The sequence below is a fragment of the Chaetodon auriga genome, chromosome 12 (assembly GCF_051107435.1).
Source record: "Chaetodon auriga isolate fChaAug3 chromosome 12, fChaAug3.hap1, whole genome shotgun sequence".
In the NCBI taxonomy this organism is placed as follows: Eukaryota; Metazoa; Chordata; class Actinopteri; order Chaetodontiformes; family Chaetodontidae; genus Chaetodon; species Chaetodon auriga.
The window spans coordinates 3,094,731-3,238,909 of record NC_135085.1 but is presented as its reverse complement, the minus strand read 5'-3'; the positions used below and the strand labels follow the sequence as shown (position 1 = coordinate 3,238,909).

Here is a 144,179-nt window from a genome sequence, read left to right as displayed (position 1 = left end):
CAATAACCTTATTTTTTGGAGCAAATTTAACTGATTTTAAGTTTGCAATGGAATATGAGAGAAAGCTGCATTTTACAACTACATTTATTACATATCATAATACACATTAATTTTAGTTAATATATTTTTATTCCACTCTTTGTACCCACTTTGTCACCATAACAACAACATATCAAATCATTATCAAATGGGCTGAAGTGACTAAAAGACAAAAAATTTTTTTTACAGTGCACCACCAGGATCCTCCATCCTTCTATGCTTTTGAAACATCAGACAGCCTGGTCATAACTTAGTATTCCATACAGCATCAAAATAAAGTAAAAATGATCAGGAGTCAGCAGCATGGATCATACATCACTGAGATGTACTGGACACATGGTATCACACAAATCCATCAGAGACCTTCAGGATATTTCACAGCTTCCTGCCCAATCTGCATCAGTGAACTTCATCTCTGCTGCTAGATATCACCATTCCTCACTCCATGTCCTCATCCAAAACTTGCTTTTTGATGTTTTGTATGCCCTTCTTTCTACTCCTCTCCCGTATTTTTTCTGGATTATCATCAAAACTGCGATCATGTAGTGGGATTATTTAATGAAATTGTGAAAAGCATCTAAATCAAAACTATTGGCATCTTTGCATTATTGTCTGTATATTGTGAGGAATGCATTGAATGTAACCCTTTTAATCACTCAAGTAAAACAAAGTGGAGAGAGATGATAAAATAATGCAAAACATGACAGGGAATTCTATGCCTGCAGAAATATGAATTCAACTCAAAAAGAACATCATCTGCCCTTGGCGGCACACCATCTGCATCCAAGGACATCAGTTTACTCTTGGGGGAAAGCTTTCCCGCTGCAGCCTGCCTGGTCTCCTCATCCATTACAAAACTGTCAGAACACCACAGTAGGGAGTGCAACACATTTAAAAGAAGAGGAGAGGACCTGATTGGCTGAGACTGATGACTGCATCTTGATATCATCAAAATGCTTACCAGACTTATATTTTAATTTAGTCAATACACATCTGAATTCTGTAATCTGAAAAATAAAGAGGAACTCCACTTAAACATCAAGATTGCTATGAATGATGCATTCTACTCAGCCTTTGAAACAGTTTTATATGGCTTTTTGGAAAGTCTGAGATTTAAGATATTAAGACTGCTCACCAAATAAAAGCATCTTGGAAGTGCTGGAGATCATATTCAATGCATGACAACAGGAAAAGCATCCTCTTTGTGCAATGTTAATTTATAGGAGTGGGTGGATACTTTTCCTACATCAGACTACAAATTTGTAACAAAATGAAATTTTGTAGCAAACATATGTGTTACAAACTGGAAGCATACATTTTCAAATTGAATCTAGGATAAAGAAGACTTTCACCATTCAATAAGCATTATTGGGTAAACACTGGATATCTTGGACCATTGGTAACACTTTAAGAAAACAGAATTTATGGAAATGCAATTAAAACTTACAGCCAAGGCTCTCCTACATCAAATGGTGTCATTGTAGGTTGTCATTTAAGATTGTGTCCTATGTCAACTATGCCAGTAAAAAAAGAAAAAAAGGGAAAAAAAAAACCATACATATTATGTACACATGTCAATTGGTGATATATTGTCGTATATAGTGTCAAGATGAAACATCTTACTCACTCTTTTAAAACCTTTTCTGGGGCCCTGCCAGGCTGTAATAATTGTGCATGAGGCCATAATGCCAACTCCTGTTCTTTTCATGATTAAAAGGTTGACATTTACTATCCAAGAGTAAAACAGTGACATGTGATTGGCTGATTTTGCAACAGTCTAACAGACGGAGACGTATCAGATTAATAAGGAGGTTTTGAAAAAGAAAGTACCTCACTCTCTCACTCCTTCCTTGGGGCCAGGTCCATCAGATTCTCTGAATAGACTGTATTGTATGGCCCTGTCTTTGACCACTGGCTCTCCTTACTCCTTCCTGGCCATATGTCTCTGGCTACTGTAAAAATTTCAATGTCAGTTATGTTTAAAACACATAATTTAAGATGTACATTATGGAAGTTTAAGTGCAATTTTCTGCATCGCTTGAGGGTTCTTGGGCCTTGTGGCATATGGATGCCATTCCAGATATTGGTTGGTTGGTGCATGTGCATGTGTGTGTGCTGGGTGTCTGTTGTGGAAAGTTGTGATGTACCTACCAGAGGAAAAAGATGCAAAACTTTTTTTTTTTTTTTTTTTTGACCTTTGCCTGTAACAAGGTCTGCAGTTTTCCCTTCCAGTATTATTATTTTAAGGGTCCAAGCATGTCTTCCTCCAACTTGCCCCCTTTTCTCTGCTACTGTCTTACATTTCTTCAGAGAACAGGATCCCCAATTTCAAAGTTGTCTTCGTTGCCCCTTTCTTCTTTCCGCTTGCGGATTGTGTCTTAACTTTTCCTCAAATTGTCTTTGACCTCCTTGATTATAGAGTCCTGATTCTGTATACCCTCACATGTCTCTTCTTGAAGGAGAAGGCTGCTGACTTGGGCTTCTGTGACCAGCCACACATCATAGAAATTAGAAGAAATGGATGCGAATATTTAAAACAAATTTAAATAGCAAAACAAATGAACAAATTGATATTAGACAGTCTTGTATTCTTTTGGCACCTCCATGGGATACCTGGCATCCCACCTAAACATCAAGAAGTAGGGATTGGGCTTTGTTGTCAGCTGCTTTTTGGTCCTTAGGCCAAACTTGCTGGACTGAAGGACAATGTCCCAACTTTTGCAGTCATCAGTCACCATGTTGTTCATGGACCTCAAAATGCAGAATTGTAATACAGGCATTAGAAGGCAGAAGAGGTTTTGGGTTGAGATGCATAAAAAACCTGCTCTGCTACGAACCCCAAATCACCACAGGTTAATCTATGACAGCTACAGTTCATTGAAGTATTGTAAATGAAACATACCTCTGTATCATGCCATTCAGCTTCTCCACAAGTTCATTTGTCTGTGGATGGTACAGCAGTAGTTACTATATACATACGTACACTATATACATAAGTATATAGTGTACGTATGTATTTAGTAACCTCAATACATACTGTATTGAGGACACATAAAACATCATTGCCATACCTTGTTGCAAAACCCAGAACCCTGGTCTTTTAGCAGTCTTTTAGGTGCACCAAATTTGTAAAAGAAATCAAGAATACAATTTGTCACCTCAGCTGCTGTTTTGCTCTTGAGTGGGTAAGCTTCAGCCCATTTGGTGAAATAATCAACTATGACACACATGTACTGCTCGCCACCATCGAGTAGATAATAAAAATGGTTTTGCAATAATCCAACATTTTTTCAGATTTTTGTGTTTCCACTAAATTGAAAATGCATATAAAACTGGAGAACCCCTTTAAGAAATTACAGTGAGATCTACAATTCAAGATTCAAATCCATTCAGTTCAATTAATACAATGTAATTGTGATGTGCACAAACGCGCGTATTTTACGCACGTTTTGATGCACAAAACGGCGTTTTTTTACGCGCCTTCTCGGAGGACTTCATTACGGCGTAAAAAGCAGCGTTCTTTTTGCGCATTACGGCGTAAAGGACGCAGTAAAATCTGAAAAAACAGCCTTTTTTACGCCATAATGAAGTTGAAACGTGACTGAATGTGCCTGTTAGCGTGACCCATGATCTGAAACAAGGGTTTTCTTTGTTTTCCTTTTTCAGAATTGGCAAAAAGTCTCTGACTGACATAATCAAACACAGACATGATCCATCGCACTGCACCACAGAGTGACAGAATTTATTTGATTTTATTTAATATTAGAAATAAGTATCTACATTTGCTCCTTCTAACTCTTGAGTATATTACCTTTCTTGTTTTTCATTTTTATTCAGGGACTTTTTGTAACAAAAGAATTGTCATTTTCATTTGATAACCATTGTTCAAACTACAATAGTTTCTGTCTTGCGGGCTAACAGATACCAGATGTCACTGATAGCTAGACCAGTAGGGGGTTGGACTTATTTTATTATTATTATTATTATTATTATTATTATTATTTCAGACAAAGACGCTGCACAGCATAAGGCTGATGATCTTGATCAGCTGAACAAGACCATTTCAATGAACCTGGAGCACATGAGGAAAGCAAAGGACAGCCTTGAAAACCAGCTCAAGGCATTGAAGGTGGAGCCCTTTGCCGACAAGCACCTGAAGGAAGCAAACGCCAGCCTTGAAAAGCAGATCAAGGTGTTGGAGGTGAAGCTCCTTGGCGAAAAGCGGACGAAGGAAGCAAACGCCAGCCTTGAAAAGCAGATCAGGGCGTTGGAGGCGGAGCTCTTTACAGAAAAGCAGTCCCATGCAGCGGCTGAAGACAAAATTGAAATGAGCACTCAGAGTCTGAAGGCGCAGCTATCAGACAAAGACGGTCCACAGTTTGAGGCTTATGATCTCGATCAGCTGATCAAGGCCCTTTCAATCAAACTGGAGCACACGAGGGAAGAGAAGGACAGCCTTGAAAATGAGCTCAAGACAGCTAAGGTGGAGCTCATTGCAGATAAGATCACAAAGGAAGAAAACGCCAGCCTTGAAAAGCAGATGACGGCGTTGAAGGTGGAGCTGCTTACCGAAAAGCAGTCCCGTGCAGCAGCTGAAGACAAAATTGAGACAAGCACTCAGAGTCTGAAGGCGCAGCTTTCAGACAAAGACACTGCACAGGAATTCCTCTCTCAGACCATCACCAGCCTCCAGCAGATGATGCAAGACAAGGTGCAGCAGTGGGAGATGATGGAGAGCTCCATGAAGTCACAGGTGGAAGAGCTTGAGAGCTATGTCGCCAAGAAGAAGAAGAACAACAACAAGAAGTGGTGGAGAATCTTCAAACGGCTGGCTCCGGGAGCTCAGAAGGAGTGAGAATGAAATGTCTTCACTTTCTGCAGCAACACAATCAGCTGCACAAATATTCAAAGATTCCAAAATAGACTAGGATCACAAAAATAATCAACAGAACAAAAATCAGGCTAAAAAAATAAAAAGAACAAAAATTGGATTAAAAAAATAAAAAGAACAAAAATCAAATCAAAATAAGCTGAAATAATGTTTGTTTGTTTGTTTGTTGGTCGTTGATAATTTTTTAAGTGTACAACGCTGGTGTAATGTTCAAAGCTTTGTTTGATCGAGATACGTAGGCACAGACACTGAGGAGTTCTCGTCTGCAGCCTACAGCCTGTGCATTTCTGCTCATCCAAAGAAAACCCTTGAATGAAAAGCAGCTTTTCTTTCAGCAACATTTCACAGGTGAACTAAAAGACTGAGGCGGTTTAAGAGTTTAAGGCCAAGCGGCTTCATTTGGTGTCACAGCAGAGAGAAAAGAGCACAAAGCTGGTTGAAGGATTCAGCTTCCTTCACACACACTGTCAGTCTCTACAAACACAACACGCTGGCAGCTGTTGTCCGTACTTGTGTCATCATGATGCGTTCGAGGCCGAATGGTTTTGTGCACACATACGGCTGGGACAGACAGCTGGTCAGGCTGAGTACAATGGTCGCAATAAGACGACATGGCACCACCACCAGCATATGCATAACTTGCATGTAAATCAGGGTTTAAGAGATCTTTGCGTAGCAAGTACTGAAGAGGTGTTAAGGCCGGCAAGGAAGGCGAGGACCCAAGATGCAGAGAGGAATCACGCACAGTTTATTGAACGAAAAGTACAACACAAATCTCCAAAACGGGAAAATGCAGCTCAGGCAGAAGACAACCAAAAACCAATGCTGGAGGAAACTCAACAGCCAAACAGTAAGGGAACAAAAAACTCCACAGGGGGGATAATGCACTCAGGCAGACAGAACAAAAAACGCCTCCACCGGAGGGGAACTCAGCTACCGCTGGTACAAGAACAAAAGATCACCGTCTAGGGGAGAAAAGGGCTCTCAGGCCGGCACCAAAAAGACTTACACAAAAAACACACAGAAGGCAGCGAGACGGCTAGCAATCTGGAGGAACGTGGCAGGGACGAGGAGAGCTTGTCCGTGGCGAGACACAGGCGACAAGTGCTAGAATTATCTGGCACAGGAGTGTGGGGGAAGCCAGCTTAAAAAGGGGTTCTGATGAGCCCAGATTGGTGACAGGTGTGTCCAGCCGCCGCTCACCTCAGAGGAGACCGGCCCTGCCCCCGCCACGTTCCAGCCCTGGAGAGACACAGAGGCAAAATCAGAGCAGCCAGAACACAGCCATAACAAGAGGAGTTTGGACATATGTAGGAGGAGTAGCCAGAGGAAGACCAGTGGCCTAGCTACTGAAGAGAGCCTGAAGAAATTTCTTGCATTGCAGCTGAGGTAACAGCACCTTTTCTAAATGAGTGACCTGAATCTTGTTGAGGAGATTATATTTCAGGAGGACCTTTCTAAGGCAATGGCTAAACCAGATCTTTGACACTGGATAATTTTCTGGGGTTAGAAAAAGAGATGATGAGTTAAAAGATGGTCTGAGGCAGATGGATTTTACAATGGCTTCAAAGGGACAAAAGGGGGAATGGATACAAGTGATAACAATGGAACGAGCACTCTTTGCCTTAGAATGTTTGAGGAGCAAACTGTAGTGGTTAGGGTGGAAGGCTTGGAAGTTGAGTGAAATATCTCTAATAGCATTGAATGAATTAGATGGGGAAGGAATTTGCTAATTCTTAAAAACCAATAGAAAACTAATAAAATACGCTGACTAGAAATGAATCAATATAAGGAGAAAATAGACCCTGACTGAAAGATAGACTAAAATAGACTGAAAATTGAAACAGGACAAAAAGTCAGTGATTTAAATAACCAGTCTCATGGCAGGCAATGATGATGATGTTATGTTTAACAGATAGCCATGTGATGCGGCTCATAAAGAGCATGATGACACTAATAGAAGAGCACCCCTTATTTATGATATCAGCAATGACTTTGTTATTGTACCGCGTGGCTATTGTTTTGTCTCACCAGTGAGGGTTAAATCTCATACAAGTAAGGTAGGCTAGGTCCTGGCAAGCCACTGGCCTTCAAAGAATCCCTCAGAACCTGCAGATTGAGCCGCATTTGTGAAAAACAGCATGGAATCAGAGCAATGCACTATTTTGTCATAGAAAAAAATAAAATAAAATAAAATACCATTCCACTGATCTAGCAGCAACAACCAGAATATTAAATCAGAATGGCAGTCTTCCTTCGTCCAATGGGATTTGGTCATGAAAATTTGAACTGGAAGACGCCAGATCAAGCATCTTAGCAATAAGCGAGCAACCTTGTGGGATTACACATATGGCAAAACTAAGGTGGCTGAGAAAAGAGTGTAACTGTTGCTTGGAAATTTTTTCAGCTGGTGTAAAATACTGAGTGATTTGGTGGATTCTCTGCAGGGAGAGATGCTTTCATTTCAACTGACTGTTGGTGCTAAAAACAGGGCTGGAATGAGGTACTAATTAATTGAAAATTTATCTTTTCTTTCCAGAGTATTTTCTTGTAGCAATGTTCACAGGACTAGTACAAAAATGGAATAGGAGAGTCAAAGGGGTCGATTAAGTAAACTTAAGTTAACTTTTTTCCCAGTAACTGAGACACAGTCTCCGGATTCTTAATAGTAGGCTGTAGGGTTTTTTGCAATGTATGTAGACTTTGGGGATGAAACAACCACCATGATGGAAAAAGCAAAAAAAAAAAAAAAGTGTCCCTAATTTAAGATTTAAGTCAGCAATGAGTGCTAGATAAGCATCTAGTTCCACTCTTCTATTGGGATGAATAGAGCAGATCACATCTCTGTAAATCCTGAAAGCCACCAAGAATTCCCCAATTGACAGGTCCCTTGCTTGTATTCTGGGGAGGGACTGATCTCACCAGAGACTGTATAGTTGCTAGAAAAACATCATGGTGTGGTGAGACTCAAACATCAGGAACTGTGGGTGCAGCAGGAGCAGCAGGAATGGCTGAGGTTGAAGACGTGGAAGGTCTGGAAGCATGTGTTTGTCCTCTTTTTGGATGAGATGCAGTAGATTTCCTTGTCCATTTACAGCTAAGTGACTTTCGGCTATTGCTGAGTTAAATGGTAAATGGTAAATGGACTGTATTTGTGTTGCACTTTTCTAGTCTGACGACCACTCAAAACGTTTTTACAACACAAGTCTACATTCACCCATTTGCATGGCGGCTAAGCCACCTGCTCATTATGAGCGTTATCCATCCACATACACTCACACACCAATTGGGGCCGATTTTGAGCTGCTTGTAGCAGGAGCTTGCCGCTCAGGTTGAAATCTTCTGAAAGAGATTCAGATTCAAAATCCGACATGCTTAAGTGAATAAAACAAGAAGCAGAATCAAAAGACAAGATAAGCAAAACACATGCAGAGGCTAGGCGGCATTCACACTGTGCTGATGGGCAGCTGAATGACAGCAGAGAGAGAGAAGGTATTTAACATTTGACAGCTGACAGATGATTGGCATGAGGTGATCGTGTCACATTGTGATTGGACATGAATGAGTTTGTGGAGATTAGACATAGTGGGGAACTGCGCAAGGAGATACCTTCCTCACTGAACTTTCCCTAAGCTCCATTTCAGAAGCAGCTCTCTGCTCTGCTCCACAGAGAATATGCGGCAAGTGTATTTCTGATGGATGATGTGACAAGCTGCACATAGCAGATTGAGCTGGGCAGGAAGTTAGACACAGGAACACACAGAAGGCATAGACAATCCGGCCAATTTTGAAAATAAAACACATTTTTATTGTTGGTATACTGTATAATCAGGAGTCTGGACAGTTAAAACAGACAAAAAAGAAAACATGTAACTACATAGCCTACTTACCCATGGTAGAAGGACAAATATGCTAAAGCTAAACTTGAACAAGTCAACAACATCAGGCAGGCAAAAGGCTCTACTTCTGGAATGTTTCCAGTGGGGTTTGAAGCCGAATGGATGACGGACCAAAACCACATCACAGCTGGAACACGATGCAGCTGTTCCTACTGGAATCCAGGTTAGGATCCGATAGTAAGATATGCCAATGTTTTTTTTAAAGTAGACTCAAAGGCATGAGAGTGAGGAAAACAACTGGTAGCACAAGTATTTGAAAACAGTTTCTTTTTCCTTGTCTTTGGATTCAATAGCCTATTTCACATTTTTATTTTATTAATGTTTTATTTGTGTTCATTCTGCTTTATTAACAGTTTTATCATTTTTAAACATCATTGACTTGCAAAATCCACCTGGCACAGCTGCATCCGTTCCAGCTGCAATGCAAGTACTTGAGCTAATTAAGACCATTCCAGACAATGCTTGTGATTCCACTGGCTTTTCTTGGAGAGAAATGGGGTGTAAACTCATGGTTAATAAATGGTTATTTCTATGAGTGTCTTTATAGTATTGTGACCATTATTACTGTTATGGGGGATGGCCAAAGATACAAAAATAAATAAGTTATAATGAACTTGAATTATCTTTTAAGTTCTTCTTTTCTTTTTCCTCTAAGCCATTGCACTGAAATAGAAAAAAAAGAAAAAGAAAAAAGACCATAATACCAAATTTGAGTGTAGTGTAGAGTGAAGAAATATTGTTTATTTTGAGTCTGTAATCCTCAAAAGCCAGAACAAAGCCTGTTGTTTGTTGATTGAGTGATGGTTCAGTAGCAAGATCTATTTTTATTGCAATCTTCTGTATCTTTGAGACATGTTTTTTTTGTCTTTTTTTTTGTGTGTGTCTTTTTTGTAGCCCTGCCAACAATGACATATGAATATGTATTCACTGATGTTGTGGAAAGATATTTTACAGTGTACCTGGATGGGCACATTTTACCTCTAAGAAACACTTAATTAGATTGTCTTCCCTTAGGCATAAATTGAGATTTTTCAGACGGCTGACCCCCTGCTGTACTTTGAGGTTTGCCACTATTCTTTTGGCATCATTTTATGTCAGCGAGAGAGTGTGTAATTGTGTGTGTGTCTGTGTGTGTGTGAGATACTGGGTATGTACTTTTGAACCAGTGCCTATTTAATCTATTTCACGATGCAGCAGTATACTCTCTTCTATGATGTGCTAAGACAAGCTAAGTTTTTCAATGCAGACCTCCTGTAAAGACTATGTGGGTATGTACAGTGTTCAGTTATAACCATGTACCATGTTTCTTTTGTTTGTTTGTTATGACTCACAAGCCAGGTCATGACCAATCCTTGGTTTGTCTGGGATCCTTATGCAATCGGTAGGTTATTGATTTGGTTTTTGAACGGGTTGGTAGGAAGTTGTGAATGAGCTGATCTGTTCTGGGGCTACAATGTTGTTTCTGGTGTGGAAAGTGGAAGCCTTCAGTGACTTGCTTTGGTAGTCTATGTGCTACCGGGGAGATAAATGATAATGGGGTTTACATATAAGTAGTGGTTGGTTGTGAGTTTAGCATGGTGGGTTGAAGTAAGTGTAGGCTGGTGCTCAAATATGTGTGTGTCAGCCATTTCCCCCTGCTATGCATAACAGCGTTGCTCCTATGAGTTTTACTGTTTGTTTGTTTGTTTGTTTGTTTGTTTGTTGTTGCATGAACGCAGTTAGAGCTTTGTCTCAGGAGGATATACATGGCTGTTGGGTGGTTGCCAGTGGCTGGTGCTTCTCCATACAACCAATCTGTAGAGTGTAAGTACCTGCCACAAGTAACCACATGAAGACTATGGGTAAATGAGCTTAGTTATATTGGGATAGGCAGACTAAAAAGAGGGGATTTTGTGTGACCTTGTATGTACCTTGTTGGCTTTGACCCATTACATTTTAAAACATTAGTTGTGGGCTATTCTCTGATGGAGCTATTACAGAATCAACTATTTCAGCCATGTCCTACACTGAACAAACAGAATAGTTTTTGGACAGGTGTACATAAGAGCATCTATAATGATAGTAGATCATAATGAAGTTGAGATTTCTGATATAGGTTAAAAGACACTGTTAAAAGTATCTCGAAAGCAAATTTGAGTGAAATGGGTGTTTTGGCTGTTGAATAGGAGCAACCTCCCAATTCAGCTAATGTTACTGCTTTGTCTTTTAACATCTCAGCAGCGAAAAGAGATAGTTATGAAACAGTAGGCACATGACAAAATTAAGCAAAAAGCAGAGAAATAATTGGAGGTGAAAAATACTGCACTCAGACTGAGCAGGTAAAGTTGCCAACAGCAGTGCAAGCTTGATTTAATCAGAAGTGAAATATTTGTAGCTGATGGTTCTGTGGAGCAGGGGAGCTTGCTTCACCCTGGGCCTTCAGAGGAGTGTGTTGTGTTTTAACCTGTGTTTCTGCCAAAATTGAATGAAGAGGACCCAGAGACATTTTTTCTTTGTTTGAGCCAGTGGCAGGGAAATTTAATTGAATTTTTGGTGGCCCCACCGCACAGTGTTATGCTCCATTCTGACCTCTGTCACATCCAAGTGGCTGTTGGTGTGCTTCTGGCACCACACCACACCAATGCTGAGAAATTATGTGACAGGAGGGTGCATTTGGGTAGATGATGTGCCGCTGCTTGTGCTGGTTTCCACACACCTGATGAGGAAGCCATGATATGTGCCAATCTTGATTCTGTGTCTGGTTTTGAAAATTACAACGTGGAAGTGAAAGTGTGGAAAGAGGCAGAGCCTCCTTAAAATCTCACTGATTATGTGAATGGTTTTTGGCATAGGCAGTATGGAGATGGAGAGCCGGCAAAGCAGAGCTTTTTATCTTTACAAGGCAAAATGAAAAAAATTTCTTTTTCTCTATACAATGCCACGATCTGTTTTCCTCAACTGTAGGCCAGAGCTGGATGATTATTTGTCCCTAATCCTAGATCTAACCCTGCGATTCAGTAAAGGTTTCCACATGTATCACACACTCTTCGCATCCCAAGCCACCTGCAGCAATACAAGCCACCTCTCTACCTCACATCGCAGCCCCAAACAAACAAATCCTAACCGCTTCCCGCAGTCTGCCACCCATGACTCCCCCACTACCCATCACCCTTCCCAGAGGTGTGCATAAGAAAGGAAGGCCAGTTCAGTGGTCTGCAACAACTTCAATGATCTAGGTTGCAATGTGTCAAGCTGCCGATTCCTCCACACTTGCTCCTTCTGCGGTGGAGGTCATTCCAACATGTCCCCATGACCCAACCAAGCATAGCCTGTGTAAGTACCTCAACACTCAGATTAACATCCACGCCTTAGCCACCGCATTAAAGAATCACCCTGACCGCCAGTTCGCACAGATGCACCAAACAACAACTCTTCCCACTTCTAGGGCACGCCAATTATGCCATTTGCATCATCTCCCAAGGCTGATCATTTGTGTCACACCTCCTCTCTATCAGCTCCTCCATTCCATCCCTTCACAAGACAGAGCATGTAAGATGGAGCTAAAACTGTGGCACCAGTTCCTATCATCCTGGAACAGCATCTCCTTCTATGACAATCACATCACCAAGCAAGGAAACATACACCCGTTCACAGACACCACTTCTTCTCTGGGCTTCGGTGCTACTACGGTGGACACTGGTTCTCTCTTATCCCCCTCCCTCATCAGCATGTCAATCAGAGGTCTCCGCAAGACTGGACCACGCTCTAATCCTAAACATTTGCCTCTCACCTCTGACCTTCTGGCCTGCTGCATAGTTACTCTGTGGTGAGGTTGTCTGTCTTCATTCGTAGATAAGGTACTAGAAACCAAACTGAATTCACCACAATGACTCCATACCACCAAGCATCCCTGCATCCCCGGTATTTCCATCCTCTCATCTGACTCTCTCGTCTTCCATCTCAAACCCAGTAAGACCAACCGGTCTGGTCTGCCTCAACCCACTCACTTCTTCCAATTAGATTCATTTCTAAATCCATACGAACCCATCTGCAACTACGTAAGCTTAAGACTAGCCAATCGAGCTTCACCCAAAAATAATTTGTTTATCTCAGAAGTGGACCATGTAGTCACATGCTTCTTGTTTCACCATCACTTCTGCCGAATGTTATTCACATCCGGAATTCAATCTGAACTGTACTGGTCACTCATTTTGTATCAGAGCTGCCTCCACCGCTTGCCGCTAACACTAGCTAGCTGTGGTGGCTGTGAGCTAGCATTACCTGCCTGAAAATAACATGATGTGATAAAGTGATGTGATAGTAGACATTTAGAAAATAACTCATTCTCTTGTGCTTTTTTAACAGCAAAACAGCAAATGAGACAAAATTTTGCTTTTCAGAGCTAAAAATGCTTTTTAATTAACCAAAACATTTTGTAGTTTTGCTGATTCACTGAATTGATTTGAAATAACACAACAGGCTATATTTGCCAGCAACAGGTGATATAGAGGCCAGTGAAATCAATGGTAAAAATAATAAAAATGAAAAAAAAAATGGTACAGTTTCATTTTTAAAAACACTAATTGTTCAGCCATACCACCAAGTTGTTTGATAGGCCAAAGGAGTAACTGAAATTAATACTGCTCTTCAAAACAAATCACCAAACAACATACCCAAATTTGCTCAAAACCTAACATCTACTCTCTGCTAGTGGTGATGTCACTCTGGTAAAGCAGTCCAAACAGGGGGTGACATCATCACAATGACAATGTGAAGGAGTTGCATCTGGACTTGGAAAAAACAACATCCCAGCTGTGACAACATCCTCCCCGCTGGCTCTTATCACAGTGGACCAGCTCCAAACTCAGCTCCCATCACCTCCGGGGGTCAGTCCCACTGCTGCTCCAAAGCTCCACACAGACATTTATGAAGTCCAAGATATAAAAACTGGTTCCCAGTGAGATTGTTTGTTCAGTTTTTCTGTCAAGCTCCATCTGCCCTAAAGCTTGTTATGCTAGTTTACCAGCCAGGAGGCCTCCAGAAAGCTGAAGATTCTTTCCACAGTGTGCTTACTGATGCATTAATCTAATTTTAAAGTCAATATTAAAGAAGTTCCATTTAATTTATAGTTTAACATTTTATCTGTCAAAATTGTGTACAATTTGTATTAACTGTAATTAAATATAACACTAAAATATCAAAGCTGACTGACTGGCAAATATAATTTGTGTTTAACTTAAGACTTGAGATTTTAAGTATACTATAGTAAAAATGAGGGCATGCAAAGCATTTTGGGTGACCAGGTCTGAATATTATGCTAATAGTTTTTTAGATGACATTTGGGAGTCTAAACAAAAGAGGTGAACTAGGAAATTAGTGTCATCATTGTAAAGCCATCAAATACAAGAATGTACCTCTGTATTCACATGAACGATATATTACTTAGTGTGGTCTGTTAAGTACAGTATACAAATATCTGTTTACATGAAAGACTATCTTACACCAGAAATACTGTGTATTTTAAACAGGAGAGACTGATAGAAAGGCTTAATAATTGAATTAATTGATTTCATATTGTAACTACAACAGGAAAAGCTGAAGAACATGAGGAACTGAAGAATGGGATGGAGACATTACAACAAGGTATTATTGACTGTCTGGCACAAATGAAGGCTATTTCCCAAACCAGTCCCTAGTAGCCTCTCATTATGTGTGTGAATTCACACAGGGTGACTTCATAGGGTTCATTTGGAAGGCACTCAACATGGGTTATGTTAGAAATAAACAGGAAACTGTTAACACATTTAATCTTTGCTAAACCTCTGTCATCATAGATACTGCTAGATGCCTTGCTCATGCAGTGGCTGAAATACAGAATTTTATATTATGTCCTGTTTAACTGTAAATGGATAACAAAAGAATCATTGCGTGCAATTAAATGTGGCTCTGGGCAACGTCGTAGTTCATTGAATTTATTTTACTGCACATTTATTAACTTGACTTTAAAAACAATATAAAAGAACAGAGTTAGGAAACTAGCTGTAGGTTTATTTGCATGACCAAAATATTGTTTCTAAACGAGCAAGTGGGTACTTTCACTTGTATGATTCTTGTTATTTATTTAAAAAGTACTACAGTCTACTTGCCAACACTGGAGGGGCACAGATGAGAACAAAAAGAGGATAAGAGGCTAACTCCATAGTTCCATAGTTTCTACATGGATTACACTTTGGTTACAAGTTTTCTATTGTCCATTTGTACTGAAGTGTTCAGAGATTGGAGTTCAGGTCCTGCATCCAACTTGTGGTTAAGCATTAGCTTAAAAACCGCTTTGGTTGATGTTTTGGTAAGATATTAAAAACAGGAACAGTCTCATGTCACTGTTGACACAAAATGACAATGTTTAGGGGTATCTGTGCATTTCTGAATTATTAGGTTCATTTCACCACTGAAAGTTAAATGTTGTTGCCAATGGTTACTTCCAGCTAAACTGATTCCTCTGTGAAAGTGTTTATTAAAATCATGTTTGACATGTCCATATGTTCTATTTTAATGGATGAATGCCAGCCAGTCAGAAGCAAGTATATTCTGCAACCAATTTTTGATGTGCTATGAGTCTTTTTGTGCGTTTCCATTGTTCCAACTTATAGCAATGTCTACTTTGGCCTTTTGATGTACAGTGCAGTCAAGTAAAGAAATGCATACATGTCAAGACAAACAGAGTGTGTTTGCTCACTGCCTTCCATCCACAGCACAGTGCACAATAACTGCAGACAGAACACTCAGCCTGCTGCTGCAGAGAGAGGGCAGCTCCGGTCATCAGAGTGAACAAGAAGGAAGTAAACAGTGTTCACATCTGTTCAGGTGTCTGACAGCTGCACTCTGTTTGATCCCACATGTTCACACAAATCTGAGAGTCAGTGTTCAAGGTAGTGTGTTAGAGCTCTCCCATTTGTGACTATGAGGCTAATATCAGGTGATCTGTTTTCTTTATTCTTCTGTTCTCCAAAAGAACATCAGATATACAGGAGTATACAGAGTTTATTGAATTCATTATCGTGGTTTTACTTATGGTCTCCCAAATACAGCACGATAATCACTCAGGATATAATAAGAAACAATAAAACTGTTCAGGAAAGAAATGATAAAACACATGCAAACAAAAGAAAAATATTTTCTTGACCAATTCAAAATTATATGGTTTGCAGTTGATAAGATGGTATGGTTTTAAATTATATGTTTAGCAGTTCATAAGCTTAATAAACACTTTTAAGGAAAAGTACTGATCCATATGGAATTATCTGGAGATAATCATCAGGGAGAGGCCTTTATACTGGGAGAAATGTGCCAATTTGTCAGTGTGTTTGACCTAAAAATAGAGTATGTTGCTCTTTAGAGGAGATGGAAAATACCACCTGGGACCCAATGATATTTGCTAAATTTGCTTTGATACATGCAGCACAGAAGTTATGTTGTTAGTAAAAGTCCCTTTACTGTTTCACTTTCTGTAAAATGTGTCAAAATGTCATCAGTCACAAGATTTTAAATAAGTGTAAGAATCTAAGGTTAGTGCGGCAAATGGGCTTGGGAAATGCAGATAAAGAAACATGGGATCATAGTATATCTAAGAGTGCTAAATATATTTAGAGAGGCAAAGGGGAAAGGTATGTTATATAATGTCCTTCATAGAGTACTATACACCCGTAAAATGAAAAGGGGACTAACTGATGACAGGAGGTGTTGAAGGTGCAAGAGGACAGAAAGCATGGTCTTTTGTGCTTTTCCCTAATGCACTGGGATTGAATCAAATACAAGTGGACATATTATGTGTGGATCATGTGGCGATGATTGGGCTGGTCCACAGAGGGTCTAAATATGCCATCAATTAGAAACTGATTGGATTCATTAATCAGAACATTATATCATATAATGTTATTTAAAAAAGAATGGAGCACATTTAATTCAATTAATCCTTGTGTTTGTGTTGGCCTTTTCAATTATTAAAATAATGGATGTGGACAATGAATTGTTGTTTAGGTTAATGAATTGAATTCCATGTACATGGTTGAAAAATTGAAAAGCAAGCCCATAAAAAGTAAGAAATAAAGAAATAAATAAAAGAAAAGAAAAGAAAAAATAAATCTGTTTCGAGGGGTCTTCTGGCAGCAGCTCTGCAACGGTTGTGAATAGGACTGAGTAAGCGTAAGTGTTTGAACATTTGTAGCATTAGTGCTGACACTATGCCTGATTTTCACTACCGATAACAAAACAATATATTTTTTCATAACTTACTTTTTCTGCAAACCTAACCCTAAACCCTTCGAATTTCACAGATACAGTAGCAGACACTTAGAATGGCTGCCCCTAGCCAGAGGCTCTTTGGCTGCCAACCCATTGAAAACACGCCCTTTCAGTCAATTGCAGGATGTCCCCATGAGATGGTGCTTGCTTCTACAAAAACAAATTCACACATAAAGCAATGCATAACACCCACAGTCCACTTCTGAAACATGTTTCCTGATTCAGACCATGGTTTTGGATAGCATGTTTCCCAGACTTAAATACTAATGTGTTTGGAACTGTCATTTTGGTATCTCACTTTCCTGTTTCCCATCTTGTTGTCCTGTCCAATTTACAAACACACGTAAAAGAGGATGTTTCATACAGTAAAGTTTACACCACAGATTCACTGTGTGACAAGTTGAAAGTTTTTTACAATTACTTACATAAGAATGTGGTCTGCAACATACTAAAAGTTGCTACTTTATACCAGTGCAACGATACAAGAGGGTTTATCACTCCCTACTTCAGTATTTCTGTTAGCTTTCAGTAGCGCAGCTTCTTGCTGCCTTCATGGGAACAGGACATGAGAATATCATCTAGAAAATTTCATCAAAATGGCGAGCACACTGTTTAAACTGATTACACCTTTTAATTAATGGTGTAGCTACAATATATTCCATTATCACCCAGGGAGAAAATCCTCAAGCTCCCTTAAAAAATTTCTACAAATGTAATGTATTATGTTATGACTTTCTGTATGTAAAAAATCATTGTGTCCTGGTGTGCTGGGGTACCACTGCAGATAAATGCAGCTGATTTTCTGTGTATACACCAAAGCACATAGTTATTTCTTACTGTATATCATTAATTTCCCACCTTTATTACTCTCATTTTTCACGCAGTTCTGCCGATAAGGCATCCTATAGTGCTTTCAGTAGTTACCATGGGTTCTTCAACCTTTACATTTCAGCAAATGTTAACTAAAAACAAATATCTGTATCAATGTTTTACAAAACATTTTAGCATAATATTTTCCTGACCTTGAAATAACAGCAGCATTGGGCCAACTAGAAAAAAGGCAAAATACAGCAGTGTGATGGCAATAAGCTGAGCTTTAATAATTCTTTGCTCCTCGTGCATTGCAACTAGTTTCCACACATGGTGCTAAGGGGCATTATGAGTGAGGGCTGCATTCACTATGTCATCGAGGGGGATCTCATTCCAGCCAATGATGCCCTGGTATCTGTTTTATAAGAACTTGTCATTAAATCTTTTAAACTACTCCTCGGGTGTGTGTTTCACTTGAGTCCACCTCGGTTAAACCATTACAGAACAATCTGGCTACTATGGACTCAGCAGTCTGAGATTCCCTGCAAGATACAGTTTCCCGCCATGGCTCATTATTAAGCGACATCACCAGCTCCTTCAGATCCTCATGGAGACTCAGAAGACCACAGGTGGTCAATTAACCCACATTGGTCAAATGATTCAGTTCATTGCTAATCAGTTAACCCCCTCCGGAACCCAAGCCCAGGGAATCTACAATGCCAGAGCCCTGTGCTGGAGACCTGGGGAAGTGTAAAGGGTTCCTCTTTGGTTGTTCACTAGTTCTTGACCAGCAGCCATTCACTGATAGCACATGCGTTGTTGAGATGGGACTTTGTTTGATTTTGTGCTTGTTAACTCTCAGGCTAATGCTATTCCTTTTTCAAGATTTGTGAATGATTTGAAGAAAGTGTTGATCACTTTGTGTGTGCTGGAGATACAGTTAAGTGAGTGCTTAATCTCAATCACGGCCAACAGATCAAGGCTGACTATTCTGTGGTGTTCAGGATTCTTGCAGCAAAGTCTGGGTTAAATGATGAAGCTATAAGAGTATTTTTGCATGATTTGTGTGACCAAATGAATGATGAACTTGCTACTTGTGATGAACATAGTTCTCTTGATGCTCTTTCTTTTTTTTCTTTCCTTGTCTATAAGGACAGCCATTTACGAGAGAGACACTGGGAGAACAACTACAAATCCTAGGCCTAGCCAAGTCCCCTTGAGGTGCAGTCCCCATCCAGCAAAGGTGAGCAAATCCAATGCACCTGCTAACACCCTGCCCAGAATGCAAATAGAAGCTACTCTCTACTGCAAACAACTTTCTCTCCTGCTTTTGGCCTTAATTTACTCCGGTGGTGAACAAAGTCTGTTGTACAAAAATCTGGTTTCCCAGGCTGGCATTTCTGCTGAGCCTCTCAATAATCCCATGAAAGTTTTAACTCTGAATGCAGCAGCAGTTCACCAAACTGAACTGCTGTCTCTCATCCTTTCTGGAAATCACTGTGACTATTCAATCCTACATTATCTCCTTACCTCAAATGCCTTTGGTTCTGGGTTACCCCTGGTTAAAGATGCATAATCACCACATTGATTGGTCTGTGGTCACAATTACAAACTGGAGCTCATTCTGTCAATTACCTGGTCTCCTCTTCCTCCAGCAAAGGTTGCCGTGTTCTTCGGTCACTCTGTCTCCTGATTTGTCTGCCGAGTACCATGATCTGGGAAAGCTCTTCAGTAAGGTAAAAGTTCTGTTCTTGCCTTTTCATTGCCCATATGAATGCACTATTGAGCTATAGCCTGGAGCCACCTGGCCATCCAGTCACCTTTACAATCTGTCCTGCCCAGAGAGAGATGTCCTGGAAAAATATGTCAATGATTCCCTCGCTGCAAGTATAATCTGCCCCTTGGCATCCGCAGTGGGTGCTGGTTTTTCATGGGAAAAAACAAACACTCCTTACCTCTGAGGAGCTAACCTCTTGAGCTCCTGCAGGAAGTCAAGGTTTTCAGCAATGTGGATATGTGGAACATTTAGCGCCTGTTCCAGATCCAGGAAGAACAAGTGTAAGAGTGTTCAGTGCAAAGCTTGGGAATTTTGAATATGTGGTAATGCCTTTTCATCTCATGCTCCCTCAGTCTTCCAGGTCATCATCAGTGATGTTTTGCTGGGTTTTTGACTGACCGATACCAACATCCTGAAAGCAGTTGCAATGATTCCTTGGCTTTGTTGTTTCATCAGGAACTACAGCTGGATTGCAGCCCCACTCTCGTGGCTTACCTCGTCTGCCTTACCATACTCCTGGACCCCTGAGTTTGAACTTTAAGTCTTCTCTGACCTGACAGACCGTTTCATTTCTGGTCCCTTGTGCAGCCAGACTGCTCCAGACGTCGAGGTTGACTCTTCAGGTATTCGGGGGCTGTCATGTTCCACCGTTCCAGTCCAGAACTGAGCGCTGCATCACAGCCACCAATCCATCTTCCTGGAGCACACAGTTATCTTGGGTAGCATACGTACATAATTCTCTCTCTTCGTCTGCTACTGGCATGCCCCATTTGAAAGCTCTCTGGGATACCAACCACCACTGTTCCCAGCCCAGGAAGAAGAGACTGCCAACAGGCATAGGACCATCCTCCTCATCCTCGCCTCCAGGACTGCACTGTGCCCTGCCAGCTTCCATCTCTCCTTGTGGCCATCTCTCACAGCTTACCTTCTGCTATATATCACTTGACATTAAACCATTGAACTAGTCCTAAAATCTGTACACTGCATTTGGGTCAGCTTTGTTTAAACATTACAAATCAGTGGGTTAAGGGAGTCATTATATATTCAGGCACAGCTTAGTTTGAATGTATTTTGGCAATTACACTATGAAGTAGTATAACAGGAGCTTGCACCTCCCCAAAGTAGTGTTAAGTCTATCAATTATATTCTTTTGACATTTATGATGACACTGACATACATGTTCAGTATTCAGGATTCTGGTGTGTAATTACTGTTACAGTTTTTCTCAATTGCTAAGACACAATTCCCGGAACAACTCACCATTTTCTCAAATCTTCACACACAGTTTTCAAAACTCACACCCAACAGTACAAACATCTAACTTCTGGGTCCCAATCAGTTTTTACCCTCAGACAATACACACAAGCTGTCAAAATACAGATTACATGAGTGTTTGTTACATACAGGAGGGATTAATTCAACACACTGCCACCAAAATGTCAAGAATGGGGTTTATTACTGCTTTGACCAGCTGTTCATCCAATAATAAAGTCTTTCTTGATCTTCGAAATATTTTCTTCATTAATAAAAATTTTGCAGCTAGGAAGAAACCACTGTAAAATCATCAGATTAAAGTTATAGAAGACATGCAAAGATATGTTTACAGTTTTTACCCATTGCTTGAATACTATAGACACATGCTTAAACCAAAGTAACATAACTTGAAGTTGTTGTCACTATACCTTGAACAAAGTGTGACCATACCTTAAACCAAAGTGCTGCTTTGCACTTTAGTTGCAATTCTGTAACACACTTGCTCCTGCACACTACACACTATTTCATACATAAGACTTAGTTCAAAAATGAAATCTCAGGGCACCATTGGGAAAACACATCTATTCAAAATATAACACACATTGTTTAATTGAAAATACTTAGACACACACCTGAAAATACTTACTTACAAAATTGAACACCAATCAGCCAGCTACAAAAAGGACTCAGTTCAGCCATTTTAAGAACTTTGCAAGCATGGAGGCAGGGAGAGCTAGAGGCAGAGGAAGAGGAAGACAGAGAGAGAGAGGAGGACGTGGTCGAAGAGGCCATGCAAGGACTGTTATTTCTGATGACATAAGAGCAACTTTGGTGGACCATGTTATAAACCATGGCCTGACTATGAGGGAAGCTGGGCAGAGAGTACAACCTAATCTAAGCCGTTTCACGATTTCATCCATAATAAGGACATTCCGACTAGAAAACAGGTATGTCTTCAGCTCTCTACTCTACTTAGACTGTATCTAGAGTAATTACAGTACTGTACCAGATCATGTTACCGTATCACATGTACTGTATTGCAGGGTGGCTAATGCTCCTTTTTTCGAACAAAAGTGGTAGTTTCGTGAAACATACCATGAGTGTTGAGATGTTTCAGTACTGTGTATGGTAAATACAATAAAGTACAGTATGTACAGTACTGTAAAAAAGAAGCAAACAATAACAATTTGTGGTTGCATTTTTCTGCAGAATGGCTAGAAGACCTGCTGGCGGTGGATGCCAACGCCTGTTCACCCAACAGCAGGAACTTGCTATAGTGAACATGGTCAGAGCAAACAATGCAATCCGTCTCCACCAGCTACAGCAACAAATACTTGCAGATAGGCAAGTATTCAACAACATAAATCGAGTAAGCATTACCACCATCAGACGCATCCTGGTAAAGCACAACATGACCATGAAGCAGTTGTACAGGGTCCCATTTGAGAGGAACAGTGTCAGGGTCAAAGAACTTCAACATGAATATGTACAGGTAAGTGTTACAGTCCTTTACATTTACAATACAGAATGGGTGCAGTCCAGTAACCGCTAAATATGTACTAATGGATCAGTACCACATAGATACATTCAGAAAGCTACAGGGGTACCTGTGTGGTGGGATGGGGCGGTTCTTTATGTGTAGTTGTGAGCTTTGAGTAAAGCCATCCACAATATGTATTTTTTGTTACAGAGAATCTTGGACATGGATGGAGCTGCCCAGCCTCATGAATGTATTTACATTGACGAGGCTGGATTCAACCTCAGCAAAAACAGACGACGGGGACGAAATATAATTGGCCAAAGGGCAATTGTGCATGTCCTGGGGCAGCGTGGGGGAAATATCACATTGTGTGCCGCCATAAGTCTTCAAGGGCTACTGCACCATCATGCCAAACTAGGTCCCTATAATGCACAACACATAATCGCATTTCTAGATGCACTTCATGATGCAGTTGTACAGGATAGACCAGAGCAGCCCAGGTTTGTTGTTGTCTGGGATAATGTTAGTTTCCATCGGGCTGCTCTGGTCCAGAACTGGTTCACCAACCATGATCAATTTGAAGTTGTGTACTTGCCCCCTTACTCACCATTTCTAAATCCTATAGAGGAATTTTTTTCTGCTTGGAGATGGCGTGTATATGACCACCAACCACATGCCCGTATGCCTCTTCTGCAGGCAATGGAACGGGCCTGCAGAGACATTGAGGTAAGGTCAATCCAGGGATGGATTCGGCACACAAGGGGATATTTTCCCCGATGCTTAGCTAGAGAAGACATTGTTTGTGATGTTGATGAGATCCTGTGGCCAGACCCCAACAGACGGCAGGATCCATAAGCCCACTTGCATACAGTTGTGTTTTTCTGTGTTTACAGTAGTGTAGTTTGTTTTATTTTTGTTTTATTTTTGCTTTAACTGAATTGACTCCACTGGAAAAGACACTACTGTAAAGTAATGATTTTGTATTGAGTATTTCAGTTTTTGGTTGTTGTGAAAAAGTGCCTTCTGTGGAAGTGAATAAAAAAAGTGAAAACGAAAGACTGCTGTGTTTTATATAAAGTAGACTAGTGTGTTGCTGCTGATCTGAGAGTGTATTCATATGATGCAAGTGGGTATCATTTTGTCATCAGAATGACATTTTGACAAAGGATTGTTAGGTTTTGATAGCAGAGTTTCAATTTGACATAGATGTGAATGGTTTATTTCCCTGTGGTGTGTCTTATTTGCTTGTGTGTAGAGTTTTGACACAGTGAGTCAAGTTTTGCAAAACGTGTTCAAGCAATGGGCAAAAACTGTAAAACAGCACTGCTATGGATTCGCTATTGAGTACCAAAGATGTTGTACATAGTATCATTGAAGTGGGATAGAGGTATTTAAAAACATATGTTCCAAAACCTGGATGAATAAAACCAAAACTAGATTTATTAATTATTATTTTTATTTGTACTGTCATTTTGGTGAACTCATTAAAGCTGATTTGGGTGACATCATCAGCCCGAACCATGAGGTACAGTCTGAATGGCCAGCAACAAGTGGAACTGAAATCATTCTGTCATCAATAATCGTTGAGCATCCTAGTATATTTTATCTTCAGAACCTGAAAAGTGGCTGCATGGAACAAGCAGTTTGCCATATGGGAATGGGTATTTTATTTTCAGCATTTCCACTTTCGCAAGTTAGTGTTGAAGACTTTTTGTAAGAGCAGTAGAAAGGTTGACTGTTTGGATATAGGGAGGCAGAATGTGGTGTAAATGTGGTTTGCACAATTGTATTATTAATGCTGAGTTATCTCAGTAACTCTGTTGTGAATTTGTTGCCAGATGCTGCCACCCGTGAGCTAACTTACTAAGAAGTGTAAATGATGGTAGATAGGGAAGGAACACACATCTGCAGTCATGATTTCTCTCTATAGTACAAAGTGATTCTGAGACAGTTTACATTACCGTGTAGTTGTGAATGACTTATAAATACATGGTAAGCAAATGTGTATTATAAACTGCAGTGAGCTGGTTGTCAGATTTGACCAAAGTGCAATAAAACATCTTTCCAGAGCAGTTGAAATGTTAACATGCGAATATTTGCAAAACATGCATTAGCTAATTTTCTTTCCACCAAATTTTCTCCCATTTAAAAAGATACTGCACAAAAGATCAAAGGGAAAAGTCAGCCAACTTTTCCTGCACTTGAAAAGAGTTTTGAGAACAAGCAAGAATGATGAAATCCGAACCTGTGTGGGAGTATGAGTTCAAGAAAGCAACACATAACTCACTTCACTTTGGCGTGATGAACAACTGAATCATAACAGCTGAAAGGGTGTGTTTACTCCCGTTCCATGTCTGTCTGCACCACAAAGCACAATAACTGAGCTGAGAGAGCTCCTCCATCAGGATGTCACTGTGTCTGTTGGGATGGCGGCAGGCCACTTCAGGTCAAGAAGCAGAGACATACAGATAAAAAGCAAGACAAGTGAAAGGGAGGCGTGGAGAGGTACACACACAGAAGGCAGAGACATGAAGAAAGAAACAGACAGTGCAGAAAACAAGAAATGATCGCTCTCTTGAAGATTTAACCAAACATTAAGGAAAAGTGTCATGTTCCAGCCTGAGAAAAGGAGTACTTTTACTTTTTCCCGAGGTCTTAATAGCACTCAGTACACTGTGGCCTAAAAGGACATGCAACTCCAAAGGCAATACCAGTCATTTGTCAATGTGAATCAAAGCGTGAGGGATTATATCCTTGTCATTTTGAATAGTAACTCAAAGTGTTAAGCAGCACAATTTCATTACTTTGTTTCTGTGTTATGTTTTTCTGTGTAATGGCTGGGACTAATGTGTTGTGTTCGAGTTTTCCCTTCCAGTGTGGCGGTGGAGGTGTGGCCAGGCTGTTCGGTGGGGCAGACGGCGCACCTGAAACTGATCTACGCGTTATCTCTCCATTTAAGCGGCATGCCAGAGACGTCTCGTTGCCAGATTGTTCTCAGGTTTATGCAAGACTTTCTAGCCATTTGTCTCGAGTGTTTGTACCAATCCTAGTTCCCAGTAGCCTGTGTGTGTGTTTACTCCTTGACAAGTTCATTAGTGGCTTGTTTGTTTATCCGTGGCTTGTTTTCTAGTAGTTTGCTTGTTCCTAGCCTTTGTTCCTAGTTTGCTTCTTTTCCTACCTGCTTGCCATGGTGAAGTTGAGTGTTTGTTCAAGGGCTGTTTTTATGTTTGAAATTGTGTTTTTTGTTTGCAGGTATTTATACTATTGTATAAGGGTTTTTGTTGTTAAACAAACTGCTCTTGTTTAAACAGCTCCCTTAGTTCCGTGCTTTGTTTCTGCCCCCTTGGGTCCTATTCTAAAAACTCTAAACCTAACACAAGGTGCAAAACTAAATTTAAAAAAGTCTTTTGTAGGACTTCAAAAAGAAAAATGGCTGTTTCTTTGTTTTCATCTTGAAAGAATCATGTAATAAGAAAACCAAAACCAAAGAACAAGTCTTAATCTTTATTTTGTTTTGTGTTGTTTCTCCACTGTGCACGTCAAATCTGTGCATGTGTTGCATGTGTTTTCTGAAGTTGCAGTGTGTTGAGCTCTCAGGACCACCATACTTATCCATGATATCCACCAGAACTCTTTCAAACTTTCAAGCTCTAACCTTTGCTGTCCAAAAAAAAAAAAAAAATCTGTTAAGCTCTTGCTGCTTTGCAAAACTCTCAACTGCCACTACAGATTGTTCATGCTTTATTTATTCTCACTAACACAATTTGATTTTGGCTCTTGGTAAGTAGGAAAAGTTCCATGACTATGAACATTAATGATTCTCTCTAACCAATGTACTGTGCACTCAGGACATCTAGAAGTCGAGAGACTCAAAACCCTGGAAAAAACCTGACAATGACAACATCAGTGAACTGCAATAGACTTATTATCCTTGTTGCTAAGTAACAGGTGGAAGCAGTCTTCTCACATCAATCTGTTCCTGTTTAAAGCATTACAGACATAGGTGACAGTCTCTCACATCACACAGGTCAGCACAGTGTAAGAGAAGATATAAGAGACAGATGGACAGTAAAGTGGCAGTTCAGTAATGACGATGTAGGAACAACCTGAACAAGACCGCAGGAATATTTCCCATACTTTTAAATCCCAATGTTGACGGGTATGCATATAGTTGTTTGCCAAGCAGAACGACGCACTCCAGTTTTCCATTGTTAAGGTGCATAGTGTGATATTACACTGCCATTAAAAAACTGTGTGGATGGAGCTCTAACATGTAAAGTAGTGTATCTGAATTCACAAAGACAAATATGGGAAACTACTTTTTGCTGTGTTGTTTCTGCCGAGAAGAAGGACCAGACCAGGGTTCCCTCCTGCTGTCATATCCTTGAGAGCCACTGGGTATTGCTTGGAATGTTGCAGGTTCAATAACAGTCTGGCAAACTAGCTAATGTGTTTCTCAGGTAGCACTGGAACAATTAGTCGATAAAGCAATTAGTCAACTGGCAGTATGAATCGACAACTTTATAATGGCTTCATTTCAGTCTTGCATGAAGCAGAGATACAAAACAAACATGCTCTGGTTCCACCTGCTCAAAAATGCTGATTTGCTGCTTCTCTCTGTTATATATATATATATACACGTGTGTGTGTGTGTGTGTGTGTGTGTGTGTGTGTGTGTGCGCGCGTGTGTTACATATTATGGCCAAACCAAACAAACAATTTGATGACGTCATCTTGTGCCCTGGGCATTTGCTATTTTTCTGCCATTTGTTAGAACAAGTGATCACATTCTAGCTTAATAAGTAATGAAAATAATCTTTGGGGGCATTAGTTTCACCAGTCTCATGTACAGCAGACCACATCACCCTTTTGTCATCCTTCTGGTACTGGTTGAGAAGTTGAGCATTATCCGAAGCAGCATATCAGACCAGAGTTTTTCATTCACCCCTTTTCACTAGTGCTGGGAATTACAAAGTACCGTGTTAATTAGTAACTGGAATATAGTGGAATTACAGTAACACTGAAATTGAACACACACATTATACAAACTACTCAGTCCAACACAAAGCAAGAAGTAAAGTCAAGTGCTCAAAACAGAACACTCACAACCCAGCTCACCTCTGTCACCACCGACAGCAAACCATGAAAGAAATCATTCTGGACTTACAAGCACACAGCATGAAAGACAATTTAGCTTCACCGGCATTTCTGAACAAACTGCAGATGACCTGGAAAAATTAATCAAGGAATTCATGACCACACAGCCTCAAATGCCTCCTGGGCCTGTCAACAACGTCACATTTTACAGTGTACACTGTCTGGGACCAAATTTAAATGCTACCAACAGAAAGGCAGGCAGCTCAGAGGAACAGACTATGGGCTCAATGACCAGCGCCCAAGAGAAATCATGCAACGATGCAAACATCTATTCCCAAACTGAAAACAGATAATCATAGAAGGGAAAAGCCATAATCTCAGTGGACAAACTATACATAGATATACAGTTGTATCGTGACAAGGACATAACTCCATGGCTTTCATAAACCCTCAATCCCACTATGCCAATGGCCTCTCACCCTCTCTCTCCTCTCTCTTCATCTCTCTCTCTCTCTCTCTCTCTCTCGCACTTTCTCCCCCTATCCCATTACACACATGCACACACACAAACACACACACATCATGTCAGTCCATTTCTATGCACCCTCTCCCTCTATTTGTTGGTGCAAGTATCACCCAATAAGGATTATTATTCATTCATAATTACACCCATGTCTCACTGTATTTAACAGTATGAAGCACACGCACACGCACACACACACACACACACACACACACAACACTCCTACATCAATATTAATGTCAAGCTTATAATAACCCTTTCAAAATGTCATCATTCAGTTTTGTAACATGGAATGTCCATGGAATTGGTTGTCAGGTAAACAAATAGAAAGAAAGCCTTAAATCACCAAACTACAAGCAAATGTATGTTTATTACAAGAAACATACTTTTCAGAATCAGATTATAACAAATTGAAATCATCACAATTCAATCACTCATTCTTGGCTCATTATAGCACAGAACAAATTGCTGCTGGCCATGCCCCTGAAACACTTCCGTGGAATAAAACCAGTGTACATAACTCAACACCAGATGACGCTTTAACCTGTGTCTTCTCAAGACCCTAAGTTTGACCATCTCATTAAAAAGCAGTGGGCGTCCTTCCGAGAAATAAATCTGTAGGGAATAGGGAGAGCAGTTTAAAGAGGTATAATAATTTAATTTTCCATTTTTTAAAAGACAAGGTACAACTTAACTGGAACTGGAACTGGAACAAAAAAATCAAACATCTGGAAAACATTAATGCAAGTAACCCAACAGAAGAAACACAGAAACACACAAAGAAAGAAGGTATAAATGACCACATTGCAAAGAATGGGCTTTGGGGAGTCTTTTAGTAAGTGGATCAAAATTGTGTACGCGTCACCTTCAGCCACTGTCATCACCAATGAACAAACCTCATAAAGCTTCATACTGCATAGGGGGACTAGGCAAGGATGTCCAACTGACCCATTAGCTGAAGTCATTCCTCAGAATGTCCACATAAAAGGAATCCAAAAACCTAATGCACATCACAAGGTTAGTCCCTATGCAGATGATATATTGCTGTTCTGGAATAAATCTTCCATCGTTCCATTGCATAGTAACAGCTGGGATGTGGCAACCCACACACCGCCTATCTCCCTATGCACAGGTCACATCACGTACTTAAGTATGAATGTTTCCCCTGGGCTATCAGAGCTGTTTGGACTCAACTTCACCACATTCAAAACAATAAACAACAATCGTCACCACTCAATGAACCTTCCACTATCCATTGTCAGTAGAATAGCAACCATCAAAATGACAATACTTCCTAAAATAAATAATCTATTCACAATGATCTCAACTCAGCCCACCCTCTCCAGGTTCAAATCTCTAGATTCAAATATCAGTAAATTCTACTGTGAAAAACAAGACAGCAAGAATCAAATTGGCAAACCTGCAAAAACCAAAACACACTGAGCACCAACCTTTTACAATCACTCTCTGGCAAATCAACTGCAATACATACTCAAATTCTACCCACTCAGTCAGTACACGCATGGCTAGATATAGAACAAACCTGTTCCTAAGGACACGGAGTTTTCAGATTTACCATTTCTCTGTCAATCTATTCAATACCATCCTCGTTTCAAAACATCAAGAGTAGCAGCATCTCTGACAACCTTGTGGAAATTCCACAAAATCACAAACGCTTCTCTTGCACCATCTAATTTTGTCAGTAAAGAAAACATACTTTTTCCACAAATGACCCAAAAAAGGCAACACACACCTCAAATAGGTCTTCCATAACAATACACTGATTTCATTCCCGGACTCGGTCCAGAAGTGCAGCATCGGGAGCAGTCAATTCCTGGAATATCTACAACTTAACGCATCCATTTAAACAAAATGTAATATTGCAGCGACTGACCCTGACCTTCGTCCCTCAAGCTCAGAATGAGACCTATCTATCACTCCTGATGCCGACTTCTGTGATGTTATCAGTTATGAATTTGATTTTCACTGTGAGAGAAAATGGACGTGTATTAAAAGTGTCAATTGCGTGAGTGTCAGGGTCAATGCATAACAGTTGGCAGAAGCAGTTTTGTTGCCTAAACCTGATCAAACTTCAACAGAAAACTGAAAACAAAGAAATAGAAATATTAAGCGAACTAGATAAGAACTGACTCATATGGGACACAAGCCCTAGTCTCCAAGATGAAGGTCATGTTTGCCCCATTCATCTACCGCTACCCTACATCTTAAAACAGCAGCAAGTCAGTGGCAGCTACCAGAAAGCTGTCAGCCTGCCATCGCGAGTGCCACTGCTAGCTGCGGCTGCCACTATTTGACCCATGTGATGGCAGTTTCCATGGAAACATGGCCATCGACTCATCATACAGAAGTGGGTGTTGTTTCATCTCAAGTGGGTTGGAAAAACTAAGCAGTACAAAATAGAGACAAGAAATGACATTGAACTTTAGCCATGGACTGGGTTTTATTCAGTCACAAGCACGTGTTGTCCCTCCTTTTCCGTAATCTGAATGTCGTGGTGCATTGTGAAATATTTTTGCATTTTCTAAAATGGAGGAGGGAGTGGCAGGCCTATGAGGGTGTTTTTACATGATATGCACACTAAGTGATACACACACACACACACACACACATACACACACACACGCACACATCTGTCTTTTGAAAAAACAAAGAGCATCATTTAATACAGGAAATCTGTTTGTTAATAAGTTTGTGTGCACACAGAATACTAAATTAACATTTCATATTCACAGCCAATTACACTTGATTGTGTGCTGCGTGTTGCCCACATACCATCCTCCCCGCCCCCAACATATATACACACACACACACACACAAACAAACACACATGCACACACACAAACACACACACACACACACACACACACACACAAACACACTCAACTTTCTTGTGTCAGTCACACACCCTCCCTGTCTCCCCTGACACATACACACACACACACACACACACAGACACACACATACACACACAGGCACGCACACTCAGATTAAGCCCACCATGTGTTTGAGGGATTAAGTTGTGCATCTCTAAAGGGGTACGCCACACCATCTGTGCAGGGACTGACCAAAGTACACTCACATAGACATTTGCACTGTTGAGTCTACTCATAATCACTTGGTCGTAAACCACCTTAATTGACTTTTCAAGGAAGACAAAACAATAATGGCATGCATGTTTTGCTCATGATTGCATGCTAAATGCTCAACATCTACATGACTGTACATGAGCTCATGCAGTGGAAAGTGCTCACAAATAGACACTAACTCACACAAAGCTATGCAGTATGGCTTAAGTGTGATCTACTGGCTGCTTTCAATTCATTTGTGCTGGAGGAGAGAGTGTATTTGATTTACTAATGCTTTTCAGAGATGCATAATACCTCTGCCAGCACTAACAACCAGATGTACTCTAGCATAGATTAATATATACTGTATATGACAGATGACTTGTTTCTGTGCTTGGCTCTGTGTGTCTGTATGTTAATTTGTTTTAATTAAAAGCCAGTATATCATCCTGAGGCAACTACTGTATATAGCACACTGGCCTTTCTTCCCAGTGAGTTGGGACCTAATTAAGAGGAGGGATTACTCTCAATTAGAAACAACAACAGTGGAAAATACGGAACAGACTGACAGCTAAACTATTAAGTAAGAAAACACAGACTTTTCAGACATGACCCCTAACCTCCCCATTTGCATGCTATTCATTTATTGTGTGAGTTTTGCAGCAAAATATTTTCCTCATCCCAATGCTTACATTTGTGTAAAACTCTATTTTTGGCCTACAGAGAGTGTTCGGTTTCTTTTATCATATCAGCCACTGATGTCTTGGGCTGCACCTCTCCCAAATGTTTCAACCCAGTGTCTTGTGCAGTTTCTCAAACTCTGTCAGCCAGCATTGTGTTTCTCTGAGGATTTCGTTTGAAGGACAGCACCTGAATACAGTTTTATGGGAACTTTTCTTTTCAGAAAGTCTGGGCCTTTACCTGCATTTTGACCACAGGAACCTAACTCCAGTATTAGCACCTGCCACCTCACATATTTCAGCTAAAATGTTGCTGCAACATTGCACTGTACAGCTTTCATTCAGACTGCATGCAAACCAGTACATGTTGTTGGCAATATCAATGAATTTTTGTGTAATTACCCCTGTCTAACAGCTTTTCCACTCTACTTCTCATGTGACGGTATTGCAAGACAATATTTCACATTTATGCTGTGGTTAATGATATTATCAAGATTTGTACAGTTTTCAAGATATCTCTGAAAATGCCCCTTCTTTCGACGACAACTTTTTCACCCCTCCTCAATTTATCCAGTTTCCATACTGTTTATCCAGCCCATCTTGTCCTCACCAGAAGAAGTTCCGTGTTGGTAGTCTGTGCATGTATGATATTACAACCCATATTTTGTGGACATCCTTGCCTAGTCCCCCTATGCAGTGTGAAGTTTTATGAGGTTTGTTCATTGGTGATGACAGTGGCTGAAGGTGACGCGTACCCCTTTTTGTTAGGCTGTGACCTCTAGTGCCCTTGTCATCATAAAGGAGCAAAGGAGGAAGTCAGGTGGAATAGTATACCAAAAAATCCTGCATATGGAGGAGGCGTGATGGATGAAATGGGCCAAATCACAATCTGTTCCTAAACCTGAACATGTAGATTTGTTGCCTAAAACCAAGCAAACTGTAACCATTTTACAACACTTACCACGTGAGGGCAAAGGTCTAGTACACCTACAGCTGGTCTTCAACAGTCATATATGTCATTTTAGGAGTGTCATTTATGTGGTTTTGGGAGTCACTGGTAATTCACCTGTTCAGTCGTTTAGTATGAGCATGTTTTGTGTCTATCCTGGCAGTGGTGACCAAATTGTTATAGGAAAATGGCTATAAGTAAGTAATAATGAGTTTGACTCATCTTTGTGCAAAGTACGAATATTTCCAGAAATATGCATTGTTGTCTATCACAATGTTTATGTAGTTGCACAACTTTTGTGAAAAATAAATAAATAAATAAATAAATACAGGATTATTATTATGATGCAACCTTGAAAGTATTATGTTCTAAAGTAAAGTAAGCTAACATGATATTCTCTAGCATATTTCTCTCCTACATGTCTCCTTTGCAACACTGTCCATCACGAGTCAAGTGTGGATGTTCTGAAGGTACACATGGTTCCTTTCATTTAGTCACTTCTTTTGGAGCTACTCTGTCATGACCTGAAGTGTTGTTGAAGTGTAAATTTGATCTATGCATTACTTGCTCTGGCACTGACTTGTTGGCAATGGTCATAAATTGTGAGATACCAAATTTTCTACTGTGGACCTACTAATTCCTAGTGCCAAAAATGCTGAACAAAACTGTTGTTATGTCTCTGTCAAGGGCAGCGGCTTTTTGGTTGTATGTGTTGGTGACAGTGAGAGAGAAGGGAGAAAACAAATTGTATTTTATTTTTCTGTATGTCTTACAGTAAATATAATGCTCTTTAAATTGGATGTTTTAGCCAGGTTTAAAGGTATTGAGTTGTAGAAGATTCTTTTGGCAGCATGCAGCTTCTTGGATGCAGGGGAGTGACCTGGAGCTTGGGAACAGCTGGCTGTCAACAAGGTACATTCTATAGGGTCAACTAAACCTGCATGGAATGAATGTATGTAACATCCTGATGATCACTGGGATCTGCTGCCGGTAAGAGGGGCTTCAGCACAATGAAGAGAATTAAAGCAGACTGGGGCAGTACAGCTTCCATGTAGAGCTTCTCTTCATGCCCCTTTTCATTAGTCATTAAGCCCCTGAAGATTTCCAAGCCCAGAAGGAGGTGGGAAGGTGATTTGTTCAGCCAGAGACGATTTAGAAAGTGAGTATAACCTAATTTCATTGCAGAGGAATTGCGCCTCTTTTAAGTCAGAAAAATGCATAGGTGCAAACTGTCTGACTCATGCAGACAGACTCTATTATTTAGAGCACTAATACTGCTGCTTGTCTTCAAGCATGGTTTGTCCATATCAATGTTTCTCAAATTAGGGTCAGTGGTCCTTGTTTGGATTGCAAGACGTTGGTGATGGTTTCTGAAATAAATATGTGTACCCACTTTTTGTTTTCTGCCATATACATAGTGTAGTTGTTTCACTTATTAAAATTAGAATTATTATTAGATTAGAAAAAGCACTTAATGAGTGCTGAACATTTATTCCCTTGGACACAGGCCTACTGAAAGCAGCAGAATAACTTCTTAGTCATGCTTCAAATGGCCTTGATTTTTTTCAGTATTTGACCAAGACCAATATGTTTTCCTGACCTTAACTTAAGTGCCATTAAGGTTAGCAAATCAAGAACATGCTTTAAATGTTATGAGCACAGTTTGTATTGCAATAGCAGATTTTGTAGGAATAATGAATGAAATAGATTGAGGTTTAATGTTTTGTAGATACGCCCTGAAAGAACAAGTGGCATTACATTTATCTCAAAATATATTTTGTGTATTCTGTCTGGTGTCCACTGCATGCAGATATATTGCAATTCAGCTAGGTCCTCATTCCAATGTGCACTGGAAGTGTTTCAAGGGTTCCACATCCTCAAGCAGCTTGAATGTCAGCATCCAGATTTTTTGTTCCTCTGAAGCGCCTGGTTGCCTGCTTAGTTTATATTCCAGATGAATTTGACAGGTTAAATGAGTTGACTGCAGCGTTGTAAAGGTGGAGTCATACATGCTGTATTACATCCTGTATTACAGTCATACAAGCTGTGAATGCCAGTAGTTTCTCTCAGGAAAGAGCCCTTAAGGCATTTTGGCTCATCACAAGAAGTCCAGCACTGAAAAAAGGTTGAGAATCACTCACCTGTACTATTAAGTGATGACTGGCCAAAATGTCATTTTATATTGGATACAATATTTTTCTTAATCATATCCTATTTTTGAATCAACCTGCTTGAGGTGGAAGATAGAGGCTATTCACAGCTGAACCAGAAGCATCTGTTGGTTGGTTGGCTGGTTGGTTACTGTGCATAAATACCATTATATTAAAATCATGCCATTCAACAGATCATTAACAATTTCCAATGTTCTATAATACCACCAATTCAGTGTGATACAGAAAGTTTCATACAAGTGAGACATACTACAGTGTAGTGACAATTCATTATATCCTATTAGCACTGCAAAAACACACTGAATGACTGTAATCCAGCACCTTATGCTGACTGATGTATACTGACTACACCATATGGTCCGTTGTAGATCTTGATATTAATGGATGTGCACAAGAGGATTCACAAATGTATTTCATGATTGACACGTTTATGTAATTTATCTTAAAAATATGACCAAATATTTCTTGTTCTATAAAAACTGTAATATAAATCCACAAATACTCTCTATGTGCTGTATTTAAAAATATATATTTTTTAAGTGGATGTTACTATATTTATGTGCAGTAATGTGTGAACTTCACTGCAGTTTTTTGAGACAACCCTGCCACAGATAGATTCACAAATGCTTTTTTTTTTCTTTTTTTCTTTTTTTTTTTTTCCAAAAGGGAATTTTCTGTTGCCAATCAGATGTGTTCTTCCATTACAGCCAATCATAAAAGTGCAATGCATACAATGCAAACAGCTGCCTGCAGGTCAGCCTATGTTTACAAATATTATCTGATGGCCCCTCCACAGGTTAGTGATTACTGTTTTGTTGTGCATGATTGAATATGTTTGTTATGAATGCTATAAATGTTATGAAGTTCGCCATGTGATACATTAGCTAGCAACCATGCATGCAAGCAAAATGTAACATGTAAATGTTTTTGATGAAAATTGCAAATACTTTTATATGTACAAATATTTGTAGATAGTTGATAATTACATTTTTTTATTTAAAACAAAAACTGTGTGTGCCCTAGTAGTAGTAAGTAGCCCCTATTCAAAATGATTATTCCCAGGGAATACAGTTTGTTTTTCGTGTTGATTACCTGTAATATAACTATTTCTGTTTAATACAATTATTTTACCTATTATTTTTTATCTGCATGGAGGCATCAATAAGATCAGTTCAGAATATCACACTTGCTAGCTGCCCAGACTACTATTGATGTCTGTATCTGTTGTTGTTGTTGTTGATATGGACGTGTAGCCAACCAAACCACTTGCTTTCATATGAAGTGTGTTTCATATGATTTGCCTTCTCTTACAGGCACGTAATGCATTATTATTATTCCTGAAACATCCATCAACATGATCTTTACAACATAAAGAATTATTGAGCAATAACACAGAAGCAGAGCATTGTTGAATGAAGTAGGGTAAGCCTATATGCTGTATAGAGGGGGTCCTGTGCGTCACACCAAAAGCCAAACATTGTTTTTTCCACCTATATTTGCTCTCTCCCGATGCCTCTGAAAATGATTGTTTCCTGGGTAAACACCAACTGGTAGCCTACTGGGTGAAAGCCAAGACCAGTATTACCAGCATCATTCTATTTAAGGAATTCACCATCACGCATCGCTAGAAAACAAATAGCAACCAATGCGCCTAATTTCAAAGAAAGCCATGTTATGCACAACAAGAGGGCTCTGTTAATCAATCAGAATCAATCCAGTGATCATCTGATTTGGATGTTTATACAGTGTGTTGCATAAATTTATTCCGCATTCTCCACTTTTAATACAGAATTAGTGGAAAGTGAAAGCATTTCTGCATATTGTAAAGAGGCAATGCAGGCTGCTTCCAACACGACCACCAGTGGCATAGTGTGCAGTTACTGGATTTGAGCTACATTAGTACAACAATCAAAAATTAAATTAAAAAGGTATTTGCTGATTTCCTCAATTTTTGCATTTGCCCAGGTCTTTCATACCTGGCACAATCCTCTATACCGCAAGAGAGACCAGTAAAAGCTATTAAAGTAACGTTGTGCACACAGCTTCAACGACAGCTCATTTTGGTTTAATGTAACAAAATGCATAGTAGATAGCAGACTAGCTGTAACGAGGTAAAAATAGAACAAAGTAAGCAAAACTTCTCATATGCATCACTGTTTCATTTGTTCTCAACATAGAGCAGCCTTACAAAACCTTTGCTTACATAACAATGTAGTCTTATCCAGCAAAGTTGTTCAGATCATCAGAGCACAAGGAAACATGACTAAAAATCTGAAAATCTGCCAGCTGTTGATATTCAACAAATTTAGATACGGGCGTTTTCACACACACACACACACACACACACACACACACACACACACACACACACGAGTTGGTACATATTGAGGTTTGATATCCAGGTCTATACTGTATCTAACTGTCACTGTTTATTAATTTTATTGTTTAGTGTACAAGAAATCAATGTACCATATTGTACAAAAGTGATGTAATATACAGGCAAACAAAAATCAATCAAACTGTGACTTTGGAATGTCATTACCAATTAACTTGAAAAACAGAAGAAGCGCCCCAACAGTTGAGCATGCACCATGTATAAAGGCTGAGTCCAGCTCGGGTTCGATTCCAGCCCGAGGCCGTTTCCTGTCTCTCTCCCCAACTGTCACCATCACACATAAAGCACAAATGCCAAAAAAAAAGGGGGGAAGGAAAACATTTTATTCAAAAATTTCATTCATCCCTTTTTGGGCTTGTTTTTAAAGACCTTGCTGAAGTTGTTTCACACCTGTCTGCACATAGCGGCGAGGCTGTAGGGATGATGGCATTGGTTGGTTGGTCGTTCATTCATTCATGGTTTCCAGACACTGTATCCCACTGACTTTGCTTCAGCCACACCATCAGGTCAAAATGTCAGTTCATCCAGTACTTTTGCTTTTGACCAAATCCCTGCAAAAGCATCCTAACTACAATGATACCTGCCAAACATCAGCATGCCAACACACTCACTTTGAGCAGGTCAGCACTATGTAGCATGGCTGTTAGTCTTGTTTGCTTGTTTAGATTATGTTGTGATGTGTTTCTTGCGTGAACACATCACATTCTCACCACATATATATTCAGCATTTGTTGTGACATATTTGGGACATAGCTCTGGCTTCAGAAAACACGTAAATGGTTGATACTGTTATCTATTTGTAATACATTTTGAAGGAAGTTGGTTTTAATCATTTATTGCAGAAATAGCTAGAAGTTCACTCTCTATAATAATCCTTATTTTGTAAGGTCACCAGCTTGCGGAGGGACTCTTGAGATTAGTATCTTCAGTTAAAATGTATATTCGTCCTTCTCACCTGTTTTTCACTCCCTCGGATTTGAAAAAAGGCAGGGAGCAAGAGAGATAAGAGAGAGACAAAGTGAAGGTAACATGGGCAGAGGGAGGGACACCACGGTAGTCTGTCAATGAGATAAAAGCAGACAGGAAAAAAGTCAGACAGAAAAATAGCAGGAGCAGTACATGAGCTAGGTTGGGGTGTTTTTATATAGGTCAGTCAGAAGTGAGGGACATTCATCCATCACGGCTCTATCAAAAATGCAAGAGCTGCAGCTTCTCTGATTAGCAGTTAGATTAAAGACACACATAGAAGAGCTCTGATCATCTGTCAAACTAAGCAGAGGAGCCCGAGCTGGGTAACGATGCTGCACGTGAGTCAACACGACACACACATGTGAAAAATGTATTAGCTGTGACGACCAGCCCCCCTCCCCATAAACACACACACATGCACCAACGCAGCATCTCATCACGTTAAGTCTCTAATTGGTTAAGATGGGAGCCAGATGAGGGTCTTTGTGGCACCAGAGACCCCTGCAGCATCAAGCTTCAAGATGGAGGGAGGTTGGAGAGGGGGGTGATGCTAATCCACAACTTAATCTTTGTCTTTGTGTGTGTGTGTGTGTGTGTGTGTGTGTGTGTTTGTTTTTGTGTGCGTTTGCGTTCACCTAGAGCATGTGTGGCTGTGAATGCATGTCATGTCACAAGTTTGTTTTTGTTTCAGTGGGTACACGCCGGCATGCATGTCATACATAACAAATGTTTGGGTTACTTTATGTGTGTGTGTGTGTCTGTTTTTTTGTGCATACATACAATCTTTTTTTTCTTTTTTTTTAATACACAACCCCACTTGCGGGTAAATTCATCCTGTGTTTGCGCTCATATTCATGCATGAGTCACTGTTTGTGCGCTTGGCTGTCATAACAGGCATACTTGTAAGTCTGTGTGTGTATGTGTGTGTGTGTGTGATTAAGTGCTGGGAGAGAAACCCTGCTTGAGAAGCTCAGGGGAGATGCAGTCAGATAGCGTCTCAGCTACAATACAGCGAAAACAGCCGGCAGAGAAACAGACCGTTTGCCTGGAATCTTCACGACTGATACTCTGTCAACAACTCTGAACTATCTTTACCGGGAGGGATGGGGGTGGGGGAGTGGAGGGAGGTGAAGGAGGAGGAGGGAACAAGAGAATAAGACAAAATGAAAAGAAAGGAAGAGGCACGGGGAGAGGCTATGCCAGAAGAAGAGAGAAGTAGAACTTTGTGACATTTTCAACAACTGACTGAGCTGAAAGAGAAACAGCAGCACAGAGATGGAGAGAATATATTACACATTACATTAAGAATATATATCACCTTATTTGATTTTCATTTTTTGATGATTCACTTTTAACTATTTGTGTTTCCTGTATCACAGAATACAATTCAGTACCATGCTCATACATTTTCTTGTCTTTGTTGCCTCTTTCATTTGAAGAAATTTGCTTTTATGCTTAAGTACAGATCTTAGGTTAGCCTAGCTTAGCATAATCACAAACAAACAACATATTTTCATGTTATTATGACATTCTGTATGAGTAGATATCACAAGAAATTATTCCATTTTTACAGGAAACGTTTTGTGCTATAACAAAGTTACCTTATCTCATTGTATCACAAACTTTTCTTCTTAATTTACAATTATTTCATAGTTTGATGTGTAGTAATAATGAGAAAATACATCATTATAACGTAAGAATTTGTCTGAAAAATTATTTGTGAAAACAAGAAAAAAGAACAAATTTTGAATGAATTCTTTTTTTTTTGTCAAGGTGGCTGTAAAATGCTACCCGAAAATTAAAGTTTTTTTTTTTTTTTTTTTTTAATTTATTTATGTATTCATTTATTTATTTGACATTCCTCTTCATGTACAGGTTGGTTCACCTTGTGGTACCCCTGATTTCCACCGCAGCGTCCGCGTTACGTCCCCTACATGTATGACGGAGCTAATCAATGCCAGTCAGTGAGTGTGTTTCCCCCGGGTGCGTAATGTCTCATTTTCAGAAGTGTCCCAGAGGCGCATCTACACTCTGCTCCACAGAGAGTATGCGCCAAGTCTATTTTTGAAAGATGAAACATTGATCTGCACAGAAGTCAGACACAGGAACAGTGTAGAGAATAGTGTAAATTTTCAAAATAAAACACCCCGTACAGACCCCTGATCATGCATCAACAATAAATAAAAAAGCCAAAAAAGGAAACCATTTGACTACGAAGCCCACTCACCCATGATAGAAGCACAAAAATTAAGGGAAAATGACCAAATAAAAGCTTGGCAGGCAAAGCCCTCCACGGTGGGGATTGGAGACATGTGGAGGACAGAGAAACTATGTGTCACATACGGAACAAAATGGATACAAGCTCGGTGAAAATCTCTGCTTACAAATTTGGCTGATAGATTGTACGTGCAGTCTGTTAATTCAGCACAATGTATGGACCAATTTCAGCTGTAGCTAGCTAGCATCAGTGTGTGCAGAGTGTGTCTGTGCTGTTTGTGTGACAGCTCAGCCTTAAAATCTTAGCCAGAAACTCACTGATCTTTATGCTGTTTTATTCCATATCCTCTTTTTTTTTCTCCTTGTCTCCTTCTGTTTTTGTATTTACAGACAAGAATCTTCTGGTAATAGTCTCAACTTGCAAATTGTTACTTTGTTACTCTTTGCTCCGTTCAGGGCAAACACGCTTCCATTCATGTCTTTGAATGTGAATTTTAGAGGTGGCAGAGGTCAATTCAGTCTGAACAACTGGGTTGTTGATAGACACCTTTTTTTCAGTTTGGACAGAGCCGAGGATAACAGTGTCCTAGTGGCACCAGTCTTCATGCGAAACTTAACATGTCCTGACTGAAGCTCCATACTTTGTAAATAGCACAAAACTTAATTACAAAAGCATCCTTCTGGTCGTAATTTCAGTGGAACACATAGGAGTTTTAGACAAAGTAGCTGCATTGCTGGCAGTTACATCAAAATAAAACCAAGTATTATCTGGTTTCACTCATTAATGAACAGCAACAAATCTGACAGATGTGACTGATGCATTACACACAGATACAGATTCACATTGATCTTTTCCAGACTTGTATTAGTGACCACAAAATAATTAATAGTTACAGTTAGTGGTCAACTCATTAAGAAATAACCCAATTATTTTACTGGTTCTTTTCACTAAAAAGTAATGTGTTACTGTGCTAAGTAACTTTTTGTTACTTTATAGTTTTTACTTTGAAAGCTGCCATTGGTAATAGGACTGTGCGGTATAAACAAAATCTGATGTCCTAATATTGGTCATTTTGTATCCAGATGACGATACATATAACAATATAGCACTTTTCCATAAATTCAATTCATAAATATTTTACATATAAAAGGTACTTACTCAGATTACATTTTTTCTACTTCAGAACCACAAACCTTTAGTTTATTATGTAACAAAATATAAAATATGAATGTATAGAATGTTAAATGCTAAAAAAGAAAACACTTTTTAACGATAGCTGCAAGCAAAATAACCCAACGTCTGAGTCTGTTTTGAGCACTTGATTGTGCTTTTGTGGCTCTCATCCGTAGAATCTCTCTGTACTGTCTAACATGATTCCTGAGCAGGTGGTAAAAGAGGCGTGTTTCAGCCTGTTGTGGGGGCAGCTTTTCTGGTCTGCGTCAGATTCATCATACATAAACTAGGATTAGAAGTAGTCCCCCTGTACAGCTCCTCCCTTTGTCTTGGCTGGTCGGAGCCTTTTTCATTAGGAATTATTCCATTCTGTGTCATGTCATCCCTCACTTTTCTCCATGTTTGTTTGTTTCCTGCTTGCATCGTCCAAATGATGACACATTTTCCCATCATGCATGCCTCATGCTTCATGCTGGACTGAACAGTTTAGAAAGTGTTATTTTTTGTTCGTGTTTGTAATGTGTGTGTTCAGATCATGGTGGTTTCTGTTGGTAATTGTTATTTTTAGCTGGTTTATAAACCCTAACTGTATTTTATTATTGCGTTTTGGAATCATTCTCCTATATTAGATAATCAAGATGAAAAAAATAGTCCATATGAATTTCAGTAATTGTGATTACTACCAAAATTAGTGGAACTACAGTAACGCGTTTGTGACTCGCAACACTGATCTTGTCACGTCATCCTCAAAAGCAAAGCAAACAAGAGTATTTTAGAGAATTTCTTTAAATATTATTTTAACGTTGTACAGTCTGTTTTGGCGACACAGTACTTCATTAACCTCTTAACAGTAAAACAAAATTGACTTTCAGAGAATATCCTAGCGAGCAAATGAGAGATCAGGAGAGGCTTGAATGAAAAGTACAACGACGGACAGAGAGAGGGGGAGAAAGAGAGAGAGACAGAGAGAGAGGAGAGAGAGGGAGGGAGGGGGTCAATGGATGTATGAGAGAGATAGGGGCTGAGAGAGGGAGGGACTTAGAGGGAAAAAGGGAGAGAGAGAGCTGAGAGGATACACAGAAGAGAAGGGAAAAGAGGGACGAGGGCAGATAGAGCAGGCTTTTAGTTCAACAGGGTGAACTAACGGAGAGACATATCGCCACGGTGAGAGTAACGTGAAATATTTGGACTTGTTCTACTCAGCAGCAGCTCGGAGGAACACTGACAGGCTTGTGTGAGGTAACTGCTCTGCTTTTCACTCCTAACACTGCTTGTTGATGAGAAAATGAACAAAAGGGCACTGACTCTACACCAGAATTTTCAAATGAAGTCTCTGAGGCACTTGGCAGTTTCTTTGTCACATGTGTTGCCAAGTGTCAAGGGTATTCCCGAGTATTTAACGTGAAAGGTGGGACATTAAGCTGGAGGGGGTTGGGGAGCTTCTAGGCTCTCTTAAATCAATTAAAGAAGTGACAGCTACAGTAGAGGAGCTGCAATCAGGACATGTTGTGCATTCCTAAACAGCGAAGCCCGTTCACTTTCTGTGGCAGAACATGCCTGTGGTTTAAGCCCTTTGATCGGTTTATGATGATGTGATGTGAAGCTTGGTTGCAGTTGTTTTCTCAGAAAGTTCAGTGTTTGTTAAGCTGCTGTAGGGCCTGTTAATAGGGTTAGTGGAGAGGAGAAGTTGGAATTTAGTGTGGCATGTTGGTTGGTGGACACGTAAAGGCAAAGCTCTGCTGGTTCAAAATGAAAAGAACTGATGCACCCGTTTATGGAGGAGCATTCCTTTAGAGATAAATGTTGGTCTTTACAACTCCACTGTGACCTGACTTGAGTGGCAGAGAAATGTGGCTCTTTAATCTTATACAATGGGCTTTTAATATATCAGCATTTTTTGTCAATAATCATTGACATTTCCCAGTGATGTAAGACAGATTCCTTAACATTTGTGTTTTTCTTTCCTTTCATATTTAATTTTGCAGTCATTCATGTTGTGACGTTATCCGTGTTGTCATCTTACTTTGCAAGAAGTGCAGCTTATCACATTACATTGCAATACATTCAATTATTTCTGTAGATTGTATTACTACGACACTTTTTTAAAATGACTCACCTGCTAAGTGAAGAATATTACTCTCTCCACAGAAACATCGTGATTGTTCAGTCATTGTAACTTTCACATTGTTTCAGAGAACAGTCCCGCTGTGCTGTTTGTAGGGTGTGATGCAGTGTAGTATGTCTTTATGTATGTAATTCATTGCTAAGAATGAGTAGCTGTCCAAATGGACTGATACAACAAGGAGCACAGTGAATGAGTCAGGGGTTATGGTTCGATATACAGTCTAAGAATAAAGAGTGAGAGTGAATGAATAAAGCGGTGTGAATGACATTTCTACTTTGCTTTTGACAGCTGACTCAGCTTGCAGCTGCATTTTGGCCACTTGTTTGCACTGCTGAAAGTTGTAAACGCAACATATTATTGCCTTGTGAGGCTGATATGCGTTGGAAAAGAAAGTCTGTAAGCCTATTTTCTCATCCAACAGTCACAGAGTAACTCAGAGTAAGCATTCATTTTGAGTCCCTTTTGTGTCTACATGATGATAATTTTATTGACTTTTTAGCAGTGGTTTGGTCTCCACCAACTCCTGCGGCAATGTTTGGTCCTGGGCAGGTAGTGTAGAGTGGGTTTATCAGAGCTTTGTTACTGAGAACAGCTGCTTGTGGAAAGCTATGTTGAGCCTAAAGCCAAAGTCGTCAGTGTCAGAAAGATTCCGGATTTAAATCAGCTATAGACAGCGCTGCCCTTTCACTGATTGTCTTCCTGACAATACTTTGCATGAGTGATATGGATTCTCAGCTAAGGGAATACATTATACATACAAAATTGCTGGGTCATACGTTAATGTCACTGAATGAAGCTGTGTAATTACAGCACCACATACTGCAGGCATCTCGTTGTGGTCATTCATTTGGCATTGCTGTCTTCTTTCTTTATGTTCTTATGCTTGGTCCTGATTTGCTATTAGTCTGTTTTACATCGCTAGTATTATAGCTAATAGAACACCCTAGAAAATGTTTTAGCCTGTTGGCTTTTGTCACAAATAGTATTCAATCCATAAAATGGCAAAAACATACTGATTGTGGAAATCAATAAATAAATGAAATAATAGAACAAATGAAATGGAAACTTTATTTCAATACCAGCTTCTGGGTTTCAATTAATGAGAAAAACAGTTATAGTCCTGCTGTTAAATCACTCTTGATAATCCCCTCAAGGTCCCTCGACACTCACTTGTGAAAGTGTCTATAAACCAAAAACTACTTTGTTAAGCCTGATTTGCCTAAGTTACCATCTCACTATTTCTCGATACAGTATGTTAATATAATTTAGGTGTGACTTAAGAACTCACCAAGACACTTGCATAGCCACGACCACACTGTCAGTTGTCTGAAATCCCAAGGGGAACAACGTTGACAATAATGAGAATGTTTTTGGATACACTGATGCCTATTGATGATGATTAACAGAGACTGTCACTTGTTTGATTAGAGTCTATATAATAAGTCATCAGAAGACAATTAATTGTCAACAGTTAAAACAATTGTTTATGTAATTTATCAAGCAACAATACCAAGTTTCGCAAGTTTCTCTGATTTGCTGCTTTTTTCTCTTTTGTCTAATTTTGTATGCGTTCTTTGTGTTTTGGACTGTTGTTCAGGCAAAACAAATGAACAAAGACTTGGACTCTGGAAAAATGTGGATGGCATTTGTCACTCTTCTGACATTACAGACTGAACAGCTGATGAAAAATATAACCAAGATGATTAATATGTTTCAGTGCTATAACGTCCTTTATAACTTGTGTCAGTATTTTTATTGCAGGTTATGCAATTTTGATTTATAGCTGTTTGTACAACTCATAAAGTGACAGGAACTCATTCGGCAAAGATTGAATATAATTTGGTATTAATTGTTGTACTGTTGTAGGTATTATGCAGAAAATAAATACAATCCATGAAGGAAAAAAGATTATATTGCACTTTTTTCGAAATGAAAAAGTCATAAAAAGACTGTCCATAAATCCATTGCTCAGGCTCATGCTGGGAGGCTTCCATACTTACCAACTTCTGGAAATCTGCAATATATCTTTTCTAATATTTTCCCTCTGAATTTGGTGTGTTTTAGTAGAGCTGCTGCTGCCTCTGCCTGATGATACTGTAAACACATTTGCACCTGTGACAAACAGGGTTGACTGCTGCACATTGAAGAAAGGTGCCTTGCCTGAAAAGTCTACTTGTGCTGAATAAAATATCAGGACTGTGGAGCCAATATAACAAAGATGCACAACTCATTTTTCTCTTAGAGAAGTGGAAACTCCCTGTATAGAGGTAGAATGTATCAAGTGGCTCTGCACTCATTTTTAATAGCACTTGGGTCTTGATAGCACATTTTAGTAATTGATGCACTTTCCCCAAACTAACCTCCCACATTTGATTAACCTGCTTTGAGAGAAGATTCTGCTCATTATAGATGTTTGTGGTCACGGATGCATATTGGTTTAAAATAGACTTCATGAATACCAAATGCATTCTTGTATTTATGAGGGCCCCAAACATTCCAGCCATGCATGATTTTTGAACATGTGATTTCAAAACCACAGGCTTTACATCAGCTCAAAGCTTCAACATCTTCCACTGTCCCATACTTTGACAGAATATTTCAAACTCAAGGTTCACTCACTGTATCACATGGTCGTCACTGGCCAATGGAGTTTGCTCAGTTGTCATGGAGATCGATCTGTTGACATAAGAGCTCAGTAGCTACTGTGATTTCAGCAATGAAAATTTTAGGACTTCTTGTTTGAGTTATCTTAAAACATGATGCTAATTAAGTGGATCTTTAGTTGGGATTCGTTTATCTAGTTCTATTTCCAAGGTGAAGAATGCACTTTGATTCTTAACAGCCACTCACAGTGGGAAGTGTGTCAGCTGTCAGTAATAACTCAAATGTAATAGTGGTAAATGGCATCCAGTGGTTTAAGGGTAGCATGAGCATACAGCCTATCTCCAAAGTAGATGTATTACAGTGGATTTTGTAATGTTTTATTCTGCTTACAAAGATAAATTTCTAGTTTTGAGTGAGGGGTTCAGTGTGAGTATTGTGGGCCAATGTGCTATATGGTTGTTGTAAAGGGAGCTATAGTCCGAAGTACTTGTGATGCTGTACAAAAGTTCCATTGAGAGAATGCATCAGAGTAGAAACATCAAAGCTTCCTACTGGGAAATGCATGCTTGTTTTTTAGGAGTGTCGAACTGGAGGTTACACATGCCTTGTTTGCAATAGATCGGATGGCCTACAAGATGGTATCATCAGCATAAAGATGGACATCGCAATGCTTAGTTGGAAAATAAGTATTATTTGTGTAGAGTTAATAATATGCAGCGCAATGTTATCTTATCAAATATTTGCGGACTTGATATAAAACCACTGGCAACAGTGGTCTGAACCTACTAGGACCATATGGTTGAAAGCTCAAGAAAAAGCTTGAAAATGGACCTTGAGTTGCTTTTGGTTTGGCCTGGCTCAGGCTCAGTCTGTGTTTCAGTTCATCACAAAGGCGTTGGATGGGGTTAAGGTCAGGGCTCCTTTTTTTTTGTTTTGTTTTGTTTTTTTTTAATGGATCTGGCATTGTATACTGGAACATTATCAGGCTGAAACAAGACACAAACCCAAACTATTGACCAAGAGCTTGGAGAACACTCATCTAAAATATCCTTGTACCCAGTACACTAAAGTATCTGCACTGGAATTACATAGTTTTTGGACTGCTAGTGTGAGTCTGAGGCTGTTTACCGTTTTTTTCAGACTGTTAACTCTAGATGTATACCTTTACATGAAAACTCTTTGTCTTCCAGGTGAAAAACTTTAGATACAGAAGAGTCAGCAATGCAACAGTCAACAACCACATAACCTAGCATCGACCACAGCCCACACAACCTACGCACACCACGTCGCCACATCATCATCTGGAATGGACAGATTAGAGACAGAAATAATAATTCAAACTGTTGTTTTCTGAGGCATATTTAGAAGCCTGCAACAAATATATCACATTTAAATATAAAATACATTAGCCCTGGTTTCAGCCTGGGCTTTAATATTGCTGCTACTGCTACCACAAAGTTGTGTGGATCCTGGTGAGGAATTCATGGTGCAATGACCAGAAAATCTGATCTTTATTTAGATGAAAGTCACACAAGCAGATATCTAAAAATAAAGGTGGCACAAAGCTACTTTGAAAATATCTCCCTGGGATCATCAAGTTCATCATCACATACATACAGTATATATTGTTTATGGTATAACTTTGACAGTACACACTGTATTGTACAGAGTCTGGTCATGGCTGACTTCAGGCCCCAGTGGACCAGCCAGATATGAACAGCAGTGATGTTGCTGCTAATTCAGCAGTGTTTGCCCTGAGCACCAGGGACACAAAGATGGTTATTCATAATGGAATTAATTTTGTTAAACAAAGACAATTCAGTTTCACTAATAACACAGTGCCACCTAAAGCTCCCTTTCACCTTCAGCAGCAGACTCTCAGGACTGGTCTCTGCCGGAGGAAACAGCCAAACCTTCAGTTGTTATCTGTTAAAGCTCTGCAGGTTTATGGGACTTCAGCTGTGGCTACAGAAAACAACTGGGACACCTCCTGGGAAAACTAAGGCTGACATAGAGAGATGACCAGCATCATCCAGCTACCCTCCCAACCCCCAAAAATATACTGCCTGGAAGTCTCGAAACACACATCTCATTTAGTTCCACTCCATTTATTTATGTTTTAGAATGTTCCTTACCACAACACAAGTGAACAAATAATTTGTGTACATACAACACTATATGTAAATTCTGAAAAGTACGTATAATTGAAAAAAAAGAAAAAGAAAACAGTTTTATTCACTTTACTTTTAATTATGTTTGTCACACACACACACACACACACACACACACACACTTTGTTTGTTCATTCACTCCTCTAATGTCAACCCTCGGTGTGCTCAATATGTTAATTTATATGAATATTTATTCTGCCTCTCTGTCAACATTGCTACAGTCTATTCCTAGGTAGTCAGTTTATTGACACAAAGAGATTAAACATTTGTGTCCAAATACACTAAACTTATTTGTAAAAATATTAAAAGAAAATACAAATAACAACACAAAGATTGTTACAATGTTGTGGCAGAGCAAAAAAAAAAAAAAAATGAACCCAATTATGCAGAATTTAAAAAAAAAAAAAAAAGGCAGAGAGGAAGCTGTTCAAATAATTTATTTTATAAAACAAGGCAAACTAAATCTAACTCAGGTCAACAATTCAAAAAATAAAAGCAAGCTCCAGGAACACAAGACAGTCATCTAAGAAAACAGGGAAACCAGGGACGACGCTGGAAATACTCACAAATACACGGAAAGCCATTCATAAGGGATGACGCAACAAAAACAAAGGGAAACACACTCATTTAAATACACGGGAGGAGAACTAATTACACACAGGTGGACACGATCAAACAATCACAAGGGCGGGAAAACACAGGAAATAAAGTAAACTTTAACACATGAAATAAAACAAGAAATAACAAAACTAAACAGTTCAAATCCCAACAAAAATCCCATAATTCAGTCTATTTAAACTTGTAGGTTTGACCGTAGTGCAAAGCAAGCATGTAAAACATAATTGATAAAAGAATTTCAGTTTCAGACTGCTTTAGTGAATTATTTGATGGTATTCATAATTATCAAGGCAAAACAACACCATTTATATAAATCAACATTAGAATGAACATAATATAAACGTTGCATGCAGCTGAACTTCACTATAGCTACAACAAATATGAAATGTCAAGTTCATTTAATCAAGTAATATTTGATGGGTCCTCATTGCGTAAACAAATAGAATCTGCTCAAGCAAGTAATTTGGCATTTTCATTCTACTAAGCTGATATGGATTCTTATTTTGTTAGTGTTCAGGCTGCTGGTGCGAGCCCTCTGTAATAGCCAAGCAGTTTTACATATAGTAAAAAAATCAATCATCACTTAAAGTTAAAAAGCAAGCTCTCACTCACTTGGTGGGAGATTTCAGATGGATTCTTTGGGAGATTATTGCCATCTTTTTTAAGTGCTGGTCTGAGATGGGTGGATTTCATCATTCTGTTGGAGAATGGAGTAATGGAGAATGGAGCATCATAGTGGTGGATAGGATGACAGTTCAATTGTTTAAGCGCTTTGTCTTCTCTTTTACATAATTATGTAAAACAAGTGAGCTTCGGGCATTTCCATCAGAAGTGAAGATGGCTCCAAAATATGCATAACTGTCACAATGGCTCACTATCAATGAATCAAGCTGAAAAGGCGACCTGTCTTCCCTAGATCCCAAAATAGTCATAAAAACGGTGTTTCATTAACAAAAACTGTATTCATCACAGTATTCAGCAAATATTTCAGTTTCTCTGTCAGCCTTCCTCTCAATGTTTCCAGGATAACATCCATCAGCATTAGAACGTGGAGCCATTTCAAGAATCCATCATCTCTACATTGATCATTAATCTTTCTAATAGGCATGTCAACAAACATAATAAACAGGAACACATATGTCACAATATGTTCAAAGCAGCCTCTTCTGGAGTGCAGCTCCCGGAGAGGTTTATACCAGGCCATCAATCTATTGTTCAACACATAGTCATACAACTTGTTGTTGTTGTAATGTTGATCACACTCATTCCCAGAGAATTATGCCTCTCTTGAATAACGTGATCAATCTAGCAGGGGCCCAGCTCATTGGATAGCCTGTCACAAAGATGACATCTACCAAGGTGTATAAAAATATTAACCATTCGCCTGGAAGAAGTTTCAACATCCCTGGGTTGACCCCATCAGGGCTGCTCTTTAATTGGTGGTCAATAACCTGTTGACCTTCTTCTGTCGTGATAAGGTCATCTAACAGTGGCATATTCTTACTGTAGCCCGCCACATGCAGTGGGTTTTCTCCCTGAAATGGATTTTCCAGCCACCGGGATAGTGCTTTTTTTTTACTTTGTCAACCCCCTGACATTGATTTTTTTTTTTTTTTTTTCTTCCCTTGAGAGGTTGAAAGTTCAGATCTAACCAACATTCTGAAGCACTCATTACCTTTATGTTGCAAGAAATGATAACAGTATAATTACTGAAACATTGTTACACTTTGAAAGTGTAAGACTTTGATTTTCCACTGTAGATCTGCACAAATGATTTACTAAGAAATATACAATGGACCACTTTCACTAGCATACATATCTAAAACAAGGCACAAATCAATATTTGTACAGTCATCATCAACCAAGAGTCTATCTCATCCATGTGAACAATTATTCCACTTAATATTTATATTTTACATGTATGCTATATTGGTAAATTTCAGAAAGACAGCCAAGTTGTATGTTAATTTGGACATGTCATATCATTGCTCCCTGGAAATGGTCAAACCATACTATAGTGGCCGTAGAATTCTTCATACATTTACCTTTTTTGGTTAAACATAACTATGTGGAATGCAGGCTGAGTATCACTTACTGTTTGGGAGTTTATCTCTGATACATCAGTTAAGTGGATCCTCAGACGCTCTGTCCTGAGTAATCACAGAGCAAACTCACACTGTCAAATTAAAATGACGCATGTTGTTTGAATGTATTTCAAATGTCTCGAGTCACTTCATGCAGTAAGAAGTGACAGCTCATCACGATTAATGTGGACATTGGGTCACTGTCATCAGTTTTTATTTACAGGAGCTAAATGATGGTGTATTTCTTTTGCCAGTCTGGTCCTGACTTTACAAATGTTTCATTCAACACTTCCTGCTAACAACTCTGCTGCTTATGCATTTGCTTTATAACGTTCTTATTTCAGCATACATCTTTAAATGCTTGGGGTTTTCATATATTTTCAATTTGCAACCAATTTAGATGTCACCGGTGAAAGGTGAATGCTCACAACCTGGCAGCTGGAAGCCAGAACGAATCAATCAACCATTTGCATACATGATGACATCCTCACTGCATTTACTTCAAAACTTTGAACAATAACTATTTATACGACGTGTTAGAGGCATAGAATTAAGCATAATTTGACCCCCAGGTGATAATGAAGGAGAAACTAGTTCATTTTTAAAGTTTCATTGTAAATCTTTATAGTTTCACTGTAAAAGCTGGTCCATTGGGTCACATAAAGACTGTACTGCTGTAGTCATATTTTGGACCAGCAATATTAAGCTTTGCTGTCTGAACTAACAGGTGGGTGTGTTGCGGGCTCTGTCAAAGTTGAAACACACATTGCTTAAGTTGCAACCAAGTCTGCTGTTGGAGAGTAAATGACCTCATTCTTCAGAGATTGAGGATTGACATTATATCTAAACCAGCAATTGGAGTCATAGAACACTGTGGATGAGCTCCACTGATTAGCAAGTTGGCTGTGATTTGAAAAAAACGGAGAGTAGTTGAGGTGTCACACGACCTGACAAACACAAGAATGATCCAAAGAGACGAGCCTGTTTCCCACTGAGGTGGGCCAAAGTGCATTGTGAAGTCCCAGGCTAAAACTGCTTCAGCCCTGAAAGGGGGGGCTCCTGTTGGTATCTCCACGTTGACTTCTCAACTGCATTTTATCCACAGTGTTTTTCCAGAGAGATTTCACAGCTTGATTTTTCCTGTGGCATGCTGTGAAATTCATTCTAAACCTCAGTTAAGTTGTGAAGACATTCTTTACACAAATAAAGCAGAGGATGCATTAAATAAAAATTGAGGGTCTGAATATTTACTACATGTACAAGAGGTGTTTTTGTCCGGTGTTGAACTTCCCACAGTGCTGAGTGAAGGCTCCAAAAAATCAATATTAAATTAAGGCTGTAACATCATGAGTGTGAAAAAACCAGACCATGATTAAGTAAATAAAAAAATTCTATCTCTATTTCCTGCCAATTGGTCTTGCTACTGTGATAGATGGAAATGAATGAGAGTAATACATTGGCAGCGTGGAGAGTTTCTCTGTGGCTCCAACTGGGGCAGCTCGCCTTGTTCCACCTCAGTGGAAGATTGATGACTTCTGGGCTGTGGGATTTGCACCTGTTTTCACTCCTCTTTCTCCCCTGCTGTCTCCCTCTCTCCCCTCCTGTCCTTCCCTTTGCATGCTCTACTCTCTCTCCTTCTGTTCAGTCGCTTTATTGGCATTATTAATTATTAATGAGAAATTAGGTTATTAGTATAATGTATCAAAATTGATTTTTCACATATGAACATAGAGTGATCACACATACAAGCGTCCATGTCTCATCAGTGTACGTAGACTGAACATGGACTGTAATGGCTGTGCCAGTATGGCAAGGTTATGTACCAGTATGTTATAGGATAGTGCCCAAGGAGTTTAAGGAGTGTTAAAGGAGTGCCCAAAAGAACACTGAAACAGGTTTTGCTCATCATAATCAGTCCTCCTGTTCATGCTGGACATCACAATATTCCTACCCAATGCACTCCCATGTAAGTGATGGGGAACAAAATTCTGAATCTTTGTTCTGAGCAGAAACTCATTATAAACTTAGAAGTTGAATCTAATACAAACCTTCAGCAGTCTGAGTGAATCAAACGAAGAGGATAGCTTTCAAAGTCACCGTCTTTTTTAGTACAAAATCTCTTTGTGATCTCCAGTGGAATACAGAGGGATGTTCATAGAAGGAAATCTGGAGTGAAAACACAGTGACTTAGGAAGGTAACCACTTGATTTGACTAACTCGGACGTCTGAAGTCTCACATTAGCTTCAAATAAAATTAGGAATGTATTTTTGTCACAGATTTTGTCCCACGTCATTTACACTGGAAGCACTTCAGGAAAAGAACTTTTAATGTCCAGTACGCAGAGGAGAAATTTACATTTACATATTACAGCAAGCAAAACCTGTTTCACTGTTTATATGCTCACCTGAATATTGTTTTTTTTTTTTTAAATGTCAACATGAAGTGTATGAGTGCTTTAACACACAGTATGTAACACTTATGTGTTTAAAATGTCTAAAAAATGACTAGACGTGTTATCATATATGTTGAACTGTATACTGACAACCCCAATCCAAAATAAATTGGGACGATGTATAAAACAGAAATAGACAGAATGTGGTCATTTTCTAATCCTTTTTGACATATACTCACTATAAACAGTATAAAGACAATATATTTAATGTTTGACTTGATCAAATTCATAGACTTTTGTAAATATCTACTTATTCTGAGTTTGATGCAGATTTCAGAAAAGTTGGGACAGGAGCAACTAAAGACTGGGAAAGATGTGGAATGCTCCAAAAACACCTGTTTGGAACATTCCACAGGTGAACAGGTTCATTTGTAACAGGTGATAGTATCATGACTGGGTATGAAAGGGGCATCCTGGAAAGGCTCAGTGGTTCACAAGCGAGGATGGAGTGAGGTTCACCACCTTGTGAACACGATTGGATAAAGCATATTACTACATGGGCTCTGGAAGACTTCAATTGTCGGTAAACACAATTTGTTTTGTAAATGACTGCGTTCTCTTTTTAATTATGTTGTACACAGCATCCAAGCTTTTTACATTCAAGGTTCTACATTATCCCAGATGTTTCCCATAATGTTCAAGCATGGAGAAATGTGTGATTTTATTCAAGGTAATGTCATGTTTCAATTGGTTGCCTGTCAGTGCTGACATGAGAAACACCAGATGATACATCAGAGAATGAGGAAGGAAGCCGGCGAACTCAGCTAAACATAACAAATAAGATTTCCGTCCATGAACTCGATTTCTGCCTGAGTCACTTCCGATGGTGGTTATTTACCAGTAAAGACAACAGCTGCTATGATCCCATACCATTTCACAACATCATGAAACTACGTCTTTTGTTTTAATTGTTTTGACTGAGAGACTCACAGCGGCAGAGAGTACATACTGTATGTTTAAGCCAAATAAGAAGCCAAGGCTTCTTATAAATGTGTTAAATGTGTAAAATGTATAAAAACTGCCACTCCTCCTGTTAGGCACCCATATCTGGTTTTAGAAACACTCAATGAATGCTTGATAACAGCAAAACATATTTGTAACTATATATTGTTAACAGGAAAATGTACACAATTTAACACCTAACGACAAACATGCATATAGTTTAATGGTAGTTTAATGGCTACTAATTTGTACTAGTGGCTAACCTGTTAGCATTTTCAACATTTTCTGTGGTCGTTTCACAATTTTCACAATGACTGTTTGTATCAACAGTAACCTTATCTCAAGCTTGCAAATCTAAATAAAAACAGGTATTAAGATATTTGTTAGTAATCATGTTAATCATATTGTACATAATCATATTGTTCAGCTTTTTTGTTTTCTCACTTTCCATTCTTCACTCCTCTCTCTTCAGTATCCCCCCTGCTCTCTTCCTCTCTGTTCCTCACTCTTCACCTGATGTGCATCATCCTTTTTAAGCCAACAAACATAATAAACAGGAACACACGTCACAATATGTTCAATGCAGCCTCCTCGTAGTTTTTCTTTTTTCAAGAACATTTTACTGATTTACTTTCATTCAGATAATGGGTTTTGGTTCCCTATTACACACCTGTCCTCAATCAGAAACACACACACACACACACACACACACACACACACACACACACACACACATAGAGTCTCTGTAATGTCCAACCAAAATGTCTGGCTGAAGGCTGTACTGGGTCATATTACGCTTTATGACCATGACTAACTTGTCCTTGGACACAATCACTGTCAGCTCCGATCAGGTTTGAGTCAGTGAATTTCCACTGCATTTGTTCATAGACGTAATCCTGTTTTTTTCCTGTTCAGCGTCTAGATGCATTTATCACAGCACGCTGCGTGTTCCATTTAACAATTTTAAAAAGTTTGGATTAGGATTTTGGATTGGATAATGACCAGTGTCGTGTAAGTTCATACTTCACAAGAGCTAGCTCAAAATTCATTTCACAGATTAAGATAAGACCTTGCATTCATTTCTTCTGTATTTTACAGTATGGTCTACTGTGGTCTATTTATTTGTTGCAAAACAAAGGAATCGGGTCCTTTCAGAATGCTGTGAGTCAACTTGGGTGGAGGAACTTTTGCTGCCTTGTGGTGTTACTCTTTGCTAATGATTTCTTGTGATCATCATTGATGATCGAGACTGGTTGGAGGCTTCTCAATGTGTCGTTTCAAATGTGACTGATGTTTAGACTCGTTTTATCAGACCTGGCAGGAACATTTTTTTTCTGTTGGACTTTGTACCGATGTGGCTTTTTGAACACTATTAGTTCAGGTTCTGAGGCACAGCTGTCAGTGGTCACTATGGTGGAGCTGGCTCCTTTAACAACACTGCAGCCTCCATAATGTTTTCTGAAGATTGCTTTACTGCCTCGTACTTATCTTTGCCACAATCAGAGCTGAACTCTGATTAAATCTGCAGTCAAGAGATTGTAGAGGAAGATTGTATGTTGCTCCAAGGCTAATGAGCAGCTGATTGTCTTGGTAGCTGGACAGCTTAAGTTGATTTGTTTCCTTGGTCTTTGCAACAATGCACCCGGGGTGCCTACTGGGGTCCACTAAGTCGTGAAGTATCCTTTCCCTAATACACTGATTTTTTTTAATTTTTCTCCTCAGAAACCCACAAATACAGTAACTGTATTTATATTTTGGTCTTAACTCAGTTTGGACTGACTTTTAGACAATTGTTTTAAAGGGTTAAAGATTATGATTCCTTACAAAACATATAATTTCCATGAAAGGTTCTCTTACTATGTGGTATGTTGCAGTGTTCTGCCCATCTATGTCCACAACTGCTACATTTAGGTTTATATTCATACCATTCTTACTCTTTCTTACTCCAAAACATTATAGTAATCTTCCATTTCATCTTTACAGCTGACAACAGCCAATAAGAGTTTGTGTGGATGGGAAGTGCCTCCTTCTCTTCTTTTTTGTAAAGATCCAGCCAATTGCAACCAATTGTGCAGATGACCTGTTCTTCATATGAATGGAATTCTGAAACAAGGATATGCTATTTTAATTGGTAATTTACAGCCAACTCAAGGAAGGCAGGGCAAATAGGGATATTACAGTGTTTAAACAAAAAGTAGTAAACGGCCTCAGTATAAAGATATATATTCCAAATATCAATATAGATACCCAAAATGTGAATATAGATGGCCTAGGTATTGATGGCCTGAATATAAATATAATTATTTAGATAAATACAGTAAATTTTTTGGACAATGTCTAGACATACTATTGGAAAAACATATTTAAAAAAGTCATTTTCTTTGGTATTATTACTTTTTTTATTGAACTTGGACTGGGATAAGGCTTCATGTTGTGGTCCCATTGTGTTTTCCAACTAATAAGGAACAAACATCTCCAAGAATCTATTTACAAAAGAAAATATTCAGGTAGAAAAAAACCCTTCAGTGTGGTCAAACTTCTAGAACTCAATGCCAGGAGCACTTACAGTAATTTTGACTGCTTGGATGATCACTATGAAACTTCATAGTGTAACATTTCAAAGGAGAACAAAACCATCCATCTATCCAAAATGGTTCAAGAACAGCTTTAAATTTACTTTGAGTATGCCTTGGATATGCATCTTAGGCTAATTTAACAGGGATGGTGACACAATGGAGACGGCATTTTCTCCTCACCTGAAGAGGAGACATGCAGCATTATATATACCAGTGCTGTCATTACAATGTATCTCTCTGTCTGTCTACACACAGTGTATATTACAAAATTTGTAACCAGTCATAGTTGCATGACCTAGCCTCACCTCTGCTCTCTACTACCTCTACTAACTACAGGCTGTGTCTGATTCAGTCCCATCTCGGCACTATGGCTGTGTGAGGGTTTGGAGGTTTCATGTTCGCAGCATTTCTGATATTTCCCCCAAAGCCCATTTTTCCTCCTTTTTATAGGAGTAAGAAACTATGAACAATGCATTTAAAAATCATGTTGACATAATTTTAACTGAAAAACTAGATTGCTAAATGTGATTTCAGTTGGACTTTAAAAGAAGTGGATACTGTGTTCCAAGATGGCACCTCATTCATTCCTATGTAAGATGCTTACTGGGCACATATGCTGAAAACATTTTTTCAGGCTTCTTTGGGCTTCCGTGTTTTGGGACCTTTCAGCATAGCTTAGTGTTGTCAACTACTTCCAATGGAAACTAGAGAATTCCTGCCAGATAAGTTCTCAGATCTTGCTAGATGATAGTTTCTAGTTGAAATAAGTAAAACTGATGGTCACAATGGACACCTGTAGTATCACTGAATTGTCAATCAGACTTCTGTGTTTCTTTGTTGAGGAATTTCATTAAAAGAAAACTTTGAAATGGGAATTTACAGTTGGTACAAATACCTAAACTTGCTCCCAATTTGCCACACCATTTTTGCCAGCTGGCCTCGCAGCCTAAATGCTGCTACAATCAATTATGTTAAAGCAGGTATTTAGGTATTTGGCAATACTACTATAAAACATGTCCTTGCCCATGTACTAGAAGTCTTCTGTCCATCAGTGCCTGTTTTATGAAATGCCATAGTAACAACAGTTGCTAATCTGCATTGAAATCTGTTTTGGCTGCAAGGTACTTGTTTTGTTTTTCATGTGTTTTTGTCAGAGCCCACTGTGCGGGATGGTGTGCTGAAAAGTGCACAGAACCTAAATATAGAACGGAATGAAATATGAAACAAAAAATTTGAGTGCATCTGCAAATTCTGGGAATAATTTTCAGTGTATCTTCTCACTTAAACACACATTCACAAACACACGCACACATAGCACTATCCTCTGCCCTGTGTCTTAACTAAAAAGTTATAAATTGCTGCTGTGGCCTGGTTGGCGGCTGCTGAGCCTGAATCGCTGTGACACTGTCTTGGTCTTTAAAGATCACTGCGGTGGAACTAGGCCTGGATACCCCCGCTGCTACAACACAACTCAAACACACACACACATACACACACTGATGTCAGAAGGCACAAACAGGTATTTGCTTTACAATGTGTTACAATCTCTTGTGAAGTGGTAAATAAGATGTTCTATATAAGTATGTGAATATTAAATCAATATATCAGTAAACAGTATAACATAACAGTAAAAACAAATACTTTAAGGTACTTCATCAAAATATTTTCCTTTTTAAAGTGTTAACAGTTTTATGAGGTATTTTTATGCTACTATAAATTAGTCATAGATCCTTAAGTTTAAAGTCTACCATAACATTATTGGGTCCCTCACTAAGTGTATAAAGTAGTTGACTATAATATGGAGACCGAGAACTCTTTAGGTTACACCTCAGGTGTCCTACCAACTGTGGGGTTGTAGAATAGTGATATCCAACCATTTGGTCCAGGGCAATGACATCAAATGGCATAAAATGTGGTATGATCATGATTACCAGATGATTCAATTTCCACAAGATTCTTAATGGTTTCAGTGACCTCCTGACCATCTTCTCTAGCACCGCCTTCATGTCAAAGTTTCTGTCACCCTTATTTTCACTCCATTTGCTTTGAATATCCATGATCCCCATAGTATGAATTCCTTTGTTCTTGATGGCCCTCTGACCTTTTCTTTCTACCTGTGAACCATAAATATCAAAATCTAATGTGCAGATTGTCAAACTCATATTCACGCTCCTCTGAGGATGAGCCCTTTGACACAGTTTTTGACAGTCCAGGAGCTTTAGTGTACAGTGTCAGCACAGCCAAAATGCCAGCTTGGCATGCAAGATATCTCATAATCAGATAATGGCAGATTCATGCTCCCAACAGAATAACTCCTGTACATTTTAATGACCCACTGAGCTTTTTTTCAGCACCTCCTTCAGGGCAGATTTTACATTGTTAGTGTTTTCTTTCACACACTATTGTGATAACTTTCATACATTCAAATAATTCCCATAGTTTTTGATTTGTCACATGCCATTTAAATTTCTATAAAACATTTCACTAGTGTGTGCAGTTGAAGGAATTATGTAGAATTAAGGAATAAAGTGTGTACAGACAGGTATTCTATTATGGACCACATGGCTAATTACACCCCACAGCTTCTCAATCAACCTGAAAAAAAAAATCCTTTTTAAATAGCAAAATTGGCAAAATTCCTCAAATATCTTTTCAAAAAAAATCCACAAGAAGAGTGGATTTACTGTTTGCTTTAATGCACAAGTCAAATCTTCACTGGCCTGAGCACATGTTGCTTTTGTTCAGGGAGCAAGAAAATGGCAAAACAGGGAGACCAGAAATCAGAGTGGTGTGAGATGAAACGCAGCAGTCTGCCAGTGGGCAGCTTATCACAGCAGTCCACATCCAGTGAGTCAATCATGATAAAGTGCTGCTGATTACTTAATTCCACAGAGTTTCTCTGTGAATGCCTCAAAAGAAAGGAGGAATACAGAATCAGACTTTTCTCACTATTAATGAATGCGCACAGAAGGATTCAAAAATGCATTTTATGATTTTTATGCAAATGACCCTTGATACAAAATTACAATAAACAATATGTTTAATGTAAAAAAAAAAAAAAAAAAAAAAAAATCTACATATAAAACAGCAAGGTTCACAAATGTATTTCACATGCACACATTGGTGTTTCTTGCTTTAAATAAATAGAAATCCACAAATATATGTATTTTCATCACAAACATGTTTGAATTTTGTTATATTTATATACAGACTGTTGAATTTGCATTTACAAACTGTTTGTCATGTGTGAACTCACCACTCAGTAATGAGTGATGCACCAACACATTCATGGTTTGGGTTATTTCATGAGACAATGGGACACAAAGAAAAATAATAAATACCCCAAACTTCAAACTTCATTTATTTATATGGCACTTTTCATACTTAAAAAGCAACACAAAGTGCCTCACAGAGGCTAAAAGCACGCACACACACACCCGCACACACACCCATACGAACAAGATAAGGAATAAGCCACCTTTGGGGGCCATCCACACTGAAAGGGCCCCCGGCTCATGACAGGGGGGCACCGCCCGAGACCACCCCGACCCAGGCAGACAGGAGGCCCCACACCAAGGTGCAGAGGCCTCCAGCCATCCAGGCCAGAGCCGTCCCCTCAGCAGCGCCCCCATCAGTAGACCAAGAGCAGTTCCCAGTGAGGGGGGCCCCCATGAGGAAACACTGGAGCTAAAAACCAAGGACCCCCATGAGTAAACACTGGAGCTAAAAGCCAAGGGACTAAGACATAAACATAAAATAAAATGAGTAAATGAAATAAATAGCAATTAAACATGTCGTTAAAACATGCAACTAAAATAAGATACGAACAAAGATAAATATGCTAAGAAGCCTGATTAAAGGAATAAGATAAATCTAACAAATCAATTGAAAGCCTGAATAAAAAGGTGGTTCTTGAGCCTCTTTTTAAAAACATCAACAGTCTCTGCCGTACTGAGGCTCTCCGGCAGGCTGTTCCACAATCGGGGTCCATAATAACTAAAAGCCGCCTCCCCGTGTGTTTTAGTTCTTACTTTTGGAATGGTTAAGAGGCCAGTACCGGAGGACCTCAGGGTAGGGTAAAAGTAGGTCAGATAAATAAGAAGCCCAAGACCGTTAAGACATTTAAAAACTAACAAAAGAACCTTAGAATCTATCCTGAAATGCACAGGGAGCCAATGCACCGATTTTAAAACTGGCGTAATGTGCTCCTGCCTCCAGTCCTCGTCAGCACTCGTGCAGCTGAATTCTGTAGTAATTGAAGATTGGAGATACTCTTTTTGGGAAGACCAGAGAGCAGGGCATTACAGTAATCTAAGCGACAGGAGATAAAAGCATGCATCAGCACCTCCGTGCTGGCCTGAGAGAGAAACGGCCGGACTCTGGCTCGAACCTTGAGATGGTAAAAACCTATCTTTGTTATGTTTTTGATGTGTGGAATAAAAGTAAGCTCAGAGTCAAAAATCACACCCAGATTTTTTACAGGATGTGTTGGTTTAAGATCTTGTAGTTTTGGTAAAAGTTTCTCTCTCTGGCGTTCAGGACCAATGACTAAGACCTCTGTTTTGTCCTGGTTGAGCTGAAGGAAATTTTCTGCCATCCATGACTTTATGTCTAAAATGCAGCGAAAAAGGGCATCAATTGGCCATGTGTCATCAGGAGACATGGCAATGTACAGTTGTGTATCATCAGCATAACTAGGGAAGCTGATGCCGTGCCTCCTGATGACGTCCCCTAGGGGTAGCATGTAAAGATTAAAAAGAGTTGGACCTAAAATTGACCCCTGGGGAACCCCACACTTGATCTCATGGGTTCCTGAGGAACATGCATCCCAACTTACAAAGAAGTGTCGGTCAGTGAGGTATGAGACGAACCAGTTAAAAGCAGTACCTGAGAGGCCGACCAGGCGCCTCAGCCTGTCTAATAAAATGCGATGGTCTACTGTATCGAAGGTGACGGTTAGATCCAGTAGTACCAAGACTGTGAGCTTGTGGTTATCTAAGTTGCACCTGATATCGTTTAAAATCTTTAAAAAGGCTGTCTCGGTACTATGGTTCATCCTAAAACCAGACTGATGCCTTTCTAAAATGTTATTTTTGTTTAAAAAGTCATTTACTTGGTTAAAAACAAGTTTTTCTAAAATTTTACTTAAAAAAGGTAAGTTGGATACAGGTCGGTAGTTATTAAGAATGTTGATATCCACATCAGTGAGTCAAATACAGGAGGTCTGGTATTGTGTCCAGTGACAACCAATCAGAGTTTTGTTGATTAGAACAACATTTTACTGTAGCAGGGTCAGCAATATCGTAGATGAGATTGACACAGCTGTACAGGTTGTTGTTAGCTGACTCACTGGAATAACACCTCTCAGCATATTCCTTTGATCTTCATGAAAAACAGAACGGATATGTCACATGGTATTGATGGTTAGCGGAGTACAAATTACAACAATAACCTCTACTAAAGAGAAAATGGCCAACATGAATACAGTGTAAACCACATTTAAATTTCTGGATAACCTTAAATTGGTACTTGAATCATATTGTTGGGTTGTGTTGGACTGTTCTCTTATTTCTGCACAATAAATCAGTGAAGAGCAACAGTCCCTCCTAAGAAGATTCAGAGGTGTAAAATGTATCACACTGGAGCAAAAGAGTGTGATAATATGTGGATAATATGATGGAGAATATTGTGTGATGGGTGTACATGAGTAAGAAGCATTGAGTGGAGGGAGAGATGTCAGTCAGTCCTCAAATCAGCTTCAGCTCATAGTCATTCATCATTCAGAGACACATGCAATATATAACCACAGTGTAATCTACAATATGTACCATATACTGAAGATCTTATGAAAAAAAGTCAGCTTTATAGGTGCTGCACGTAGCACAGTAACATAAACAAATCATTACTACATTAATGCAATAGTCAACTCAAGATTGGGAATCCAGATCACAATAGGAAGTTCCAAATAATAATAAAAATAAATAGAAAGCTACAAGTGCTTCCACTGATATATTGAATTATGTACTTTGTCAGTGTTTTTAATGTAATATTACCCCCATTAGATCATTTCATCTTGTAATTTCAGAATGCTAAATTATATTATTCACAAAAAATTTAACATTTCTCTACATTTCTATCTACAATGTGACTAGATGTGAATTGTGTTTGTTGAAATGCCACCAACACCGTGAAATGTCATCATCTGGTTATGGCCGACCTAATGTTTCTGTAATATTTCCATTATTCAACTCAAATGCAAGCCGCACTGAGCCGTACTGATCACATCTCACTTTTTCCTGTTTTCATGTGCAATCGTCATTTTTAAATGAGTAATACATATAAGTAAATAAGGGTGTACGTATTGTATATATATTGTAAATATTTTGTCCATAGGGTATATAATACTGTGCAATATTTTTGCTTGTCCTTTTCTTGCACTCTGTCCTGTTGCTGCTGTAACACGTGAATTTCCACCCACTGTGGGATAAATAAAGTCCATCTTATCTTATCTTATCTTATCTTATCTTATCTTATCTTATCTTATTATCTCCTGGTTCAAACACTCAGTAGAAGAAAAGCTTCCAAATGTGGGATACTGCTCTGCTGTGCTTTGTGTGTCAGTTTTGATGTGTGATTGACAGGGTCATTCATTGGCTAGTTAGTGTTGAGTGGTGCATGGAATATTACAGGAGACACCTGTCCATTTGGCTGAGAGTTTCCACCATAAAAAGTCCAAGCAGGTTATTCCAAGTGGCAATTCTCACGTACATTCATACTCCATCAGCACACTTTAGTAAACAAACTATCCATTCAGGCTGCTCTACAGTGTCTATATCAGGTTCAAGTTTGTGTCATTTACTGAGGCCATTTACAGTATTTTAATGGCCTTTTTTGTAGAATTCACGTCATATATTTGCATGTTATGGAAAGACATCTACCATCCTGTGGTTATAAATTTAGCCAAAAAAGCCAGCCTAAACAACAGTGATAGTTAACATTTATCCGATTTTTTTTCATTTGTAAATAACATGTACCTGTATAATGGACGTGAAAAAAATTGGGACTCTTCTCTATTTTGAATATAACAGTGCATCTGGAATGAGCTCACTGCTGCCCCTTGGTGCCTCATGGTTGGTACATTGATATTGCGCATGAATAAATGTGTCAGTTTTGGTGTGTGGCCTACTGAAAGCAGTGGTGATTGTCTGACAGCAGCAGAAAGGAAGGACCTGCAGTATGTCTCCTTCACACACTGCGGGTGAAGCAGTCTGTCACTGAAGCAGCAGCTCAGTGCTGTCAGAGCGTACTGCATGGGGTGTGATATCAGCTGAGATAGCTTCGCCACCATCCTCTTTTCTCCCACCACTTCCACAAGATCAAGGGGGCATCCCAGCACAGAACTGGCAGTTGTAACCAGTCTGTTAAGTCTCTTCCTGCCAGCAGTTGAGTTGCCGCTGCATCAGCAGATCACTGTATAGGAGATGGTTGGCGCCACTGCAGAGTCAATCAAGGTCGTGAGAGGTGGCCCCTGTAATCTAAAAGACCTGAGTCTCCACAGTAAATACGGTCTGCTCTGGCGTTTCTATAAAGTGCATTTGTATTGTTATTCCAATCCAGTTTATTTTTCAGGTGGGTCAGTTCTATATCCTACTTGTCATCCCTATCTGTGATGAAGCCAGTCATTGCAAAGTCATTTGAGAGCTTTTACAGGTGGCACTTTGCTGATTTCTTCATGAAGTCTGCAGTGTAAAGGGTGAGAGGAAGGGAGCCAGGATTGTTCCCTGAGCCCCCATGCTGCAGACAACCCTGTTGGACTCACAGTCCTATATCCTCACATACTGTGGTGGTTGGTGAGGCAGTCCACAGTCCATGCTGTGAGCAGGTGGTCCACCCCTGAGCATGCTCCAACTTTCCTTTCAGAGGCCTGGGTTGTATATTATTGAAAGCACTGGAGACATGAAAAAACATGATTCTCAAGGTACTCCCAGCCTTTTCCAGGTGATACAGTGTCAGAGGTAGATGACAGCATTATCCAGCCCAATGCCAGGTTGATAGACATGCTGTAGCAGGTCTTTTCATGGACTCACCAGGGGCAGAGAAGGACAAGGACTAGCCTTGCCAGGGTCTTCATAGTGCGTGATGTCCGCCAAAGCGTGTAGCTGTCGAGGTCCTTGGGGTTCAGACTCTATGGCAGTGGTACCACATACGATGCTTTCCACAGCTGTGGCACTCTCACCTGCTTCAGGCTGAGGTTGAAAATGTGCTCAACTATCCTCCATGAGTCTGCACAGGACTCGAGGAGCTTTGAGCAGAACTTGAGGACAAGCCTTTACTGTTTTGCAGCTGAACCCCAGTCATTAGTAGCTTGGTGAATGGAGTGCAACAATTATGAATGGGATATACAGTAAATTGTATATTGGTATTTGAATGAAACTGTATATGACATGTAATGGAGTATAAATTAGAGACCACAATGCTTTGTACTCCGTCAACAGTTTCCTAATGAGTTTATCGTCTCGATCACTCGTCTTCTTCAATGCAACATTTACAAACAAGAACTGCACATTTATGTTTCACTGTGGTCAGGATTTTGTAGCGCAGGCTGAAAACATTAATAAAAAGTGTTTTTACAATTCACATTGATTATGGTAAGGTTAGAGCAAAGTAAATCACCTATGTGATGAGGATTAGGTTGGTGATTTGTAAGTTTAGTTAGAAAAGGTTAAACAAATACTAAAATCTTATAGTTATCAAATTTCACTTACGGAGGAGATGAAGTAATTGACTGTACCAGAGTATTTCAGTATTTAGACCACAGGGCAAATCAATCATGAGTATCCAAGAATAGCTGAAACAATTGGGCAGCAGAGGTTCAGAGTTTAGTACTGTCACCTCACATCAAGAAGATTTGAATCCACTAAGAACCCATCAGGAAAATGTCCACAGATTCAGGACATGTTGAGGGATTGAGGGGAACAGCTTTAAGAGGGAGCAGAGTTGACCATGTTGCTGTGGATAACATCATGTTGTTTGAATGAAATTCAGTGTCCACAGTGACTGCTATGTGACCCATTATTTATGTATGTCTTGCAGTTTGTGATTATTTTATGTGTGATTATTAATTAACTGTAAATCTAAGTAGTGACTTTCGGTTTGATGATGTTTGCAATATATGAGGACAAACTGACCTCAGATCTGACATACCTGACCGACCACATTTCTCCTCAGATCCAGAGGCAGCCATGGTTAGCCACCGCCTCTGTGTCTGTGTTTCACAGGCAGATGAAATTCATGTCAAAACCATGTTGTTTGGTTGATGGTACAATAATGCTAAATGGATAGTATGTCCCGTAGTCAAAAAACTGAACAAAAATCTTTTAAGACACAATGTGTATTGGTTTTGCAGCACTGGTGCAGATTCATCAGCTCTCAGTGGTGAACACGTCATGGACTGTCCACAGGAATATATCCCCCTCAGTGTAGCCTAAAACCCAGGCAGATGGCAAGAGTCATGTAAGAGGCCACATGATTACACAAACAGCACTATAGGCATGGGTTGGCCCTTACGCCCAAACGGATTGGTGCCAGTGGGTGCAGTCGATGACATGGAGACATCAGTCAAGTAAGATGCGACAACTTAACATGAAGACAGAAGGATTCCAGAACACACAACTAGACATTTTGCCGATCTTGCAATAGTGAAAAAACATCTGCTGTGACATCAGCAGTTGCAGTGTAGTCAATAGTACAGCATGCCTGAATGTTCCAGGTCAATGAGATCTGTAAGTAGGTTATCCACTCTTAAGAACCACTCCACTTATATTTTCTTTTTAAAATTATTTTAATGCTGTGTGAGGTTATGTGCCTGAGCTAAAGGCTCTCTGGAGAGCACATCCACACACACACACACACACACACACACACACACACACACACACACACACACACACACACACAGGGATTTTCATCACTTGTGGTGACATTACATAGACTTACATTCATTTCCTGGAGACTTACCCTAACCCTAACCATAACTATTTGCCTATTCCTAACCCTATACCTAACCTAACCTTACCTAACCTGTAACCCTATCCTCAGTCTTTACCCTAAAATGTAATGATTTAAATTGTGGGAACTTATATTTTCTAACCCATGGGCACACGGGCACACACACACACACACACACACACACACACACACACAGACGCCTCTCCCGAGAGGCATTTTTACCATCTCTTGTTTCAGGGAGCACTGATCCATGACAGCCTGGTCATGTGATGGTGTAAGGGGCAGTGGAGCACAGAAATGTCCCTCTTGACCCAAAGAGGAATGTTGATTTTTGAAAAACATAGTATTAATCTTCATGGATGCTCTGAGGATGTAATAGATTTTCTGTATTTGTGAATTCGATTTTTCTTTGTCAAGTCAAGTTCATAATTGCTGTGCATTACCAGACAATCTGCAGTATACAGTGCCTATAACACTGACAATGGCCTAGGACAGCTGAATAATAGAAGTGGACCAGCTTCACAACACCCATCTCCTCAACTGTAGCAGAAATGCTACAGTTGAAAGGAGATCCAGTTGTTTCCACTGCACTGGAAACAAGTGAACCTCTTACCAAATCTGCAACTGAGTAAAGCACAACTGCAGCCTACAGCAGTAGTTAGTCTAGGCTAAACAGAGGCAGAGCTGGCCTTAATGTTCAGGCCCCGTGCCCCATTCTAATTAATAATTCAAAACCCTGATGAGTAAACTGTTAAGCTTGATGTATTTTTAGAATTAAGAATTTGTATTTTATTGTGATTGTGGACAACTCAACTTCCACTGCAGGAAGTAGTTTATGCAGAGAGGAAGATAATACTTCATTGATCCCCAGAAGAGAAATTCTGGTGTTCAGCACAGGGACAGAAATCAAGAAAAGTGATTGTTTTCCTCTGTGCTCTCTACTACTGTTGTCCAGTTGATGTAAAAACGTGAGTAATAGTATGACTGTATTTAAAGAATACAAAAAAAAAAGAAAAAAAGAAAAAGAAATACAATTCTTGAGTCCTTGAATACACGATGGACTTTTTACAGGCTAAATACATTACAAGTCATTTCAACAATCATTTCCATCTGTCTTAATGAGCTAATTTCAACATTCTGAGAAACTGCTAACAGACAGACAGATCCAGACCAGTCAATTAAGTTTCAGGGTCTAGACACACAAGGAGTTTATTGGGATAAGGTTGTCAGTGCAAAGTCTTTGGATATGGTCCATCACTGTGTATTTGTCTGTAGTGGAGAAGCAGTTGGTTATGGATGCATTATTCTTCACATCAAGGCTAAATCATTAACAAACACATGACATATGGGTGTGTCCTGACCATGAAGAACGATCAACAGTAGCGCCAAAGCATTGCCAAGGCCCTCACATGTGTAATCAACATGGATTCACATGCTCTGCACAATGCTGAGGAGTTATTTTGAGATGTTTCGTAAATATGGCTTCTGGTGAATCATACACACACTGAATAACAGTAACCAGGTTAAACCTGCAGTACTTGAGAGCATGTTGATAAATGAGAGGAATCATTCTGTCCTTATGTGAGTGATGACATGTCAGTTTTGCCCTATTTTATGATAAATTGTGTGGGATATTTCTTCTCAGTAGTGTGGAAGAAACATTGGATAAAAGAGTGGAGTTTTAATACTAGACCTGATAAACACTGATGTTTTCAAAATTCACACTACTTCTCTGAGTCATAACCATAGACTTTATATTGACAAATACAGGATCATATATCACTGACATAGACTGGAAATTGAAGCCAATGCAGAAGTACCTTGCACCTGCATTTTTTCTAATTGCCACTGGCTTCAAAAAGAAGTCCAATCATGTGTAAGCTTATAAGAAAATGACCCTACATCTCACTTGATTTATTACCTCCATCAACAGTTTGCTAACGAGTTTATAGTATCAATCACTCATTGTGCAACATGACATATATTTTATAAATGATGGTCCCATTTTAAGTAAAATAGATGATAAAGCAGGGTATGCTTTTGGCCCTAAAGCATACCCAAAGCATACCCAAGATAGACACGCCTTAAAGCTTAGGGCATGTCTATCTTGTGATTGACAACTCGCTTCTATGACCTGTCGTCAGGTTCTCAGTCAGATCCAGTCAGGATAGAAGTGTCACAATGTATTAACCTGATGTGTGAGATGGTTTGATACACAAAAAATCTGGTAAGTCATCCATGGAAACTGTTTGGAAAAGGGCAGGCACTTTTAATAAATACTTCATAGGTGACTGGTTGAACCATGAGCTACCATGGGCTAACTCCAACCAATCAGATCAACGAACCATATGACTTAGTAGGAGAGCGAAACTCTTGTTGAGGTTGGTCGGGTGAAGAATGAAAACATCTTTTCCATGGAGAAAAGCTGTCAGTGTTGTTCTTTGCTCTTCTTTCAATGAAGAAATGCTCTCCAGTTAACGTGGAAAGCAGAATCTATACTAACCTCTTAAGGAGCCAAAATTGTTGTTTTGGAATGAACAGTCACGCTATCATCACACATAAACCATGCCCATCCACAGCTGCCAGTAGTTCAACATGATTCTTATATTTCTGGAACACTGACAAAATCTGGTATAATGCAATGAAATGCAAAGCAATCTCATTCCTTTAAAAATGACATATATAATGCGGTTCTCAAAAAGTGCCCTAAAGAAGAAAACACCACTTCATTAACGTCTGCACGTGCAAGTGCCATGCATCAGATAATCCACCAAGGCTGCCAACCTTGAATGCTTAAGTCTTTTTTTCCAATTAGATCCCTCTGATCTCATTTGATCCTTGGTCCCTCGCCTGATGTTCTGGTGACTGTGACTGAAGCAGTGATAGCAGTCATTCAGACTGAGTAAACACCTGTCATCACCTCTCAGATGTCTTGCGGAAATTCTAGCAATGTAAATGAGGAGATGTTGTGTCAAGTTTTTACTTCAAGCCAGAATCATCTTTTGATTGCTGATTAATTTTGATTAAGTAAAAAGTTTGGCCAGGTAACCAGGTTTCCTCTGCTCCACATCATATGAATATATAATTAAAATCAGGATGACCGTGTCAAGGGTGTGGGTATCTTGCCAAGGGCATCAAAATGTCGATAAGCAGGAAGGTGTACCTGTAATTTTGTTGTCCAAATATAAAAAGTAAATACGGGCTTAGACTGTTGTCAGATTGTAGTTCACAAAGTCAAATGGATGTTTGTTGTGATAAAAAATTGCCTACTTGTCATGGGGATAGCCCAGCTGTCATCATGGAACATAAGTGTGGAACTTTGTTTACCTGATAACAGGTATACAGCATAAATACTGCATACAAAAACGATAATCTCAAGATGACATTTCTCGAGATACCATTTTATTTATTTATTTTTGTCAAACTGCTATTTCCAAGGTCAAACATTCATGCTCAAGATTTTTATCTTTATGTTTCCCTCCAGGTGTCTAAGCTGAGGACTGAGAACTGAAGAGAAGACGAGGTTGTCATCTTGGTTCCTTTGCAGTCAAACTTCAAACGTGATCTGGATGTCACAAAATCAGACCAAGGAGTTTTTACTGTAAACACAAATCCTTAGACAGTCCAGTCAACATCAAACCACCAAAGTGCTCAGTTACTCCCTTCTCCAACATAGTGATCTTCAGTAACTCTCACACTGCAGTGAGGGAAGTGCATTAACAGACCTCTCATCATCTTGGATTGTATTGGAATTTAAACACCGTGTCCAATGCTTACCTGTGGGGCAGATCCACCTTTGGATGTATGTCCATTTCCAACCTGGAAATAGCCAGCTTTTTGAACTTTTCACTAACTTTTTTCATAGCGATACTCCCTGATGATCACAAGGGAATATGTCACTCTGTTTCTGGTGGGCTCCTGTTTCCTGTTGGACTACAGCTCCCAAGTCCCTCTGCAGGCTCAGCTCCAGAGCAGAACTAAAGCTGGAGTGATGTCAGCCAGGGGAGGGACTGGAGGTACGACTGTGAGGTCACCTTCAGGGGAAGTGAAATCATTAGAGGCAAGGATGAGGCTAAGGAGACATGGGAAGTCGAGGATCCAGCGTATTAAAAGAGGATGGGTGTGGAACCAGTTCTTTGTCCTGGAGGAGTACATGGGATCTGATCCACAGTATGTTGGAAAGGTAAGTAAACACTGCTCTCCATCCGACCCATAAACTTTTGAAATTTGTTTTCCTGCCAGGTTCAATTTCAATGCATTTTTTTAAATTGAAGAGCATGTTTAAAAGGAAAGAGAAATACAGTAATTAACAATAGGAACACATACCATTACCTGGAAAAAATGGAGGAGAACCAAATCAAGAGCAATAATCCAGCCCTGTAGGTGTGACCAGGGAAGTTTTTTTCCAGAGAGGAGGAGGACGAGCAGTTAAGCAGTAATTACAGTAGGATCATAAATTGAAATTCAGGATCATAAATTGAAATTCAGACAACTGTGGCACACTGTATGTTCAAGAAAGCTGGTGTCAACTATGTGTCAACCCTCTCCCTGAAAGACACTATATAGCCAGTCAGCCATTCTTTGTCTGTTTCCATTGCTGTGTTTGATTTCTCTTTTAGTAAATAAACTTAGTTTCATATTACTTCAAAAAGTGATGGGAAGGCCGTGTCTGCTGTGACCTTTCCTTCCAGTTGCTGTACAAACACTTCATGCTCTGTATCTTCCACAGCAATAGAAAAATGCGTGCTGTATTAATGCTTTATCACCAAAGGTGTTAGACCAAGGCAGGCAAGCAGAAATGGCTTTCATAAACCCTTATGTGTCCACCTTACAATGAATGTTCTCTTCCTCCTGCTACTCACAAGATCTTTTTGTAGCAAAATTTTTTATCTTAATCTACATGTAAAGCAGCTATGTAGTGGTAAGTAGGCCTCTGTTCCACTGTGCAATGTGTGGGCTGTACAGTGAATAAATGAGGAGGGGCTGCAATCTGGCATTTACAAAATTGCCACTCAAGAAATAATTACATAATTTAATGATAACAGTTAATTGGTTTCGCAACTCAGCTGGCTTAAATCTGAATGAACCATTCAGGTTAGGTGAAGCCATGCTTTTCACAATGACTCCCTCTTGCATCCTTGCCTCTTTGTTAGCTGCTAGACTTATCTTTGACAAGTCTCACAACAGACAGACTTGAAAAAGAATGGTCAAAACTGAAGCAGCAGAGACGGATAGAAAGTTTCTAAAACACTGGATCGTAATGCAACCAATAGCATCGTTTTGGTAGACCCTCCCTGTCTGCCAAATACCCATGTCTATCAAAGTCGATGCCTACAGTTTGGAAATATAACTTTTTGTTAATACATTTGAGTCTCCAAGCAGTAACCCTAAATGCAGGCAACATCATCAGGGTTATTTTCTAAGACTTGACAAGAGACATTATACAACTGTTTTCACAGGCTGAGTAGCACTGACCATGACCGTAAATGTGTTCATGTGTGGATATATTGACAGTTTAAGCCAGGTTTCAGTCAGCCTGATAATGTGAGCTCTGAGTTGGGTTTATGGAACGGCTTAAAACTGCTTACCAGTACAGTGGGTGAGGTGACTAAAGTTTTGTAGAGGGAGTGGAGGACATTGTCATTTATCTGCTAGCATCAAAGCAACTTTTCAGTTTCAGGAGTAATGTCACACTTTGTACACTTCTTCTTACACTTATGGTTTTAACTTGTGTTAATTTAAAAATAATAGCTCTTCTTAAGAATGAATATGGTTCAAACTAATTTCCTGCAGTTTTTTTTTTTCTTACGTAATTGTCGATAAAGTCTGAAAACATCTTGACTCTCAGTAATGGCCACAGATTCCCAGTGCAGACCAGTTTTCAAACCTTTTAAACCTCCCTTCATCTTAGACAATGGTGTTTGAGGGGTAAGGGTCAAGGTGAGTGGGGAGTTCTGAAGCCTTTCACTCCTCTTTGTTGTCTGAGTTTCCTCTCTGAAGACTGTGCCTCCAGGATCAATGGCTGCACTGTTCAGTAATTGAAGACAACATCCGAGGGATGGAAGTACGTCTTGTAGATAAAATAACAGCCAAAAGGGACTCACTCGGGGCAACCTTAGAAAAACTAATACAGCCACAAAGACTTTAATGTTGAATTTAAAAGGGTGGTGAATGTGCATTTCCTTGCTTTTCAATAAAATCTATGAAACCACTGGGTGCATATCACAAACTATACTGAGGGTTCTGACTTATTGGTTCAACACAAGACCTATTTGTATGAGATTCTCTCTATGTGAAATTGTTCATTGGGTCCTCCATAAGTCTGACAAAATAATTAAAGATTTCTCCTTAAAACTGACCTTTCAGGCCATTGAAAGAAAATTGAGGTAAGGATGTATCTACATCTCTAACCATAAACTAAAATAATACCATAAAAATTTAAGAAAATAAACCATAATATTCTGCTATGTAGTTTTCTGTCACCAAAAATAGATTTTTGTCTCTGGAACACTGTCTTTTGCTGCCTTATTTTGATTAATGTTCAACCCCATCATCTTTTTAACAGAAAAATAAAGTGAAACATTGTCACCGAATACAATACGAATGTTGTATTTTTTTGCCCATAAACAAAATACACATTTTTTCAGTCCTGAGTGGTGCCTGCAGAGCTTTTTGTCAGGCTGCACACAGCCACAGCAAGGTCCATCAGTCAGAGGGTAATGCTCAAAAACAACTAGTGCCTATGTCGTTCCTCCACATCAGAAGGCTAAAGTGTTAATAGCTGTGCTACAGTCACACTGGGAGACAACGGGCATAACAGCGCACATTTTTAGACAGTATCTTCAGGAAGACATTTATAGTGTTGTACTTAGAAATAGCTGTGCAAAGAATGAAAACAGATCTAGAGAGAGAAGTTGAAACCCTGCTTGGTATTTCACCTGCACACATAGCCAGTCACTGTGACAAGAGGGTGTGAATGTTAGATTGCTGGTTTCAGAAGGTTTTATAGGAATACTTGGACACAGCACCACAATGGCGATGTCAGAAAGGTGTTGAGGGAGGGGGTCTCTGACGCTGCTATGCCAGGTTCAGACTTCATGATTTCAGCCTGATCATAGCCAGACCTGGCAGATGTAGTGCATCGAAACAAAAGTGGACATTGGTCGTTTTATCTTGTATAGTGTATCATAGTGGACGACAACCAACACTGCATTTGGGACTCTTCACCTTTGTAGCCTTCCACAACATACTGCACAACATATTCCATGATGTTGTCACCTATCTCTCAGGTAAAAGTTTTGGATAATCATGAAAATCCACATTTATAAGTTCTCTTTATTTATAGCATGAAGGGATGCTGCACAATCATGGTGGTTTGCCATTATCTGTGCTCATTTTCACTTCCGCTTTCCAAAACTGGAAACTGGCTAAGCCTGGCTGAGATAACTGCAAAATAAATAGAATTAATATTGTCATACTGCATACTGCTATAAAAAACAGAATGTGGCATGTCTGCATACGGTGCTCGTCAGTAGTATGTAGTAGGAGGTTTAAAATACAGACATTCAATCAAACAGCACAAACCAGTAAAACAAGAAGAAGGTGAAGAATATGTGTGTAGGTGAGAGGGATGGAGTACAAGTTTGTGCAAGTATCTCACCAAATGGGAGGAGGCTTAGCCGTGTGTAACAAAGAGCAACATCAGTCAAGGTCATGCTTTCTGTAAAATATGCCACACAGATTTTAGTGTATCACAGAGGGAAAATCGACACATCTGCCAAGCAATAAGCAAGAGGTGCAGAAACATGCTTTACCAATGACTGTATTTATATTATCTCTGCCACCCATTTTCCTAATCATTCTCTCTAGCCAATTGTCTCATTTACCAGTAGCCTCTCTCAAAATCACAACTGAAGAATAATGTGTAAGTGATGTGCACATATCCTTCAATTAATACATATAAAAATAAATGAAGTGGTGAATGTATCTGCCCTTTTGTCTTTTCATTTAAATAATGCAGAGATGTTCACAGCGTTTCACTTTCAACCAGGTATCTGATTCTGACCACCTAACTGTAGTCACTTACTTAAATGGTAAATGAGCTGTATTTATATAGCACTTTTCTAGTCTCACTGACCACTGAAAGAGCTTTTACAACATGAGCCAGCATTCACCTATTCACATACACACAAATACACTGGTAGCAAGTTGCCACCTGCTGATGATGAGCAGGTACCATTCACATGCAGATGGCACAGCAATGGGGATATTTTGGAGTTCATTATCTTGCCCAAGGATACTTCAGCATGTAGGGGCCAGAGATGGAACTAATGACCCCTCTGAAGTGGATGACCACTCTACCTCCTGAGCCACAGCTACCTCTTAATGTAGCAACTCATCTTTGTTGTTATGATATTATAAAGCAAGTGGTTGTCCAGTTTTGATTTTAGGATTAACTGTGTGTAGCCTTGTCGAAATGTAAAGGATATGTGGTAAGGGTGGCTGGGCGGCCCAGGGCAAATCCCAGTGTTAGCAGGTATGCGTCAAGTCAGTTAACCTTTGGCTGCAAAACCTTACTGAAAAACAGGGAAGTGTATGCCGTTGTGGTTTATGTGACTGCTCTGGAGAGCGGGGGGCACATTCTATATTGAATATAATGGACTTGCTCTGTAAAGAATATCACACCTGTGCATTTGATGTGATAGCAGGGTCATGAATATTAGGACAGGCATAATATCGGAGGATAGACTGCTGGGACAGTAGAGACAGTCAGTTGATTTCATTATTGCTGAAGTTCTTCTTACAGCCTTTTCTTAGGCATCTCTCCAATTCTTTGGCACGTGCCAGTAGTGTATATATGTATGTAACCTATGCTGATAAAAAAAAAACATCGGCTATGCACCTCCAATTTATGCTCAAGATTACCATTCAGCACACCTGGGTAAGAGCAGGCTTAGATGGTTAAGATCATTTGGAGCTGACTTCTCTTTTTTTTTTGTCTTTCAACAAGAAATTAAGAGAAATTGTAGAGAAATTTCAGATATTGTTGCTTCATAAGACCCATTGTTTGGTAATTGAATAAGTTTCCATACTAACTCCAAATGACATTCTTGAAAGTATTGGGAGGAACTTTAGATTCTCAGGATGCTGCTGTTGATGTGATCCATTTGGCAGGCTCAGTTGCCGGCAGCTCTCCACCAGCCTGCCTACCACAGTGGACTGGCAGCAGCTTTATCTCTGCAGGAGGCCTGAGACCTCCAGCTGGCACAGAGAGAGAGATAGAATGAGCACGAGAGGTAAAGAGAGGGTCAGGGGCAAAGAGAGAGGGGGATTTCTGTTGGTGTCAAAACATATCAGCATCACGTGGCTCATAAAAAAGAAAAAAAAAATACTGTGATCTTAAGAAACCTGGCCTCCTTTCTTTGTATGTGGATAACTGAGTTAGCCTGATTTGAATTGAGTTGAGTTAAGGTGATGATTTAACACAAACCTTTCTCAGTTGTTCAAATCTGGCTTAAAAGTTAGCTGCAGTTGCTGGCCAAACCTGCAATGGTACAGGCTTATTCAGTTAGCTGGGTCATGACCTGGTCAAGACTTTACAAGGTGAACTCCACACATGGACTCCTTTTCAGATACAAGTGGCTCATTTCTAGTGACACATATAATTATGATTTGTGGTTAAATCTGTCAATCAATCGAGTGTAATTATCAAAAACAGTAAATACCTTTATATACTATGCAATTAAACAGACAGCACACTTAAAAACTTGACTATCCTATTTAGTATGATATTTTTTTTATCTGCTCTCAGACTGGTGTCTTGTATGTCTAGTAGTTAGTTGTACTTGTATTTGGTCAGAAATCTAATTATTGGACGAGCAATTAATAATGGTTTGATGATGGCACTAGAAGAAAATTCAGAGGATCACCAAAGTTATTACAGATCATCATGAGGGTAACAAATTTTGTAGCAAAACATCCAGTAGTTGTTGAGATTCAGTCTGGACTGTTGTCTGTTGTGTCTGTAGGACGTGTTTGGACATTGGTTGCGAACTGTATTTTACATGTGTACTTCCATGATTAAGCACAAGTGTGCTGATGTGAAGTCATTGTAAGCTGTACAATTCCTTTTTGTCAAACATTTGGACTGGTGAAGTTTTGGTTAAATCCTTGAATTGGACCGAAGTGTTCAGAGCCATTGTTTGCCAAGATGTCTGATGAAGATGTCTGTCCACAATGTCCTTGGAGCAGCCTCGTGCTGTATTGGTTTTATGTGTTGTTGAGTCTATAATTCTCCTCAAGAAAGGCCTTGTCTTGTAAAAATGTTCTCTTGTGGAGACCATTTCTGCTAATGTAACCAGCCTTGTCACTGTGATATAATGTTCTTTCTCTGTCATTACTGATAATGATTGAGGTCTGATTCAGGTGACAGAGACAGCTTTATTTGAGAAGATCCTGAGAGAGTGGAGAAAAGAAAGTTTTCAGGGCAGGAGGTCTCACATTGTAGCACAGGTGCAGCAAAGGGCTTTAATTGAGAGGCAGACTAATTTGACAACATTTCCCAGCTGACAAATCCATACGTATCTGTCTGTGATCCAATGTGACCATCGCCCTGGCTCAGCGACAAGTCAGCTTCTGCTGTGGTCACACAATTAACAACAGTCTGTCAGGTTCAGGTCAAGCACAGCGTAATGATCCAGTCCACAATTAACAGTCAGCTCTTTAAAATCAACGCCGGGCACATCGCACTGCACTGCAAGCACTCAGTGTTCTTACTGTCCACAGCAGCTGTGTGATCTCCAGCTCTGCCAGCGCCCGCTACAGATCAGCAGATCAATAGTGTATCATTACCTCCAGTGCTCTTCTCTCCTTCAAGTAGGGTATTTTCTGCAACAAACAACTTAAATAATTCATTTGCATTAAAATTGAATGTGCATAAATAGGACAGAAAGTATTGTTCTTCAGCATAAGTCATTTATTTTGTTGTGAATTAGCTCAAATGTTCTGTTGACTTGCTGTGAAGAATATCCTGTATGTGGATATTTAAGAGTTAAACATTCCTGTGTTGACTCATTTTTGGCAGTTTTACTGACAGCATTATGGAGCTCACAGTGTGATTTTTGTATAATGTCCACATTTATCAACAACAATTACAAAGATCCTGAGTATTAATGTGCACAAACCTTTTCCAGACATTGAATCAGTGACACTGCTAGCTTCAACAAGCTTCATCTGCTTTTTAAAAGTTTTTAGGTTTTATTTAGATACAACAGGACCTATACAGAGAGAAACATACAATTTGATTTGAAGCTGATTTTATCAGTTGTGCATTAAACCTGCTCATGCAGATATCTTAGCTACGCCTCCTCAAAACTGTAACTACATGTCAGCACTACGGCAGCTACAGGTAGCTTGTTGATAGTGACAACAGTATTAAAAAGGTTGAGGAAAGACACAGCTATGTGCTACTTTCAGTAACACACATTTACTGAAGCCATCTTTACTACAAACCCTCTGCTCACTGCTATCACTGCTCTCTATCACAGTGAGTGAAACAATGTAAGCAGTCTTCAGAATTGAGACGAAGCTAAATAGTTGCCTGGATGTGACTCCATCTGTATAAGTGTCCGCATAGCCCACAAACTCAAGGATACAAACACATTTGGGGGATATATTTAAATCAAGACACAGACAGACAGGTTCCATACCATTCATCTGTGTAGTGTTACAGTGGTGTTCCCAACAGGTAAACTCTGACTCTGAACAATAAACCAAAATCTACTGGACTCGTGAACCAAACATAAATGCAGCTGCTTTCTGTTCCCTCACAGCCTGCATCACTGATGGATTTGAAAACTTATTTTGTAGTTGAAGCCTAAATAAATTCCCAGCATGAATGTGAGGGGCACTCTCCCTCACTTCTCACAGCCAATTCACTAATAAAATTTCTCATCAATTTTGTCATTTATTCTGCTGCCTCTTTTAAAGTCAGGCAGTGACCAAGCAGAGAGCAAGAAATTAAGCTAGGGCTCTCATTTAATTCCTATTTGCATTTGTGTTATTAATGTGTGTTTAGAATTTGACTGAAAATATGAAATACAGAGTGCTCGCTGGTGATTATTTTGGCAGGTTTTTTTTTTACCTTTGTGCTACATATCCAGAGGGCAGAAAAGCATATATAGAGACTGATCACACGCAAGAGGAATGTCCTAAACGTCTCACAGGTTTATTTACAGTGTTGTGCTTTATTAAACAGATGTGTGTGTATATGTTTAGTTTTGCATATAACATGACAATTGAGTGATAATTTCATTACAGTGCAGCTGTTACAATAAACGTAATGACATTCAGTTTATACTGTTGAAAGTGTTACAGAAATATTACTTGATCAACTTAGTAAGACTGCCATGGTGACATTTATGTAAAAGTGTTTCAGACGCTTATTCAGACATGTGATCAACATGTAAAATTGCCATTGCAAAAATGTAAACAGGAGCATATCTGAAAAGGGTTTTAAGAACACATCAGTAACCAAGATTGGAATAGAAAAGTGCTGGAGCCAGCCACAGTATGATGAGCTGGGAGCTGTCTGTGGTGCTGAAACATGGAAGTGGCTCCACAAATGAAAAGACCTGGGGCCTCATTTATAAAACTTGCTTACGCACAAAACGGGGCTTGGAAGTTGCGTACGCAACTTTCTACGCAAAGGTTGTGATTTATAAAAATAAACTTAGCGTGAGAATGTGCGCACCGGTACGCCAACTTTGATGCTTGCGTACGAACATTTTGGAGACGGGGAAACTGGCGATGCAGATGGTGTGGTGGTGAATTGAAGCCAGATTGATCTCATACATTTAATGTCATCACATATCAGACTTATAGACCCGCGTAATCATAAACACCCAAGTCTGCAGTGTTATAGATGTGTTCCTTTAATGAGCCGTTAGGCCTACTACTGTATGCACAATGTTCATATATCATACTTCCATCTTCAAATAATACAGAGCGGTGGATGGCACTGATGGATTAGTATTAATTGTGACAAGGTGTGCAACAATCATTCAGTTTGCTGAGTAAGCATATAAATAGTGCGGTGACACTCGTGCGTAATGCTGCACAATGGATGTGCTGGCACTGCTGGAAGATCACGCAAATGGTAGGATCAGGATGGAGAGAAGTTTTCGGGACCACGGAGATTCCCTGGCCCATGATGATGACTGGCTAATAAGCCGATTTAGATTCCCTAGAGCGGTGCTCTTGGATCTATGTGCTGAACTGGGCCCAGTGTCAGATAGACCCACTCGCCGGAACCGCGCCATCCCGGTGCATATCCAGGTGCTGACCACTCTGGGGTTTCTGGCGACTGGCTCCTTTCAGTGGGAATTAGCCGACAGGTAAGTGTCTGATATGATTAATATTATATAATATTAGATTGTCTGTCTAAAGCCCCTTTTGGGTATAATTCAGTTAAATTATGTCCTTAGGTCTGGGATATCGCAGCCATCCCTCAGCGCCATAATGCCAGCCGTTTTGGATGGCATTATAAAAATGACCAGTCGATACATCAGGTTTCCTTACACTGTGGGTGAACAGGCCAACATTAAAAGGCAATTTGCAGCAATGTCCGGTTTCCCAAATTTAATCGGCGCAATTGACTGCACTCACATTGCTATAATGGCTCCGAGTGAAAATGAATTTGCTTTTGTGAATCGAAAAAATGTGCATTCACTCAATGTACAAATTATTTGTACCTCGGACATGATCTTGACGAATGTAGTGGCACGGTGGTCTGGGTCAGCACATGACTCATTCATCCTGACGCACAGTAGTGTAGGGATCTGTAGTTTCTGCCACAGATCGCTCTGTGGCTCTGGAACTATTCACTGCGGTGACGACGTGCCGCCACTCATTTTTTTAAATTATTATTATTATATTCGTGACGCCACTACCGTGACCACCAAACAAAATATCCTTTCTGGCCTCCACCTCACCCACAAGCACCTCGATTTCAGTCTCCGTAAAATTTCTTTTTCTTTTCTCTGCCATGATCGAACGTAAAATGCCATTGATCAGCAGGCATATTTATATGCAAAGTCATTCATGAGGTACTTTGCATTGACCATTCATGGTAAAATGTGGGTGTGTCGGGGGCGGGATGTGAGGTGAATCCACCTGCGCAATCTTCCAGGTGGAGTGTGATTTATAAAGGGAAAATTGCGTGCAGGTGTGAGTACGCACGTTTTATAAATCCGAATATTTTTTGGCGTACGCCATTTTCAGCTTTTGGGCGTACGCACACTTTTAGTATGGATTCTACGCAATGTTTTATAAATGAGGCCCCTGGAGAACCGACTGACGATGAGACATTTGACTCAAAGACACAAATGTGTTTATCATTGGAGGGTTTTTGTTTTTTTTTTTCACTTCTTGCTTTTATCACATTTGTCCTGTGCAGATACCTTATTCTGATATCTTAAAAATATCTTAAAACCTCAATCTGCAATCAGTAACCCAATATCATAGAACCACATGAGGTGATTGGATGAGACTTTTTTTTTTTTTTTTTCCTGAAACTCTTATTGTAGATAAAGTCTGTATCACACTGATCTCCTGCTCATACATTAGTACATTTTCTTTCCTGTGCCATCTCTGCTTAGTTCACTAGAACTGTGCGACTGAGTAATGTCATAGTACATTAAGTGAATGGCTCATAGTTACATAATTACTATAAATCAATAATACTCTACAAGCACTTAGCTCCACTTTGTTTCATTCTGCAGCTTTTAACAAAAGTTGTCCAGTTCCATGTGAAGGAGCACAGAAATTGAATTCACAGTGAAGTGAATGAGCTGCCTTATTAGCTTTGATCAGCTGCCACTATACAGATCCACTTAATGTTCCAACTGAGATCACATTATAGTCATATATATGAATTAATGACTATATATAGCTAAATATTGTCATTGATTCAAATTTTCTCAATACAGTGAAAATAAATGTGCAGGGAATGTTAGCATTGTTCAAAGTACCAAAACAGCGACAAAAAAGCAGTTCAGTTCAAAAAGAGCTGTTGAGATATCCTGACTTTTACTCCTCTGGATGGGTCAAGATCTAAAAATGATTCCATACTTCCCATAATGCATCTTAATAGTATCATTCATTTTATGTTCTCTGCCTGGCAAATGCTGATGTCTTAAACTTCACACTCCCAGTTTGTAATGCAGGATTTCTGTTCATCAGGGTTAATTTCTCAGACTTGACAAAGCACTTCCTGAGCCACTGAAGGCATTATTCAACTGTTTCCACAAGCTGAATACTAACCGTGACTAGTGAAGTGACCATGATGTGTAAAATCAGTGAAGGTTAAGATCATTCAGTTGAAATACTTTTTTTTTTTTTTTTTATTAAACTAAATGTTAATTCAGAAAGCTGCAAAATCTCCAACAATAGCCTGGTCTAGGCAACAAGCCTAACTAATTAACTAACTTTTTACATAAGGTCCATGTATAATTTTTAACATCAGGTCAGAGGTCAGGCAACATGCCAGCAATGTGGAAAACAACACACAACAGGAGGAAAAATTCAGTAAGTAGTCCATAACATAGGGAAAAGGCATACAGCTGTGATATATTGCAAATTAGGTTCATTTTTTAGCTCTGGACATTGTTTCTATTGGTTATGACATTGAGTACTGGTGGGGACTTGGAGAATAGGTCTGAGATCAATCAATCAAGCAGCTGAGTTATAAACAAAAAGTTAGCCCGACTTATTTTGACAGGAAGTAAAGTGGTCACAGACCCACTGAAGCAGGCTTCAGCTCTTTGGCCTGCTGTAATCACTACAGTTGTATGTACACAGTGTTTTTCTGTTCGGTGACCCATTATGAACTGACATTTCAGGTTTCCAAATAAATAAAAGCAACACACATCCAAATAAAGTGATTTAGAAAATCTGGATAAACTTTGACTTATTTACAGCTGCCTGATCATCTGACTGCTCATGTTTCTTGCCCCATTGGGCCTATTTTCAGCAATATCCCTGCAGTCAGCAGTTACTGTGGTGAGTATAATGGTGTCATCTATTGAAACATAACCCAAGTAATAAACTCTCATCTTCCATAAAAATGTACTTAAAACCATAAAACTCCACACAATAAAGAAGGCAGTATGATGGGTTGAGTTAGTTGCAGAAAAGACACTTTTTGACAGTGTGTTGAACCTCAAACACAAAAAAGTTTGACTACCAAATGAAAGCAGTGATTCAAGTTTTCATTTGTATACTGATCCTGGTCTGAATAGTTTTGCTCAAGGATAAATGCATGCTAGTGGGGGATGGAGGGTGTAGTTTTACAAATAAACTACAGACAGGGAGGAGGACACGTGCAAGGTCTGAAGAGGTTGAGTAAGCTTGGCTTCACTCATGCCCAGCCAGAGAAGACTTGCGCCCAGGGGCTCCTGATTAATCTGCTGTTGGTGCAAATAGCAGGGTCACAGCTTGATTATCACAGGAGGAGGCAGGGCTGTGTGAAGGAGGGCACAGAGGGAATCACATGACCTTACGCCACTTGGAGTTTGTGTCAGAGTTTTAGTGCTAAAACCTTTGATTGAATCTGTGGAAGGCAGGTTTAGAAGATTATGACAGAGCTGGAGTCTGGTTTAGCCCAAGCTGGTCTGCTAGGGCTAAAGGAATTACAACTACACACATGCACATCGAATCAATTACCAATTACCTCTAACAGGCAAACAAGTCACACAATAAAGATGTGTTTTCACATGGCATCTGTTGCACTGCTTGTCCTAAAACCAGTGTAATTCTCCTTCACACTGAAGTGCATCCAGCACAGCACTCTTAGCCGTCTGGCTAAGACAGTGAATAAAGACGTGATTTAAAGGCTTGCATGTTCAAAGTTATTATTACATTTTTATCACAAAAGAAACATTTTAATTAAAACAAACCAACAGTTTTGTTTTTTTCATTTTTGCTTCTATCCACATAAGACACACAGCAAGCGCACAATTATAATGCCTTTCACTCAGTATGTTACAGTGTGCAACAATTTAAGCCAATCTGATGCGTCAGATTTTACATTGGCTGTTTTGGTACTATCTAGTAATCCAGTAAGTAAATAATACTGTTTTGTTCGATTTCTATTTAAAATCCCTTTTATGAAATTCAGGGTCTAAAATATTGGCTTGCAACCCACCTTAAGAAACTACAGTCATTATAATGCCTTGACTGTGTATCTGTATATCATCAAGGTAATATAGCTGACTTGCTTAATTAGCTAATAAAACACTAATTTACAAATAGCTTTTAATATAGCTTGATAAAATTAGGGATGTAATCAAAACTGTTAATACTTACACGGGGCTGTTTATCATACTACCTGTACTACCCTAGTAACCGATAATCCTACTAATGATCTGGTTGGAGACAAAACAGCACCTTTCATGCAAGAGTTGCAGGTCAAAGTGCTTTTAAAAGAAAGGAATCACGTGCATCAAATGAGTGCTTTACATTAAAAAAGACAGAATGGACATAAAAACGGATGAAAATGAATGTAAAATAAGATTAAAATGAGAATGAAAATAAAATTACAGACAATGCATAAAATCACACAATGAAATATTAAAATCTAGGTAAAGATAGAGTAAAATAAAAACAGATAAAAAGTGAATGTAAAATAAGATGGAATATAGACAATCCATAAAACAAGACAACATGCTAAAAGAAATGCAGCAGTGTGTAAGCGCGAGGCAATACACAAAAGATTCTGACATGCATTCGGAAGTTATAGCTAGTGAAAGGCTAAAGTGAAGTTTTTAGCTTTCTTTTGAAAATATTCAGAGCTGCTTCTCTGATATCTGTAGGTAGTGTGTTCTAGAGCTTTTCTTTCAACTGCTGCTGGAAATGTCCAATAAACCAGGAGCAGATGATCACAGTGTTCTTGAAGGCAAATAATAAACAAGAGAGTTAGTAATGTAGCTTGGTCCTCATCCATTAAGGCTTTGTACACGAGGAGGAAGACCTTCAAATCAATTCTAAATGGTACGTCAGTGCAGAGCAGCTAAAACTGGACTAATGTGCTCTCTCCTCTTGGTTCTGGTTAATAGCCAAGCTGTGGAGCTTTGAACGTGCTGAAGTGTGTTACAGTAATCAAGTTGGCTTGAAATAAAAGCATCTTTTTCATTTAGAAATGGTCGTACTTTAGCAATGTTTGTGGTGAAAAAATGAAGTTTTAGTCAAGTTGTTGATGTGGTAAGCTAAGATCTAAATCTAGATAACACCAAGCATTCAGATTTGTGCCATTTATATTATTGTCAGCGCAAAATCAGGTCATAAATGGTAAATCTGCACTTACACTACATTTCCACAACATGCACATAACATGTGGCATAAAACAACACGGACATAGATTACAAAACTGACACAAGTGTCAAGAGTCCACTGCTTGAGTTTTATACCAAACAAATGAATGGAAACCCACTACATGCAGAGGGACAAATATTTTAGAAAACCCAAAAGTCTGTAGCATGTAAAAACTGGTCAATGGTGTAGTTTGATTGTAGTTATAGAGCTAAACCTTGGTACTGTGTGGTTCATAACAGTGCCTTGAATTTGGCACTATGCTTAACTGTGAGCACAGATCATTTTGGGGAAAAAAAAAAAGTTGTGTCAGCAAGCCCCAAAACATCATACATTTACATTCCAGGGACAAAGACCTCTAACAGCTGTAAGACCAATGGAGGAAGTGAATAATGTTGTTTTGGGGCAGGAGCATTCAATTAAAATTCAAAGATGTAGAGAAATTTTTCTCAAGCAAAGGTCCAGAACATCATAATGTCTAGCTTGCATTATGCATCACATTCAATATACTGTGTATTGAAGTCGTCTTGTAGTTGTCTGCATGTAATCAACAACTGACTGACAAATGAAAAGTACAAATCAATAATATTTCAACAGTATGTATTGTCACTTTTCACATTTAACCAGAGGCACAGCAGTCTCATCAAATTTTATGATAAATGACATCTTAACTAAGTGGACAGTTTTAAATCCCCTTTTCTCTTGGTTTCCCTTTTATATTGATCTGGAAGGATTATAAATGATTACTCTATTAATAAATAAATGTATTTTTTTCATTACAAGTGAAATAAGGGATGCGTTTAAAATTAGAAAACACAAAAGAGCTTTTCAGCTTCCTTCTCAACACCTCTCAGTAAGTGTTTTATTATGTTAAATCGAAATCCAAGCAACTTTAAGCACATTTGTTGGCACGTTGAGGAGCAGTAAATGAATGCGTTAGGATTCTGGTGGATTGATCACATTAGGTACTTAGATCATTTATTTTCTGTGCCTTCAGTTCAGATTTGAGTAGGATTGCTCAAAAGATGGAACATATGAGACATCCTGGTTTTGAAATGCTCATGAGAAGAACGAACATGTCAGAGTCTGTCCATTCCTGATTAAAAGCTCTGTTGTTGCTGTCTGCTTTTCAGTTTTTAGAGCACGCCACGTGAAATTTCTTTCCTCTGAGACTGTAGCAACCCCGTTCATCTTGTCTCTCCGTGTATGTGTGTAACCTGTTTGGCTCACTGACTCAAGTCAAAATGCTCATCCCATTCCACGGATTTCATTGGCTGAGTAGTATCATGAGAGATGATTTACAAAACATGCAATTGGTCTGTGAGTTTCCTGGGTCACTAAACCAGTGCAGTAAAAACCAGAAAAGCTGCACCAGTTAAAATAGAAATCTCCATCAAAATGAAATAATTCTTAATAAATTTTGTTGAAGCCAGCCAAGTACCAGTGTCGTGGCCAATTGTATCAGGACAGCATCTATACCTGTGTAGTGTGACATGCTAATCTTGCATTTGCTTTTAATGTTGGAGCACATCCACAGCTGTTTTTTTTCTTTTTTTCCCCCCCAGTATAAGCGCCAGCCAACATCACACACAATGCTTGTGTCAGTTTGACTGACAGTTGCTTCACCCGCCTCCCTGATGACTTCTGAACTCATGCGTGATCATGAGATCAAGACATTCTGTGATTAATAGGGGTCATACGTGTAGTCTTGTCAGTCACCCAATCGTGTAGCCTGATGCTGGCATAACTCTAACCAAGCACATAAACCTATCCAAGCTTATATCATAACTGTATAAGAACAGAACATGATTTTACTTTTGAAAAAAATAATGTCTAACAGTTTTTGAAGCCACAGATAAATTGTGTCCTGCTGATATGGGCACCAAATTAGAGAGTTTAACTTCAAGGACTTGTTGGTTGAGACTGTGCCCCAGTACGTAACGTTATTCTTCTAAAATCTTAATCGTACTAAAATAATCAGGACTTGTTCATTGTTTAACTTATTTTGATGGTAGGCAGGTGAAATCAAGCAGAATAGAAATCAGTAGAAATACAGCGCATGGTGAAGTAGTGAGGAAGGCTGTAAGGTTCAGCTGTAAGGTGGAGTTGTTCTTCCACTGCATAAACACCTCTGCAGGGCTGGCTGTTTTACTCTTGGCAGCACAGATTCACTGTACTGTGACAGGATACACACCACGCAAAAGTCATGTGCTATGCTCACGCACACATACACTGACACAGCTGAATGCATATGCTGGGTACAGGTTGATGTCGAAGCTGGATTTCCGTGGATTTTTCTCTTCACTGGTCATCTATGACAAATAAGGTTGCATTCTCCAGAATGCAAGCCCAGCAGGATTGTGCACAAATGTGTGTTGGTGTGTCTGTGTGTTTATGGAAAACAATGTTCCACTGCCCATGGGTAGATTCTTCACCTTGTCAAGTCATCGTTGTTGTAAAGACTAGACATTAGTTCTGCCCTACTGAGAAAGGCTTAAATTAAATGGGTGTGTGTGTGTGTGTGTCTGTGTGTTGTTATGTGGCTTCTCATCACCAATCAATAGACACAAGAAACAAGACTGTTCTCACTCTTACTACTAGATATCTAAGTTGTGATGGCTGAGCCTAAACTATAATGGATAAAGGCTTGTTGTTTTAAGTGCAGAACGATGTAAATATTTAGGCGAACATTTGATTCCATGTAGCAGTAATGCATTCATAAAGCTACATTAGTGAGGTTTGTCAACCTCACACACTGCTGACTCCAGAAGGCATATTCAAACCTGCGTTGAGTTGAATTGGACTGCCCACTTGGTATCATTCATTTGGGCAGATCTGGAACTGGTCAGATGTGGACCCGGTCTTAGTCCAGTCCCAAGTGAATTCTGGAACAGTTTGTTCATGTTGCGAATGTGATCTGACCTCAATTTGACCCAACTACAAGGTATTGTCTGCAAGTTTGAGTTGAACGGAGCAGTTGTGTGTTGCATTCTGGCATGTGGCTAGCTGGAGAATGATTTGAGGTCTGACCTGGACAAGTAACCGATTATGTCTTCTTGATATTTGTACTAATAGAGCCTTACGTGGGACATTTCCCCTTTCCACTTTCTTTGCTGCTGCCCCAAACACATGTAACCACAGAGTGGAGTGACGTTGTTCTATCATGGCTTTTAGTGATGCATTTTGGTTTACTTGATTTTTTTTTTTTTTTTTGAAAGTGTATGCCTTGAGAACAACCCATTTCTGCACAAAGCTATTTAAGATCACCTGATCCATTTCCTGTCCCTTTTTTCTCAGTTTTTGCATGACCTATGACAGATGGGTACTACAGAAAAACAAGTTACACTACTAGGAGCTACTTCTCAACCCTTCAAACAGTGATCTGTTTGAACATCAGCCAATTCCTCCAAAATTCCTCCATATCTCCCAGCATTGATTCCCTCCAGGAAACTTGGCAACCCATGTCCCCTGACGCTTCCAGCTTTCAGTCTCCAACAACTCTGACATTGTTGGTCACTCGCCTTCCAGAGGCTCCAGGGGAAGATCTCGTTGTCAGCCTCTGATGATGGGGATGATGACCAAACCTGTTCAGGGTCCAGGTGCACCAGACTTGCATTCACTTTTCCACCACTCAAACTTTCCTTCAGCTTCAAACATCCAACGGACAGTTGCTCGTTTGAAGAGTGCTCTCAGCAGTGAAACATCACTTTCCATTGTTCTGACAAGAAAGCAAAACTGTTCAAACTACTCAAGGACTTGCAGCAAAACACCACTCTTCCTCTCCATGTCCAGAGCACTTCTGTCCGTACCAAAGAAGCAACATCAGCCCTCTCAGAGGGCCAGGTTGTGTCTAACCCTGTTGAAGCTCTGCCTGTTTCATAGCATTCATCTCATTCTGACCCTATTTTTCCTCAAGAATCACAAACAACCAGAGCTCATGCATCCTTTCCTCTTCCCTTGCTTCTGCCTTCCCTATCCCATCTTCTTAGGCCTCCTACTTCAAAAGCATTCATCACAGCTGGTCAGACCACTCCCACGGCAGCAATCAGTGGTAGTGTCACTGGCCCAAACCGTCTGCCTATCATCCCTAAAATAGCCTAAACCTAAACCTCAGCCCTCTTCCCAAAGGTGCTTGTCTACCACAGCGGGACGATAGTATGCAATAACTCTGAGCCCTTGGCAGACCAAGTTGTCCTCTTAATCCAATCAAGCACAACCAGTCTAAGTTTTCAGTACCCAAATTAACATAAATGCAGTAGCAAGACTGCCTTAAAGAATCACTGACTGTCATTTTGTTAATTTCCTCATACAAGGTTTTACTCATGTTTGGTCCATTCAGAATCAGTCCAAATGGTGTAGTTAGTGCAAAATATTCACGAAAAAAGATTCTCATCATAGACCTGTCATCCCTCCACAGCCCCACCGTCCCAAGCATCAATGCTAATTCTTAGCCTGGACTTCTCCATGTAGTCTACAACAAACAATCATGCCAGCTCCCCCATCTGCCTTGCAGACCAAAGAACCTAGTTGTTGAAGGCAGGCATCATCAGCTCTTCCAAAGTCCTTCCACAGTCAGTCATCCACAGTGACTATGGGCATCTTTCTGGTGTTCTCTGAAAGGTTGCATATTACTTTTCAGTGCATCTGACCTTGAGATGTAGCAGCCCAAAAATACTTAAATGTTTGCCTGAAGCACTCTGTTGGATCTTGACAGATAATTATAAATTCCTGTATGCCATGCATCTCCTAGAAAATGTTCTCACTGTCACAACCCCTTTTTTACCCTCAATTGCTCAGAGTTCACAGGTGTTACTCTCAACTATCATCCATCTCAACTTACAATCCTGTCTGACATTTTCATTCATTCTTCTGACACTCTTATTTACCACCTCAAAAGCAACAAGACCAACCAGTCTGTTCATCCTCAACCCATCTATCTCTTCCGACTAGATTCATTCCTAAATCAATACAAATATATCTGCTATAAAAACTAAAGACTAGCCAGTCAAGCTTCCCCCCAAGGCCCAGTATTTGTCTCAGAGATACGCCTGGGGTCTGACCACTACTTTTGCCAAATCTTATCGAGGCCTGGAATACCCCATGAGCTATATTCTGGACATTCCTTCCACATCTGAGCCACCTCCACTGCTTCTAGGCAGTGAATCCCTGAACACATCATTAAAATTCTCAGTCAGTGGTCTTCTCCATCATACTTCGCATACATCTGCACTGAAGGACATCAGAAATGCCTATGCATAACTTTCCTGTTGGAGTTCTTTTGGAGGAACTAACTGGCTCCCCTCAGTGCCTGCCCACCACCACCAACTGATACCAGCCCATCATTGCACTCTTCCATCTATCTGTCCACAATCTGGAATTCTCTACTCATACATATATACACCATTCTGAAACACTGCAGAGTTAGCTGTCTTGCTGCAATCATTATGTAGAGCTCTCATGTTTGTTCGTCTTACAGCGAGATGAGCTTTTGTGGCCTTTTGGGGCAAATATGTATCACCTCACTGCTATCCTTAAATATGTCTGCCTGACCCTTGCAGTGGCACTTCCATCTGTCACTGTAGGGTATGACGGCTTCACAAAATGACTATATCAGAGCATATTATGATGTCATCAGCATTCATCAGAAGAAAGCGACTCGTACTCTATCACAACAGCAGCACCTACCATAGGAGAGAAATACATGCATGCTTTTTAAAACACAACAAATGTGATTTCCATTTGAAATATCCCGCCATTGCTTCTCATCTTACTATATTATACCCAATCAGACAACAAAGAGTTGCATCAATCAAAATCATGCAACAATGCATTCAGATAGAAATGAATGTCTTAATTCCAGCTAAATTAAACACTTGTTATCAGATCTAATTTCTGAAATCATTCCACATAAGCCCCCAAATCAGTGGTGTCACCTCCTATTATGACTGACTGCAATGAATAGACAAACATAGCAAAGTGATTAAAGATTGAGATAAAGTGATGTAAGCTGGCGTAAGGATGATGTTGCTTTGAGAGATTCCTTATTAGGCGAGTGTCAGAACTGCTTTCTGTGCTGATGTGTAAGGTTGATGTTGTGATTTATTAATGCATTGATGCACTTCATTCAGGGGGAAATACTGAAAGCAATGGTGGGATTGTCTGCAGGTTTATCAGGTTGACAATACAATATCACTGTTGTTCAGATTTATATTGATTTTAAAGTTGTATTTTTTTTTTTCATCATCAGGGTTGAACTTAACAAATCATTCTCTACCTCAGAAAACTGACGGAACAATTATTGGTCCATTTCCCTTTTGACTGTTTCATGTGGTGCTCCTCAGCTGATACATAGTTGCATCAAGGAACAGTAGCTGTTCAAACTTTCAGTCATTCTGAGCAGCTCCTGTTTCTCCTCTATGTGGACTCCAAAGTTGACCTTGTCAGTTGACAATGTGAGTGAAGATATTTACTTAAGCTTAGCATGCAGTTTTGCATTTGTTGTAAAGCACAACTTTGTATATGTGACAAATTGCCACAATTTGTAATTTGTACACAGATAATCCACAGATAAGACAGTACACAGATAATAATTTAAGAGCTTCTTAATTGCTGTGCTGAGGAGGATGCTGAATACCCTTGAAAATAACGTGGAGCATTTAGCCATCTGTAAGACAACCAATACGTTAACAAAATACATCTATTTTATCTGTACATTACTATTAAGCATGAATTAAACCTCAAATCAAACAGAGCATTTCCTCTTACATGAATGTGTTTGACATCTATTGTGAATGTCATCATTCACAATAGATTCTGTTTGACCTGCATGTTGTAAACAACGAATGCAGCTTTAAAAAAAAAGCAAAGAGAGCATACAGAAAATGAAAACACAAAATCAGGATAGTGTGATCTCTGCCAGAAGAGATGAATATATTATATGAGAGGGGGGAGAGGAGGATGATGATGACAGAAAATGGAAAATAAACTGCAATAAATTGTGTGTGTGTGTGTGTGTGTGTGTGTGTGTGTGTGTGTGATTTGATGATCATCTTAGCCTTCAGATGCTTTGGAGAAATGGGGACCTGGTTTGGAAGTTGACAAACATGAGTAAAACGCAGTAAATCTTCCATCATCAATTGAAAATGCTGGTGCTATATCATTTTGAAACACATCCATTAAAGGCTGCTTTAGATATTTGTATACCAAAGGCAGACCGTGTCAAAATATCAGAGATCTAGGACCAAATTCTGACAAGGTGACAGCTGCTAGAACCTGTGTTTACCAACCAGGATACATTCTCAAATGGTGCAGAGTACTCTCACTGACAAAAAATTCTAAGTGCTATTTTTGTTGACAATATGTCTGCTTGCTTAACCATTGTTATGTAATAACACAACCCAAAGCATCTGTCGCTACATCATTCTTTGTCCAACAGTATAATAAGACACAAATGCATTAGATGGAAAACAATAAGGTTAAAGGAATGTGATGAGTATACACATCAACCAGTTCAGTGATCCTTCTGCAAGAAAGCCTCCTTCTCCATAGGAAAGAGGTCGATGGAATAAAGAGGGAGCAAGATGGTCCATACTTTCCTGTTGTCCTGTGTTTGCATAGCATGCATCAGCCTGGACTTTTAATGGCCAAGCTAAGGTCACGTTCGGACCAATTACATTCATTTGAATGAATGCCCCCCCCCCCCCCCTTTTTTTTTTGCCTCATTTGGCAAAGTACTGCACTGGCCACAGTGTACATTCCTGGTGGATTACATTGTATTGTGTCTGTATTTCTACTGCTGTTTCACTATTGTGACTCCAAATGAAATTATGTTACAATTGATAACTGTCTACAGTTGTAAAATCCTGTCTGAGTATGATGATGAATATGATGAACTACTGTGCAGTGTTCTGACATCTGAGAAACATCCAAATCACAGATCTGTTACTCAGACATAACCCCACAAATGCCCAAAGTCCATTGTTTTAACACAGGACTGATTTCAGTCTGAACAGCAGCTGGATACTGGAGAGGCAACAGGAACATTTTCAATATTCTCTAAAGCTCTTTGACAGGCTGGCACAAACTTCACCCCTCCTTTCAATAAATCTGCAGTTGAAGTTACAACAGAGAAGTTTCCGTAGAAACTTTCATAGAAGCCAGCTCTGCCCTGGAAATGCATCAGTTCCCAGCACAGAACAAATCTCACGCTGACCTGAGTGCAGCTAAAACCATTTTATACATGATAAATTCAACACTGTGCTCAAACCCAATCACTGCATGTACTAGGCTACTATGCTTTATCATTTGAAATATATAACTTATTGAGCAATTAATATTTCAAAGTTATGAATATTTGTTAGAATGTGTCGCTATAATTTAGCAGCAGTTATTCTGTGCACTGACCTCAGAAAGAACTGTGTAATGTTCAGCTCTTTATGTTGTGTGTTAGGCCTACAGTTAATCTTCCTCGGTCCTTATTAACTTTCACACCAACATTTCATCTCCACTGGATCTTCATTAAATTACATCAATATTCAGGTCCATATTTCACATCAGTGTTTGGAGCCCACTGGGTCTTGGTCAGTTAGTTATTAACTTTCACATCAGCGGACCCCTTTTGGAGAAATGTAATGAATTCACTGTTGGGGAGCATCACCTCACTTTTTAAAATCCTTGCGTTTTGGTAAAGTTACTGCTTCTGATAAAGATACTTTCATAGATGCATATGTATAGTCATTACTTTGTAAATTGTAGTGTTTAATCCATAAATAGTACTGTTTATTTCAGGTATTGTTTGATCCAGAAATAACTATTAAGTCTTGAAATTGTATTGTTTCGTCTTATACGTGCATTGTTGAGTTAGGAAACTGTTTGGTTTAATGTAGAACTTGCTGTGTAGTCTATATATCTAACTTTATTCTTCCATCTAAAAACTATCTTCAGTCACTGAAGAAATGGTATTGTTGATTTTAGAGTCTATTTGGAATGCAAGCTTGGCAAAATGTTGAAGTAGTCTACATAAGATCATGAACTCTATGGCTATAATGCAAACATAAATATAGAAGATAAACAAGTGCAAGCAGCTTGTATATGGGAATTCGTCTGATTTCACTGATCCTAAACCTTTCAAATATTGAGATCTCCAGCGACTGTATTAAGTTATCTGAAAACTGAATGTCAGTTCAAGTTTAAATCTTATAAACTCCTCACAACCTCAATACAGACACTTTCTTTTATAAATCCCCTAACCTCAGTGGGACCTCTGAAGTTTTACATCACGAGCCAAAGTTGGTTGGTTTTCAACACCTACAAGAAACCCATCATCTCTGCAGTCACCACTTAAGAAGGAGTGAATAAACTCAGGTGGTGAAGAGATGTCAAGCATGTGCACTTATTAGAAAAACCTTTCGACAAAAGCTCATGCCAAACAAATGTAGTGTAATTGCGTATTTTGAAGCTATTCAGCAGACAGAAGGTATGACAGCTATGCGTTATTTGCAGGAGGAAAAAGGAAAACAAATACTAAATTACATGAGTTTCTGTTTAAAATTCTTCATAGGAATGACTCAAAAGGCCTGTAACAAATGTAAAAATTATCAACAGAACAGCTCTCACATTGAATTAACATAGGTCAGTTAGTATGCTGAGGATGGATTTCTACTGTTGCATTAATAAACTGTCCTGCCTATGGTTTTTTATGTGGTTTTAGAAAATTCATCACTCTGTTACACATAGTGGAGAAGTATTATCATTACTACTATATGATGTTATCAATACTTCCTATTGAACAGCCAAGGTCCAGAAGACAGAGCACGTCTGAGCTGAGTCAGTAGATTTTCTCACAGACTTCTGAAGTTATAATGCAGATGGTCTAATTCATTCAATTGTAGAGTTCGTAGTAACCTCTTGGATTGCTGTGTCCTGCATCTATCTGTATTGTATTAATTTATCCATGTGAAACACTGCTGGAAATACAGAGCAATACCTGGTGAATATTATAGGTGTGGTGTCAGGGAACCTGGCATTCACTCGGTTAAATTGCACACACGGTTAAAAGGGCACTACACTGATTTTACATGTCTAAGTTAGTATGCTTGTCAGCCACTGATAGCACTTGCATAATGTCTCACACATGGCTCTGGAGGAGCTTCGAGGAAAATTGCTCTGTTGATGTCATAGTTGTGTCATCACGGTTATTTCATCTGAGGCTTAGAGTCAACCTAAGGGTGTGGAGTTTAAAGCATGTAGGTATTTACCAGACAAGGAGAGTCTAATGAAAGCCACTACAAAGTTGCATCATGGGGAGTGGAGGATCTTGCTTTATTGGAGTCTGACCCATACTAAGAACTAAAATTCATGATATTTTGGATATCCAAGCATCTGCCGTTTCATGTTTGACCAGTCTTTTAAGGAAGTGCTATACCCTTTTATACTCCATACTCTGCAGTTATCTTTTTATAATGTTCATCTAACTCTTCTTGAACATAATGTAAACAAATAAAAAATCTAAATTAAAAATCCAAAACAAAAAACAATGTAATGGAGTCACTAAAGTCATTCACAACTTTTCATACCTCATGCTGAGGCTGTGTAGTAACGGTTGGGATGAAGGTTCAAAACTTTCAAACAGAAACTGGAAAATGTTACTAAAGACCCTTAAAAGATGTTTTTCTACAGCATACAACATTCATGACTAAATACAGTACTAAGTTCACCAAAGAAGCATTTTTAGGTATTATTATTGAGAGTTTAACAGTCCAAACTCAGCTAATCTGCTACAGGTGTGGTTTGATCAGATTTGAATGTTAGTGCTGGCCACATCACAAAACAACCACAAAACAATCATCAGTTTTTGATTCAAATATTGCTAAACTCTGATTGGGAGACTGAAATATGTGACATGATCTTTTTCAATTTGAGACCTGACCACCTCAAAACCAGAGACAAAAGCTAGAGGACCAATACAAATACAGAAATCCCTGTGTTTAATAACAATTACTTAAGATTGTGCATTTATGTCGTCCCTCTCATAGTAAGAAGCTGACTTAGAAAATATTTCCGCAGGGCCTTTAAAACACTTTGACTAGGTTTTGAAAGAGTTAAAATGGCTCACTGCCAATGAATGAAATGAGTCATAATATGTAAGTTTTGCAGTCTTTACTACTCATTAAGTTGAATAAGACATCAAGGATCGCAAAAGAGTTGTACTCCAGTCTTCCACAAATCTCTCATTCATCTGTGTTTAAATAATCTGTATATATAGTCTTCTTTGCCTTGCTTTGTCGTAGTTTGGAGAAGTGTCTTAAGTGTCTCCCATATTTTAAGAGGCGTCATCATAAGTAACACATGCTGAAAACTGCCATGATTCCTTTCCATGTTCATATGCTCCCCCTGAAAAACAGAACTTATTTAAACAATTCTTTTAATTATTAAAATTATTGCAGTTTATATGTCAATGTTCCCTTCAATCTTTGCTTATTCACAAAAGTGTATACTTCTGTATTCATCATGTGTTCACTGTTACCATAATGTGTGAATATTTTGTGTGTGCATATTGGCTTTTAGTAAACAATGTTCTCTTTTGCGAATTATTACCAATAACATTGACCTTGGCAGTAAATCAAGTTTTATTGTGACTGATTGGTGCAGCAGTTGGAGCCAGTTAAATACACCAGCACACTCAGGATGTATGTTTTAATGTTCTTCCTCCTGCAGCTCCACACAGACATGGACCATGGAGACAGCACAGTTAAGTACACTCTGTCAGGAGAAGGAGCTGGGTCCATCTTCACCATTGATCAAATTACAGGAGATATACATGCACTGGTGGGGCTTGACAGGTCAGTACACACCAATAATTACGACACTGTAATACTGTCCAAAGTGCAATATAGAGCAGCGCAATAGTTCACTGAAAAGGAAAGGAATTCATCAATGATGAAATATGTTTATTACATTCTAATCATCACAAGAATAAAATGCTGAACAGCACATGATGCTCTTAGTCGTGGAGTGGGTTATTAGTAATTTTATCTATCGCATTTTAAGGCAAAATAGAGGCTGGGAAAATAGAGCCATCATAACCCATGCTGATGTTGGAACAATGTGACTTTACTGCTCTAAAGAAACTGTAGCAGGCAGTGCTAACAGCTGCTTTCTCAAAGCTTTACAGCTTTGAGAGTTGATTTAGAACAAAGATGAACAGAGAAAAAGAAAGCTTTCAGTGAAAATGACATATGGTATTCAATTTTCAAATGTTCTTAATTGCCATTCTGCCACATTTTGATGTAATGGGAGTCAATAAGGGTTTAAAATATCATTGGTAAGTTCATAGCCCTCTGTGTGTAAAAAGCTTAACATGGACCAAATTTCACCAGCAAGGTGCTAGATTGGCCAATCAAATATGAGTAAGCTTACTTTCCTGGTTGATTATTTTGTCGCTGAGATGACTTTACAAAGTTGTAAAATTATGTCTTACAGTATTATAATATAGTGTCCAGTTTTTTGGCATCTGATAAGCCTTCAAAGTCATTTATTCATTACTCAAACATAGCCTTTCAAGATCATACTTAAACATCTCATGACATGAGACAACACATTCTAACACAGCGGTGCAGATGTTGCCTTGACAGTAAGATTCAAACATAATCACATAATCACAGTGTCCAGTGTCCTCCTGGCTGACCTTGACACCTTTAACCCCAATCCATTGAAACCCATACATTCTTATTTTTAGTATGAGTTCATTGGTGTAGTTGTACTGTATTTTTTTTTTTACTTGTTGGTTTTTATTGCTCATGAATCTTGGTACGATGGTGTGATCTGCGACACAAATGTAAAAGAAGAAGAACATTTCTAACACCCAAGCTGACACCAAAACCAGGTGGACACCTATGAAACAGATATAGATCATGTTGTCTCTGTTGTCTTAATACATGTTAACATCCATGCATTTTATGTGTAATACTTGGACGTTTTACAGGGAGGAAAAGTCCTACTACACACTGAGGGCCCAGGTTGTTGATATAAACACAGGTGTTCCTCTAGAGCCAGAGTCAGAGTTCATCATCAAGGTGCAGGACATCAATGACAATGAGCCACGATTTCCTGATGGTCCCTACAGCGCCAGTGTTCCCGAGATGTCTCCAACAGGTACGACTGCTAGACAAGACAAGGCTGAGACAAGAGGACACAAGCTCTCACTAAGTGTACATGCAGCCTTTCTTAATACATGTGCCTTTATCTTCTGCAGAGAATAAATATTTAATTTAATGAAGTCCATTTCCAAACAGTAGAACAGTGAGGGGCAAGAGAAAATTAGTTACAGGATATGAAATCAAGGATCCACTGCGTGATGCCTTTGACAGGGAGAATGAATAAGAACATGCAACATAATGGGGAGAACTTTTCTTTGTTTCATAACTGAACTGTAGGTATTAAATATTATCATAAAAACTGAACTGGATGATGCTAGAACCCATCAATATCTGAAGTACTGATTTTTTATGCAAGGAAGTGTCATTTCCAATAAAATATGGATTGGTGCCTAGATGGCCACCATTGAAGACAGAAGGTCAGGTATCACAAGCTACAGGACATCTGACTGTGGCTGAACTGATAGCTGATAATTCTTAATTCACTGACTGGCGTGTCTTTAGAAAATAAATAGATATTAACTACTTTCAAGCCTTTAAACCCTTTATAAACTACTAGTACAATTTTGTTGTATAAGTTTATATCTGTGAATTTTTTACCACGTTCTCTTGTGATATTTAGAAAATAGGATTTTAATTTTTAAGGAGGTGTAAATGATATCTGTGGTTTGAACAACGTTTGAGAAAAAAATCCACGCAACATGTTGAAAGGTCACCTGTTTATGTACTGGTGTAACAGGTAAATTTGCTCAGAGTCGGCAAGATAGATGTTCCGTTTGGAACAATTGACAGCCTCAGGAAATGTTTGGCGAACCAAACATGCAACAGTCACAAACAGGCTTAGATCCAGGAAGTGCAGGGCAACACACTTAGTCAGGTACTGAAGGCAGAGGTATTTACCAGGGAAATAAGATCAGTCTGATAATAAATGCTTGTCTCGCATGATGCAAAGAACAATCTGGCACTGAATGAGTGTGGGAGAGCAGCATAAATACTAGACTGATTGGGAATAAATGTCAGGTGTGAGATCAGGTGAGTAGGCAGGTGGGCGTGGCTGACAAGGGGAGTGACAGTGGAAGAGTACTGCTAAGCATGTGAACAGATGAAGTAAAATGGCAACAGGTAAGAGACTCAATATACTGTGACAACTGGAGCATGCCTATGACATTTTGTTTTGTTTAGTTTATTAGTATAGTTGACAGGGACCATGTATAGAACTGGTTCTATACCAGAGTTAGCTAAAATAACTAATTTGCATCTGTGGTCCCTGGGCAGGGAGTTAAAAAGACAATAAAACACAAACTAAACATTACAGACAATATCAGCAACAAGACAGCAACAGCAACAACAACATTACAGAGTAAACATCATAAAACACACATAGTACATTTGGTGTTCTATATACAAGATCAATGATCGCATGATTGATTCTCTTTCAGCCATGTCTTCAGAGAAATTTTAGAGCTGTTAAGAGTTGCACAGTCTCTAATATGGAGTGGGATTGAGTTCCATTTTCCAGTTGCTTGGAATGAGAATGTTGATTGTCCAAAAGTGGTCTTCCTAAATTTGGTGGAACAATCGCCTCTCATTGAGGCCCTGGATACCCTTACATAGTCCCTGCAGAGTGACACACATTGCTTGAGTGGTGGTGGTGCAAGGTCATGAATCAATTTGTACATCAAGCAAATGTCAGCAAAAACAGAAAACTGTCGAAGGTCAACAGGTTATGGTTTTTATAATGGTACAGTGATGGTAATGTCTTGGTTTTTTTTTTTTTTTTATCAAAAACTTTCACAGCCTGTTTGTAAAGGGTGTACAAGGGTTTCAGCGTAGTCACACCTGCCTGGGCCCAGCTTATAGTGCAATATGACAAATGTGAGAGGATCACTGAATGCATAAACAGTTTAGCAGCATGCATAGGTAATTGATCCCTAATATGTCTAAAATTAATTAAACTAGCTCTGATATTTCTGGATATCTTTTTAATATGCTTTTTTAAAGTTAAATTAGAATCAATGATTGTGCCCAGGTATTTGTCTGAATCTCAGTAAGTTTCCATCCATGTTAGAGCTTTAGATGAAAAGCTAAACTTTGACAACTTTGACAATAGAACATTATGATTTACAATGTCAGATGCTTTTTTGAAATCAAGGAAAACAGCATCAACAACACCTCCATTATCAAGGCTGGATTTAATTTGCTCGATAAAATAGCAGTTTGCCATCTCTGTTAAATGATATTTCCTAAATCCAAATTGCATAGAATGCAGTGGAAAATGGCCTTGATTTAAGTGGGCTATCGACTGGTCACACACTATCCTTTCCATTACTTTGGAGATTACAGGAAGTATTCTGATGAGTCTGTAGTTGGTAACGTCAGTTACATCACCAGCATTATGTGCATGCATGTGAGCACACGCATGGTTAAGTTGTTGCTCATTTTAAACATTATGGAGCCTAACCACTGTTTACATGCAGTAGTCAACTTTTAATGACCACACGATCAAACCTCAACTGACTGTATGAATAGCTTCATCATGTTGAGAATATTATGCAGCAGCAGTCAGCCAAACATTTAACTGAGCAGTATTAGGCAAAACTATGGATGTATAGGTTAGCATAGTATTAAGCAATATAGGGGAATGAACACAAGTAGTTTGTGTTTTGAATGATTTTATTTATTTACTTTTGCAAATTAAGCCATTTTCAAAGACATCCATTCTAAAGAAAAGTTGCCAAAAAGAACACACAAGACAGGCAATACAAACCTTCACACGAGAGCAAATCACAAATTTACCCTTGTCAAACAAAAGCAAGTCACAAAGACCATAAGGCAGAACATGAAAATTAGTGAGTGTAGAGTGGAGTAGCTTTGAACAGACTTTTTAAGTTGGCTTTGAAAGTGCTGATAGAGCTGCAGCTGCTCACATCATCAGACAGGGTGTTCCATTGATTTGTGGCTGTTACAGAAAAAGCTGATTGCCCAAATCCAGTGCAATGAAATGGTATGGTACAATCTCGTATAGAGGATATTCTGGAGGATCGAATCGAAATTGTGAGAGAGCACACACAAAGTCATGCAGTGGAGGAAGAGCCAAATCATTTAAGATTATATAAATCAGACACAAATTTGAAAATAATCTAAAATTCTCAAAGCTTAGTAAATTCTTTTTCTCCAGTACCCTACAGTGATGGAAATGCATTGGCTCTTTGTCCAGAGTTTTTTGAGTTTTTCAACGACTTATGGCTGTGTCACCAGCCTGCCCCCAACATGGAATGCAATAAGAGATAGTTTCCAATATGTGCTTAATTGTACTTTGTGGTTTGGATTTGGATCTAATTCCACACTGAGATATTCAAAATCAGTGACTGTGTCAGTCCTTTCATTTTTGATGACAATATCAGCATTAGGAGGTTGCACCATGGTTTTAGAAAAAGACACACCTTTTCGCTTTTTTACATTTAGGCTTCAGACATGAATGATCAGGCAAATGTGAGATCTTTTCCAGCACAATTGTTAGTTTCCAGCTGCTGACTCAGCTGTTTATGCATGTGTGTATATAGCAGTGTCATTGTCAGTGTCTAAATAATAGGGGACCTAACACTGATCCTTGTAGAACACCCATTGCAAATTTCATGTTACTAGTGCATTCTCTTAGATAAATATGAAGACATCCCAGTGCTGTAGATGCGCAGTTAAATTTAGAAAATTTCAAATTAAAACATCAACAACTTTTCAAAGATCTAAAAGTACAGCACTGACTACTCCTGCTTTATCAATCCTTTATCAACTGCATACAATTAATTGCTTGTATTAAGAAATGTTGTCAGTTCTCCAACGATAACTTTCTCAGCAACCCTGAGAGTATTCGTGGTATACTTATTGGTGTATAGTTACTGGCTTTAAGCTGGTCTCCAGATTTAAAAATAGGTGTGTCAATGACACATTTCCAGTCATCAGGGAAGGAGCTCTGTTTGAAACATAAGTTACCTAAATGAGTAATGGGAGGAGTGAAAATATCTTTGTGCGATGTTAGCAAACATATTGAAAAGCATCTCTACATATGAAGTGTTTTGAGGCATTGATGATTTTTTCTACTTGTGGCTCATTAGTCTCTACCAGCTCGAAAACCTTACCTGTAACATCGATAGGAAAAATATGTGCTTCATGCACAGACTCAAAAAAATATTAAAGACAGAAGCCGCAGGCCTTGAATACACTAAATTTAATGGCATCTGGACAGTATTTATTGAGATATCCTTCTTTGGTATGTGTTGGATGCACTGAAGAGATGATCTAATGACATCATCATCCTCAGGGATCAACACTAGAGGGAAAAATATGGTCAACAATGAAAAAACAAATGTAAAGCAAATCAATCTGCACAGAATCTGGAAACCAGGCATTATATAATTTTATTCTAATCTTTTCATTCTGCTGAGTTCTTAAGTTTCACTTTACAGTCTGCTTGAGCATATTAAGTTGTAGCTGCAGCACATACAGACACACGCATGCACACAAGGCATACTAAGCTAGACTTAGTGGCCCATCTGTCTGCTAAATACCATTACTGAGAGGTAATTTAACAGTCAAGGTCTTTAGGCCCTAAGCTGTTAATGCTTCAGCTGAAGCCTAAAGTGCTTCGAGAGAACACGCTTGACCCCAGTATGTCGATGTGAAATACAGTAACAAACTGTATAGCGGATTAGCTATGGTTGCAAACAGCACATGCATCCATATGACAAAAACGTAATCCTATCTGTGAAACGTCAGCTGCAAAGAATAGATGCAGCCATGTCTTCTCTTTTCAAAGGGTTGCATTGTTTAGTGTGGAGTTGTTGACTTCTAACAGAGTTTTTGATATGCTTTCACTTATTTTGATTGATTCAAGGCTTATATGATTATGAATATATACATGTGTGCGTGTGTGTGTGCGTGTGTGTGTGTGTGTATCACACACACATATATATATATGTATATCCCACCAATGTTACACATTAATTCACTTCATTTCAGTAGTATTCTGTGGCTCTGCAAAAGTTTTCAAAGTGTGCAAAGAAAAAGTAACCCTGATGATGTCATTGGTACAACGAAAAATGCTGTTAAATTGACTTGTTGGAAATGTAAGACCCTTTGTTTCTGCAGCTTGACCGGTTTACACTTACAGTCATGATATTTCAGCCTCTGCTACACAGATTTCAACACTTCTTTTGAAGTTGTCTCATGCTTTAGGGATTTTCAATGAGAAATCACTGGAATACCCCTTCAAGAAGCATGTATTGCTGAGGATTGGTCAGTGATTTTCATTGTTGTTTTCTCTAACTGAACAAGTAGGTCCAAGCATTAAACAGTAATTGACCTTCACTTTGATCAAAACTTGATAGAAGAAACTGTAGTGAGTGACTTTCACTTTTTTTAGTGAGTTTTTTGGCCACTATAGGTTCTCCAACAAGTCATTTGTAAGGGGAAGGTAAGGCAAGGGTTAGTTGCAGTCTGCAACCTTGCCCCTAAATGCCACTAAATCCTACACACTGGACCTTAAAAATTAAGATCTGTGCAGTTGTCATTCTGTTAAATAAACATGTAGTTCTCCTTAAACATTTGACATTATTCAATTTTGATGATGGCCTCTTAGTTAATGTCTATCAACATTCCAATTGTTTTCTAAAGCCAGGGCCAAGTATTAATTTATTCAACACAGTGAAATGTGTACCTGCACTGTATTTGTGAATGTATTTGTTTCCACCCAAAGTTTGGGATTAACTGACTAGTATTCAAAGATGATATGATAAAACAAGTCTTAAAGTCAAAGTGATACTTACACAGATGATCAAGAAAGAAATCTCCAGGATCTGATGCTGATGCTCAGCCAGCAATCTGACATCACCAACAACATCTGTGCATGCTAACATGTATTCATAGGTGTGATTCACTCTTTACAAGAGTCTTTTTTCTCATGAAAACAAGATATTTATCTCATCTTGAGAAAAAAATGTTTATTCTCCCAAGTAACTTGTGATTGCAATTTTCAATACAGGCATTTCAAACATGGCACTTAACAAATATGTGTTGTTGTGTTGAGAAGGGAAACACATAATTACATAACTTGTCCACATGTATGTGTGTTTCTTCAGGAACCTATGTGACACAGGTGACTGCCACAGATGCAGATGACCCCACATATGGCAACAGTGCACGTATCGTCTATAGCATCCTTCATGGTCAGCCATACTTCTCTGTCGATACCAAGACAGGTGAGAGAACTGCAATATTCACATTACAGTAGCACTTTTTCATTACAACTTCCATAATGAACCAAAAGTTATTCATACATAACATATCTGTGACTTTTGGCTGAACCCACAGCTCACACTCCTAGCTGTCTTCACTCCTTCCTAGAAAGCATGAAATTAAACTGGTCATGACACAGAAAGTGGTTCTGAGAGTGAGTTTTTCCTCAGTGCTGCACCTGAATGCTAAAACAAGCACTGCAAGGATCATAAAGATTTTCAGTCTCTTAAAAGACATCTCAACCAACCAGTAATTACACTGAATATGGACTGTCATGTTTCATTTTCACTGAGGAGCAGCATTCTTCAACATGAAACTTCTTTATAAGTACTGACTGCATTCAGGATTAAGGCATGAAACAAAGGTGGATTTATTGGTAAAAACATCAAACTGGTTGAAGAATGTTAGAAGCCACCAGTGACTGTGACCAGTTTTTTTTTCTGCACTGATACCTTTACATGCCACTAAACTTTGATCTTTGAACTTTAAAAGGCAATGATCAGTTTCATCAATGTTTCAAACTATCTGCCTGAAAAAAGTGCTTAAAAATAATTTTAACATTAGTAAACTGAGGAGTTAAATGTTTAGTGTTACTATTGGCTCGTAGCATTGCCAATGCTTCCAGTATTCAGGGGACAAGGAATCACACACCCACCAAAAATATGATGTATGAAAATTTGTTCTTCTCACAATTTGTAGCTGACCAGACATTTCATCAGATCCTTCCAAAGTTTAAAGCAAGATATTTTGTTCAGCTCAATATTAAAAGCACTGGATGTTTAGCATCCACTGAACACTGCTTCCCATTGATGTACAAATCAACCAGCCACAGTGAACACAACAGCTGTGCACATGGCTCAAGAGCATGTGCCAACCTTTTTGGTCCCTCTGATCTCTCCACAAGTTGATTACACGTGTGCCTAGACATGTAAAACACAGTCTGTTTGAATCACAGCATCAGTTTACACATGTTAATTATAAACCAGTATAAACCAACTGACAAAAAAATAAGACAGCAACAGTCTATCACAATAAATTATGTCAGTATAACATGAATACTTATTAAATGTGCAACAATTAATGTTACAGACAATGGTCTTAGGAAACTTTAGGAGTCATTTCAGTCCTCCCCCCTGGTGTGCTTTATCTTTGACTGTCCTTGCCTGAATTTTTGAACTCTATGCTGGTTCTGTCCTGATAAAACACTGCTTAGAGAGAGAGACAGGAGGCACTTATGCATGATTCGTCCTTTGAGTAATGAAAGAGGGCTTCAACAGGCGAAGTGCTGTAATACACTGGCCTAATGAAGGTTAGATCCAGAATCTACTGTATCTGTCTACCTCTTGATATGGAAGACTAAAAATCATAATGAGGATCCTTTTCAACCCGTCACCTTCAGGAGTGATCAGAACAGCTCTAGCCAACATGGACCGTGAGGTTAAAGGGGAGTACCAGGTTCTTCTCCAAGCCAAGGACATGGGAGGTCAGCTCGGGGGACTGGCCTCCACCACCACCATCAACATCACCCTCAGTGACGTCAATGACAACCCACCACGGTTTGCGAAGAGTAAGAAAGAAAGTCTCAACAATGATATCTGACTGGTTGATTGTTTGGACGAGTCGTTGATTGGTTCATCTGTTAAAATGGATCAATAAAATCAGTTACATTTTCTGTCTTTAATTGTACTTTATTGCTTTATGCTTCCTTTCCCTCTCCTCTGTCATTCTGTCAGGTATTTTTCATCTACGAGTGCCAGAGTCGGCATCAGTTGGCTCAGCAGTGGGTCGGATTCGAGCCCATGATCTGGATGCTGGTAGCAATGCAGAAGTGGATTATGCCATTGTTCCAGGAGATGAGGGCAACATGTTTGACATCATCTCCAATGACCAAAGTCAAGAGGGAGTTGTAGTCTTGAAAAAGGTACATTCACTCATTATTAACCCCGCAGTAGTTGCTTTGTGGCAGCTTTTTTTTAGTAGTGAGATCAAAAGTCAGTGTTTGTTTTAGTCATATTTGGTCAACTTCATACTTTTTAGTTGACTTGGGCAATTTAGTCTCATCCCAATCAAAGAAACGCATGAATATTTTTGTCTATGTTTAGTCAGCTATGACACTTGAAATTTTAGTCAACAAAAATGAGTTAACAACAATGTTGAGAACAGTTTAGTCTATTTAAGTCAAGACCAAGAATGAATATTTTAATCAAACTTCAGATTTCATCCAATTGATTTTAGTGCAAAAAAATAAAAATAAAAATAAAAATAGCCACAAAAGGAGAGGTTGCCAGAGATGCTTTTAATCTTTGTGTCAGTAACTGAGTGAGTTCTACTGTCGACATGACCAAAGAACAAATCAACAGAGTGTGATGTAATGGACATACAGTAGCTTCCATAAAAAGTGAAGCATGCTCATTTATATACCTTTCTTTTGTGACAGGAACTGATTTGGTTTGGGTATCAAGAGAAAGTGACATATCAAAGAAAACACAGACATGGTCAGAAGGGCCTATGTCCCTGAAAACAGTGCTAAAAATATCAATACCATGCTAATAATCAAATCCAGCGCGTGTCCTTGCCTGTGTGTGGGCCCTTAGATCAAAAGTTTCACACAGAATTCTCTGGTGATTTTCAGCTGTGGGATCATCAGTGTGAATGTTAAAATCACCAGTTTTGACAGGACCGTCAAAATCTGTTGAGATGACAGAAAGCAGCTCAGTGAAGTTGTCAACAAAATTTGTGGAGGACCTTGAAGGTCTGTACATTGTTAACGACAGGATTTTTGGTGTGCCTTTCAACACACTGCAAAAATTTTCAAAGGAAGCAAAATTGCCATATAATAAATGCATGCACTGGAATGAGTCTTTAAACATAGCTGCAACAAAACCACTTTTCTTTTAGGTCGAGAAACATTCATGAAATAAATGCTGTTGACAAACATGTCATCACAATTTTTGTTAACAAAAGTAACAGTTTTTCCTCTTCAACACAAATACTGTCATATTCACTTTTTAATGCCAATTACTTCAGCTTTGCTATTTTTTGATGTTTAGTTATCATGAATTAAACTCAATACTCCATGTACATTTACTTTGAAATTAAAAGCCCACTAGAAAAGCTCTTTTAAGTTAAAATCCTGAAGATTTCAGTTGTGATTGATCTGGTGACCCTTGGTTACTGGTTGTAATAGCAAGTATGTTTAAATAAGTTCATCCACAGCTACGCTCTGTCAGCCATGCAACAGAATGAGTTGGTTGGTGTGCTTACCTTGCTGAGGAGTTGGAAGTTTGCTGCCTGTCACCTGAAACTCTTCATCTAACAGCTCACTGTTCCATTACTGCCATTACTGACTTGTGTCAGTGACAAATAAATTATGTTTCCTGTGTCTGCTTCACAATAAAAGTCACCCTGTAGCTCACCATTTGATCGCTTTAAATATCAAGCAGCAACAGTAGGAAATTTTTGGTTTACATAAGTACTGAGTTTATTGACAAAGGCTTTACAGCAGCCAAATGCCCAGTGCTCTCTGCAGTCAAGGCAAATAAACCTTTATTTACGGTGTACTGTATAGTCAAGTTTTGGGGCATAAAGACACAGTATCATGGACATTACATCACTGCTTTACTAGATATGTTACCAAATACTTGCATATCCATATGTTGAAGGCAATTCTGATTGAGGAATGGCAAGTTTCCTTAAAAAAAAAAAAAATAAGAAAAAATAAAGAAAAAAAAAATTCATGAAGGTCCATGGAAAAACTGACGGTATTATTCCATGATAAAATTGTAGTTAGTTAGAACCAAAGGCGGATTTTGCAAACACCATTTTGCTAGTGATGTTTCTGTTAGTGATCTAAGAGTGGGGGGAATGTGCTGATCTGGCTGTGATCCCAATCATTCAGCCTCTTAACCTGCCACTGAACCAAGCTATTAGACTAGATAATGTCTTACACACAAAGCAGTCTTCATTTTGCAGTGTCAGCCATTAGATACCCCTGACAATTTAAGATCTGTAGTCTCTATTGGAAGAATGGGGAAGAGCAAAGAAAGAAAGGAAGGTGTAGAGGCAAGTCGGAGGAACAAAATAGTGTCGGGGGAAGACAGAGAAAAAATGATTAATTTGGGATTTGTTGTGATCAGAGGCAGAGGTTGTTTTATTGTTCAATCTTAAGTTTGTTTTTTGGACGATTCAGAGTCTGCCCCAATGGAAAAATAAAGTCCTGTATTTCTTTTTATCTTCAAGCATAAAGCTGAACACATGACTCTTGCTCCTGGTGGAGAACAGCTTCTACTTTCACTGATTTTAACTCCTCATAAAGGTCTTAACTGGGAATCAGATCTCAGAGTCATGCTCTTCCAAATGGAGTCATCTGAGGACTTAAAAAACTTAAACTCTGTTAAATGCTCCGTCGAGAGGGATACCACCTCATATCACAGTCATACACACACCCACAAAGAAACACACACTGGAACACACAACGCACATGTCACATCACATCAAGCAGTTCAACATCAGAGGGCTGCAGAGGCTTTTATTTCAGACCGTCCTCTAAATCAGAACAGACACGAAAGCTACTTTCTGAGCACGAAACTTTGCCAGCTACACCTCTTTTAGAAATGAGATAAGCCATAAATCCATGGCTCTCAGTGCTGACATGCTGTCCCTGCTCATTGTTTTAAAACAAAGAGGCAGTTGTCAAGCATTAAAAAGGTGACTCACCATTATGAAAACATTTGACCAAAATGTTCTTCAAAGTCCTTTTCTGTTCAATAGTAACACATTTATAACCTGATGTGAAAGTAGGCTTACCCTTGCTGAACTTGATGTGTGTAAACATGGCCTTTTTAGCCTTTATGATGGAGGGACAGCTGAAGGTACGACAGGAGAGGGGGCAGAGAGAGGGGTCAACATTCAGCAAATGAACTGCAGGTGGGAGTCAAACCTGTGGCCACTGCAGAGGACTGACAGCCTCAATACATGGGGTGCACACCCAACCAGCTGAGCTACAGGGGCGCTCCAATGTGTGTAAACATTTTGAACAGATGAAATGACAACTGGCAGCAAAGAAGTGAAACTATGTAAAATGTCTGTATAACACTTTAAGCAAGTTTTTATGCTCCATATAATGTCTCACAGGAGGTAATAACCATGCACCAGAGGAACATCTAATCAGTTCTTTATTGTTTTAGTATGTCTTCCCCAGATGGAAGTTTTCAGAGCCTTTGCCTAATGTGGCTATCACCAATATTTCTTACAATTGCAATGTATCCAATGACAGTGTGGAAACAGTATGAAAGAGGCCTATTGTAGTGACATCACCTGCAGAATTCTCACTGAACTTGTAGTTCCCCTTGGCTTAACAGCTTTATATTGTGCTTCAGTTCATTGTTTAACTTCACAGCATCATTTTCAGCCGCAGCAGGCAGCTGTTTTCAGAGAAAAAGCTTGAAGAACCCACTGTCTCCCAGCTCAGCACTGCACAACAGACAGACACAGTGAACAACCACATGTAGCTGATGAGCATCAGTGTAGAGGACAGCAGCTGTTTGCTCTTATTGTGTTGAATTGCATCTTACATACTCTCAGCCAAAACATATTTATTGGTGTTTTGTAAATGTGGTTCCAACAGCCAGATGTTGTTGTCTGACCCTGCAGATGACCTGCATATTTATGTAAGTAGTGATATGGCTTGTCCTCAGATTTTCACTGCTATTAGTTATATTTAGGTAATTAGTATTGTTGATGAGCTGCTTAACTGGCTGGTTGTTCCCTGATGGAGATCTGTACTGTGCTAACCATTGTGCAGTAGGCATGATATACGTAAGCGGTAATGACGAGTTGCATTATCAGGAATTAATGGATGACGAGGAGGCCAGACGGTTGTCTCCACAGAGTCCATTAATTCCTGATTATAGACACCTCAAAGGGGATTATCCTGCTTATACCATGGCCACTTGCCAAGGAAAAAAAAATAAGACCATTAATTTATATTTTCATGCATTTTGCAATCTAGATCAAAAGTTTTTCACAAGCCATAACTCAGTTTCCATGGTAACACCAGAGGTTTTGACTTATACCTGGAACAATTAATACATTCCATAAGGTTCATGTGCAATGGAAACATTCACTTCACTAAATAGGATGAACCTTTGCAGATTTGTAGTCTGCTCAACTCATAGAACCCTTTGGCTCAGATATGAGCCAGAAAGCTATGTTACAGTGGCAGATTCAAAGTCAATAGCATTGCATACACTGGACAAACAGTAAACAGAATTTGACAGTAAGTTTAACAACAAGACTTGCTGACTATCCGGAGATGTCAATGTCCCCAGATCAGTATCACAATTCTCAGGACCAAATGATAGGCCGTGTGTGCTGCCATCCACAGCCTTGAAGAAGTGTGATGGGATGTGAGATGATCACTTGTGTGATATATCGTGTCAGTAAATTCAGAGGGGCAGTATATATTTTTGCAGCTTGTGTGTTACAGTCGCCATCCTGTGATCTTCAGACAATGAGGCACTCTCTGCACCTTTTCTCCCTTTTCTTTTCAGTTTCTCTTTCTTCAGCTGCATCTCAGCCGTCAAAGTTGTCAGGTTGAAGTCACTTATTGTTATAATTACTTGTTGGTTTGTTAACAAGTTGCAATAAATTGCAAACAGAGGCTTTGACTGCATCCCTGTTGCTATAGATACACGTTTTAGATACAAGGTGATACCATGCAGCCAGCACATTAAGTTAGAAACAGTGAACAAATAGTTTCACTGGAACTACTCAGTAGGTGCTCATCATGAAGACTTAATGCACACCAAGCCAATCAGAATCAAGTTTTCACCCAGACCTTGGCATAAATACATGATATTTAACTGAGCCCGCTTCAGTTCCATATTCATGTTCAGCGTCTCTTCCGTCTCTGGTGTATTTGTGTGACTGCAGCTGAAATCTCAATGTTTTTCATGATACTTCGCATTCAAAATTCCAAATGATATAAACTGACAGAATTCTGAATGAAATGCTGAAAAACACTATCAAACATTCCCTTCAGTGCATTAAAACCAAGAGTCATTCCAGAGCCTGACTGACTAGGTGTTAACCAGTGGCTCCTCTGCATTCAGCATCTCTTCATGTAAGAGAACTGAATTGAAATGCTCAAAGTCAGTGCATGACATATGTGTATTTTGCTCTAAAATAATTATTTAGAAAAAAGCAGAAATGGTCTTTGCCAGGTCCTATAGAACCTTATACCTAAGCTATATAAACAAGAATAAGAATAGATTAATACAATGACTTTGGAAAGAAATGTATAAGCTATGATATGTCTGACAAAGAATCCTTTACAACTTTGCACACTGGAGCGTATGCGATACACTACTTGTACACATTATTTCATGTAGATTCTATACAACAGGCCTCAGGTGTGTTTCTGTTTTGTTCTGTGTTATTGCTGTTGTGTTTCTGTGGATTTCAGTATTTGAAGGAGCAGGATGCGATCAAAAGGTTTAAGCAGAAAACTAAGTAATATTTGAATGGTAAAAGAGAGAATGAGCCACGGCATACAGGTAGACACAGACCTCTGAGGAGATACCTGATGCAGTTTCCCCCCCAGGACACATTATAGAAAAGGAAGATGACAATTCAACAGGGTTACAGAATGAGGACATGACGCTTTTTCATGTGCACTGAACTCCTGAGGAACTTGTCATTTTTAAGATGATTCATTGTTCAAAGGAAAACCTTAGTCACTGTTGAAAGAGACTCAGTGAGCGGTGAGACTGCGAAGGTTGACATGCCAGATTTGTGATTCACAGGCCAAAAGTTTGATTTGGGAATACATGTAGACATTGTTTTGGGAGTTTTACTAATGAGTTTTAATAATAATAGTTCTTCATTTAACTTCTAAATCATTAAGGCATAAAAACACAGAGACACAAACATAGAGGACTAAATCAGGGCTTTAGTCATATGTTTGTCTAACAAATTCCAGACGTGAGTGACAGGATGAAAACATTTCGGAACACAATATATTCAAGATACATCAGATTGCTTTTCATGGTGAAAACTTCTGACAGATTGTGGACACACACTGGATTGATGTTCAGGCCTATTTATGGAGGGATGTCTTCTGATGTCTCTGATATGATTGAAGCAGCCAGTTAAATACTTATTATGTAGGCCTGTCCGATTGTTTTTATCTTTTCACAGCAGTAGTCCAGTCAGTTGAGTTCTAAGAACCACCAAACGTCCCCCACATTTATTTTCCATAATCCCAGGAGGCATTTGTAATTCACTCACTGGTCTTTATGTTGAGCTCAACTAATGTTGTCTAATGTTTCTCCTAAATACAGTCTTGTTATTGCTGGGAGAAGGCACAATTGCTCCAGTTCCATAAATATTATTTCAGTCTTAGCAGCAGAGAACACCACATTGCTCTCTAGAAAATGTGTCTTAGATAGCCCCCGGTCAGATCTGATTTAGTGGCACATTGGAAATAGTTCTCTGTAAAGTAGTACCGTACTAATCATGTGCAAGCCTCTTTGTGTTGTATCACTGGAAGCTGAATACCTTTTTGTTTAGTTCAGTGTTAAGAAGACAAATCATACCTTTTCCATACGCGCATGGGAACTTGCAATGAGCAAGTTTATTATTTAAAAAATGTATAAACTAAACATTTGACCACCTAATTCAAAATTGATGTGATACATCAGTCAGTTTGAAAGTTCTAGTTAGTCGATTTTGTACTCACGATGTATAGAAATTTATGGATTAGCTTTTAACTAAAGAAATTAGCAGATTTCTACCTGAGTAATGTAAGTTTCTCTTAAATAAGATAGCCTTGGTTTTCACAACAGCACAAGATCTAAATTGTTTGAAATGTCCTGGATTTTTTTTTTTTTTTAACTTAAAACGTTTTCTTTGTATGTCTAATATTAAAGTGGTCGCTCAATGAACCAACAGAGAATTATCATCATCTCTTCAGCTCCTCTCAGCTCTGTGGGGAGTTTTAGCCTTTTTCAGCTCATTGTTTTGGTTCAACAGTCCTCAACTTTGTTGTTTTGTTTCAGTCTCGCTCTCATTAGAGTCATGTCCTGCAGCAGGCAGCTGTTTTCAGTGATAACACTCTGATAAATTCACAGTTAGAGACTAACTGGTGAACATAGTAGAGCAGTTATCAGCTAAAGAGCTGATATATATATATATATATGATATTTATATTCATCAGTTGGATACAAACATAACTCCAAATGAATGCTCATGTAGCTTCATGTCGCTCTCCATGTACTGGAGATATAATTAAGGATCTGTTTGCCAATACATATCAACTTTATATGGCAGAAAATATGTCAATATTGTGTCCACAGCTTGTTGTGCTACCCCCAAAACAAAATAAAATATAGCTGCAAGTGTCAATTCATGGGTCAAAGTCCATGTGCACTCAACAGAAGGAAGCAGCTTAATGGGCCAAAATTAAGGTCGTGAGCAGCAGTAAGCATGTGTCAGGCTTCACAAAGCTGAGCAAAGTCCAGGTCAGCAAAGCAAACTTCCACTAGTTTAATTCCATTTAGACAAGGAGTGAGACAAATCACACACTTGTTTCATCAATACAAAACCATTCAGTCACTTTCAGCGAGTGCGCAGACAAGGTTCTGTCATTTGTCTCCCCTTTATTGGATTTGAATGAAACCCAATGTGTATATTCAGGAGATGGTGTAAGATTTCTCCAGTGAGTTTAATCAGGATTGCTCAAAGGTGTCTTGAGTTACGAGCAACTATGTGATAGGCACACCCACTTGCACCAATCAATATGACAGATTTTGGCTAATACTTGCCACCACAGAGCACACACTTAAATAGAAATTCTGTCTGCTGGGTTTTGAGCTCAACATTTTTGGTATTTGTGGCACCACCTACACGTTAGGCCCAAAATGATTCAATGGGTCCATTCCAAATCAGGTCCTGAAGATATGTACCATGATTTATGATGATTGGACAAATCAGTAACGATTTATGACCACGTTTTTTGGTTGATGCCTTCCAAAATTGAAATTTTGGACCTTAATTACAGCCCCACCATCTGGCCAGTTCCTATTTCTTGGGGACGAACATGCACATCATTTTCAGTTCAGAGAATTTAAAAAAAAAAAAAAAAAAAAAAAGCAGCACAAACACAACAGTGCTCTGCCCTTCGGGTCTTGAACCCTTATTAATGCAGGTGTGATACACTGGGAGTAAGGCTTGGTGTTTGAGGATTAGCTAAGTCAGAGAGTGTGAATTTAAGAAAGCCGACATTCTGGCATCTACCCAGGAGCTGAGGAACACAGTAGCCAGCATCCATAAAGCCACCTCAGGCTTTAAGAGGCAGTCAACTGACAAAGCCAATGTCTAAATAAAAGAACATTATGGTTGGATGTCTGGCTTTGCTCTTTTGTTTTCTGACTTCACTTTCCTTATTCAATTTCATTAAGAGGGCTCTGTGCTGTGGCTGCTAGCCTCATCTTGATAGCCACATCAGCCAATTGTTGACTGTATCCACATTGCGTGTCAACAGGACACATTGCCAACAACACTGAAAGGACAGTTTCAAGCAAAAATCTAAACATGAACACAGAGGTTGCAGACGCATACTGATAAAATTTCCAGTTTTTGTATTGTAATGTGGAAAGTAGCCGCTCTATCAGGCTCTAATCTCTGTCAAACTACTCTCCTCTCTCCACACCTTCTCTCTCAACCCTCCTGTTCCTCTGTAGTGTATGTGGCAAGATGCCAATCAGTTAAATCCTCCCTGGCTCTCTTGCTGCCAGTCAGCGCTTTTCCCTTTCCCTTTCCCCTCACTTAACCCTACAAGTCTATGTGTCAGTCAAGTGAAACGCAGAGTGCATTTTATTGATCAGGAGAGATTTTAACTCTCGCTTTTTATAATCATGTCGCAGGTCTACACCAGGCAAATTCAGGTCAGTCAGGAGACACTTAATTCCTCTGTAGGGCAGCTATTTGAAATTTGCGAGACATTTTTTGCCCTCTCTGTTCTGTCTCTCTTTGCTGTAGGTGTCTCCACCATTGTGTTAAAGTGTTCTGCTGCATGCCAGGCAGTCTAAGAGGATTTGCTACTGAAGTTCAGAGAGATAAACACTGGATGCGATGAAAGATCATAAAGGAGAGACAGATAAAGAGTCTGTAAATGGACTGCATATTGCTAGCTTCAACTGCTCAGAAATGCTAAACGTCTGAACAAAATCAATAGAAGAGATTAGAGTCACTGCACCTAAAGAATGCTAAAACATTGTCTCATAGTCTCAAACATCAGCCTGTCCCCACCTCCTGAAACCATCAATCAAAGCAGGGTGTGGTTGTCCCTCTGTCCTCGGCAAGAGCAATTTGGTGAGTTAAACTAAAAAGTCACCAAGGATCACCACATGGATCGCTGAATTTAACGCTGTAGAAGGTTACACCAAGACTTGATCTGAGATTGCATGAGTGAGAGTCCAGAGTGCTGGACTGAACCTACTTCTTGCACCCTGCTGGTTCACATCCTCACAAAACATAACTTGCACTGAAAACAGTAAAAACAAAAAGTTACTGCGTCTCGATGAGGTTAGTCTTTTCTAAAATTTCTTAAATTGGGTGATGAGATTTCTATGAAGTCACCTTAGTCTTTAAAGAGTACGCAAAGCAACCTTAGAATTCTACATATACACTGTACAGATGAATGCATGAATGTATTTACATCTTAAAAACATTAAATTTATTTTGAATTACTCTTTGAGTGTTAAAACCCAGAAAATATCATAAAGGCGATACAATTCTATAGTAATTTTTGTGAAATTATTATTCTTCATTTCTGTTTTTCCACTCTAAAATCCACTTATTCCACACAAATGTATAGGCTTGGATGCACAGTTATATGGACCCACACACACACACACACATCCATACATGCGACTCATCTCCTTTTCATTAACTCTCAGTGGAGCTGATGGGCAGGGGGTAGTTTGTGGGAAATGACAGTATGTGTCTTTCCCACAAGGCTGCTCGGAGTCAGTGGATGAAAGTCCTGTGTATCTGTGTAAGCTGGAGATTAAGCGTGTACTGTATGTGTGTTTGGTTCGTGTGTGCAATGATGCTTTTCTCTCAGCTTTCAAAACCTCCCTGGTGGTGTTTCTTTCAATACAACAGCCAGACACTCGTCTCTATGCGAAGTTCTCCACTTGAAGTAGGTAGAAGCTCCAGTGAAGCAAAAAGATCCACGTGGTCTTATGTCTGATGTAGAGTACAGAGCAACAGTGAAGCTCAGCAGTGTGACCTGGCCTCAGTATCATGCAACAAACTGAGTTTGACATATATATGAATGTGTCTTGGTACAGTTACGGCTGCATTTCCATATCAAAGTGGCTGCCCCCTGCATCTTTCTCGTGAGCATTCACAAACAGATAAGCTTGGGGAAGAATGGAAATCAACCCTTCTCTGTGTCCAAATCAATCAGTTAGCAGTGCCTTCATCAAAGTGACTGGACATCAATAACCAAATATGCTGCCCTTTGAAGTCTCTACTGAGAGGAATTAAAACATCAAGATGCAGTCACAGTTGCTATGCAACAATAAGGCAGGTTATCCTGGCATCATGCTTGAAATGCAGAAATGAAAATATTGAATTTTTTGTGTGACTGCAAATGGTGGCATCTTCCGTGGTTTATTACAGATGATAAAGTTTAATAATCTTTTATTTATGCATTACACGCAGTATGGAATTGCATTGCACTCACCTCAAGAAAGGAGACCTTCTTTTAATTATGACGTTTGTGTATCATAATTACGAGATCTTCTTCTCATTATAATGAGATCTGCATCTGGGAATTATCAGACAGTATCCAAGTATGTTATGATTATATCCTCATCTTGAATTTTTTTTTTTTTTTTTTTTTTTGGGGGGGGGGGGGGGGGGGATAGTAGTAATACAGAGTGTGTCACTGTGTCATCTAGTAATGTATTAGCCATTGACACTGACTTTAAAAACAAAGAAGGAACCTAAAACTAAATTAGATAGTGTCATCATTGCTCTGCATTCCCAGATGATGACAATGACCGATAAGCACATTCACCCTCTCTCATAATTACAAGAAAACCACTCTTTTTATTGTGAGATGCAAATCTTGTAATTGGAAAGATCTCAGATTATTAGACAGATATTTATCTATTGTTTTCTGTTTTCTCATCAATTTGAAACACTCTTCTAATGATGATATCAGAGTATTTTCATTGTTGAGACAAATCGGTGCCTGTTGGAAACAGGTTGAAATATTCCCTCTGTGCTACCAGATTTTTTCACCTTCTTTAATAAAATAAGGTTTTTAGAGACAATTATAGATAGTAATACCTTTTTAAATTGGAAAGGATACAATTATTAGACTGGTATCATATTCTTCCAAAATAAAACTTTTACTTGTTTCAAAATTACAAACAAAAGTGCGGCTGTCTTTTATTTTTGTGAACATCTAATTGTAAACCACCTCAGGTTTTTGAGATGTATTTATTTGTGGAGCTCTATTCTCTCATGATTTCTTCCTTCCATTTCTCTTCATTTCTTTATCCTTGTGCCTCTGTAGACTCTTGACTATGAGACCAAAAAGTCATACACCTTCAAGGTTGAGGCATCCAACGCACAGCTGGACCCTCGTTTCCTTCATCTTGGGCCCTTCAAGGACTCAGCAACAGTCAAGGTTAATGTCCTGGACATGGAGGAGCCTCCTGTCTTCACCAAGCCCTCTTACTCTATAGATGTGTATGAGGACACTCCTCCAGGAACCATCATCAGCTCTGTGACTGCTCATGACCTGGACGCCAGCAGCAGTGCTGTCAGGTAACAAGGCATTCATTAGTCAATGGGAATAATATTAGCAGCACCCTTTACTGCATATGGCTACACTCAAAGTCTACAAGAGCACGTAAACATTGTTTCAGTTAGATTTAGGGTTAAGATATTGTATTAACATTTAGCATCATTTAATTTCCAGCCCCAAAGCCAGTGGCACCAGCACTTCCTAAATTCACACTTAGCCTAGTGATAATGTCAGTGTTTTAAGTAGAGATTTAAGATATACTTCACCCCACATTACAAAATGTCAGACTAAATGGCTTGCCAGTGTCAGTTAGGTTAGCATGATTGTATATTTTCCTCTCACTCTTATCTGCATGAAGTCTGAAACACATACTTGTCCATGCATGCATATATAAATCACTAGTTTATCTTGGGAATAACTTTACACACAGATGTAGTGATGGATTTAGGAAAAGCTGATACGATCTGCCCCTGAAAGGAAATGTAGGAACTGCATCTAATGTAGGAATTAACCTTGAGTAATGCAACATGGGTTCATTTTTCCATGAGCTCATGTATTTGTGATTTCACATGCATGAATTAACTATAAGCTGTAGTTTGCTGCTGTAAATTATCTTTTAAAGTGGACAGCCTGTCCCTTAATTTAACAGTAGTTCTAAAAAGAATAGTCCCTTAACTTTACTGTAACTAGTTGGAGCCAAACATGCTCCTGTGCTCAAGGTGAAAATCACCAAATCATTATGCCGTTATAATCACTTGCTTTTAAAGCTCACATGTAAAGTTATCAATCACAAGAATATTTTGTAAATAAATAAAGACAAAAAAATGAACCTTTAGATTGTTTTAAAGTTCATTTTTGGCATTAAATAAAATAGTAGACAGTGCAGCTGTCCTGGAGCTTTTGATTCAGAAGTCCATCAAGTGCTCTGAAAAATGGAAATTTTGAAATTCCATGACAACTTAACTCCATCTGCTTCAGACATTCACGATCAAAAGCTCCAGAACAGCAATGAAATGGACTTTGTGTTGAGATTATTTTGTCAACTGTCTAGAAAAGCTTCAGGTCAGCAGGATGCATTCAGGGACCATGCTTATGTGTAGGTCACTCACATTGTGACGGCACTCATAGAACAGTTTTCAGGTATTGTGATTACATGCGTTAAATGAAAGAAAATAGACTTGAAGCCTTAAAAACATTTTGGGTTGTAACTACACATGTATAGTACTTGTACAAAGTGAGCCATTGCACTGCCTTTGTAGACAACAATTTTGATTCAAATAGAAGTTCATCTGTTCCATTAGATGCCTCCCTGTAGACAGGGTTTAATGGAAGAAGTTGGGGTGCGTGAGTCAACAAATCGTACTGTTGATGTGTGTCATTTGTTTTCCTACTTCTGTTTTACAAAATGAAAATGAACGTGCGTCATTATGTTGATAGAAAAATGCAGTCCAGGTCGTCTCTTCAATCTTGTTTCCATACAAGTAATTTTGTAAGAGCAAATACAATGTGAAAGAAACATAGTGCTGAGTTTCATGTCTGTCTTTACCCACAACTGACTTTGGTTTCTTTGAACCATGAGACAATGTTATTCTGTTGCTATGGTCTTTCCCTTACTTCACCAGTAAGAGTTTTAGTAGCCTAAACATGACCAGACCTAAAGAGTAGAGGCAGCTTATCAAAATGATGACAGTAATATTTGGAATGATCATGTTGGTGTTTTGAAAAGGTGAACACACAACCTTTTTTTATGTATGAGAACTTGCTTGTGGTCTCCAATGGTTGGCAGAAACACTGATGGACAACAGTTATCCACTGGAACCTCAAAACACCAAATTGCTTTTGCTACTATGTTGCTTAAAAACAGCAAAACAAACACTTTGCTGTTTTTAATGGGTTCTCCTGTGCCAAAAGTTTTCTTTACCATGTCCCACTGCTGCAGTGAGAGCATTTTTGTGAGCTTTCAAATGTGGGCCCTTTGATGACAGAGCAACCAACCCACCACTGCAGCTCGTTGAACTCGAGACCTGCTCTTATCTTTGCAGGTATTCGTTGGAATGGCACACAGAGTCTGACAGCTGTTTTGATATTGACACGGTGGAAGGAACCATTTCCACCAATGAATACCTGGATAGAGAGACAGCTTTTCAGCACAACATCACTGTGGTGGCAACCAAAGTCAGTAAGTATTCCACATCAAAACCATGATACTGTTATTTTGGTACTGTTTATGGTTGGCATTTTTTTCAGCAATAGCCATCCAATGTATTGACATTGTCTCTAGTGTTCAGTCCGCCAATTGACTGTCAGTTTTCAACCCGTGCAGAATTCATTTTTTATCCTGGGGACGCCCCAAACATTAATCTCTGTATAATGCCTGCAAAGACTGTCACATCATAACACAAACAAAGCTGTCTAATTCTTCACTATTTTAAGTCGGAGAAATTTTGTTATTCTAAGAATTCTGGGTAAATTAAAGCATTTTTTTTTCCAACAGAAAAACATAGCTAACTGCTTCAAATCACTTGGCTCTGTTTTCATTTCGAAAAAATCCAGCAGTTACGTTGACATGATTTTAGTGGTAAAATGTGAAAAGAGAGTGAAAACACAGTACATTTTCACTAGCATTAAATCACAGTACAACCCAGGCCCCATGGGGCTTCTCACTGTGGCAGCATTCGGTGCTTCTGCCAACTTGTCAGTCATGCTCAGGATCGTTTCTTTGGTCAAACAAAAATGACGGAAGATGTCCTCACTGCTGTATATTTCCAACAGACTGCTGTTCTCTAAAACCTCTCTCCCTTCTTACTGCTTGTTCCATGATGTTGTTTGTAAACCACAAATTATACAGACTGGCGCTACAGATAAGTCACAAATATCTATGTGAAGCGGAACCCTAATAGGCTGATATTAAAATCAGCTCATCATTCAAAGTAACAATGTCATCACCAAATAAAAATGGATAAACAATCCATCACCAACAAAGTAAAATCAATACCAAACAAAATAATCACCACAACAGTTGAAGATTGACTGTTTCTCCATCAAACAAAAAGACTCACACAGCCACCACATACACACATGTTCGGAAGCTGGACCAGTGCATTACAGGCTTTTTAAACTAGTGACTCAGTGCAAAATACGATTGACAAGAAGGCACATTTGACCCAGACAGTCTTGAACTGTTACTATTGATAATGATAGTAATGATGCAGATTGAATTTGAATACTTGAAATGTTGTCTAAAACTAAAGGATCTCATACCTACAGTAAGTTTTTGTTGTTGAAAAAAATTAATTGTGCCCTGAATCCACTTAGTTGCTGTTCTGGTGCTTTTGAATATATCACATGATATTTAGTAGCAGATGAAGTTTGTCCACTTGTTATGAAAATATGGACATTCAAATTTCCCTTTTTCCTGAGCACTTTGAGGACGTTTTGCCCATGTCGGCTTAAAAGCAATGATGGAAAGTTAATTCTTGAACTAGAAAAAGCAACAACAAACAATTTCAGCGCATAAAGCCGAAGCTTTTGATCATCTTACGCGACCTTTATCAGCAGATGACGAAAGGAAAGTGGAAAGTGACCAACAATTTGTGCATTCTACAACCTTTAATCAAAGAAAAAGAAAAAGAAAAAAAAAAAAAAAAAAAAAAAACACAATTAAAATATAAGGACAAACCATTGTGACTATTTTAATTGTTATGGGATGCTTTGTTTGCATATCTCTGTGCCCCTCTCTCCCCCAGTCCTTTGCACATTCGGTTTGGTTTGTAGTGCAGCAGCTGTAGTGACTGCAGTGGAAACTAAATTTAGTAAATTTGAACAAGCAGCTTAAGTCATCCAGACCGTGTATGCACCATATGATTTCCTCCTCTAAGCTTCTTGAGGAGGCAAAGGGCTGCCGAGTCACAAATCTGCCAAGCCGCCTCATTAGATAGAGCAACAATCCAAATCCTCTGAGTCCGTCACAGTCGCTTGTAGAGTGAAATACAGGAGTTTGTAAGTTAATAATGATCCAAAATGATTGGAGAAGAAGATCCGACAGTTTTTTTGAGGTGAGGAGGTTAAAACCACACAAACAGCTGGGGATCATAGAAACATTTAATGGGTGTCTGACTCCATCTAGTGGCCAAAATGGATGTTTCAAATTGCATCAACTGAACAAAACACAACAGCAGTATGTTGGGTTTGTCATGTAAGATGATGAGCTAGCAAGTTCATTAAAAAACATGAGTATAACAAAAATAAAAAATATCACATTTATTTCTTACATAATGCTCTTTTACATTCACTGTAAATGCCTTTGAAAGTTCTGGAGAAACTACTGAGTGGATCTTAACTTACAGTGAGGTGTTTTCTGTCAAAGTATTTAATTGCAATTGCATGTTTTCATGGTTGATAAAAACCAGTTCAGTCTCTTGTTTAAAACAGGAACATTTCATGTGAAATAAAAAATCAGACCATGGGTGAAATTAGATGTGAAACAAATAGTTAATCAGTATTAAATAAATCAGCAACTCTTTTGATAACCGATCAATCTTTTAAGTAATAGTTGAAGTAATTTATTCAAGTCATGTCTATTCTCAGCTTCTCCAGTGGGAGAACTTGTTGCTTTTTCTGTTCCATAGTACAACCCTGACTCCAAAAAGAAGTCTAAAACATAAATAACAGAATAACAGAATATAATAATTTGCTAATCCCTTCTGACATGTATTCAATTGGAAACAGTACAAAGACTGTGTTCTTAATGTTCTAACTCATCAACTTCATTACTTTTTGTAAATATCTGCTTATCCTGAATTTGATGCAGCAACACGTTTCAAACCAGTTGGGACAGGAGCAACAACAGACTGGGAAAGTTGTGGAACGCTCCAAAAACACCTGTTTGGAACATTCCACAGGTAAACAGGTTGATTGGTAACAGGTGATAGTATCATGATTGGGTATGAAAGGGGCATCCTGGAAAGGCTCAGTGGTTCACAAGTGAGGATGAAGTGAGGTTCACCACTTTGTGAACACATGATAGTGTTTTGTAAAACTGTTGTTGGTAAACATAGTTAATTTCCAAATGACTACATTCTGTTTTTATTTCAACTTTTACACAGCATTCCAACTTTTTTGAATTCAGGGTTGTTGGCAAAAATGTGTATCTCTGAGTTTTGGACTGTTGATGAGACAAACAATTTGAGAACATCAGCCCAGGCTTAAGGAAATAATGATGGGCATTTCCCACTGTTTCCTGACATGTTACAGACCAATCAGGCAAGAAAACAATAGGAAGATTATTCAATAATGATTGGTCGTTGCAGCCCTAACTGAGACAATTCCCTCTCTTTATCATGCAAAAGAAGGTTAAAATACCTTCATCCACAATTTTGTGTAGTCCCAATGCCAGTTCACCTCGAAGAACTTCTGAGGGTAATTTCCAGCATGGATGAAGAGGTGAGCTAGCTGGCTCAGAAGCTGTATGTAGCTCCCAATGTGGAGACAGAATATACAAAATCACATCAGCCAACATTCTACATCAAGTCTCCAACTGAGTTTGGACGTTTGTCTGGGGCAATACGTCAGAATCTGTGCAATCAAATTTAGATATATGAGGTCACCTACCATCTGGTACTTGCAGTGCACTGTAAACAGGTGGCTGGCAAGGTAGAACAGCACACTAACACAGTCAAGACCCTCATGTCTATGTCTGGTGCTCTGTGAGCTATTAAGTACACTGTGAAATTCAGAATGCGTACTGAAGACTGACAAAATCTCTGCTAGATGATTTACGGCTGAAACACAGAAGTGCAACCACGTTAAAAGATAAGTGTTGCAGTTTGAGCCAACCTGTGACCAAGAGACAATAAGGTTTTACTCTAATGAGCTCGTCCTGGTTTACCAGCATTATATTATCTGGCTTTAGGTCCACATAAATGACACAAAAGCCTTCAAACATGTAAAGGGCTGCCCACAACTTCAAGGACAAAGGAAGAACTGTGGACTAACGAGCCATACAACAGTGTACAAAGACTGAAATACAAATGAAAGTATTGAATTTTACATTGTATATAGTATGTATATATTATCAGCAAAATGTGCTTCAAATATCAAAGGCAAAGTATTCATTATGCCAGTATGTCAGTGTTATATTTCTAGCACTGTTATTACTGCTTACAGTAGATAACATGTAAGCTGCACAATGAAAAAAACGAAGATGAAGATAATCAAGGTACAAGTGTGAGTAAATGTACTTAGGTCACCACTTTCAACAGTCTGTGTGTCTTTTCACTTTTCTTACTTGTTGTATCTGATCTCCACTAGCCTTCTGAGCTAGAACTCCAAACCAAAGTTTATTTATTTGTCTGTTTGTTTTTGAAGGAAAAAAAAAAAATAACTTAACTGACCATTTCACTGCAATTTCAAAGCCACATGAAAGATTTTTCTTTTTCTTTTTACATGATATTTTACTAAGTGAAATGTAAATAGCATGTCGAATGAGGTCCAGTTGGAACTGTGGCAGGCATCCGGTCACACAGCTCCCTGCCTTCGCCTTGGTCTCCATCAGTTTCTGTTTCTCTCTCTGATCGTGTTTCATCTTTCTCACTTGGCTCTTCATCCCTCACTTTCAGTTGTCCTCCGGATTACTGCTGTCTTTCTTATTCATGATCTCCTCTCTCTGTGAGTTTGTCCTCCTTGAAGATGGACATATGCTTTGGCTCTGTTGGCCTTCTTTTACATTTTCTGTCAAAAGGTTAAATCCTGCTGTGGTGAAGGTGTGAAAACAGCTCATGGTTAAGATTAGTGTTTTATGGGAATGTTAAGGCAATAAGCTAATGTACAGCCAAGCAGTCAATAAACAATCAGAAATATTTAAATTGGCTATATTTTTCCCAGTTTGACAGTAAATGGTGCAGCATTTTTTCACATTAACAGATGGATGTAACAGAAAGAACACTTCAGTATGTTTGTCTGGCAAAAAAAAACAATAATCTTTCCTACAAAACCTTTACTAAAACACACTGTGAATAAACTGTCAAGCTCAACATTCCTTAAACGCTACTGATTCAAATGCAGCATGTCATCATGTCTGTTTGACACTCCAAAGGCACACCTGGATAAGACACATGCACACACACACACACGCGCGCGCACGCACACACACACACACACACACACACACTGCCCTGAGGAAGCAGATTAGCTCAGTTTCTAACTGTTACAAGCTTAATGAATAATACCTAAGGATGTTTTCTCCCAAACGTAACTTTGATACTTATTGAGTCATGAATATTTCATGTTATAAGGTAATATTTAGATTTGAAACAAAGTTTTCGGGGCCTTTAACGCAACAAAATGCATGTTGTATTAGCATTTTTGCTAAAAGTGTAGACTGTCAGAGACCATGTTCAAACACAAGGTGATTCATTGTGACGTTTGTTCATGGTGGAAATCTGGAACAATGGATTGAGGCTAGCTGGATTGTACATGATGAATCAGAGGCGACACAGCGGAGCAGGACAGGCAGTGGCAGGAATCTTCAGGAAGAACACTGGAGACTGATGAGGATCAGAATGAAGCAGAAGGAGGGAGACAATGGACCTGAAGTGCAGGTAGAATAGGATTAGGCAGGTTCAAAGCCAACACAAGGAAATGATCGGGCAACCAGTAAAATGATGGACCAGGTTTCTAGACTTCAGGCTACAGGTGTAGTTGATGAGTGGAGTAGTTCGCCACCCTCTGACTGAAACAGGCACACATACACACAAACAGAGACAAACAGGACACGCTAAGCAGGGGAAAAGAGCAGAAACTCTGGCGATGAGGAGGATTCTGCTTGACCATAACAATGTCACTCATTGTGTAGTCATATGTGACTTCTTGTTGACTCTTCCAGACAACCCTCTGCTGTCTACCAAAGTGTCAGTGACTATCAACATCCTGGATGTGAACGAGTTCCCTCCTGAGCTGGCCATTCCTTCAGATACCTTCGTCTGTGAAAACTCCAGAGTCGGACAGGTAAACTGAGCTGGATCTGCTTGAAATGATGTGCTACTTCGATATAAGTACTTCTTCAACAGAACCATGTGGAACATATACTGCACACCTTTATCATTTAAATGGTTATCCTTGGTAACAAAGATTTATCATGTTGAGGTCTTAGTTAGTCCATGTTCTAGTCGTACACTCTCCTACGATCAGTTCAAATAGTCCAAATAGCTATATTTCGTTAAAGCATGGGTGAAACAAGAGCACTGGGAGGGAGGACAGAAACTTACTGTTTCTTGACATTTTTGTGAGATTTGAACCAGCACTCTTTAATTCACAAGCCATCAACTTTTCTCTCTGGGGTTCTGTGCTTCAGTATGCTGAGCAGATTCTCTGTCTGGTTGCTCCCTGACCAGGTGATCCAGACAGTCAGCGCTGTGGACAAAGACCTTCCACCTGTCGGCCAGAGGTTCTTCTTTAAGTCCCCCAAAGAGCTTCGCAACAGAAACTTCACTGTTCGAGATTTTGGAAGTAAGTGGGGCGGGGGGGGGGTTAAAAGGGAAGAGGATGGTTGCAAATAGTTTTATCGTGTTATAATGTCTTTACTGTAAAGAAAAGAACTTTAAAGTAAGAATGTGTCGAATGAAGTGACAGCGTGAAAGAGGTCTCATGCAGTGATGAACCTACAGAGCTTTCTAGTAAGTGTCAGCTCATTCTTTAGCTGTCCAGCCCAAAACTTATCACTGCTCTAGTAGCGTCATTTGGGCTGCAGCAGGCAGCTTAATCACCTCAGCCAGCCACTCTGTCAGTTCTCCTTTAGAATCTATGGTGTTCAACTTATTTTTGATGAGTCAATGCTGAAGTTTCCTGTCAGAAACCCTCATTGACTGTATGTAATTATGGGATTTAAGTCTTTGAAACAGCTCATGTTTGTTTAACTTCATGGGTTTTAAAGACAAAAGAAATCGGCTCTATTTCGACTTAAGTAGAAAGCTCTTTGTTGCTTTGTTGGTTCATTGATGGTAGACACTTTTAGGATTACTGAAGTTTTCAATGTATCTGTAAGTTCAGAGACCTATGTATTCCCTGAAACCCCACTATTTAAACCTCTTGTCTCATTCTATGTAGCCCTGTTTTATTTAGAATGATGTACAGTAATTCTGTACAGTTCTGTAGCCCATGATGTACTGTGTGTCTGGGGCCAACGTGCAGTGCCAGTATGGGAAGTAATTTCCTTAATGCAGCCAAATGTAAAGTAAATCTGGATTTATACTCGATAAAAGGTTTTGCAGGAGTGCAGCTGCGGATTCCTGCGGCAAAGGTCTTGATTTCTACAGTATTCAGCGACAGATTTCACCCTTTGATATCACTACTACAACACTACACAGATGGATTGTAGGTGATCAGGCCATATTATATTATTCTTGCAGTTCCAGCATTGTATATCCATGGCTCCAATAGCACTGACGTGTGGTTATAATTTTGAGGAAGTGCACATCAGCCACATTGTAGTCTGCAGTGTAACCTCCAAGACCTTCATATGTAGCTGCTATAGATATGATGTAACTCCATACCACAGACATATAAATCCAGTGTAAGGGTGTGGAAGTCAGGGTTGTTCTAAAAATGCAATTAAACTCCACAACAGAACCTCTGAAAAGGGACCCAAGTCACATGTAAACAATGACCATGAAGGGGATGATCTAAAAAGAGTTTTTTGTACTGATTCATTTCAACCCTTTTTTTCAGACCAAAATGTTAATATTTGTCAACTTTGCAAATTCTGGATTACATTCAGTCGCAAGTTATTTTTTTGTTTGTTTGTTTGTTTTTTTATATTCACTACTAACATTGAAATTATTTTCACAACAGTTGCACATGGCATCAACAGCATGATTAAAATTAGGGAAACACTATGGTTATAACAAATAAACTATAGTAGGTTAAGGTATAGGTTATGGTTGCAGCTGGGCAGCTAAAAGACATGGTTAAGGCTATAGAAAAGTTAGTCCAACATGAACTGTTGGATTGTGACAGCACATGAACTGCATGGAAAGTTGGACATGCTACATAATCATCCCCCACACCAACCTCCAGCATTACCACATGCATCACTTACTGCTTCCTGTATTGTGAATCTTGGCAGTGGAGATAAATCGTGAAGCATAGATCCTCCAATATTGACAATATTCTGAGCTGGATGATCAGCTTTTACAATCTTCCACTTCCATTTCCTGTTTTCCTCTGCCTCACCTCAGCAGCAAGCTTTGTTAGATTTTTGTGCTTGTGCCTGTACAGTCAGCATCACATCTGACAGAGTCAGACACACAGGCCTACAGCCACAAAGGGGAACTGGAGCGTGTGTGTGTGTGTGTGTGTGTGTGTGTGTGTGTGTGTGTGTGTGTGTGTGTGTACCTATCAACCAGTGGACTTTGGCTCGTTACACATTCACCACCAGTGGACTGGTGAGTCAACAGGACACATTTTGGAGGTCAACTGTTGGTCCTGCTGTAAATGATGCTAAAATCATGTCCACAACCCTCTGGTGAATTTATCATAATATTAGCTTAGAGGGGACGTGTAGGTCTGAGAGTGTTAAAGTTCATGCTCAGTGCTGCCCCTGGTGACTGGAGCTGGGACTTAAACTACTCACTAACAATTTTTTTTCACACATCCACTGTGTGAATGACTGGCAAAAGGATTTTCACTCACCCAAAACTATTCACACCAGCAACAATTGCAACATTTGTTCAATAAAAAGCTCTGATAGATTGGCACCAGGTCATTCTTCAGAAAAAAAAAAATAAAATATGGATTCAGCATCATCCAGAGATGACGATCTTGTTCTCTTCCTCCTCACTCAACATTTCACGTCACCTGCTTTACTGTGTCCACTTCAGCATCTCTGTTGTGCTGTGAGCCCTGCTCACGGTCAAGCACTTTTAACAACATGTTTAACAACATGCCACAGGCGGAACTAATAGCCCTGACTAATATGACACAAAGAAATTCAAAGAGAAATTTTGGTTGGTAACAGGAAAAGAAAAATTAGCTCAGACAACACCAAAATGTTATATATAGTGTGATGATAAGTTACACAATCACAGAACCAAACAGAGTTGCGTACTTCTCATTATATGTGGGTTTACAAAAAGATTGATGCACATTACAAAGAAGATGGTCCCCACTTGGACTGCACAGAGTGACAGTTTCCCCTCTTAGATAGCATGGAGCCACATTCACACTCCAGCACAAATGACAACCGACGGAAGAAGACATGTAAAATGAATACAGATGTAACCTATTAAATTTCTTTATGCTTTATGCAACTGTGTAGCCACCTATGCATGAAATAAGTCAATCCAGCAACTGGAACCAGGGAATACTTGTGATATTGACGTCTAGTTGATTAAATTCTAAATTCTTTTGTGTATTTAAATATTGAGATGAAATGTAAAATATGGCGTTTGATGACACAGAATGACCTCTGTTCACTGTCAGATAATGACAAATGTTTTCCTCTCTCAGACAGCATGGAATGACGTTCACATAGCACGCATGCACAAGGACAGACGAACACAAAGACAAAAGCTAAATGAATGATTCTCCTCAGAGAACTAATGTGATCCCGCGTCATATCCCCGACAGCTAAGATCAGTTAGTGAACCAGCACTGCTTGAAGTAAATGATTTATCATAGTTTTCAGTAAATTGTGTGATATTAGTTTTGAAATATAATTCAGAAAATATTAGTCATACGATTGAAATTCAGACATATGAAATGAAGCAGATATGTTTTCTGATGATGAAGTTCTTGATGAGTGGTTGATATTAGTGCATACAGCCAGCTAACTAATGATTTATGGGTAAAACATTCATTTATTGTGAAGTGGTTGTGATAATTTTCAGGACATTTGTGTTCATCACAGACTGTTCCATTCAGGCTAAGTCCAGCAATAGTCCATATTTAGCCAAGCCTAACCCCTCCTTGGAAAGGCTAACACTTCAGCAATGCTTATGCTTGATATGGTCTTCAAGAGTTGCTAAGACATCTGAAATGTTGTGTGACACTGTCTGGGAGACTGTCAGTGATGTAACATCATCCTCTGTTGGTTTCCAGACAACACAGCTGGCATTGTTACTCGACGCTCGGGATTCCAGCGTCGGCTGCAGGATGTCTACATACTTCCTGTTGTGGTTGAAGACAGTGGTTACCCCGCCCAGAGCAGCACAGCCACCCTCACCATCCGAGTGTGTTCCTGTGAGGCGGGAGGCTCGCTGCTTACCTGCTCAGCTGAGGCCATCTTCCTGCCAGTGGGCCTCAGCACCGGAGCTCTGATGGCTATTCTCCTATGTGTGGCTCTGCTGATTGGTAAACTCATCTTTCTTCCATCACCTTCTCTCTTCTAGATCTACAACATAGTGACAAATACAACACCAAAACAGGGTTCATAAAACTGAAACCAGCACATCATTCAGCACAGGTTCTGTCTCAGACTCTGTGTTGAGATGTGTTAGCCTTTCTTTTAAGTCTATTTAAACACTGTGTATGCAGTGGAACATTTACATAAGCAAACACTGCAGGTAAGGTTCCACTTTTGTCATTATAATTTACTAATGGTTGACTTAGTAAATTACACTGGTTCATTGTCTGTTTCTGTGAATACTTTACAGAGTGACATGTACTTATCGTTATATCAAGGGCATCGGTACTGTATTTTTCTGTATAACACCAGGTTAGAAAAAAGCAGCACACCTCGTGTTAATCTTTTAGGTAAATTTGTTTACAGCCAGTAGGCTGATAAATCTGCTGATGCATTTGAACAGGTAGCCTTCATCAGAGCTTATATGACAGGAGTCATGTGATCACCAGCCAGAAAATGATTACACCTGCACACACATCCTACATTTAATAAAAGCTATTATTGCAAAAAAAAGTTTGCTAACTATAATAACTCTATGACAATGATAACACTATAAGTAAGGTGAATGAGTTATTTAAACCATGTGGAAGCATTGTATTCAATTTTTCTATGCAGAATATTTCTCTTTGAGACAAAGGTTGCTAAACTGGGAAACAGGCAGTTCACTAATACAAGTTATTCTGCCCAAGAGTTCCAAAAGAATCAATCAGTGCAGCTTCAAATACCATGACCTTAAATTAAATGAAGTACTTTCTGTCCATTTAAATTGACTTTCCCACACAGCTTGTTTGAAATTATGAAACTAATGATAATAGATTCTAAGGGTAGCTGCCAGTCAGAACTTGAACCACAAAACAATTCTTGTGTGCTGTGTGTTTAGTGTATTTTGCCACTTGCCCTGCAGTGCTCCCAACTCTTTATGTAGTGCATTATTACTCGGATTTACAATTGAAAGGAATTTTTACGAGTGCATGACTGACTGCACCGTGACATGTTTCTGTTACATCTTGGTGACCGAGTAGAAAATAATTACCCAGATTATACTTTCAGATGTTAGAAAAATTCACATTGTTTCTGGTGATGTTTTAATTTTTAAGGCTTTCTGGCCCACAGCTTATAATGGTGAAAAGGAGTTTTACCAGTGAATTAATACTTGTAGTATAACACTAGAGGGCACCAACAATCCATGACATCGTTCCGTCATCTCATTTCATTGCTACTTCTGTTACAGAGAATTACAGTTATGCATCGCCTGTCCAACCAAAGTGAAAAGATGCAGGGCCACATGTACACAGCATTCATTGTGTGTAAACTACAGCAGGGTTGAAGCAGTTATTTATCCCGCCCTCACAACTGATTCACCCTGCTCATGAGAGATGCATGTAGGTCTCTCTCTCTCTCTCTCTCTCTCTCTCTCTCTCTCTCTCTCTCTCTCTCTCTGTGTGTGTGTGTGTAAGTGTGGACTGATAGCATGTCAGAGAAGAATCACAGCTTCTTGAGGGCATTGTGCCTTCTTTATTGGTGTCCTCTCCAAAGAGGCAGGATAACTGAAAGAGGACATAAAGGAGTAGAAGGGAGGATGGGCTAATAGCTGCTAACACATAACATCCACCTTTCTCTTGTGCCTGACAGAGAGAGACATTTCCTCATATATCATGATGGCAATGAAGCACTTTGCTGTAGCAGTGGAGGGAGCTTGAAGGTATGCTTGCAGGAATCCTGGCATGATGTTAATTACTGAAGTATCACAATCGTAACATTTGTGACTAAATGTCATGTGTATATTTCTGTTAGCTCTTGTTACGTTGATCTGGACTAAAAAAACAACAATAACAACATCAAAAATCCTGTCAGTTGGTGAAGAGCAAAGTAAGAAAATAGCAATTAGTTTCAGAATGAATCAGCCTGTGGATTATTTATGGATTAATCATCAACAGAATATCAGTAAATACTGAAAAATGCCCATCACATTTCCCTAGAGCCCGAATTAACATTTTCAAGTTGCTTATTTTGTCTGACAAACAGCACAATACCAAAACTTAGTCAGTACAGTGACAGAAACAGAGAAAGCAGCAAATCCCTACATTTGAGAGGCTGGAACCAACTGATGTTTTATGTATGTATTTCTAATTTGTAAGTCAACTGAAAAGCCTGATCAATCACAGTAATTGTTGTCAATTTATTTCCTGTCAGTCATCAATCTATTAATCAATAGTGTGAACACTTGACTAAAACTGTGACATGATCAGTGTCTCCAGAGGAATTTATGATGTGCTGGTGCTTCTTGAGCACAAGAAAGTAAAGACAAGGATCAACAGAGACAGAGACAGAACACAAAAAAGAACAACAGAACAGAACAGATAAACCTGGACAAAAATGACAGAAAAGAATGGCCAGAGATAAGCAGAGATTTGAAAAGGTGACTGACTCCTGAGGCAGGCAGTTCAAACACAGCGGCTCAGAGTGTGAAAGCAGTTGAATTCTTTGTTCTTTTCTGTCAGGATCTTGACACAGCTAGAAAGGAGTTCTCTAATTCAGGCTTATAAAGGCTCAAACAGACTTAGACTTTGGGGCCAAACTGCTGACCTCATGGACTAACAGCTTGGCATTAAAAGCAATCCTTAAGTTAACAGGAGGCCATTATAGGTAACTCTGTTTCTGCCACCTAGTTTTGGTTAAAAGGGCCGCAGCACTTTGGGCGACAGGAATTGGAGTTACAGTAATCCAAGCGTAAAGAACTGAGGCATACCCGACCTTTTCCAGATCAACAGAGAGGAGGCAAAGCAGAATTTTTGAGGTCTTTATTAGCTGGAGGTAACATGACTAAGCTACCCTCTAACCTGATATTCAAAGCTAAAATTTTAATCAAATGCTACCTTAAAGATTAAACTAATCTTATGGTGTTGACGATCAAACCATCCCTAAATAAATCTATGATTTATTACAAATGGCTTATTTTCATAGCGATGTCCATTATTTCTCCCAGTTATCATACTATTGTACCCACCAAAGAAAATGCTGCTATATGAACATGGCAACATCACTGAAACATAGTACAGCCCCCAAAATGTTGGGACGATGGGTAAAATGTAAATGTGAAGTGTTCCTGAGCCCATGGAGTAACATCTTTTACACAATCATGTGTTCACAAAGTGGTGAACCTTGCTCCATCCATCCATAGTCCCAGGAGCCCCCTTCAGAATTTGTTTGTCACCATTATGTTATAAATAATCTGAAGCTAATAAAAGTGTAAATCAACCAGTTCTCATCAACATTCATTTTACAAATGCTGCCTCCTCACATCCGTAGTTCACAAACTTCAACTGAACAGGGCAGTGTGCTACCCTGAGAGGAGGAAAAAACTGAGCTAGGACAACAGGGAGCAGTGATGGGATCACAGCATGACAGTACTGAGAGAGGGGTAGGGTCCTATGTTTAGCTGTGATTTAACAGTGGACTGTTTAGGATATTTATTTGCTGTTAAGTTTGGTTCAAACAAAGTTGAGGATAATATGACCACATCTTGAGGTCAGTAAAAACAGGAGCATGATTTGTCATCAGCTAATGTATTATTGTAGTTGAGAAGCGCAGTGATGCAAGTCCTTTTCCCTGCACTCAAAAACCACTTGATTGTAAGGATCGGAGACTCACAATTGCTAGGAGCTGAGTGGACCACACTGCAGAAAGGAAATTTTGCTTAAATTTATATGCAGTCTGAAGACTACTCAAAGCGCTTTTACAACTCAAGTCTAAGCAGCTAAGCCACCTGCTCATTATGAGCATTATCAGCTCACACACCGATGGCACAGCATCGGGGGCAGTTTTGGGGTTCGGTAATTTGCCTAAGGATACCTCGGCATGGTGACTGCTGAGGCCAGGGATCGAACCACCGACCTTCTGATAGGTGGACCGCCCACACACAGAGTACATTTGCCTGGATACAAAGAAAGATTTGTAAATTATCAGGGTATTTTAGTGGCAGATGAAAATGTTAGCTGTCTGGATTCCAGATGTTTGCACTCTAACTAAAGACAGTAAATCACCTGAATCTTTGTATAATACACTCTTTCTTTGAGGTTGTTTTAAATGTTTATTAGAAAATGCGATAAGAGCCATTTAGGTCTTAAAGAATCGTCACAATGGTATTTCTGCTTGTGTTCCTCCATAAATGGTGTTGTATGGTGATTGTAATGGAAACATTTATTTTTCAAATGAGATGTAAGCACAGTGCTCACTCACTTTAATTTGAGGATAACACAGGCTGAACAGAAAGTTTGTTCATAAAGCAATAGTTTGACTTACTGTCATTGCTTTGTACCGTTACTGTTACTTCGATTTCAGTATTGCAGTGCAGGAAAAGTTGTAATTGCAAGTGCAGGTCTCAAGTGGTCCCACCATGAATTCTACAAAAAATGGATTTTACTAAATCATACATCCATAAAAACATGGAATCTATTTGATTTGACCAAGTGTAAACCCAAGGTGATGTCATCCATTGGTCTGTGGACTATAGTTTGAAGCTTTGTTGGACATTATGGTTTTTGGAGCCAGTGATGAGAATTATTTGGAATAGAGGGTGGAGATGGAAAGGATACACATTGCTATGCTTCTATTTTGATTGGATCTGTATTAAGGTGCATCCGAGTGCACAGAGTCAGATAAGAGATTTAAGGTACCTATTGCAGGGTTAAAGGAATGGTATCTGAGCCAGGCCCAAGCCAAGCAGGCAGTGGTTAACAGAGCCAAGCAGGTCCAGAGCGGAATCCAGGAAGATGCTGGGCTGAATCAGAGCAGGACAGATGAGAAGGCGGGAGACAGGGTCCAGACCAGAGCAGACAGAGCTGCAGGGAGATGACATATAGGGTTAGTTGCAGGTAACAGACAACAAGCAAAAGTAAAAGAGAAAAAAGGCTTGAAACTGCGTGGATGCTGCAGAGCTGCGTCTTTGTTGGAGTCTTTATTACAGGAAAGGATGCAGCTGGAGAGGCTCTGTGAATTGGAGTCCTAGTTTCATTCACGGTGAGCTGCTGGTGGCCAGATCAGTTCTGTTTTTCACTTCAGTTTAGCTCAGAGGGTGCTGTATGTTTTTTCTGCTACGTGAAAAAAAGCCTTTCTGCTTCATTACAGCCTGGAGAAATTTCAGTAATTTACCAAGCCAACAACCCCACCTCCTTCTCTCACCACTAAATAAATCCTCCTCTAATGCTAACGCAGCATTATTATTCACCTGCAGAAGGATAAGGTATTGCAGCTGATCCTGCTGAATCAGAAACTAATGGATGATTTTACATTATTCTGCCCTTTTCATTGTACATTGGTTATACATTTGCTTTTTTGTGTAAATTTCTTGCTCTTGGAAAACTAGTTAGTGACACGTTCCAACAAACAGAATATTGGCTTTAACTTGCATCACAAAGCAAGCAGATAAATAGTGCATGGCATTGAGTGGATGCATTTTTCACAGATTCTATACTGCATGTCCTCTCATTTGAATTCTCCTCTGACCTACTATGGTGAACCTGTTATTATTTCTGGAACAGTGTTTGTTCCTTTTCACAATCCTCAGTTGTACCATGCTGTTACTATTTCCTCCAGCAGCAAGAAGCCCACAAAAAAAAGCCTTGCTGCTGACACAAGACAGTTTTCTATTAAGTCTCTCAAAGAGCTGAACATGCTGAAACATCAGTATACTCCAGTACATACTAGCAGCCCCCATTAACCCGGCCCCTAGTCTACACTATGACCTTGTTTAGTTTCTATACCACATAGCCCAAGGGGATGTTGTTATGTTTCCTTCTCTGTGCACTGATCTGCTTCACAGATCAGATGATTGGTTTGCTAATGGAGGGAAGTGAGGGCCAGCAGTTTCCATATGAGGGCATACAAAACATCTGCATGCAGTGAGGACTTTAAGCAGCAGATGTATGGATATATATAATATATAAATCATGGGATCTTTGATGATTTGGTCCTCTGACTCCAGTCCAATACACAGTCCTGTCTTCTCTGGACTGATGTTACCATAGCTATACTGAATAAATCAAAGTACTTTTTTCTGTTAATAGTCAGCCCACTGCAGAAACTCTTTCATATGCACAGATCTGTAATTGGGACAAACTGTGTGGACGTTCCTGACTTTTAAAACAGGTTGCAGTGTAATATTCATGCAGCTCAGTACAAATTGTTCCTGATATATAAGGAGAAATGGTCTGTTCATGAGTGTAAAGCCTTATGTGATGCAGATACGATTACAGGGTCATTTAAAACAAATGTAATGGACAGAAATATTGTCTGTTTTGTGATGGACAGACCTGCCAACTCTCCCATTTTCCCTGGGATTCTCCCATATTTTACTCTTCTCTCCTGCTGTCCTCTCATTAGTATTTTTAACCTTTCTAAAGAAAAAAATTGTTTGGCTCAGTGACAGTGAACACAGTCCATCCAGCAGCTCAGCTTGGCTGCTGTCTCTTTTCTCACCGAGCAGAGGGATCCTCCAGAAAACAAAACAAACCCTGGACCTGGACAAAAAGCTTATTCATATCTAAAAGTAAACGTGGTAAAGGCTCTGATAAACCTGTGCACAATATGTCTGACACTAAACAACAGAAATACAGAGCAAGCAACTAGCTGGTGAACATACTGTAGTGGAGCATGCAGCAGATATTTTCCCAGGAGCTGGTGAAGACAGAGTGAACATTAGATTCGGAGCACATTGATCAGGTGACCGGAAACCCTCCAGATGAATGCCAGTGTTGCTCTGACTGCCTCGACTGCTACTGTTAGACTGGCTATGCTTGCTTTTAGCCTGGTGGTGAGGCTTACTGATTGCTTTTATTGATGTTTTATTGATTTATGACTATTTCTTTTGTCATCATTCCCTGAGAAACTGAGAGGATATTTCTAATTATGGTCACTTATTTATCTCCAAGATCAAGGGTGAGTTAGCCTGCAGTTAGAGGTAAGGCTCTTATTATTAGCGACTCCACTATTAGTTGAATACTTAACTTGTATTTTTAATTTGACTGTGGTAACAGAAAGCACCCTTGACCTCTGGAAGGCAGCCTGATATGACAACTTTGCACAAAGGAGGACAGTGAAATGAGCTGAATAATTATTGCCCAATTTCCAATCTTTGCAGCATTAGAAAAGCCGGTAAACAATCAGTTGTGATCATTTTTATCTCAACTCTCCATTTTAAAATCTTATCAATCAAGCATGCACGGCAGCATGGAAAGCCTTGAATGACGTTGCTAGATGTTATTCGTTAGGATTGTATCGCTTTTATGGTCTTATCTAGGACTTTTGATTGTGTTAGGTATGAAATTCTTTTGAAATGCCTGAATTCTGTTGGATTTCATGAAACAAATTGTTTAATCGGTTTGCAAATGATCTGGTAGAACATCAGTCCAGTTTTATGAGTGTTGGCACAGGTGAGTATTCTAGGGCCACTTTTGTTCACAATTTCAATAAATAAATTAGATGAAAAACTTAGAAGTAAAGTACAATTCATCTGTAAACAAACAATGCCATTCTATGTACAACATTGCTTGGCTAGATTACTTTAAAAAAAAAAAAAAAAAAAAACAGCCTCTCTGCTTAAACATCCAGATCAGATGTGTTCTGCTCTTATAGGTTCATGCAATCAGAAGAGAACAGCACTGCATTCTGGGTCCAGGTTGACCAGACATTGAGACGGCCTTGTATCAGCTTTTCTTTTCTTTCTTTCTTTCTTTCTTTTTTTTTAAAGAGGGGAAAAACGTCTCTTTGCAGAAACAAAGCAAAAATGCAAATAAAAAAGCTTTAAAAAAAATTTTAAAGCAGAAATTGGTGATGTTTGTACATTAATATATCATCATCCTCTCCATAGGCTGGCTGTCAGAAACATCACAGCAGAAGCTCCTAGAAACTCCATTATCTGTACTGTACATTTGATTGCCCCACGTCTACTATAAATGCTAGAACAAAATAATAATCGCCTTTGCAAGAGAATATTTTTGTGTAGTTACCTCTGGAGAGATGGCCTGACTACAAGGATTGGTATTTCACTCTTATGTCATCCGTGAAAGAATTAGAAGTCATTACAAGTATTAGGAATTACCACATCCTACAAGTAAACTTTGGCGAGCAGTCCAGCACGGACATGTGAGGGTAATCGATGTTTTGTGCCTGCAAGAGGAATAGTGAGATTTGATTGAACAGCAGGTCTTCCTCTTCTCACAATCTCCAAAGCTGCTTGAGCTCAGTTTTGGCAGTTTGTATGCCTCTCCTATGCAGACTCCATCTGAGTGGAGAGCAAATTACCCTGGAGCTGACCTGGGAGTGAAGTGTCATCCTGTTAAACCCTCCATCAGGGCACTCTTAACTGTGATTCATCAGCTTTTCTATTTGTCTACTGATATAAAATATGTGATAAAACAGCTGGATTGTCCAGTGTTTGTTTTAAATTAAAGAATTTTTAACCAGAAATTGTTGGCATGCACACTTCCTTGTTGTAAAGTGCTCAGACTTTGGGTCTGGGAACAGAAAACAGAAAACTGAGTACTGCTTACTACTACTTACTACTTTTAACTTTTGAAACTTGGTTTATGAACTGAATTTGCATATGTACATTAAAAGAGGTATTGGTCACTGCAGTAATTACTCCTGTCCACACTTGCTGTGAAGAGATCCTTGCATAGAATGGGTATGCTGTAACTGTTAGACCCACGGAACACGGTTTTGATGCAAAGTGGCGTTTGCCTGTGTTCATTACCTGCATTGTGGGATATAGCGGGCCACACAAGACTGAGCAGTGGAGTGGTCAAAAGTAGAAAAAAATTCAGTTTAATACAAATTATTTGTAGGATGAAATTTGCCAGGAAGCTCTGTGATTTGCTGACAGAAGGATAAAAAATACTGATGTCAGTGGATTGTCACAAAGTTTTGTCTGCACAAACTATGAATACATGTTTCTGGAGGAGACTGTTATCACTTGGAACAGTGTGGAGATAAGTGGGGAAAGTCGTGGTTTGCTGAAGAGCAAACGACTTGATAGCTTAGTACTGTAATATCCCCACAGTTTTCACACAAGCCATTACTCCCAGGGAGTGTTCACCATTAGCAGAACAAAATCCACAGTCACTGTTCACCTTTTATTTTGACTCACATCTTTAACAGAGTAGCTTTGTCAGGAAGGCAACGCTCAACTGCCAGAATAGACAGCAGGAATAATTACAGTGACCAGTAACTTATAACAATGACTGATAACAATCAGTGCACATATTTTATTAAGGAAAACTAACTGATGTGCTGTGAAACTGTGGAAAAGATTCGACATACATTGATAAGGTCAAGATAAATATCAAAGATTGGAATAAGCAAGAAGAATTTTAGGGCCACTATGATTTGAAAATGTATGATTTTGCAGTTACCAAAACTGTCCACATACAGATTTTAATGAACATCCATTAGGAACTGACTATGACAAGTCAGGGAGGAAATAAAGAGAAAGAGACAAACCAAATTTATTATGCATGTGTAAAGATTTTTCAAATAATCCATAACTTTCTCTCTGTGTCTTGCAGTCATGGCAGCATTATACATGGGCCAGAGGCGCAACAAAGAGAAAGAGACTCTCATGACATCAAAAGAGGATATCCGTGATAATGTCATTCACTATGATGATGAGGGCGGAGGTGAGGCGGACACTCACGCCTTTGACATGGGCACTCTGCGCCACACACACTCACAACGCACCAGCACTCACAGCAGCACCTCCAAGAAAGACAAAAATGGCTACGGAGATGGGGTTCTGCTGCATCTCAACAGTCGTTCTGATGACGTCAGGACACCTGACATCCACTGCCAAACAGCCGGTGTCATTGCTGCGGTGAACAACAAGGCCCTGCTCTCTTCCCATGGCAGAGTGACTGAGGACGGTGCTGAAATGATCAGGGAGTTCATCGAACAGCGGCTGGAGGAGAGCCAGCACGGTTATGCCGCCCCGCCCTATGATTCACTGGCGACCTATGCCTATGAGGGTGACGGCTCAGAAGCTGGCTCACTCAGCTCCATCGAGGAGTCATGGGTAATTGACGAGTCAGGGGATTTTAGCTCCCTCGGTGACTGGGGACAGCCGTTCAAAACACTAGCTAGTATCCTGGACAGACAGCCGCCTGCATTGGCTGAGGAGAGCTGAGAGGAAATTGGACAGCAGAGAGACTTTGGGTGGCTATGTGGGAATTAGCTTTCTTTTCAAGACGCGTTTTTCTTTTCTTTTTTTTTTTTTTACTGTGACAGGCACTGGCTAGAATGATATGGGGACTTTATAGAAAGCTGTCCATGTGAGTTAGAGTTGTGAACTGGTTAGGTGGAGAGCAAAGAATCTAGCGACAGCTGTGTGAAAAAGTAAACTTTATAGCTCCTCAAAGTGCCTGAGGTACTATATGTTTACATGTTATTTTAAGTCATGATACTTAATAAAATATCTTGAACTGATGTTTTGATTTCAATATCAGATTCTGAAGTCTCATCAAATCATTTCCTAACAATGATTTAACCAGAAAATGAAATGCTGTTTTCTTAGCCACACAGGGAAGGATACAAACATTGGAATGATTACCATGAAGTTTGGTACAGATGTCAATGGTTCCCAGAGGATGAATCGGCTTCATGAGGTTGCGCTGTTGTTTTCAGAGTGAAACATCTCAACCTTCCTGTCCTTTAAGTTTTCATCTGGCACCCTCATCAGGTACAATACTTTTGGTTTATGACCAAATACCTGCAAAACTAATGGCATTCCCATCAGCCTCAGCTGTCCTTTGTGTTTAGTGCTATCATTAGCAAATATTTACTTTCTAAACTAAGACAATCTGATTTTGACCATGGTAAACATCACCTGCTAAACATCAGCATCTTAGCAGTGTGACATCCTGCTGTTTTAGTTCAAAGTGCTGCTGTGCAGCAATTAGTGTCACAGAGCTGCTAGTATATCCAAAAACTCTTGCAGAGTCTTGTTGTTATTTCACACTAGATTTCGAGCATGCAAAACATTTTAAATGAATTTAGCTGGATTTTCTTGGATGAGATCTGATATTAGATTTTTTTATGGACTGGAAAATCTGGCTCTCATTTTCTGAGCACCATTGTTTTCCCATTTATTTGCTTGGCAGTTGCCTGTCAAGCAAATATTTTGATTATGCAAACATGAGACAAATCTCGACAAAACAGAATAACAGGTTCAGAAAACAAATGAAAACAGATGGGCTACCAACAGAGCTCAAAATATTCGGGCTTGATTTCATCTGATAAACTCTGAGTCACACACACTTGGAGTGGAGAAATCTTGTTCAGCCACAGGTCATGTGTTGACACTGATGAGTGGCCTGAGTACTAATTGTTCCTATTTGTGCACAGTGGTCATGAAATGAGTGGTAATTCTCAGAACTCTCACAATGCTAATGTGTATTGAGGAAACTGATTTTCTCGTAGGAGTCATCACCATCACTCTTCACAAACTGACATATTTAATCTCTCTCATCAGGTTTTGAAACGTCTAAGGGTGGACTCACATTGACATTTTTTTTTAATCTGAATTATAGTTGAAAAATGACCTTTGCTTTTCTGTAATTAATTCATTTAGATTCACTCCTCAACTTACAATCCAGGGCCATCATAATTAGAAAAGAGTTCAAAAGTTGTTTTACCTGTACAACATGTATTGAATTATTTATAAAGCTGTACTATGCAATATTTTCACATCAACAATTACTGAGCATATGTAATGTGACAAGTGGTTCTCAACCATTTTTGGATGAACGCCCCTCTACTCAATGCCCACACCTCTTGCTGCCCCGCATCAATGAGAAAGCAGTTGGAACCCGTTCAAATAATAATGTAAGTGTATTGTTAAATGTAAAATTACTGAAGGTTACGCTTTTTATTGGTTGAAGATATATTTATTATCATAATCCAACATTAACTAGGCTCCTTCACTGATCTAACTTGAGGAACCAATCACAATTGAGTCTTCTGAGCTCTAGATGGATGCAGCTGAGCTGCGCTGCTCACGCGGACGGTGTGGCAGCACTAACCTGTTAACACGGGCACGGAGATAAAAAGCGTCAGGGTCCGCCACACACACGCGCTGCAGTAACATCTGAAGTGTTCTGGGCCTATTCTTGCTGTAAATTCATAAACACTGTGAGATACTGTGAGACAAGGCAAGACAAGACTGCTAAAAATACTGTGGTGGTGAATGACTGTTACTGTTATAGAAACGCCCCCCATTTGCAGCAAAACACCCCCTCAGCTGTTTTGCTCATAGCGACCCCCGATGTTCTCTGAATGCCCACTGGGGGTGGTACCGCCCCCGTTGAGAAACGCTGACTTATAGTGATGAACCCACAGAGAACTATGATCAATTCTGCAGTTCCTAAATCTATAGAGCCTGTCAGCCTCTTTCAGCATGTATTGGTTTGATTGTCTGAAACTGAACTGTTTTCATTTGGTCTCAGCACTCTCATCCACCTTGTGTCCAGCAGCAACAGAGTGTTTACAGTGATCTGAACAGAAGATCTGATAGACGAAGTTCGCAAGGAGCTAGCTGGTGAACATAGCAGAGTATTCATCAGCTAAAAGGTCAGATATTTTTCTAAAGCTAAAAGGAGGGCTGGACATAAACATGATTCCAAATGAACGTTAATGTTGAAGTTTACAGCTGTTGCTGCCCTCATGCCCTCAAAAGAAGAAAAGAAAAATCTGTGCATGTGTAACTATTTGTTATCTAATCAGGTCTGTTAATTTATGTGTTTTTTTATTATGTAAACCATTATGAAAGGCATAGTTGTAATTTTAGAACAACTTCAGGTTGTGGGACATGAATGAAAAAAGA

General features: G+C 39.2%; 1 protein-coding gene across 1 annotated transcript; it reads left to right on the top strand.

Annotated features, from left to right (window-relative positions):
* The first annotated feature begins 71,149 nt into the window (after positions 1–71,149).
* Positions 71,150–141,793, top strand: LOC143329153 (cadherin-12-like). Its single transcript, XM_076744914.1, has 12 exons — positions 71,150–71,455; positions 97,354–97,478; positions 98,621–98,790; positions 104,927–105,046; positions 106,483–106,650; positions 106,817–107,004; positions 118,678–118,931; positions 120,954–121,090; positions 126,794–126,915; positions 127,302–127,416; positions 131,005–131,256; positions 140,872–141,793. Exons 1-12 carry the CDS (start codon positions 71,150–71,152, stop codon positions 141,483–141,485), a joined length of 2,571 nt encoding a protein of 856 aa, XP_076601029.1. The 3' UTR covers positions 141,486–141,793.
* The last annotated feature ends 2,386 nt before the right edge of the window (positions 141,794–144,179 follow it).

Coding starts and splice junctions, on each gene's coding strand:
- LOC143329153 (XM_076744914.1), top strand. CDS start 71,150: ATGATCACAAGGGAATATGTCACTCTGTTTCTGGTGGGCTCCTGTTTC. Junction 71,456..97,353: donor ATCCACAGTATGTTGGAAAG/GTAAGTAAACAC, acceptor TTCCTCCTGCAG/CTCCACACAGACATGGACCA. Junction 127,417..131,004: donor CACTGTTCGAGATTTTGGAA/GTAAGTGGGGCG, acceptor GTTGGTTTCCAG/ACAACACAGCTGGCATTGTT.